Here is a 144179-nt window from a genome sequence, read left to right on the forward strand (position 1 = left end):
CCCAGCACAATGTCTGTGGCTCTCCCTTTTTATATGGGGTTTTATGCCATCGCAAGAGGTACAATATTGTTTGGGTCAAGGATGCAGGTTTCGGGACTTCACTGGCAGTCCAGTGGTTAGGACTCCGTGCTTCCGCTGCAGGGGGCCCTGGTTCAGTCCCTGGTGGAGGAACTAAGATCCCGAAAGCTGTGTGGGGCAGCCAAGGAAAAAAAAAAGAAGATGCAGGTTTTGAGTCTAACAGACCTAGGTTCAAATGCCAGTTCCCCAGAGTGTTATAATCTTGGGCAAGTGACTTAATGGTGCTGAATTTTACTTTCCTCGCAAGTAAAATAGTAATAACACAGCATCTCCCTCAGAGGGTCATGGTGAGGGTTAAATAAAATGATGCACGTAAGAGCTCAATAAATAGCTGGTATTACTATTGTCTTGTCTTTCTCTTGATGCAAGCTCCTTGAGGGCAGGCATAGCATCTTTCGCATCTCCTTAGAGCTCAGCACAGGGTCCTTCCTGAACGTGGTTAAACATTTTTAGAATAAGTGAAACAATCAGAAGTAGTTTCGGGCTGTACACCTACATTCATAGTAGCATTTTTCACAACAGCCAAAAGGTGGAAGCAGCCCAAGCGTCCATCAATAGATAAACGGATAAACAAAATGTGGTATTTGCCTAAAATAGAATATTATGCAGCCTTAAAATGGTAGGAAATTCTGACATATGGATGGATGAACCTTGAGGCCATCATGCTAAGTGAAATAAGACAGTCACACAAAAAAATAACTATATGATTCCACTTATACAAGGTACCTAGAGTAGTCAGATTCATAAAAATGAAAGCTGGAATGGTGGTATCCAAGGAGGAGGGGAGGGAGGAATGGGAAGTTGTTGTTTAATGGATACAGAGTTTCCATTTTGCAAGACAGAGAGCATTCCAGAAATTGGTGGCAAAACACTGTGAATGTACTTAACGTTATTGAACTGTACACTTAAAAATGGTTAAGATGCTAAATTTTATGTTATCACAATTAAAACTAAATAAGATAAAATAAAATCAATAACTTGTTCAGACCTTTAAAAAATAGTAGGGGCTTCCCTGGTGGCGCAGTGGTTGAGAGTCCGCCTGCCGATGCAGGGGACACGGGTTCGTGCTCTGGTCCGGGAAGATCCCACATGCCACGGATCAGCTGGGCCCGTGAGCCATGGCCGCTGAGCCTGCATGTCCAGAGCCTGTGCTCCGCAACGGGAGAGGCCACAACAGTGAGAGGCCCGCGTACCGCAAAAAAAAAAAAAAAAAAAAAACCGTAGATTTAGGCTGAATCCCTCAAGAGTCTCAGTAGGAACAGAGCAGCTGAAAAGATGCGCTTAAAGTTTAAAATGTTTGGGTATAAAATCTGTTTTAATGTCTGTGAGCCACTCATATATACATATGCTCCAAACGAGCTCATTTTTCTTCTCCTTTCTGCTCTGAAGGGTGACATAGAGATCATCAGCACAGGAAGGCTCTGAACGGCCTGCTGATTACAGGATAATATTCATACAATGGGGTTAAAAGCACTGGCTGAAAAGTTCTTTCATAAAACCTGCTACATGAGAAGAGAAAATAATTTATGAGAACATGAACAATTAGCACTTTGTAAAAAAGAAATAATGCACTTAACTTGATCCCTATATTTAACATCTATTAAAGATTATCCTCATGAATGAAACTCGACCTGGAAATTAACAAGGGATTTAAATTGCATTATGCAAGAGAAAGATAGAAACCAAGAAGCCAGTGCACCAGCTCAGGACTTCCAGTACGCGGCTAGGACGGCATCTGTACAATGAAGCCTGACCATTTCTTCACATTTCTCTGAGCTGCAAGATGTCGCTGCAATATATAAGAGCATTTGTTTCAGCCCCAAAATCCCATGATAAAAATCCCTAGGTAGCTGCAAACACAAGGTTGGCACCCTTCATTTTGAAAAATAACTTCTAGGTCATTTTTTTACTGATAAAACTAACCAAGAGATTCCCTTTAAAAGGATGTCTGCACTGCTTCTAGATCTGACTCTGGATCATTTCCATAGAACCATTCAAGTGAATCTATAGGGCAAGGCTAGATCAGAAATTGTATTCTGGGTCACCTAGTTTCCTCCAAGTTACAGAGCGTTTTATTCCCCAAAATGAGCAGCTCAAAAGGTGTGCAATGGGTCTTAGAAAACAAGTGTGGACTGTAGATATTCATGTGCGCTTTTTAAAAAATAGTTACCATGTACTGAGCCATACTCTGTGGTAAGCAACCCACAACCCACCAGGTCAGTTTTATTATCCCCATTTTACAAATGAGAAGACTGAGGCTCAGAGAGTTCACTTACATTCACATGGGAATATCTGGGGTTGGGACCCAGGTTCCTCTGTTTCCAGAGCTCACTGGCAGTCACTACCCTTTACCGTGGGGGGCAGAGATGATGGCAGAAGCATAGAAACCCCCAAAGAAGACAAGCACAAGTCCCCCACCCCCACCGTCAACCCCTGGAATGCCCGCAGAGCCTGTATCTAGAACCAGAGGCTGAGCTCTCTGTCCCCTGATACAAAGCATCCTGCTGCTTCCCAGGGGACATGTCAGGACCATGGGCTCTGACGCTGATTGCTAAGAATTGCCCCACTGGGAGGAAGCAGAGAGCTTCTTGCCATCGTTCAAACCCCCTGCAAGATAGGGTCTTGTTCACAGCCTCATGGGAGATTTGGCTTTGTTTTTTGTTGTTGTTGTTGTTTTCTATCACTGTCACTCTTGCTACATCCAAGTTTTCTGGTTACTGTTCCTAGTGCTGGATCTGGGCACAATTTACCTCTTTGCTGAGAGAAAAAGACTCGGCTCTCACAGTCCTGGCTTGGTGTGTGTGCATGCAGGGCCCAGCCTTCCCCATTGTTATCTTGGGAAAGAAAAAGCAGATGTTAACCGTTACCCCTTGAGAATTCACCTTGCTGTGCTGTATAAGTCTGCATTATTAACATTCCAAAATCCTTCCACTCTTGTACGCATCTTAGATGGGAGTGAATTTTTGAGAATTCAAAAATGTGGAGAGGATGGAGGTGGCAGAATTTTATTAAATTGGCCCAGGGCAGTTTTGAAATTTGTAAGTTTCTCACTCTCCCAGGCTCTGGCCAACTCACAGCCAACTCAGTTGAGCAGCTTGTACAAAGGTTTCTCATTGGGTGGCCCTCTCCATCCTCACAGAGGGTGAAGGGCAAGTACAGTGGGTACCCCGGGAGGACAGATTTGTCCAGCTCCATTTGGGCACACTGGAAAGAGGGCACAGTGGCAAAAGGAAGACACTCCGTAAGACTTCACAGTAAGTGCATTAAATATGAGTTAAATTAATGGATCCTTTTTTAAGACAAATAATTCTAAGGCAACTTCTCTTTTATATAAGCCAGCAATGAAACTCAGTGGTTTCTTCCTCCTCTGATCTGGCTGACCCATTGGAAAGTAGGAGATGGGGTTTTTTTGTTTTTGTTTTTCACTCTATTTTGAAAAAAAGAGAAACAGCAAAACCAAACAGCCACTCATTGCAAAACTGTAAAATAATTTCAAAGGGTATTTCCCAACATACAAATGTGCTTTGCAGCAAAATAACTGCAAGTTTCTGTAACAGTAGAGCAGAGTGATTAAGTCCAGGGCTTTAAAATCGGGAGGACCTAGGCTGAGTTCTGTCTCTGTTCCTCTCCAGCTGTGTCACCATAAGCAAGTTAATTAACCTCTCTGAGCCTCAGTTTCCTCCCCTGCCAAGTGGGGGATGACAATAGCACCTACTTTATAGGTCTGCTCTGAGGATTAAATAAGATAAGGGAGATAGAGTACACAGCACCTGGCACATATTAGGTGCCCAAGAAATGTTAGCTGCCTCATATTATTATTTTCACCATCATTATTGTTGGTGAGGTCGGTTTTGAAGTACATTGGCCCCCAGATGCAGTAGCATCCATACATCCTGCCCTGAAGCCAACAGCTGGGATTTGGTTTTGCATCATGAACTAGACCCAAGCAACTGCAAAATAAAGACCCCTTCCAACAGGAAGAGTTTCTCCTCCTCAGCCCTCACCCCCACCCCCCTGGTTTTGATCTCAGAATTCCCAGCTACTGAAGATTTACTAAGGACATTTGGGGGTAGGGAGCAAAGAAAGACAAAACAGAATCTATTCCTGTAATTAACTGCATAACTAGAGCTTTCAACAATTAATGGAATATTTTAAAGAAGAGAGGAATGGATACCCACCATCTCTGATCTGTCTTCCCAGAGGTAAGTTGTTCCCTAGCCCAAGCGCAAAGTGCCACATCAAGGAAACTCAGGTGAGTCCTGGAAGGAAGACCCACGTGGGTTAGTTGTAAATGGCAGGGTTGGGGGGTGTCAGCAGAGCCCAGAGGGGGAGATGGAAGTTTGCGCAAGGCTGCCACAGATCGGGACGAAACCGAAAAGGATGGTCTCATTAACGCGAAGTAATCGGCCAAATTAACTGACCCAGAGTCCATATTCCCCGAGCATTTGGGGAAAGAGAGTTTGCCAAAAGCCGCAGCGCCCGGTGTGGGAGGCTGAGCGCAGCTCCCTGCAGAGGGAGCTGTGCTGGCGCTCCCCCGCCCGAGTAGACAGCCATCCATCACTCCGGGAGAGGCAGCGTTGGGGACGTGAACTCGGTCACCTCCTCCCCCTCTCTCCTCCCCAGCAGCCTCCGAGGAGCCGAGGCGGTGGCGGCAGCGCGAGGAACAGAACGCGCTGCAAACTGCTTGGCTACCCCTTTGCAAGACTGACGCCGCCGACACAAGTTTTTCCATTTCCTCAAACAGCCTCTCCGGCTGCCAGTAAAGACGGCGGCTCTAAACCCAGGCACGCGGTCAAAGGGGGTCTTATCCAGCGGGTTCGGAGAGGCCCTCTCCGCCCTGGGCGTGCGCTGGGGCCTCCGGGGATACTCACCTTCCCCCTCTGTCTGCTGGCGGCCACGCCGGGGACCCGGGCCGATTGGGCGGCTGTGCGGAATAATTACCGAGTAATTCGATGGCGGGTCTGATAGGTGCCAGGTCCAAGTCCCCTTCGAAATCGAATTCCGCCGCCTTCTGCGTCCGGCGTGGGCAAGGCACGGTTAACGCCCAGGATCCCACTTTCGCAAGGCTTCTGGGGCAGGTGTGCTCTGAGCCATTGTGGCCTAAGCCGAGTTGACAGGCTCCATTAGAGAGCGGCTCTGTCATGGAAATTGTGGTCTTAACAGAGGGGTGTGTGGTGGATACCAATTATTCGCACCAATCTACACTGCCTGGCAGGCCCCTTTCCCTGCCTGACTGATGCGATCAGGGGATGTTCTCATCACCATTCTTTAACTCCACATCAGACCTGACCTGCAGGGGCTGGATTGGGGAAGGCATGGCCTGGAGACCCACAGCAAGGAAAAACAATGCCCCTTCAATGCCTGACCCAACTCCTAGGACCTAATGACCCATGCATTCTACCCAGAAGCCTCAGATGCCTCTCAAAATCAATGCAAACTGCAGAACTTTGCAAGGACTGTCAGATCTAAAGTAGAAAAACATTTGAACAGGTCTTACGGCAGCAAGAGTCCTGGTGTGGGACACCTGGATGCCTGGGAGTGACCTTGACAAAGACTTTCCCCCTGGATCCTCAGTGTCCCCACCTCAAGTGCCATGATAAGGCCCAATTTCCCGGAACCTGAAGCAGATCGCGTCCCTGACCAGGGTGTAAAGATGGCCGCTAAGCCAAGGCAAATTCAGGTGGAGCCCCCTTCCTCCTAGAAAGCAGAGAAGCCACCTGGAGAGAAGGAACTTGACTGCAGAAGGGAGGGGAGAGGGTGTTTGTAAACCTCACCTGCCCAGGAGGCAGCTCCCAAAAGAGTAACACAGGACCCTGAGAGCAGAGCCCCTAGGACTAGGACTTGGATCCCCAAAGAAAGAGGCCAATGAAACAAATCCATGAATTCGTACCATACACTCCAGAGACATCAGGACTGACCCCAGCCCCCTGGGTCCCACCTCCCCCCTACTCGGGGAAGGACAGTGTTTGCCCCATCACCATCACCACGGCCACCTCCTCTACACAAACAAACCTCTCTATCCAGTGGCTGGGCCCAGGTCCCGAGGTGTGCCAGCCAATCGCTTCTTCCCAGAGGTGCGGCCGTGGGGATGGGGAAAGGAGGGGTGACTCAGCCAGCCACTGTGCGTCTTGGGTGGGGGGAGCGTCGCCGTGGCTAAGAGGCCGTGAGTGACTGACCCAGGGTCACTAGTGCGAGGCTCAGAACGCCCGTCTGGGGCCCAGAGAAGGGAGAAGGCTTAACCGTGGGCAACTTCTTAAGAGACCGGATCGGGATAGGTCCGGTGGCCCCCGCTGCGGGCCCTGCACGCGCATCCCCGGCTGCCAGAGCTGAAAGCGCCGCCACCCCGCGGAGGTCCTGGAGCCCGGGCCGCCGCGCCCTCGGACCCCGCGCCGGGAGAGCCCGGAACAAGCCCCCGCTCATTCCAGGCAGGGGAGCCTGGACTGCTTCCAGCAACCCTCTTCCTCTGGTCACTTGGACTCCGTCACCCCGGGCTTGCGTGCCCACAGCAGCGCCTCCCACGGAGCAGCCCGCGGGGCCTCCGGCCGGACCCTCCTGAGCTTGGCGGCAGCCTCCGCTGAGCCCCCGCCGGCCGCGGGGCGCGGCGGAGACCAAGGCTGCCATCTAGCGGGCGCGGCGGGTAGGCGCCGTGAGGGACACGAGCCGGGCCGGGGCGCGGAGGGCTCCCAGGGTCCACTGCAGCCCGGACGGGTTTGGAAGCCAAGCATTCGGAGCAAACTTCAGCACGAGTTGTGTGACCTTGGACAAGTCCCCGACCCTTCCTGAATCAAACCTGCGTTCCTGGTAAAACGGAGAGGGTACGACTTCTCCGCTCAGGGTCGTCGGGAAACACGGGACGGGGAGAGAGGCGCATCCCCCTTCCTCCAGGCCAGTCCTCCGCGCGTCCGCTTCACACCCCACTCCTGCCCAAATGAGTCTTGAGCAAACCCAGTCCCCCAAGACGGTAGAAGAAGGCGGCGCCACGGAAAGCCAGCAAAGCAGGAATCCACACTGAACAGCAGGATCCTTTTCTAGGAATTGTAAACCCAGAATTGTAAATAAAATGCTAATGATTTATTCGTGCTCAAACTCCGGGGGCTGCGTCGCAGCTTTTGAAGACAATTCCAAGGGAAACTTTCCAGGAAGGCGGGCCTCCCCGCTGCGCCTTCCAGGGCTCTCCGGGGGCTTAACAGGCAGTAGTTCTCTGCGGAAAGCTCTGAACTGCCCTTGACTGAGAACTGGATGGGGTTAGAGGAGGACTGGTCTTTTTCCTTCAGTCTACAACTGAGTCAGTCCCCGTCAGCACACGCTCATCATTCATTCATCAAATATTCGCCCATCACCAAGTCCCTACCAAGCCCTTAGCTGAATCCTGGTGGTCCAAACAGACGTAGAATTCACATCTGGTTGGGGAAGGTTGACTTAATAAATGATCCCAGAAATAACTCCATGCAAATTACAGTAAGTGCCTCAAAAAAAAGAAGAAGAAGAAGAAGAAGAAAGGAAAGAAAGAAAGAAAAGTATAGATTTTTAACTTCCAGGATGGATTCCATAAAAGTTCTGGAAGCTTCCAGGGGCTCTGGGGGGTGGGGCTGGGGGGTGGGGCTGGGGGTTGATCCTGTAATGCGCCTTGAGGGTCCTAAATATTTTAAGGTATTTCTTCAACGGATGGGCTTTAAAACAAATGAACAAACAAACAAAAATAATTCAGCAAGATGCGTATACATCTGCTGCTGCCATGGTAGCCGTCGTGATGCCTGACCTGGCTGGGTAAGGTTGGGGTCACTGAGCCCATCAGACCGCTGTCCAGCCAGCCCAACCCACGAAGCAGCGCAGACAGCCTCACTTTCAGCTGCTTCTCCCACCAAAGCAGGAGGCTCAGAGCCAGCCGGAGAAGCTTCGGTGGCTACAAACCCTACAACTCAGAGCAGGAGACCTGGAGCAGCCCCACTCAGCTCTCCAGAGCTCTCTGCCAAAGCACATCGTAGGCTGTGTTTATTTTTAAGAAGACCTCTCTTCCCCACGTTCCCTTTTATGTAATTTCTTGAGAAATGGTGAGTTTCTGGTTAACACTGACCTTTCTAAGGTCTTTTTGAATATAAGACACAAACGTTACTAAGGATGATCAAAATTCCTGCCTCCGTCACTAAGCTGGTTTTTGCACTTGGGAGACCTCCATCAGCCCACCAAGGAAACAGTTCCTTCATGACTGGTCACTGGAGACCCTTTTGTAGAGGAGATTCAGGCATCCTGCAGAGGGCTGCTCTGAAGAACCTTTATTCTTCCCTTCAGTGGACAAATGTTCTTGATATCCTGCTGTGGACTGACTCTATACTGGATCCTGGAAATGTAAGACAGATAAAACAGCTCCTGCCCCTAGGGGGCTCGCAGTCTGTGTCAGGCTCTTCCTTTGCAAAGCAAGGAATTCTGGGATTCCCTTCCCTGGCCTGGCCGTGTGGAGATCGGACCCCAGCACAAACCTGTGTCCTTTAAATTAGTGTATGTTCACTACCAAACCTAAGGTAGATAGCTAGTGGGAAGCAGCCGCATAGCACAGGGAGATCAGCTAGGTGCTTTGTGACCGCCTGGAGGGGTGGGATAGAGAGGGTGGGAGGGAGGGAGACGCAAGAGGGAAGAGATATGGGAACATATGTATATGTATAACTGATTCACTTTGTTATGAAGCAGAAACTAACACACCATTGTAAAGCAATTATACTCCAATAAAGATGTAAAAAAATAAATAAATAAAAATAAAACAATCAGGTCCCTAATGCTCTAAAAAAAAAAAAAAAAAAAAGTATGGCATATAATCAGGAGAGCCAGAACCAAAGCCCAAAAGACAACCTCTCTGAGGCACCCTTGTTCCAACTCCCACCCTCTAGGCTGAGCTATATCACGCTTATTTCACAGGGCTGGGTTCTAATAGGTTTCTTTAAGACAATTTCCGTGTAAAAAAAAAAGTACAAGCAACGAAAATGAACAAAATTCAAGTACAGGAAACAACATGGATGAATCTCATAATGTTGGAGCCAAGAAACAAGACACAAAAGAACACATACATACAAGATGATTCCATCTATCCAACGTTTAAAAGCAAACAGCAATAAGCTATTTGGGTGGGAACGTTATGCAAAAAGGCAAGGAAATGGTCAAGGTAGGATTACTTCTAGGAGGGAGGGGGTTGGGATAAGGAAGGGACATACAGTGGGCTTCGAGGGAGTAGGTAAAACTCTAGTTCTTAACCTGGATTGTGGCTGCAGTAGTATTTGCTTTATAACTTATTTGTCAAATCGTGTCTGTGTTTTATTCACTTTTCTATATATGTGTGATAGCTCACAATGAAAAACACATTCAAGAAAAAGGAAGAAAAGGAATGTCCAGCCTCTTTTTTAAATGTGTTAAAATTTTTTCAAACTGAATTCTTCAGTTTGGGTGTCTCTACCCTGCCTGAATTCTCTATAACTGCTGTATCAACCTTCTGTTTGATTCCCTCATGTGACTGCAACAAGGTCTAATCCTGACTCAGCTTTATAGATACAGAGATGGGGAAGAGCTCAGCCCAGGAGACTTGACTTCTAGTTCTGACGTGTTACTAATTCACCGTGTGACCCTGGGCAAGTCCCTTTCCTCTCTGGGCCTCAGTTTCCTCAAGTGCACAATGAGGGAGTTAGAGGAGATGATTTCCCCAGGCCTGTAGTTATGTGAGAGGTACCTAGTATGTTGGATGAGATTTTCTCTGTTCTAGAAACCCCTTTCCATCTCCCATGGGACCCGTACCCTGGAGCCAAGCAAATCCCACAGTGATGTCACATTGCAGAGGAAGTGAGTGGTGAGTGTACATCCTAAAAGCAAGGCCATTAAACACCCAAAGTGGCTGTCTGAAACTGCCACAAAGGCTGTTCCTGCAGGGTGGGCACCCCATCTCTCACCACTTCCCTGAGTCCACACCTAGAGAATCACGGCACCGTCAGTTCTCAGATGCCGCCCCTTGGCGGAGGCAAGAGCTGCCTTTGGGCATGATGGACCCTGGGGACACGAACACCGCTAAAATCCCATTGATTAATCATGTCCCACCCTTGGATCAATGGCTGGCATTAGGCGAGCTTAGCACAGTTTTATTACTCTGACTGGCCTCTTGCAGATGTTATAGATGAAGAAACAAAACGAGGAGGAGAGGGAAAAAGGACAAAATCATTAGTCTGAAAGGAGCAAAAGAGCATCCTCTCTATTTTGTATTCAGATTTAGAGCGGCACTGGGAGCACACACAACAATCCATTTTTATGCTGTTTCCAGAAGTTCAGTTCAGCCTCCTGACTTCCCGCTTTACCTGATAGCTAAAATCCCAGGAGCATCTGGGCCATAGCAATGGCTAGCCTGGCCTCTGAAGCCATTCCAGGACCCCGCCAAACACTAAGGTCCCATTCATTCATTTGTTCCTTCATTTCTCAAAAGGGCAGAAGGCTTTTGCCTGATGTAGGGAAACAGGCCTAACCCTCCACCAGATAATCCATCTTGAAAGGGTCCTATTTGCTCTGAAGGTACTGGTCCTTCCACAGGACTTGTAGAGAAACCTGCTACACACCCAGTCTCCACCTTGCCAAAGCTTTGGTTCCAGCGGAGGAAACCCTTGGCCTCTGCTCACTGAAGCTCTACCGAGAGACGCTTTGAACTAAGACCAGAAATGCTTTTAAAAGACTTGGGTCCCTGGCTTCTAATGATGACCTCTTCCTTAATTTTGTGATGGCTTCATCTGCCTCCTTCCATCATCTAGGTAGCTATAAAAAGCTAAACACCTCCTACTAACCCCATTAGGATGAAAGCGGAGGATTTTATTATTCATTTTTAATAGGAAGAGGCTCAAACTCCCTCAGGAAGTGTAAAAGGTAGGGTTTTGATGTATCTGATGTGGAGAGGTTGCAACAAAGCAGAACCCCTGAGAATGGGAAAGCCTTGTTGGAGGACGAACAGGAAAGACTGGGGTGACCGGCTCTGCACGGAAGGCAAGGATCTCAGGCAGCCCCGACCGACTCCTCCAAGGTGCAGACTGATCTCAGAACCTGCCTGGGAATCCAGGAATAACCCGAATCCCCTAGAACACTGTCTCCTGATAATTGTCTGTTAAGCATTTGCAACTCACACACAAAGGTAACTAATCGGAATGGTTCCCTCCAGGACCACGCTGTTCATAACAGTAATAAAGCCCCTGCCACAGACAGCATCATTATCCAAACGCCATTAATGTCAATATTCATATCAAATGCCATCTGGCAAAGGAGCCTGCAGGCCTAAACCCCTCCTACTCTAGGACTCTGCAGCCTGGTGGGGTGAGGGCGACCCACAGCCCTCCTCCTCTGCAGCCTGATGCTCAGGACGGGCCTGCCTGGGAAGCCAGGGCCCGGCCAACAAGCTGATCCCAGGAGGGGACTGAGGTATATACAAGGAAGAGCAGGACAGGAAGGGTAAAAACATCTAATTTATTCACTGCCATTGACTTTTCTTCAAGTCTTCATTATGAAGATGCCACCAATTTCTCCTTCACATTGTCATAATAGGAAGCTGACTATTTATACAAACCTTGAAGGGATCATTGTTTGGAAGACAAACAGAACTTAACCGCCCGCCCGTCCTCGGGGTGGCCTTGCAAGAGCGTCACATCCAGAACCCCACACTGAAGTTGAAAGAGCTTTCTGCAGGGAGTAATTAGGTGACCCCAGAACACAAGTTCTTCCTGGAGAGGGAGGCTGGGTGCTTCGGGCACAGCTCAGCTCCTCCTCTGGGCTGGATCCTGTTTCCCCAGCCCCTGCATCCGTGTCACTGGGTGGCCTTCTGAGAACCAGGGGCCAGCGGGCCATGAGGCCATCATCCTTGAGCGTGGGCATGTGAGGGCAAGGGAGAAGTAGGGAGGCTTGTAGGTGTGGGCTTGTCAAAGTGGTGCTGAGCACAGGCAGAAAGAAATATAGGAGCAGGCTTCAAGGAGATCCTCACAAACCATGCTGAACCTCATTTTTCCCACTGTCAACTGTATCTATTATGATTATAAATACCTATAAATGAATCAATGCATACCCGCTGCACAGGGCTATGGTGAGATTTTGAGTGAAGCAGTAGTAGAAGCTGATGATTGATGATAGTGATGGTGTTGATGGCTACCATTTATTGAGTTTAATATGTGCCAGGTACAAGGCTGAGTGCTTCATGTTTTACGTCATTTAATCCTCACCACAATCATGTGAGGCTAAAAAGAACTGATCTCCATTTTATACAAGATGAAACAGAGGTTCAGAGAAGTTAGGTAAGCTACCTAAGCTTACCCTAGCTAAATAACCTAGTAAGTAAGAGAGCTGGAGTTTGACCAAATCTACCCAGCTCTAGTGTCCAAGCACTTGACCACTATTCTGCCCCCCTCCCAAAAGCATTTTGTAAGCTCTGATATACTGAGCACAGGATCTTGAGTGAGAAGGCCAGGGTTCCAGTCCTGGCTCCACCGATTCCTAGCCGTGTGACCTTGGGTTTGTCACTTTGCCTCTCTAGGTCACAGTTTATCTGCCTGCCTCACTGAGTGGCTGTGATGCTCTTAGAAGATGAGGTCTGAGACTTTACCCTAACGGGTAAAGCACTGTACAGATGAAAAGAGCAGCCACGATAAGCCTTGCTCCTAGGAAAGCAGCGTGGACCAGCAGGAAACAGCTGGGGAGCAGTGGAGCAACTGCAAAGAGGAGTGCAAAAGGGAAGCACCAGGGAAGGAGGCTCTGTTTGAGCCCAGTGTCTGAGGCAGCCAGAAAGCAGAATGACCGTTTCCAGCCACTTTGGGCTCTCTAGAGAGCAGACAAGGCCCAGGGAGATGTGAATTGGGCCACAGGCGAAGGACAGGCCTTTGGCCCCACAAAAGCCTATCTGGGGACAATGCACTCCCAGAACCAGGGGCCTGGACAGTGGGAACGGGAACATAATTGCCCTTAGCAGCAGCCGTAGCACCTTTCATACTGAGTCATGACTGGCTGGCAGCACCATTTAGAACTGCTCTGACATGTACTGTCTCAGGGAAAGTGAAAAATGTATCACAAGACAGGAAGCTCTTCTCTAACCCCACTTGTAAATCCCTTTGCAAGAGATACAGGACTCAATAAAATCAAAAGACAAAACAAAAAGAAGTGAGCTTCCCAACATTGGAAGCATCCATGCACAGCCCACCAGGGCTGTCCCAGGGAGGAATTCCTTCATTGAGAGGGAGGTCTTCAGTCCCAGAAATGTAGTTCTATAGCCACCCTTTGTAATCACCCAGCACAAAGTCTTCATATGGGAGACAGGGACAGACTTGGAGAGGAGACACAGCTATTTTCTGGAAGAATCGAAGTCTTTGACACCAACACAGTACTGTTCCCACTCTATGTAGCTCCTGTGATAAAGTCGAATCACCCCATATCCCCTCTCATTCCCTGCATGCCTCTTGGGGCCAGCATGGTGGACTCGTGTCAAGGATGGGGTAAGTTTGGAGGTCAGGACAGGGCTGGGGTTCCCTGGCATGGGAGAGCAGAAGACACCACTGCCAGAGGAGAGCAAAGTCAGAATGCAACTCAGACTCCGGAGCAAAGAGACACATCCAGCGCGGCAGGTCAGGATCTAATGGGAAATCTGTGTAATTGCACCAAATGCCAGCCAGCATTTAGAGCTCACCTTTACAGCCAATGAGGATGTGACTCGTGGCTTGGTCAGCCCTGTTCAAAAGAGACCTGGGTAGGATGGGTGCTTGGAGTGAATAGGAGCAGTTCCTGCCACCAAGTACCCAGGTGCTAACACCCTGACCTTGACCACCCACTGGACCTCTGAAAGCCTTGGGCACATCTTCTTTGACTCCAACCTAATACTGCAACCCTGGCAGAGGGAACTTTTTCCTTTTCCACTTTCCCCTAATGCATTCAGGCAGAAAAGTCATTAATACTTCACAAAGAATGAAAAATCAAAGGAGGAAGACAATTTTTTACTGTATTTTTTAAACATTTGGGTAAGAAAAATCAGATGTCAAAAAAAAAATCCCCATTTACATCTTTTAAAATACGAGCAATTAATATTTTCCACGGAAGTTCACGCTCCCTCTCTCCATTCTGTTTGCAGGGTATTGTTAAGCCATGCTTGGTAATTTGTGGCATGTTTAAATATTCAGTCTGTATTTCATTTGGGCTCCACATTTAATTCAGCCAACATGTTCATTTTAAGATCAATACTGTCATAACTATGTTGAAAAATTAAATTATTGTAACTTTATTTACATTTCTTAAAAGTACTGCGAAAATTCTTAACCAGGACCTAATCAATGTTAGAGTCTAAAAATATGCCACTCTGCATGAAGCTATGAAAAGATTAATGTACATTTTTTTACAAGAAATTAGTAGCTTAATGAAGTGGATAAAAACGCTGTCACGGTTTTTATTGGATCTAAATTGCATGTAGTGGAGGTACAGTAAGTGCCTTCTACATAATGACATAATGAGTCATGACTGGTGCTGGAAGGCTAATTTGCCCTTAACTGACACAAAACCAGGGAATTAACATCCCAGTCGCTCTACGCCAATAGCAGATGCATTATTTCATTGCAGAGCAGGGTTTTTAACTAAACTCTTAACTGTAGAAATATTGATCTATTCTTCTGTGAAATGATGAAATTGGAATTTTTTAAAAGGACATCTTAAATTATGGCTGTTGCGGTGACATTTGTTTTCACCGTACCACGTCTGCCGACAGAGCAGATGCAACAAGAGAAGTTTGATGAGGCTCCTACCTGTGTTACAGAGTGTTTAGTCAGACGAGAGAGGAAGGGGAAATTTTGTATGAGAGCAAATGCTGGAGTTTGAGAAAATGACAGGCCGTCTACAGGAGCCCCAGTTCTGGAGAAAATGTTCTTGGGCATTGTCCCAGCCCATGAACTGGTTTACTTTGAAGAGTGTTTAGTGCTTGAAAGTTGCTTGGGGTAAAACATCACCAAAACAATGATATTCAACTTAAGTCTGAAATAATGGTTTAGTGGTTCAAGGTAGTCTGGGGGGAGTTGAAGGAGCTAGAGACCCTTGTAAGAGACAAGTATAAACTTAGAGACACTGTACTACCATGGTTTCAATTTTGTCGTACATTCATTCATTCTGCCTCTATTTATTGGGCACCTACCAAGTGCTAGAGATGGATAAATACAGTCACTTCCCTATGGGGGCTAATGATTGCTTCTGTCAAACAGTGCAATGCAACATATTTCTTTGTTTAACCAAGTGAATTAAAATTCTTCTTACTTTGAAAGTTTTGCAATAAACCTGGTAATAACGGCAGATACTTTGAGCTATCGCAACCCAGGAATTTAAAAGAAAAAAGAACAGTATACCGACTAGCAGATATACATCTGACACCTCTCATGTGTCTCTCTTGACACTTTCGGTTAGCATCAAAAAATAATAATAAAGATCGGCAAAATCAGATTCTTTGTGACGGAGGAGCTGGGAGACCAAACCTATTTAACTCGATTCAACAAGCTTATATTATGGTCATGACGTAAGCCTGGGCACCCAAAGTAACTACATGTGGTTGGATCCAGTGGGTCTCAACAACACTAACGGACAGTGAGTCACAAGGGGACAGCCTTATTTAATTGGTGTGGGATGGTCCTGGTATCGCTATGTTTTTAAATCAGCCTCAAGTGATTCTAGCGTGCAGCTGGGGTTCAGAACCACTGCTTAAAAGGCATACGATATAACAACAGAGACTGCTCAGACCACACTAAGTTGGAGGACTTGATGATCAGGCTCTGACTAGGAGGGAAAAGGAAGAGAGCCACACGTGGGCCAGGTGAGGAAGCACAAAAGAGGTGCAATTTGATGCACTGGAAACCGCAATCAATTTAGTCCCCCTACTCTGAGTCTAGGACCATGCTTGCTCTACTGCGTGTTAAAAACCACTAAACCTCTCTTCCTCATCTTCCCTTCAATAATTATAGGATATTTTTAAATGCGTATATAAATATATATGCTTAATTATAAAAAGGATACATATTCATTGTAGAAAAATTGGAAAACACTGTTTAAAAGGTAAAAAAAAGAAGAGACTTTAAATCTGTTATTTTAAAGATGTATACGGATCAATCAATTTTAAACCATCCTAAAATTGACTGCTAAAGCAGGTATGGAAGATTCTGTCCTTACACTCTCATCCAGCATCATCCCTTGAAAAAAATGTCCATTTGATAAAGAGAAAGGGAAGCCCATTGTTTTTTTTAATTTGCATTTCTTCTATTACTTGTGAGGTTTTATGGTTTGTCATGTTTTGGGCCTCTTCTACTTTGTGCGTGCATGCCACACACTAATATTTTTTCCTTGTTTTATTTTGGAATGTGTTTCTTACTGATTTGTAAAATTATATGAAGAATATTAACTTTGTTGAGAGCTCCCTGGTGGCCTAGTGGTTAGGATTTGGTGCTTTCACTGAACCCGTGGCCTGGGTTCAATCCCTGGTCATGGAACTGAGATTCCACAAGTTGCTCAGCGAGGCCAAAATCTATATCTATATCTATATCTATATTATATCTATATATAGATAGATAGATAGATATAAAGTTTGTCTATTACACATTGGCAAACATTTTTTCTGGTTTAATCCTGTTTTGTTTATAGTACATTTTGACATAAAGAATCTTTCCATTCTTACGGGGGGGAAAAATAACAGAACTCCTTGTTAATGGAGTTCTCTAATATCTTTCTTTTATTTATTTATTTATTTTTACATCTTTATTGGAGTGTAATTGCTTTACAATGGTGTGTTAGTTTCTGTCTAATATCTTTGTTTCTCCTCCATACCCTCTTTGAGTGTTGACAAGCCCCTGGGACTTGGAATTAGAAGATCAACATTCCCTTACCAGCTGTGTAATTTAGGGCACCTGACTTCACTTCTCTCTGAAGCTCTGTTTTCCTTCACCTGCATCTCAACTTTTGTCAGGATGAAATTCAGCCACCACTCTAATGGCAAAAACTCTGCTATCCCGTTCACTGATACATCCTCAGGACCTAGAACAGAGCCTTATACTCAGTAGGCACTCACTAAATATTTGTTAAATTAGTGGAAAGCATCTGGCCTGGACCCTGACCCAGGGCAGGCAATCGGTACATAGTGGTCACCCACAGCAAGCCCAGACATCACTGTCTTGAACGGGTCAGAATTTGTATCTCCTAGTCCTGCCGTTTACACTTTTTCCATTATTCCCCAGCCCAGTAATGTATGTATTGAGTACATAGTCTAAGGACGGGCCTGTTTTGAGCACCCCTGGTGGATACGAAAGAGGGCTACTGCACAGACTCTGCCCTTAACTTAGTGATGGCTCTTGTAGGATTTCATTACACATATAGAATAATTAAAAGAGGAGATGAGATGGGCCAGAATGTGGGCCAGGAGTCTTACTGAGAAGTGAGATCAAGAAGGGAAAAGCAGGGCTTCCCTGGTGGCGCAGTGGTTGCGAGTCCACCTGCCGATGCAGGGGACACGAGTTCATGCCCCGGTCCGGGAGGATCCCACATGCCGCAGAGCGGCTGGCCCAGTGAGCCATGGCCGCTGAGCCTGCGCGTCCGGAGCCTGTGCTCCGCGGCGGGAGAGGCCACAACAGTAAGAGGCCCGCGTACCGCAAAAAAAAAAAAAAAAAAAAGGAAAAAGCAGGACCAGGGAAATCTTGTTAAAGGAGGAGGTCCCCAGCAAGGGATTTGAAGGATGAAGACATTTCTGACATACAGAGATGAGAAGGCTGGTAAGGCCAGGTGGTAAACCATGATTCAGGCTTGCTTTTTTTCCTAAGACTATTGGCCTAATGTGCTACTTGACCACAAGACAATTACATTTTATATTCATGATTTCACTCACCGGGACTATTTTACTCGCTCATTGGCACTCACACCATCTGCTCACGTACTGGTTTCAAGAAAAGCTCTCCTTTTCCACTTAGAATCGGAAACCCAGGGAAAAAATGTGAAATCCAGAACATTCAGCCTAGTCAGGTTTTCATTTCTGTTCTAAATCAGCCTCCTAAGTGGTTTGTGTTCAGACTCACAACTGTTCTTCACCTTTCTGAGTGCAGACCCATTGAAGAATGAGAAGAAAAACCAGGTTCCTTCTGTCCAGTTGGTACATGTAATTTTGCACACAAATGCAGGAGCCCTCGAACCCCTGGTAGCCCGTCCAATGACTCCTAGAGTCATACAGTGAACTCCTTGCATCAGAAGTTGGCCCTGAAAAGTATCCAGCAAACCCCAGGCTTCAAATTCTGTAATTATTATAATCTCCTGGGCCTGAAGAACATTATTTTTGGCATATTGCAACTGGCCACAAAATCTGAATCTTTCTGGTTCACTCCTTTCCAGAGATGATTTCCTTTCTCACTCACTACCTGCCTGAGTTCCTAGCTAAGAATCACAACCCACATAGTGTGTAGGTGTATAAGTTAGGATAATATCAACTGCTACAACAAATCAAGTCCATAATCTCAAAGACTTCACATCAGAGACATTTATTTACAGTTTATGTAACATTCCAATGCAACTGTTTCTTGTTAGCAGATAAGCCTTGCACAATGTGTCCGGGGGATCCAGGCTCCTTCCACATCAGGGCTCTGCATTTTCAGCAGTGTTGCTGTGCTCATTGGCAGCCATCTGGTGGAAAGAAAGGATCTTGCATGGAGGATCGTGCATGAGAGGATTTTATGGGCTAGGCTTGGAGTGCTGTACACCACTTGACTCACATTCTTACGGCCAGAATTCAATCATAACAGCCCATAATTGCAAGGGAAGCTGGAAATGTTATTCCTGTGCCCAAGAAGAGAAAGCTTGTTTGGTGAACAGGTATCCTGCCTCTGCCAAAATGGATGACTACATCTACTCTCAAATTGCTCTTGGGCAAGCTGTTCAGAGTCCCCATTAGCCATTTTCCTTCCTCCTTTTGTAGACTCAGCCTCTAAGGAGCTCTGTTACTACCAAGAAGGCAGGCCTTTGCTCAGGCATCAGATAGATGGGACTTCAAGTTCACGTTCTGCCAGTAACTAGCAATAGGTTCTTGGAAGTTCCTCTCTGGGCCTCAGTTTTCTTACCTGTAAAATGGACCACAACAACAGCTCCAACCTCACGACATTGGCGGATTGCATGAGAAGGCACAAGTAAAGCTCTCAGCACGATAGCTGGCAAGTTGTAAGCAGTCAAATAGTCTAATACCAATGCTACTGCTAATAATAATTATAACAAAAATAATGCTATTATTATCATTGGCTAGTCCAGATTTTGAAAAGGAAGAATCTAAGAGACAAGCCGAGGCTCCTGTAAGAATTGAGATAAAATGTGATACAGGTCTGGCCTGGGGTAAGATAAAAAAAAGAATACCAGTGTTCAACAAGTACTTTTATAACCATTATCTTGAATCTGAAAGAAATCAAGAATAAATAATTTCAGGATTTAATAATACATTGGGAGAAGAGAGTAAAGGACCTATAGAGTTGAAAATGGTCCTGCTGTCCAGTTCAGAGGTTTTTCCCAAGTCTCCAATACTCCTAGGCAAAATTAAGGTCTATTTGTTCTCACCCATCAGGTCTCTCACTGCATTTCACATTTCAGTCCACCTGGTTTTCCTCTCACTGCAAGGATCATTCTGACTTCTTTCCCAGCGATCCTCCTTCCACTGATCTACCGTGGCCTTTGCTTAGTCCTGCCCCCACCAGCTCAGTGTCCTCTCTCAACCCTCAGCTCAGCCCCCTTCCCCTCCTTCCAGCCTCATCACTTGAGTTGTCCAGAGAACATTTCCACTAAGATCCTATGACCCCTGACACTTAAATGAGTTCCTTTTTGCCAAATAGCCTGCCTTTCTCAATGATCCCATTTCCATCAATACCCTGCCACAGGGGTCATGTAGTGAGGAAACAGAGCCCAAGGAACCTTCAGTCCTAGAATCTTCTCTTCTAACCAGGAGGAACTACAATGCAGCAATAAAGCGTCCTCCAAGCACAGAAATGGCAGGCAGCTCCAATTTCCAAACACAGCTATTGGGAAATGGTTAGGGCTCTAGGTTTACTTCTTAGCTCATCTTGAAAAACTGTAAAGCCAATGCCTTGCTGGGACAAGGCCCCAGTACAAAGAGTTCCACCATTGCTTTTCGGAATAAGATAGGCTCAAATAAATTAACATTCCCTTCTCAGCTGACTCATTACCTGGAACGGGAAGTTTGCATGCCTATTTGAATAGAGACAGGAGAGAGAACAAAGGAAAGAGCATATACAACTTATCAAAATGAGTGTACCAGCACCTCTCTTAAAAAACAAAAACAAGGGACTTCCCTGGTGGTCCAGTGGTTAATACTTGTGCTCCCACTGCAGGGGGCACAGGTTTGATCCCTGGTTGGGGAACTCAGATCCTGCACGCCATGCAGGCAAAAAAAAAGAAAAACAGCAAAAAGAACATTGCAGAAGATTAATATTCCATTTTTACAGACCAAGCTTCTGTCTGTTCTGCAGGCTATGTTGTATTAAACCAAATTAAGTGTCACATGTCTCCTGCTATTTCATCACTTTAGCTCAAAAGATGCTTTTCTTAATTGAAGTATAGTAGATTTACAATGTTGTATTTGTTTAAGGTACACGGTAAAGTGATTCAGTTATATATATATAACTATATATAACTATATATATATGTGTATATATATACACATACATGTATGTTTTTCAGATTCTTTTCCATTATAGGTTATTACAAGATATTGAATATAGTTCCCTGTGCTATACAGTACATCCTTGTTGTTTATTATATATATAGTAGTGTGTATCTGTTAATCCCAAACTCCTAATTTATCCCTCTCCCGCCTTCCCCTTTGTTAACCATAAGATTGTTTTCTATGCCTGTGAGTCTGTTTCTGTTTTGTAAATAAGTTCATTTGTATCATTTTTTCGATTCTACATATAAGTGGCATCACGTGATATTTGTCTTTCTCTGACTTACTTCACTTAGTATGATAATATTTAGGTCCATTCATGTTTGCTGCAAATGGCATTATTTCATTCCATTTTTATGGCTGAGTAATATTCCATTGTATATATGTACCATATCTTTATCCATTCCTCTGTCGATGGACATTAGGTTGCTTCCATGTCTTGGCTACTGTAAGTAGTGCTGCTATGAACATTGGGGTGCATGCATCTTTTTGAATTAGAGTTTTCATCTTTTCTGAATATATGCCCTGGAGAGGGATTGCTGGATCATATGGTAGCTCTACTTTTAGGTTTTTTTTGTTTTTTTTTTTTTGTGGTATGCGGGCCTCTCACTGTTGTGGCCTCTCCCGTTGCGGAGCACAGGCTCCGGGCGCGCAAGCTCAGCAGCCATGGCTCACGGGCCCAGCCACTCCGCGGCATGTGGGATCTTCCCGGACTGGGGCATGAACCCGTGTCCCCTCCATCGGCAGGCGGACTCCCAACCACTGCGCCACCAGAGAAGCCCTGCTTTTAGTTTTTTAAGGAACCTCCTTAAAAAGGTTTTCCACAGTGGCTGTTTCCACAGTGGCTGCAACAGTGTAAGAGGATTGCCTTTTCTCCACACCCTCTCCACCATTTAGTATTTGTACACATTTATTATTTGTAGACCATTCTAACCAGCATGAGATGATACCTCATTGTAGTTTTGATTTGCATTTCTCTAATAATTAGCAATGTTGAACAAAAAATTGCTTTTTAAAGTATAAGGATCTTACAGTGGAAGTTGCAGCACTTTTCCAGAGACACGTTGGTAGTAACGGGTACTTGGAGGGGCCAGGGGGTAACTAGTTTCCTTCCACTAAGTTCCTCATTATAACTGTCCTTTTGCAATTTTCTCAATTACATTTTAAACAGTTCTGAAGATGCATTGATGTATCTAGCTCTTTTTACATTAAAATTTGTCTTTGTAGAACAAAGTCACAGCTGGGGCTTGTGGAGAGATGATATGCCCGTGGAAGGATAACGTGCTAAAGCCTTTCCTTTGCAGTGTTTTAGCTCTCAAGTGTGAAATAATTACAACAAACCTCATCTGAGGCAAAAGAAAGTGATGAAAGCAGATATTATCATTCAAATATGTGGCATTTCCTTCCATGGGAGTCTTTAAGAGCATACACATCTACAGCAGATGGCTTAGGGAACAAGTCGTTCTGCCTGCTATAGGCATGAGGATGGTGTGGTCTTCTTAAAGCCCCTTTGTAACCCGTAATCCATGAAACAAAGAATGTTATGACCTTCATCCTCTCCAACCCCTTGTTAAAAAGCTGATAATGAATAGAAAAAGTGAAAATCACAAACTGCTTCACTGCCAATACAGTGTCTCAAGTCATCACTGAATATGATTTCAGGAGAAATAACTTAAGCAATCCTTTGGATCTCTAAATTAAGTGTACACTTGGGTGATACAGGTAATTTAAACTTTCAGAACAGAACCAACGGGCAGGAGCCGGAAAGCTTGAGTTTAAATAATACAACACCGCCACCTACAGGTCAAGCACTAAGGAAATGGACACTGCAGCCAGACCGGGTAAAAAGCTAGACAAGCTACTGCCCACGCCAGAAAAGCATCACTGCCTTCACATGAAAGCTGCAATTAAGGGAGGCTTCCCTGGTGGCGCAGTGGTTGAGAGTTCGCCTGCCGATGCAGGGGACACGAGGTCGTGCCCGGGTCCGGGTCCGGGAAGATCCCACATGCCGTGGCGCGGCTGGGCCCGTGAGCCATGGCTGCTGAGCCTGGGCAGCCGGAGCCTGTGCTCTGCAACAGGAGAGGCCACAACAGTGAAAGGCCTGCGTACCGCAAAAAAAAGAAAAAAAAAAAGCTGCAATGAGGGACATTTAAGTGAGCACGGGTTTTCTTTAACATACGGGATAGTGGAGAAACTACAGAGTAGAAAATACGCTTTCCCCATCACTACCTATAAAGACAGGTGATGAGCAAGTCACCAAGGAAGCAGAGAACAGACCCACCCATGTCAAGGTGCTGGGGAGGGCGAGTGGTTAGACGGCTTTTGTAGAAGATATGGCATTTAAGCTGACCTTGGTAGGATGAACAGAATTTCTATAAGCCAAGGGAAACAGATTCCAGGCTGAAGGAACAGCTTGAGCTACTAATCTCAATTGTGAAAATGCACAAAATTTCCTCTTATTTTACCACCAGTTCACTAAAGGTTGTATTAAGACACTTGGGAAATGGCATAAAAATCCTATTTCCAATCCCACTGAAAATATTCCAGTAAAGTGTCCTTTGGTATATTTATTATATGCTGCTTGAATAGGCATTTCTTAAAACAGTCAAACTTAGGAACGTGGGATACAAACCAAGGTAAACAGATTTCGCTATTGCAGGTCTTTTCAGAGAATATTTGACTGTACATAGTAAATCTCCAAGAGACTACAGAAGGCTGTTTCCAAAGTTTAACTATAGAATTCACGTTCTGCAAAACACCCCATGAGTAAATCCTCCCTCCCTTCTAGGGAAGCAAGGATGCAGGCTCTAGAATCAAACTGCATGGATTCCAATTCTAGCTCCACCACTATTAGGCCTCTCCAGGCCTGCTTCCCCATCTGCAAACAGAATAGAGGACCTACCTCACCAGGTACTGTGAAGATTACATGAGGTAATACACATAGAAACCACCTGAAATAATCTGTAGTAGGTGCTGTCCCTTCATGTCCCTCCTGTGTGCTCTTTACACGTCCAGTCTCCCAAATCTGTAGGAGCAGTTCGAGGAAGATGCTATTAACAGAAATACACTCCAGCTATGCCCAGCTGCCACCTATAGTCCCTTGGAAGACTGTGCTCCTTCAGGGTTTCTGGCGGAAAGAAGGGGAGTGTTTTACTTTGCTAGCTTAGGTGAAAAACAATAATGATATACGCTAATTAACCTCTTCTGGATATAACTGGAAGAGCTTTCAGCATTTGCAAAACAAAACAGGACAGATAGAGGATCTTAACAAAGCCCACGAATCACACACATTAAACTTGTGACAATCTTAATTTTATCTTTAAAATTGCTTGTTTCTCTGTGTACACACAGAATTCTAAATGTAGGAGGTAAATTAATACAATTCCAAATACCTTGAGCATTCTGTATTGGGATATCATTACATACGTGTCTGTGTGTGTACATACATGCATGTGTGAATGTATATATGAATGCGTGTGAACAGGAGAGGCAGTGGTATGTAGAACAGCTCAAACACCCTGCTGCAAAAGATTTAAAAGGTGTTATTTCACCATCTCTCCCAGCTCTCTGAGGTAGCCAGCTGAAGATAAACACCCATTGAGATGCAAAACATTTCAGGCAAACCCTCCTTGATTTCTGATTTTTCCATTTCCTTTTCCTGAGTTGTCCCCTTTCTTCATTCACTTTATTTCTATTCCACCACTTTTCACCTGTTCTCCTTAATCACTCCCTGAATTTATAATTTTCCACAGTAGTAGGAAAAAATATTTCTTGGGCACCTATATGCCATGGTACACTCATCTTGAGGCATCGTCTCCATTGAGCCAACGGGAGCCTGAGGCTGGAGATGAAGGCAGGCAGCACTGGGCTGCAGCACAGGCCCCCCACTTCACTACTGACTAGATCTATGACTGGGTTGCCCCCTGGTTTACCCAGAACAGCGTAGTTTACACCCATTGCTCTGGCAACAGTACCCTGATTTGGAGTTTAACATGTTCATCCCGTCTATTACCCTAGACAATGTTCTTTACTCCTCTGGACCTCAGTTCCCATAATTTGAAAAAGGATACAGGATTAGATAGTATTTTAAGCTTTTTTTTAATCTATTTTTGTGATTTCCAATTGTTTTAAAATTAAAGTAATCCAGTCATGAAATTAAAGATCTTTCAACCTCTACTTCCCTCCTTTCTATAAACTGATGTATACTTTACTCCAACCAGTTGAGACCCAACCTAACTATGTAAGCAGAACTTAACATTGAAGGATCAATAATGAGTATCTCAGAAACTGAAGAAATGAAAAATGAGCTGGAATCAGTGCAAATTTTGTATAGTGTATTCTATTCATCTCATCCCCTGAACCACTTCCTGGTTTGGATATCATACATCAATTATGCCAGGCCCTGGATACTCCCCACCATGAGTGAGATCTGTTGGTATGAAATACCATTTTTACCTAGACCTCCTACCCTAAACAGAAACGGGCCAGGAGATGGTGTCTGGACACAAGGCATGAAATTCCTGCAACAGGACAGAACTTGAAGTCTTGAAACATAAGGCATTTTAACCATATGAGGCAGCAAAAGAAGAAATGGATGACAGAGCGGGACAAGCCAATGTTCCATCACCCCAACCTTCTATTACCTTAGGCAAATAAAAAACTTATTCTGGAGTAAATACATTTATTGATACCCATTTTATATAGTTCAATGAAATAATCTATAAATATAAAAGCATTTTTTTTTTGGATATCACCATGGTCCATGTAAATACTCAACAGTCAGAATCGTCTGCAGGAAGCACTCCAAGTCACACGGTTAGGTTTACAGACCTGAATATACATATTTCATTAAACAGTGGCACTTATGTACTCAAGTGGTCCAGTGGCTTTGGAATACATGACTACTGGGCATGTGGAGTAAAAATAACGTGTAAGTTTAAGTCAATGGAAAAGGGTATCAACCTTTAACAAAAAGAAACAATTATGAATTAATATCCTAGGTGAAGAAAGTACCACAGTTGACACTTGGCGGCAGAATACTGAAGACGAAGTATGTTTAACGACACGTCGTGGTGCCATGTGCTCTCTTCAAGTCCCAGTGGGCAGTCCACCAGCGCCTTAGGGCCATTCAGGATCAACAAAACAGCAATTCTTAAAGGATCTCGATAGCTTAGAATAAAAGGAATGTGGGGGCTGGTATCAAGTTTAAAGAAAAGTGAGCTACGTAATTCAGTGACATAATGCATTTCCCTCCTAAGAGGAGGAGATTGCGGGGAAAACAAAATTTTTTTTAATTCCCTTTGTTACAGTGATCAGAATCATTTATCTAACGTGGGAGCAAGAACCCAGATATCTGGTACTCAAAACACAGGTGCAAAAATTTTCTTCTGTTTTAAAGTTTGTTCTTCAACACTTCCGAGGGAACTAATGCAGCGGCCACTGTTGAGCCTTGCTCTTGACTTGATGCAGCATAAAATTTTCTCATTTCCTCAGAAACAAATACAGGAATGTCCTTTGCTGCAGTCAGACCATGTGTCTTCTGAGTTAGCAAGCAAATGCATTTAGAAGGTCTGAGGTGTGCAAGGTCCAAAACTGAAATCTGAGAGGCAGTGTTAGAACTTAAGCAAGGCAGGATTTTCAGAGACTACTCAAATGAAAATCTAAGCGAAGCATATAAAAACTCAGTTCTTTCTATTATTTTCAACTGGTAATTGACAGCAACATTCTCTGGTAAGGATGGGTAAGTGATGTTATCTCCAGGTCCAAAATATCCCAACTACTTAAAGTAGGACCCCCAAGAGGAGAAAGACACTTGAGGTCTGTGGTCTATAGAATTCTTTTTTGCCATTTTTATAAAAAAAGAAATAGTAGCTTCGGTTGCACACCACTGGTTGAAGGGGTTTTCATCCAAATGAGAAACTCTACCCCTTGTCTCTAGTGCAACAGGCACCAGACTCCCACAAGCGGCAACTTCCATGTCCTGTAGCACATGGCATCTGACCCTGGAGTGAGGAATAAGCTGGCACAGACCCCGACCACCGGCATTCAGGCTAGATGGCATTTCGCGGCGTGCCGTTGTGTGTCAACGCTTTCAGGCTGGGGGCACTGGTCTGGTGACCACAGCTCCTGTGAGAAGTCACACCCACCTCAAAAACCTCATGAATAGCTTTTCGGAAACAATGGAAGTTGTAGTCTATTAAACCTGCAGGAGAGAAAAAGGAGATTAGGCCTCCTGAATGTCAACTGTGAGACTATCTACTAGGAAACATTTGGTGACGGAAAAAAATAATTGATATGTATTTAAAAACATATATCCAATTGAGGAATTCTTCACACTGGAAACATGATGAAGCGTATGCCCAAGTGTTAACACTGGTCACCTCTGGGGCCTGGAAGTGAACAGGGTAAATAAAAAAGCAATCAGGAAGACAAATTTGCTAAGAAAATTTACAATGAAATCTAAAGTCAAAGTAAAATACTTTTTGATTTATCAAGCTTTTCCTTTTACAAGTCTCTGAGGCAGCCAAAGAAAAGCTGAAGTGAACAGTTGGAACAGTTTTGCAAACTGCTTAGTAGAGCCATGGGGTTGGGAGGTGTCAGAGGGGCCCATCAGGCAGAGTCTCAGGAAGCCTGCTTCCCCTATATGGGAGGTAAGGCAGCTCCGTCCTCATCTGCTCTATGAACTGGCTTCCAAATAAGATTTCGGTCAAACAAAGGGCTCCCTACAGGTACGTATGGACATATGACCAATTCTGGCCACTGAGATAAATGCAAGTGTGTGAGACTTCTGTGAAGTCTCCTTAAAAGAAAGACTTCCCTATTCCTCCCCATTCCTCCTTAATGTCCAGAATATGGATAAGATTGCTGGAGCTCCAGGAGCCATTCCAGATCACGAGGAGAACTTGAGAATAGAAGCCAGTGCTGAGAAGGGCAGAGCAGAAAGAGAGGACTTACGTCCTCGAGGATACTGGGACGTAAAGACAGCACACGAGAAAGAAATCACAACAATCTGATGTTAAAATGACTACTGTGAAAGAAGTCCAAAGGTGGGAGAGCCAAGTGCAGGGCAAAAGCAGCAATGAAAGCTTCAGGTGTGAGGCAGAGCTCTGAGGATACGGGCAGGATTTAATCAGGCAGGAAGGGAGAGCAGAATCACAAGGCAACAGCAGGGAGCTGGCAATGAGGAAACACAGCACACAGGTGGAAAACAGGAAACAAACTGGTCTGGCTGGAGATAGAGGCAGAGAATTTTGGGGAAAAGTACTGAGAATGGAGTCTGAATAAGCAGGTTAGAGTCAAATTACGGAGGTCCTTCAGATTCAGGAAAAAAATAAAAGTTTCAATAAGCTCAACTACATTAAAACTGACTTCTATGCAAATGGTAAAATTAAACTGACAATCAAGGAAATGTGAACACTGGCTGGATATTTGATGATATTATGAAATCACTGTTTTTTTGGTTTTTTTTACACAACTACTGATGGTAATACTGCTATGTTTTAAAAAGCACACTACCTCTTACAGACACCTGCTGAAATCTGTATAGACAAAATGATTTGATGTTAGAGATTTGCTTCAAAATAACCCAGTAGGGGGCTTCCCTGGTGGCGCAGTGGTTGGGAGTCCGCCTACCGATGCAGGGGACACGGGTTCGTGCCCCGGTCTGGGAGGATCCCACAAGCCGCGGAGCGGCTGGGCCCGTGAGCCATGGCCGCTGAGCCTGCACGTCTGGAGCCTGTGCTCCGCAACGGGAGAGGCCACAACAGTGAGAGGCCCGCGTACCGCAAAAGAAAAAAAACAAAAAAACCCAGTAGGGAAAAAGGTATAGCAAGCAAATAAGAATGGCTATGATTTTGATAACTGTTGAATCTGGGTGATAGATAAAAAGGGGTTCCTCACATTATTTTATCTACTTTTTTATATTTGATAGTTTCCACAACAAAAGAGCAAAATATAATAATTTAGTTGTGAGGAGGATATACAGCAAATAAGACTGACCATGTCTTGATGACTGTGAAAGCAGGGAGATGGGTATATGGAATCGCTGTGCTAGTCTACTTTTGTGTATATTTGAAAATTGCCATAGCCAAAAGTTTTTTAAATTTCTAAAGATTAGAATGGAGAGGGCTTCCCTGGTGGCGCAGTGGTTGAGAGTCCACCTGCCGATGCAGGGGACACTGGTTTGTGCCCTGGTCCGGGAAGATCCCACATGCCGCAGAGCGGCTGGGCCCGTGAGCCTGTGCTCTGCAACGGGAGAGGCCACAACAGTGAGAGGCCCACGTACCGCAAAAAAAAAAAGATTAGAATGGAGAAAAATAAAGAACTCCTAAGTACAAAAAAGACACAGTACAAAAAAGATAAAAGTATATGAACAGATAAATTACCAGAGAAGACACCTGAACAGACATAAAAGGGTACCTGCAGTGAAAAAGATGCTTGCTCTAACCCGTAATTAAAGAAATAAAAACCAGGTCCAAATGAGATACCATTTCACACCTACCAGACTGACAATAACTAAACAGTCTAACAATATCAAACATTATCAAGGACATGAAGTGACAAGAACTCCCACAAAGCACTGTCTGGGGTGAAAATAAAGCCACTTTGGAGAGCAATTCAATAATGCCTAATAAAGCTGAAGACATATGTCCTCTATAAATTCCACTCCTAAATACTTATTACTCTTGAGAAATTCTCCATATGTGCAAAGGCAAACTTGTTCATGAGCATTTCTTGCAAAACTATTTGTAATCTTAAAAATCATCTACATGTCCAGCAAGAAGAATATAAATTGTGGTATATGCAATCCATAGACTACTGTGCGGCAGTGACAACTGAATGAACGAACTGGAGCTACATCTATCGATATGGATAAATCTCAAAAACAATCTTGAATGAAGAGAAACAAGCAACTTGCAGAAGACAACTTACATTTGGACATCATTTACACAAAGATACACAATACCCTATATTGTTTAAGGATAGATATGAAGTGAAAGACTAAATCATGCACAGGAAAAAGAAAACACTACATTCAACAGAGCGCAAGAGGGGGTTTCAACTGAGAAACACACAGAAGACAAATATGTATTTGTCATGTTTCAGTTCTTAAGCTCAAAGGTGAATACTCACATTTTTGTTGTACCCAGAACACTTTGTACATCTAAAATATTTCATTAATATCAACATCAGTGAAATAATATTAATTCACTCAATATTAATTAATATCACAAAACCCAAGCAGAAAAGCAGGGACTTGTTGCAGTGAATAACAGAGAGTTACTATAGATCCTTGAATAGTTAAATAACATAATAAAAGGAATTTTCTGAAACCTAGTCTGCCTTTAGAATAAAAGATGATACATGCTGAGCCATTAATATATATGTTGAATGCAGCACCACAGGCTGGAGGAATGAGGACCTGGATTGGAGTCACCAACAGTGTAAACGGAAAGGACACCCGAGAAACAGTTCCGAGAAAGTTCCAAGAAACATGGTAAGATTTGGTGAAAACTGAATGTAAACACAGGAAAAGAATGGAAAAAGGAAAACACAGAATGCTCTCTGTGAGATAATCTGCAAGAGCCTCATGGGCAATTACACCATACGATTACCTGACGGCACATAGCTAAGCTTGGACACCAGAAAAATGGCGTAATGAGTAACAGAAGTAGAGTAGCCGGGATGGTCGTGAAACAAAGGGGAAAATATTCATCAGTTTTTGACACCATGGACAAGTTAAAATATTTAAGTGAAGATGTCTTACTAATAGCTCCAAACACAGGCCCAAGCCAGAGTTGGAGAGGTGAATTTTTCAATCACCTACACAGAGAAGATTGACTGAAGGCATGGATGAGATGTGCTGACCAGGAGAATTAAGTGAAGAAGTGAGCAGGAGACCGGGCTCTGAAGAACACTCAGAAAAAGAAAAAGAGAAGAAACAGGACAGGTGGTCAGAGAAACAAACACGTAGAAGAACCCGGAGAGTTCTGCTTTAGGGAAGCAGAGAGAAGAAAGTTTGAGGGAGGAGGGATTGACAGCACATGCTTCAGAAGCCTGAAGAGGCCACAGAATGAGAAAAGGCCACTGAATGCAGCAAGAAGAAGACCTAGTAACCTCTCAAACAGCTTCAGCAGACTGGTTCAGGTGGAAGCCAAACCGTAGGCAGTTATACAGGTAATAGAAGGATGTAAAATGAGAGAGGCTGGAATAAAAAGCTTGATTTAAAATAAAAGACCAAAAAAAGGCAGGAGAAAGTCTGCACTGTACGTGGACGGGAAGGCACAAAAGTAGTCTGAGCTGGTAAATCCTCTAACACTGCAATATTGTTTTTTCTTGCTTTCAAGAACCTAAGAAATTATGACAAAGAACTTAAAGAAATCTTTTTAAAATGCATTACCTTTTCGTTCAAAACTTTCTTCCCTAAGGATGCAGACCAGTGCCAAAAATTTAGTCACCTCCTTTAAATACAGGACCGTTGTGTTATTCAGCTTGATGATGGCCATAGATTCTTTGTCGTAAGCACTTCCACTTCCATCTTCCTTTAACCTGTTTTAAAACAAAGTATCATCCATTAGAGGTTTCCCAACTCAGCATTTTGTCACATTTGCACAACAATAAGGGTTTCCACCCAGTTTCCTGAACGTCTTTTGAGAAAGGAGAATGCCCGCTCTCCCTTATTGGAACAGAAGCTGTGTTTAGCTATGGGTGCCCAGCCCATGCTGCAGTATTCATTCCATGCGCTCACATCACCTTCTTCACCTAGGATGCATGGAACACAGCAGGTTTCCAATATTCCCTCACACTAATTGGCGCTGACACCCTCTACAAATAAAGAAGGACCTGAAATATGAAAACTGCCATCAGTGAAAAAGGAGTAAATACAAAAACTAAAATCAATAAATACGGTCCCATTCAAAAAACACAAATCAAGAGTCAAGTAAGCAGGACTTCCTGGTGGCACAGTGGTTAAGAATCTGCCTGCCAATGCAGGGGACACGGGTTCGATTCCTGGTCCAGAAAGATCCCACATGCCACAGAGCAACTAAGCCAGTGCGTCACAACTACTGAGCCTGCACTCTAGAGCCCGCAAGCCACAACTACTGAGCCTGCGTGCCACAACTACTGAAGCCCGTGTACCTAGAGCCCGTGCTCCGCAACAAGAGAAGCCACTGCAATGAGAAGCCCGCGCACTGCAACAAACAGTAGCCCTGCTCGCCGCAACTAGAGAAAGCCCGCGCGCGATGAAAACCCAATGCAGCCAAAAAAAAAAAAAATCAAATAAGCAGCAAACTGAACTTCAATAAAGCATACCGAATTGCACACATGTTTTGTGTTAAGAATACAAAGTAATGGCTATTTCTCTTCTTTTTTATAATGTACTTTATCACATATAATGTAGTTTACAGTGTACCTTATACTGAAAATAAATTTTATAACTAAATTTGATTATTTTAATTATAAAAATTGGTTTATGAAAATTTGATTTGTTTTAAAGAAAAAGCGAATGTTCTATTCATCCATTTTTAAAATTAGGAATAGGAACATGAAACTCTTCTGCATAACCTACGGACAAAATCTCATTTTCACTGTGGAAAGAATAAAAACAAAGGAGAGCATATAATCACAAAACTGAAAAAGAGACAGGAATGCAAGACAAGAATAGACAGGTAAAGAAGAGGTAACACAAATGCATTCTCCTACCCAGAGGCAGCTGGACAAAGACACTGACAAGTTAGGCAGAGAGAGCAAGGTAAAGGGTAGGGACAGAGAGATGAAAGAGGAATTTAGACTAGGTGGAGCAGAGAGGAACAACAGATAAAGGACACAGGTATCAGAAAGCAAAGGTAATGTCAGAGCATCGAGAAAGTGCATTGTGAGGACTGACATTAATACATGAGATGAATCAGGGCTATTAGAGGCTGCAGAGGTTACTGGCTTTTGAAACACCAGTAAGTTCACCAAAGTTTTCACTTGTCCTCTGGGTTATTCTACAAAATCACTTCTTTGCCAACTTTTACAAATTTCTGTATAGAGTGTGGTAAATATGCATAAAACAAGAGTTTATATTTTAGAGACTTATTTTGGAAACTTATATGTATAGGCCAAATGTTTATAAGTTCTTCTGACATCCAGAATTCTGATTTCCTTGTTTCTGAGCTCTCTGAAAGATTAAGGATCCCTCAGTTACACAAAACCTGAGATTAAATCAGGAACCAGTACATACTTTGTTATTCAGAGTGTTTTAAATAAATTAATCTTATTTATTGATCTAGCTAAGTTGCAGTAGTGAGAAGACACAGTACAAACCCCCCAAATAATAGCGGGTGAAACTTTCAGTGATAGTAAGTCTGGCACTAGTCACACCGCTCTTATCCACCTATGCTGAAGGAGTAAGACCCAGCAGCCCACCCACACAGAAATCATGCTCCAAGTTGAAGCACTATGGTCAGAACAATCCTACTTCATACACTACTTGCTAGACGCCTCAGAAATTAATCCCCCTGACAAATCAAGCTGGTAGTCTTCCCCGTGTCTGAGATCTTGCAGAAATATATATGTACGACTTACCCATATATACAAGACACATCAATTACAACATCAATCATGTCACAGCAAAGTTCATACGACTGCATATCCACAGGAGAACTGTCTGTTGCAATGTAGATTTTGCTGACAACATCGAAGAGAAAAGCTTTTTCAATACCTGAATTCTTGAAAAAACAAAATTGAGTGTTCATTTTTTTTTTAAGAATCACAATTTGTGAACTTATCAAAGATCTTGAATCACTGATTAACATCCAAGAGCATTTTTAATTATACAACCTAAAACCAAAAGAGCAAATAGTACTTGCTTAGGAGACACGTCTCTTATCCAAAGAATAAAAGTGGAATTATTTCTCTACTCTGATTTACTGACATAATCGCACCAGTCAAATTTGTTTTTTCTTCATCCTCTTTACTTAAATGAATTATTTCCTAAGACGCCACACACACACCCAAAAAAATCTCCAAAAATCAAGCCACGCTACATTTTCAATAATCCTTTTTGTGGCAATAATCAATCTCTGATTCAAATGACCTTGCTACCAGAAAGGCTTGATGTGGCAAAGAATGTTTCACGTCAACATCTAGCATAACTCAAAAAGCCCAAAGAATTGGGATCACTACACATTGAGTCCTTCAAAGAAATGTTTGGGAAATATAGTGGCTGAATGCTAAATTTATTGGAAGAATATCCTTTTTTATTAAGCTGAATCCTCAAAATAAGTAATGTGAACTATGACACAGATTATAGTTAGCAAGGAAAGGATCAATTTTTCAATGTGACCTCCAATAAGGCAGAGATTAAGTCCAATTCCCAAAACCCAGTCTACCCTACTTTCTACTCTTCCTTCAGGAAACAGATACCATGAAGATATTAATTCAGAAAGCATGAAAAAATTTCTCATCAGGGCATTTTAAAACAAGAAAAAGTGAGTATTAAGGAAAAAAATTCAGAAAATAAAAATAACTCAAGCCTTTTTTTTTTTTTTTTTTTTTTTGCGCGGTACGCAGGCCTCTCACTGTTGTGGCCTCCCCTGCTGCGGAGCACAGGCTTAGCAGCCATGGCTCACGGGCCCAGCCGCTCCGCGGCATGTGGGATCTTCCGGGACCGGGGCACGAACCCGTGTCCCCTGCGTCGGCAGGCAGACTCTTAACCACTGCGCCACCAGGGAAGCCCTCAAGCCATTTTTTAAATGTTTTTATTACTTACTTTACACTTAATTGTATTATTAGTCCTTAAGCTTGATTCAGACTAATTCCAGCCATTTTTTGGAGAACTTGATAACACAAATATATTCAACAAAAACGGAACCAGAAACTACAGTGAATTAAATAGCTCACTTACTGATATAAAGATATTTAATAGATTTTCCAAGGTCGGTAGTTGTGGGATAAGTTTCTGCACCACCTTACTAAAGGCTTCAAATATTGAATGGTCATAGATACTAGTCAAATAAAAGCTGAAAAACACAACATAGTTTGATTAATTTGAAAAATCTTAAGTCCAGTGACAATTATCATGATACACAGAATTTTAAGTTTCTTAACATTTGATTTCCGTAAGTTCAAATAAAGCCTCTTTATCTTGTGTACCATACCCATCGTGAAAGATGACAAATGCAGTTTCCCCACCTGGCTTGTAGCTCTCCATCCCTTTATTGCATTTACACAGAGGGCAATTGAGGCAGTACACAGGAAAGCATTTTCAGATGCAGAAACCTGAATATTCACCTAAGTCTTTGCAATCTGATCCAAAAACCTTGGTTTCTTAAGCCCATAACTGACAAAAACCAAGATAAAAACCAAGAGAAAGCTCATAGGAGATAGGTGACATTCATTAAATAAGAATACAATACAGGTCTCTACTAAAATGTTACCGCTTCAGAAAGTTCCCTCCTGACCCCCCTACCTAAAATAGTACCCCTGTACCCATTACTTTCAACGCCTTTCCCCTAATTTGTTTTTCTTCACAGCACTGATAAGCACTTAAAGTTATACTATACAAAAAAAAAAATTATACTATACATTTATTTATAAATGCTTCTGAGCTGTCTCATTCATCAGAATATAAGCTCCATGAGGACAGAGACTCTGTCAGCCTTGCTCACAGCTGCAGGCCCACTACCCTGAAGAGTGCTCATAAACATTTGGTGAATAAATGAACGAATAAAACTGGAGCTTAGAATTTATGTAAATAACATATTATGGAGAATGAGAGCAGGGGCTCTAGAGAGAATGGAAAAGCTATCTGGAGGCCTAAGAGGATGCACAGTGAAGTAAATTTGTAGATTTAACAAAACACGTATTTGAGAGAGAGAGACCTTTAACAATAACAGTGTGGTCAATTGTACCTACTTTTTCACTCAGGAAATATACTCTTCGTTATAAAGTTGTATCCATTATATAAACACAAATTACAAAGTCAGAGACACATAACTGTTTATATCACACTTTGTACCTAATTTAAAGATACTTTCAAAGAGTTCACCTAAGAAGCTAACCTAGATGGGGCTCTAATCTAGATGTCAGAACAATGGCACAGGTGAGACCAAGATGATTCCCCCCCACAGGCACTAGGGTCAAAGGAATATTTTGGCAACGTGATAAGGTCCTGCAGGAACTATGAGGCTTGGAGGTGGATGGGGGCAGGGAAGAACCTCCAAGCCACAGGGCATTTTATAGTAAGCTAAGTTTCTGGAAATTGGAAATCAAATACAGCCTCATCCATAGGCCTGCTAGTTATTAATAAAGCTTAATGCTGTTAACAAGGCCTAGGGTCCCATAGAGAACTGGAAAAAGGGATGGTGCGTACCAATGAGGTGGGATGCCCTGGAAAGGGACACAGACATGGTGTTAAGAGGATCAGAAGGGTTCCCATGGGCACTGGAGAACACAGGACAATCATGGCTTAAAATCCATCATTCATGGTGGAAGAATAAGATTGAAGAATTTTATGGGAAGATACTTTCACTTTCTCCTACAAATACTGCTGAATTTTTTTAAAGCCTGAATTACTTGCACATATTTTAATCCAGGCTAGAGGTCAATGAGACTTTTCTATATGGTTTCCTAGGAGAATAACAGAAAGATCTTGGAGCCAGCGGCCCTAGAGAATATTAGGGGTTGAAAAATGGGGGTTGGCTTGAGCCTATAGAGAAGTCATTATAACAGACCAAGGATAAGGAAATAGCTATGGTTTGTCTCTCGCCTGCTTCCCCTTTAAGCTGTTTATATCATCAAAAGAACATTTTCTTGGGTACTTTTTATTAGTCATTTCTACCTAAACCATAAAAAAATAAATAAATAAGATGTAGGAAATATTTCTTATACATTTTCAGAACACAAGTACACAAGTCATCAATCCTATCTAATAGGTGTTCTTTAATAATTTCTTAATATTTAATTATGAATCGGCAGTTCTTTAAACTTAAGAGTTCTTTAAACTTGATAAGATACACTCACTTAACCCAATTTTTAGAGATTCATAAAAGCATAAGTGTTTTAAAAAGCATAAACAAGATACATTACAGTCCAGACATTAAAGTGTACCCTCTTTAAAAAGCTCTTCCTACTGAAACAGACACTGTGAAAGCTCAAGCTACAGACTTTTACAACAAATGCGACAGAGATTCCCTGAACTGAGGCAAGAAGGAAAAAAAAATAATAATAATGAAACCAAGAGAGGGGAGCCCCAAAGCAGATTTATGCCATGAGGAAACAGCCTGACTCCAGTCTCTTGAGATGAATTTGTAAACACACCTACAGAAACACACTTCATATGACTTCCACCTCTGGGAAAATGCAAAAAAGGGGGAAAGTAACGTCTCAGTAACATTAGGCTCCCAAACCTGCTTGAATTCAACAACAAAGAGATCAAAAACATTACAGATTTGGGAAGGGTATACCAGTAACAGAGAGCTACGTGTCTGTAATGACAGAGATGGGAATACATTTACACACTTTTCAGGGCTCTCATATCAAACACACAGGTTGTTACCTAAGGTGGAGTTTTTCTAGCCCAGCATCTGCAAGGTCATCATTGGCCCTTTGATGAATGTCCCTCTGTGTTTCTATTTTGTGATCATCAGACAGACCATCAACTTTGTGAATAAAAACCTCAAAATTCATGTCTGGGTTAACTTTGTAGGCTTTAGAAACAGTAATGTGAAGTCTTGTTAAAGCCTCCATGTAGTCATCCTGTAAGTCAGAACAAAATATTTTTTAAAAAGAAATCTTAAGTTAAGAAAGCCTCAAACTACCTCTTTCCCCAACCACAGAAAATATATTATCCTAATTATTCATAAATATTCAAACATCCAAATACATTAACTTATACCACTAAACAGACCTTCAATCGCTCAAGATAAAGAATTCAGCTACCAAGTTAATGCTTGTAATTTTTAATACTGATAATATAAGGAAAGGAAATGGGAAATGGACACTTCTTCCCAATAGAATTTTTAAAGTAATCCCAGCTCTGCCATTTATTAGATGTGTGACTTTAAGCAGGTTGCTTAAACTCTGTGATCTCAGTTTACTTATCCATAAAATCGGAATTACAGTACCTACCTCCCAGTTTTGTGAAGACATTAATTAGGTCATGTATATGAAAGCAGCCATTACAGAGCCTGTCACTCAGAAAGCATTCCTAACTAATGCTTAAGCTTAGAAGAAGTAAGATTCTTAAGGATGGAGACACATCCCATCAGTCTGAGTGCCCGCCACATGCTAGGCCCTCAATAAGTGCTCCTTGGGCTAAACCCTACTTGGTCAACTAAAGAAACTATTCACTTTAATATTTACTGACTCAGTTCTCACATTCCTTCTTATATTATGGGCACTGATGAGACCTTTTCAGTGAGTGACATCACTACTGTAATAGCTAATAGAGTACAGCAATATCTACTATTAACAAAAACGGAATGCTGCTCACTAACTAGAACTCAGGGATATAAACCATATCTCCTAGTCATCTGATATTCTGTACTTGTACAATGGCATGCCTGTTCCCAAAGCACCTCTGCAGGTACATCTCTCGCACTGTTAGGGAATCTACTGGCAAAGAAATAAGCTGCAAGAAGCACATGACAAATAAACAACTTTCCTTTGTTCCTACATCTTCCATCACCAAAGAAGAAAAGTAAACATTATCATTTCTAACTACCTGTGCGTCAATGACATATATCAAAGCTCCTGTTCCCCTGAAGATCATCTCATAGTCAAAAGTAGGGTCGAAAAAGTCCATTTGCCCAGGAAAATCCCATATTTGGAAATTCACAAAGGAGCTATTTGAAATGTCATCTTTGTAAATCTTGTTGGTACTTTCCAAAAAGAGGGTCTCGTTGGGTGACATTTTATGAAACACCACCTGTCAAAAGAAAGAAAACAATTTAATGACTATTCCACTTTTTATTTAAAATACAGAACTCCACCCTGAATTAACACAATTTAAAGAACTTGATCCTATAGCAAAAATTTTAAAAGAGGTAAAAAGTGAATGGTGTATCCACTGGTATCCACTATCCTTTAACTTCTAACAGAAGACACCAAATTATTGAAACCAAATCACCAGAAAAGCTGAAACTTTTCTGCTATTTTCTGTCTGTATTCAATACTAGCAGTAGCAATGTCTCTCATTTCAGTTTGATTTTTTTTTCTGTAAAACTATCAATTCTGCCAAAATCTGCTTTAAGATTATGAAAACTTATAAAGTTTAAGCAGTTTTGTTCACTGAAAATTTATCAGGCTCTGAGAAATAATCAGAAATGAAACTGACTGGACCCTGCCCTCAATGGGTTTGCAGTCTTGTGGAAGAAATGAAACAAAGGCAAATTATACCAAGCAGAAAGTGACATATTGAGGAAGAAGGAATATATGTGGGGAGGGGAAAGAATGGGAGTTGACAGGGAAAAGCCCGCTCCCAAAGAAATGGTAAAGGCAATTGTTAAGAATCAAAATTATCACAATCTACACAATTCTAACACAAAACTAATTTGCCTCTCTGTTACTTTCTAGATGAGGAAAATGGATAGTTACTCCCAAGGCTTAGATAGTGAGTAACACGTGAAAAGAATTAAAATCAGTTTGCTAAAAACCTACCATAAATGTACTCAGATTTTGCTGTAAAGGTAAAAGATAAATAAAACATAGTAATCCATTACATGTGGAAGAAGGCTACTTCTTAAAAACATCATGTCTACAGAATATCATGCAGAGATTTATTTTGGAGAGACCTCTGCAACAGAGTGGAAAGGACAAAAGGCCAGGTATCTAGCATTTTATCGCCAGCTCACTTTGTGTGTAAGAGCCATGGCTGATGAAGGAGGTCAACCCTGCCTCTATTTCCCCCTTATTAAAAAGTGAGGAACCCTCCATCCGTTCCCGACATTCCCCAAGTGAAAGCACATGGACTGACAAAGGTCTGCAAATATTCTCCAGGTCTCAAAATTTTTGTAGCCACACACAAACGGGGGAAAATCACTAGTAATTATACTCACCGGGCCACAAGTACTAAAATAGGTGGAAGAACAGCCCCCAAATCCCACAAATGTCACAGTGAAGTCTCCTTCGTACTAGTAACGAGAGGAGGCATTACAAAGGCCAAAGAGTTAGTCACTACTCTTTCTGACGCTGCTCCCTGGGGCTCACCTGGGAAGCCCTGAAAACTCAGATCACCTGAAGTGAGAGGCACAAACACAACCGGGTCCGGGGAGGGAGTGTGGGAAGTTCTCCAAGTTAGAACCGGGGAACAAGTCTCAGTTTCGTGAATGGCACAGGGGCTGGGTCCCAGGAGGCGAGGTCCCAGGCGGTGCCACGGACACCTGCCTCGCTCCGGCCACTCGGGGAGCGCGGGGACCCAGTCGGCCTCGGCTGACCTGGGCGTGGACTCCAAGATCGGGGTCCCGGCGAGGGCCGCGCCCGGGCTCTGCTCCCCGGAGGAGAAGAGAAAGTGCGCTGGGACAGCCCGGCCGCCGCCCTCCTCGGGGCCTCCCCCCCGACGGCCACCCGCGCCCCCGGGTAGAGGAGGGAGGGGGAGGGGCGGAGGGGCCGGCGAGGCCCCACTCACCTTCTGGATGGAGGACTTGCCGCTGCGCCTGAGCCCCATGAGCAGAATCCTAGGCTTGGAGCTGTCAGCGCCCCCCGGGCCACAGCCTCCGCCGGCCCCCGCCCCAACCCCGCCGCCCGCCGCTGCCGCCTCCTCTTCTTCCTCCTCCACGCCGTAGCCGAAGTCCTTTGGGAACGAGTCCGCCGGGCCGTAACTGCCGGCGAGGGGCGTCTCCTCCGCCCCGTACTGCAGGGACATGGTGCTGGAGCCGCCGCCGCCCGCGCCCTGACAGGCCACGCCAGGCCGAGCCAGGCCGCCGCCTCCCCAGGCCGCCGCCGCCACCGCCCCCGGCAGCCGCCACCGCCATGCGGCCCGCCCCCCGGAGCCCGGCTCTCATAGGCTCGGCGCCCGGGCCCGGCCCCTCATTGGCCGCCCGAGCTGCCACTCGGGAGCAGCAAGGTAGGTGGTGCCCGTCACGTGCTCGGAATCACCTGACTCGGAGCCGTGGAGGGGGGAGGAGGAGTCACGAGGAGGGTGGCCCGGCCCGACTGAGCCCTGAGCCCTCTGCCCTCCGCCCCAGCCCGCACTTCGGCCCTGCCCAGCCACGTACCTTGTTCCTCACCGCTCTCCTACTTTCTTCCGGGCTCCGGAGGCCATCGCAATAGGAGATGCTCTCTGGGCACTTGGGAGAATTGACTGTCCTCCTACTACTATTGTGCTCGCCCAACCAGTATTTATTGATGCCCGCGAAGTCCTGGGGCACAAGGGGCACAGAACTGGAACCGCCTTGGACCGTGCCTGCGCTCAAGTTGCTCCAAGATTAATGGGGATCGGACCTCTGCGTAAGTAGCTTCCGTACGAGATATCAAATCGTAAGGTCAAAGGTACAGATAAAAATGCTCGGGAGTTGGGTGGACGCATCTCTAAGGAGCTGGCGTCTGAATAGTTCTAGAAGGATGGATATGGTTGGGATGTGCAAAGGTATGGAGGAAGAGCCAGCTAGAGTGAGGGCAAAGCCTCAACCAAGGCAGAGTCATGGGTGAGATAGTTCGTTCTAGCAGGTAACTGGACCCTGATAGGAAAGCAAGTGCAAGCAGGGGAGAATGTCTTATCCTTTTTCTTCAGCAAATCACTGACAGTGAATACTCCTGCCACTTCACACTCATCAGGACCAGATTCCCCCTCCTCCCCTCCCAAAGTCTACTTCTTCAGTAATCCTGTCCACCCATAGAACATTTCATCTTCTATGACCTCCTTCAGATCAGAAACCAAAGGAATGAATAAAGAAAGCAAACCAAAGCAAATGCTTATCACCAATATGTTTGGGGAAGCTAAAGGAATTTTTACTCTTCGGTCAGGCTTTAGAATTGGAAATTTGACAAAAGAGGATCCTCTTCCTGAAGGGGGCATGGGTGGTGGTACTGATCTTCCAAGGAAACTTCTTGATTGTGAACGGAAAGCATGTATGCAAATCTGGGACTTGGCTCTGTCTGAACGTCGAAGTTAAAGGTAGGACACATACTTAGAGGTCATCTAATCCAACCTCTCACCTAAAGAGAATCCACTCTACAGTGTCTCTGACTGATAGACATGCAGCATACACTTCAATAGATGCCAGGGAAGAGAGCTCACTATCTCAATAGGCATCCAGTTCCACTGTGGTAAAACTTTGTTTAACAAGTCTCTTATTCAGGCCAAAAATCACACTCCCTGGAGCTTACATACCAGAGTCTATAAGCAGTGGTCATCATCTTTTTCATGACAGCACCTCACATATTAGATTACAGTCTTCATTACCCACTGTCTTCTCTGTTCCACATTAAACATACTAAGTTCCTTCAGCCATTCCTTCTACAGTAATGTCCAATAGCACTTCCTGTGATGACAGAAATGTTCTACATCTACACTGCTCAATTGTTGCTAGTGTGACTGAGGAACTGAATTTTTAATTTTGTTTAATTTTAATTGCCAGATGTGGCTAGTGGCTACTGTATTGGACAACACAGCCTTATAGTTTCAAATGCACTCTCCTTTATATGCAACTGAGCTTGTCAACATCCATCAAATGTCTGACACCTACAATGCAATACTGACCAATACAGCCTTCAGGGTGACTGTTTAGCACCTGGACAATATTTCTATTAATGCTTTCCAGAATGGATTTCTTTTTTAATATACATGGAGTGTAAGTGGTTCACATTGATAGTCACTGGAACTAGTACTTTGTCAGCAATCCTAGTGACTAAACTTGTATAGCTACATTTTTTAACCTAAATGTAACACTTGATATTTGAACTTTTTGGCTTAGGCTGTGAAGTTTAGGTACTTCAAGTTGTTGATCATTTTCAAGCTCATTTCAATATAGTCTACCAACCAGCCCTTCCAACTTTGTGGCACTTAAGAGAATTAGCATTACTACCATCTGACCCATATGTAGTCCTTTACAATTTGCAAGGTACTTTTACATCCATTATGTTTAATTTGATCCTTACCATACCTTGTGAGGTAGGCAAGATAACGAAATCTACATTTTATAGATAAGGCAGCTGAAACAAACAGGAACTAAATAGATTGGATCCTTTTTTGCTCCATTGAGCATCTTCTTGTATACTGTCTTCATTCAGATCCTTGCTAGAAATGTTGAAGAGGACCTCCAGAGGCCAGGCTGACCCTGAATTCATAGCACTGACTGATACAGCAGTTTAAGCAGGTCAGTTCCCCCAAAAGGTCTGATTATCCAACCCACAGGTTGCCATTCTGTTCAAAAGGATGGTACAAGAGACGGTCATTTGACTTACATAAATATTAATACCAGTCCCATTGGGAAAAAAGCAAATGAGGGTTGGCTGCCAGAAAAAATTTCTACTTGCCTGTCCACAAAGGGACTGTCATACCAATTGCTTAAGGAAGCCAAGCTTCCCTCTCTTCCAAAACTCCCATGGGGCCATGTTTTACTATTATTTATGGTTCTTAGCACATCCTGTCCCACATTGTAGTTGGTTATATACGTGGCTTAAAGCTAACTTCAAGTCATTCACCTTTATAACACCTAGCACTCAGCCCACTGCTGTCCATGTAAGAGGCACTCAAACCGGTAAAACATAAACCAATTCAAGTAAATGTTCTTCCAACTGTATCTGACTCCCCTCCAAAAACAAACTTGTGACTAGAAGAGGCACAGACAATTGCCACATTCCTGCCAACATGACTGATTAAAATGCCCTTATGATTGGCTTGGTCACAGTTTCCAGAAGGTGCTGAGGCTTTTGCTAGTTAAACCAGCTTTCATTGGATTTTGTTTTCTATGTGTGTTTTCACCAAAAAATAAAGACATTTCTCTAACAATAGGGACAGAATACATGAAATAGGACTACTTCTTTTTTTTTTTTTTTTTTGCGGTACGCGGGCCTCTCACTGTTGTGGCCTCTCTCCCATTGTGGAGCACAGGCTCCGGACGCGCAGGCTCAGCGGCCATGGCTCACGGGCCCAGCCACTCCGCGGCATGTGGGATCCTCCCAGACCGGGGCACGAACCCCTGTCCCCTGCATCGGCAGGCGGACTCTCAACCACTGCACCACCAGGGAAGCCCAGGACTACTTCTTAATAATGCTAGTCAGTCAATAAGGAAAATAAGTGATCAGTAACACAAAACATCTGACTGTAGGTGTTCCAAGAAAGGAAAAAGGACTAACAAACAAGAATATAGTGCTTTACCATTTACAAATCTTTCACATACATTCCATTTGACCCTCACAACAACCCTGTGAGGTAGGCAGCACAGATATTACTCCCATTTAACAGATGAGGAAAGTGAATCTCAGAGCAATTAACTGATGTGCCCAAGGTTCTACAATTAGTAAATAATTTGTATTTATATCAGTCTTTGGCCTAAAAATTCAGCACCCCACCTCCCCTCATACTTGCCTACCTACTTCACAGGGATAATGAAGATAAAATGAATTCAAGGCTAGAAAAATACTTTGAGGGAAAAAAGCACTATATAATTATACCCGCAAACTATAATTTTCCACGATATATGGCTCATTCCCCTTCTTGTCCCAGCTTGTGCGTGAACCCAGAATTTTATATTGCCTCTGTTCTGTGTTCAGCTAAGCAACAAGTAAGGCAGGGGAACAGTGTGATTCTCTTTAAAACTATATAAATTACAATCAGGATAACTGCTATTATAGCAAGTTGAAAAACAACACAGAAAGGCCAATGTGCAACTGGGACCCACGGAAGCACACAGTAAAGCAAGGCAACATTATCAGATAGGGCATGATTGCATAGAAGGAAATGTGGTGTCAGAGTTCACACTGGCACACACACAGTTATCTAAGGCAAAGTGGTGGCAAAGAAGAGTCATTTGTTCCACATTATATAAACAAGAGCAGAAGATTCATGAGACCCCATGCAACAGTATCTTATGTCACACAGATCTCTCCAGCTGCCTACAGAGACTATAAACAACAGTGTCATCTTCATTTTAAAGAATGACTGTACCTGTGTTCATGTCCTGAACTAAACCAAGGAATAGCTCCATGCTAAACTTCCTTGGCTAAAATACAACCAGTACCATCATTCCTAGTCAGACTAATAAACAGAATGTCTTTTAAGGTAATGAATTAGATGGCTGTGTTTAGATGTTTTTTCAGGATTCCCTTTTGATTCTCCTGCTTTTAAGACCCAAAGAAAGTTATATTGAGTTTTTATTGGTGATTCTAAGTATATGTGTTTATAACAGTTAAAGTGTGGTAGGTGAATTTAACATATTAAAAGAGTACTATAGCATCTGTTCAGAAAAGATTATATACTATACAAACTATTCAAGTCATACAAAACCATTTTTCAGTGTCTTTTCAACTGAGAAGAATCCTATTCAGCACGCTTCTCCTCCTGAGGTGGTTCATACTGAGCAAGCTATGGGGCAAAGACAGAGGAGTTTAGGTGAATTTGATTCTAAATTGGGTAAAAAACTCAGTAGTAACAAAACGAGTTAACTATTCAATTTAATTACTGAATCAGTAAGTTTATATTAAAATCCTATCCTTTTTAAACCACTCAGTGATCTTAATATTTAATATAATCAAACCTAGTGAAAGTTCTTTTTAAATAAACCTTTACAATTACTGGGAAACTAAAACTTAATTCCCATTCATGACTGCACTACACAAATACTTGATATGCAATAATATATATCTTCCCAAAGATGTTGTGGCTTCTAGTAAGGTATAAGCCACCATATTCTTTCTCTCCACCGTAAGTTTACTGAACTTTCTCCTAAAAAGCAGAAAAAAAGAATTATGTGACATACATTAATCTAGCCAGTCAATGAGGAGCAGCTAATGCTTTTGACTTAAAAGGTGCCAAAAAGTTGTGTGGCATCTACACACTGTGGGATCTTGGATAATTTCAGACACGGAATTTTCTGTTATGCCGAGCGGGGGTCTGCTGCAACACTGTGCTAAGATTTGAGTTGTTCCAGTTAGCTGTCAGATTGGAGAAGCTAATTAGACTTCACTGTGCTTTAGTTTCCTCACCTACAAAATGGTCTGTGCACCTGTGTGACTTATCTCACAAGGCTGAGAAGATAAAACACATCATGAGAAATGCCTAGAGTCACGTGAAATGCATTATGTGATTCAGATGTGGTAAAACCTCAAAGACTTAAGAGTTGACTAGTTTGAGCTTTATGAAAATTCTCACGGAAGCTTAAACAAAGAAAAAACTTCAGCAACAGACAAAATTAAGGGCAAGCAAATGTACCGAGGTTAAGTGCAAACAAGTTTACAGAGTTAACACATTACAGGGCCACCACGTGACTGCGCAGACTGTGCGCTGCCCAGTCTAAGGGGTTCCATTAGCAAAGCAGTGGCCCTGTATCGACCTATTAAGTCAACTGCCTAAGACTCTAAGAAATCTCCATTTACTTATAAACCACTAATCATTAACCAATATTTTCATCTTTTTGTCGATGCAGGTTCCCAAGAACCTCTTCTTGACCACACTTTGCTCATCCTATTTACAGTTTGCTTGTGGTTTTCTAGACAGGGCATCAGCTTGGCCTTGCAGTTAACTGAGATTGATATTCACCTGCCTCCCTCCCCTACTGTCCATTTTAGTGAGGTTTTGGTCATATAATCATTAAAGGTGACATTATTTTTAATATGAATTCTTTCAAAAATTTTACCTTTGTTTTCAGTTTTTTATTTTCTTCTACAATAGCTTCATATTTCTCTTTCATTTCTGCCAATTCTAGGCGAAGCAGCTCTATTTCTGGATTTTCTGGGGTAGCAGCTCCTAAGTGATGCTTTAAAAAACTAATATAAAAGTTAAGAATTTACTTGAGCTCAATGAAACTAATGAAATAGCCTTTTGAAATAATTCTCTGATGAGAGTTACCCCACCCTACCACAAATATTTACCCAGAGATCAAAATCCAAATAACTCAAAGAAAGTAATTTTTTCAGTAATCAAAAGTATTTTAAAGGTTATTATCTATGTGAAAATATAGGAGTTCAAAAAAATAAAGGCCTTTTTCTGACTTGAAAAATGAAAAGGATACTCCAAAGCACTATTAGGTTTCTCTGGTTCTTCATATAAGGCTACCAAAACTGCAAATCAAAAAGCAGAAAAAACAACAATTAAAGTCTTAAATTAAAATGGCTGAAATCATATTCCATACCCCAGTAAATACTGAGTGTCTATTATACACCACGCACATTGCTAGGACTGTCCATACCATGGTGAACAAGACAGACAAGGTCGCTGCTCTCAATGAATTTACAGTCTAGTGCAAAAGATAAACAAGGAACTAGACAAAGAAAGACTATCTAGCAGCAATATAGGGTAATGGGTTATAGGAGCACATTGGAAGAACACCTGACTCAGCCCAGGGCACCAGGGAAGGCGTCCCCAAGAAAGAGAAATAAGACCTGAGACCTAGGCAGTGGTTTCAGATAAAAAGGGAAGGCCAAGGGCAAAAGAACAACATATTGAGGAACTGAAAATTCAAGTGTGTCTAGATGGAGTTGTGAAAAGGGGGGCAGGAAAGGTGGTTAGGGAGGAGACTAGAGGATCCTGCAAGTTCAGTCAGGCCTTGGTCCTAAGAACAAAATGGCATGTAATTAAACAGTTATAAGCAGGGGAGTGACAGGATCACTCTTGACTCCTGTGTGGAAGACAGACAAGTGGGACAAGGATTTAAAGGCAGGAAGAGCAATTAAGAGGCTGATATGGTCATCCAGTTTAAAGAAAGTGACCTGGGAATTCCCTGGTAGTCCAGTGCTTAGGACTCTGGGCTTCCACTGCAGGGGGCACGGGTTCAATCCCTGGTCGGGGAACTAAGATCCCGCGTGCCTCGTGGCGCAGCCAAAAAAAAAAAAAGGGAGAGAGTGACCTGCACTAGAGTGATAGAGGGATGAAAACAAGGTAGATATGTTTGAGAAAAACTGTAGAGAATCAACAGTGCTATGGTTAACTGTTGGAAGGAAGAAGCTCTGAATTCAAAATGTTCTTCAAGAATGAAGTTTCACACACAACATGCTAAACAACTACCAACCAAAAACTCTACCAGTAATCAACATGCTCAAATCAGTATTAAAATATATACTTTAGTGGTTTCATATACAATAGTTCACGTCAGCACTACCTTTTCCATCTTATTATTGAACACATTCCTTCTAGGATATACTACTCAAGTAAAAATCTCTCTAAACCAGTGATTAATTTTTTTGTGCACGGAACTCTTTGAAAAATCTGATCAAAGACAAAAAACTCTATCTACACACAAAAAAATGTGCATATCTAGACCCCAGTTTAAGAACACCTCATAAACCAACTTACATGCTCCCCTTTTATTTTTTTAGAGTCGTAATAACCCTTCAAATATAGACTGTATTAAAAAAATCAAATGGGCAACTAATACTAACAACTTACGTTAAGTTCTGATACTCTTCTAAATGTACTTACAGCGCTGTTTTTTGAGAAATTGGCATATTTACATCATCACTACCCTCTCCTCTCCTTCCCTCTTCTTTCAGTGTTACAGTACACTTTAATTCCTCTACTTATTACCTTTTTCTTGAAACTATGTACTCAAGCCTCTGTTTCTTCTTCCATTAATTTCCACTGATCTCTACCAAATTCTAACTTTATAAGACATGAATCCTCTTACCCTTTCTTCCCCTACCCTTTCTTTTAGCTTCTAAGTTTCTGTCAGTGGTAGTTACAAGGTTGATAATTACAGAACATCATGTAAGTGTCAAGTTTCCTGTGCTTTTCTATAGATGAAATATACCTCCTTTTAAACAGACAAGAACTCTATACCCAGTGTTTCCCTTTTTGCCTTAGCAGCCAGGATTTTCAGAGGTTGATACAGTGCTCAAAATAACTAAAATGCCTCTTCTTCCAAATGACTTATCTTTATTTTCAGCCATTCCTATAGTGTTTGTTTTTTTGTTTTGTTTTGTTTTTTTGCTGTACGTGGGCCTCTCACTGTTGTGGCTTCTCCCGTTGTGGAGCACAGGCTCCGGATGCGCAGGCTCAGCAGCCATGGTTCACGGGCCCAGCCGCTCCGCGGCACGTGGGATCCTCCCGGACCAGGGCACGAGCCCGTGTCCCCTGCATATGCAGGCGGACTCTCAACCACCGTGCCACCAGGGAAGCCCCCTATCGCGTTTTAATGTTAGCGTTTTAACGTGGAAATAAGCTGGATAAAAATTATAAGTTAAATCTGTGTAAAGTACACAAAATCAAACTTTAAATAGATCATATCAGTAGATACTCTGTTGTCTGATGTTACTTAGGAGACTGGAAATCTAGGAAAGTTGAGAGGGAATACCAGTAGATGTCAGTAAGGGAAAAGAAGCCTCTCGTGGTTTCCAGTCTCTCATGAAGGAAAATCCATGTATGGCCACAAGGCTGAATATCTTCATTTACCTCCCACTATCATCACTTCTCTGTCCTTACCAGTGTATGTTTCATTCACTCCATCCAGCCACTCTGGCCTCCTTACACTTCCTGAAACTCAACATCACACTTCACTCATGTCTCTGCTCAAATGTTCTTAAGAGAGGCCTTGCCCCACCACCCTATATAAAATGGCACACCCATCCTCCTTATGCCCTTACTTTGCTATGTTTTTTTCATAACACTTACCGCTGGTTGACACTATGGTTTATCTGTCTCCCCCAACTAGGATATAAGTTCATTTAGAGCAGGGACTTTTTTTTTCCCCCAGTGTTTTATCCCCGGTGCCTAGAACAGACGCCTGAATAAAACGGTTAAATAAATGAAAGAAGTGCGCTTGTGGAGTTTTTTGAGGGGTGGGGGAGGTCGATGAAATTCCAAGAGTCTGTGATACCTCCCCAGGTGACAGCACAAGTGCTTTCATGTAGTCCCTTAAATGTTTACTGAAACTTATTTGCAAAGAGATAGGAAACTGGTACCTGAACCTAAGGTAGCAACTCAAAATTACCACCCCATGCTTGGGAATTAAAAGCCTTGCATTCTGCTAAGACCCAGAGTTGTTATTCTCCCAGAATTTTCTCCTAACTTTTGCTTCTGGCCAAAAAGCAGTTACCAAATTATTTCCCAGATATTTACTGTACTTCTCGTAGGGACCCAGATCATCATCCCTGCCAACTCCTCTGTTCTGCACCCTTGAAAGTTCCAGCCAGTGAGTTGAATGATACATAACAGGAATTCGCCTTATGGCTTAGCTCATGAAATAAGCAGTACCCACACTACCTCTTGGAACCCTCCAGTTTCAAGCACCTTATTCATCTACTTAGATCTTGAACCCCAGAGTAAGAGATACAGTGTAACAGCTTCCATTTTTTAAAGTGAAAACAATATAACCGTTTTGATGTGCCCTCAAGCTCTTTAAACTGTGATTCTACTTTAATTGTGAAATCTGCACAAAGTAGGAACTGATATAGACTACGAAACTGGGTTCCGTTGAAAAGCCACAGCCAAACCGCTACTTCGGGGATTAAGTTCACTTAGCTACTTTATAGCCCGCTTTCAAACCTGGTCATCGCCCTACTTGCCCTTTGTTCAAAGGAAAGTGTTTCTGTACAGGATTTTGAGGGCTCCGAAAAAAGTGTCAGGAGGGAGGAGTTGGGCTCTCAAGGTCTTTAGCAAACATGCTCACTGCGGCTGCTCAAGGCAAAGCAACGGAAGTTGGAGGGACTTCACAACAGCTGCAAGAGTTTGACTCCCTGCGGCGAGAGCGGTAGCGAGTGCGAGGCTACCCAACCCCGGCGGCGGCCGGCAGCCAGGCGTGAGCCGGTCCCCGCTGAACCCCGAGGCCCACCTCGCTGAACCCGGGACGAGTTCCACCTGTTCCCCTCCTGCCCCACGCCACGGCCCGTCTGGGGCGCTGCGCCGAGGAGCACGACGAGGTCACGAGAAACCCTCTCCTGGCCCATGCTCACCCTTGGTCAGCGTGTCCAGCACCCCCGACTTCTCCAAGTACCTCCGGAACTGCTCGCGCTTCGAGTCGGCGGCCTGAGGAGACACGGCGGGTCAGTGGCCGAAGCCCGGGGGCCGGAGCAGGAAGAAGGCGCTGGGAGTCCGGCAACGCCGCCTCCGCCTCGCCACCTCAAGCCCCCCAGACCTGCGCGCGCGCCCCCACTCCCACCCAAGCCGACCAGCGGCTGGCTACCGCCCGCACGCCCCCAGCCACGCCGCGCCCCCCTCACTTTGTAATGGGCCATAGTGACAGCGGCAGCGGCGTAGCTGGCGCCGGAGACCGTGGCGGGAGGGCTCGGAGCAGCACTGCTCATGCGCGGAAGGGCGCGCGCGCCTGCGCACTTGCGAACCACGGTTCGGGACCGCCGGGGTGTGGCCCGTTTTCATGGTGACCAGGACGCTCTGAATGCCCCATAGCGAGCTGAGCCCAAGGAGGCTGCGTACGCCCGCCCCTCTGTCTAGCAAAGCAGCACTCCTCCTTCCTCTTCCGGTTCTCGCAGAGATTCGGTTACTTAGTAGGAGGCTGGGTTTTGGTAACTCCGGACAAGTGTCCAGGTGGGGCCAAAGGTGGGCGGGGCGCCAGGGGGCGGGGCCTACTGAGCCTGGAGCATTAGAACTCATTCTAGAGACTGGGGTCTCCTGACACCGGGAGTGGGCGGACCTGTCTCAAGTAGGACCTCCGGAGCTCTGGCAGCGTGTGTGTGCTGGCTTGTCGACCCCCATCTTGAAAAAGGGCGCACTAACGAGGGCAACTCTTGGATTTCCAATGGCTAGAGGACTGCTTAGAATCGTCTGTTTGGGCTCCAGCTCTTATTTTTTTTTGGGGGGGGGCTCCAGCTCTTATATTTGGAGTCTCCTTGTTTTGTGGCCAACTTGATGTGGGCCTCCGGAGGGTGAGCAGTAATGTGCTAATAATAGCACTTTTGAGCGCTTACTGTGTGCCTGGCAGTGCATTAAACACATATGTTTCTTATTTTAATTCTCACACCGTCCCTGTAAGGTAGGTACTGTTAGTAAACTGTCAAGTATAGATAACCAGTGAGTAGTAGAGCCAAGACTCCGATCCTGGCACTGAATCACGATGCTATCTATAAACTGGTGAAAGAAAGCGACCAGTCTTTTTAGGATTTTATTTACCTAGATAGCAACATTATGATTATATTCAAGACAGATCAGGTTGCAGTCTATAAAGAAACTACGTTAAGTCCCAGGGGCAAACAAAGTATAATCAGTGTCCAGAAGTAAAAGATGAATAACCAAAAGAGGGAATTACATAGATTAAGAACAATCTCTGAAGGCTGTGCTCCCTTCAAGGAAAAACCTGGTTCCATTTAGCTTTGATTCTGACATGTGATTTTCCCAAAATTAGTGTTATTCTGAAGGGAGCCTGTAGAAAAGTAGTCCTGATTTGGTAACTCTATGTCTTTGAAGTTGAAACTAGTCCTTCCCAATTCAGAATTAGCGCCATTTTCCCTTTTTTAAATGGGTTTGCAGTTGTCTGTCTAAACAGCTGGTCTGTAGAGCTGCCCTGTTTTTTCTGTGCTCAGCCATCATTAAGCTACTTCTTTGATAACGTAATACACAGAATGTCTAAAAGCCAACAGCTGTTCAGATCTGAAGGTCTGTGGGAGCCCGCCTACCAATGAGGTTGTTTGTCAGCGACACTAAATGATTTGGAGGACAAGCAGTAGGGTTACTGCAGGTTTTGACCAACTCGGATTCAAAGGACAACCCTCCCAAAGAATCAGGAGTGTCTGGAATGACAAGTGGATGGAAGTCTCCCTGTGAAGGAGGAAGCGTTCTGATTGTGCTCTCTCTGAGCTGGCCCTTGACGTTACCTTTAGGAGGTGATGCATGCTTTTCATTTTCTGCAGAGGGACCCCAAGTAGCACGAAGCCATTTCGGTTTCCAGGTGTAGTTAGCTGGCAGAGAGAAAGCTGTTTGGGGTGACTGCCCCGTGTGGTTGTTCAGATCTATAGCACCACCTGGAAGAGAACAGTGACCTTTAGAGTAGTGGTTCCTTTTGCTGTCTTTGCCATCAATTTCTCTTTTTCTCCTCAACTGGTTACCATTAACTTCTTTTCCAGATATTTTATGAGTGTCTCCTTTATTACTTGAGTTGATGTTTTGAAGATGACCACAGGTAGTACTAAGCATACACATCTCAGAAAGTAGCGTTTCCTGTTCATCCAAAATGCCTTTGTCATCATTTCCACTGTGATTATCTGGATCTGTCTGAAATGCAGGTGGATTTAAACCAGGGTACGCTGCTGTGTGTGTTTGCTTTTCCACTAACAGACTGTAATCAGGTGCAGAAGAGAATCGTTTCAGTGAATTTGCAGATGTGTTTTGATATTTGGCAAGGTTTTGTTTTGACTTGTTAGTACAAAATTCATTATGTTCATCCTTCAATTTATATTGTCCCCAAAGCCCTCTTTTAATCTTTTTAAAACCTAGATGGAATATTTCTAGAACATTTAAGAAAAGTGAAACAGTAGCTATGGATTGCATAAATAATAGGAATATCGTCTTTTCTGTGGGTCTTGAGACAAAACAATCAATTATATTTGGACACGGGTGGCCGTGGCATTTAAATAGAGGCTCTAAGTGAAATCCATATAAAAGATACTGTCCAATCATGAACCCAACTTCAACCACAGAGCGAGTGAGAATGTGTATCACATAAGTGCAAAGCAAGGTTCCTCTGAGTGGAGCTTTATTTAGTTTCCTTTGCTCAAGCTGACGCAGTTCTTGCTCCAATCTCTTCCGATCCCCAGGCATTTCAAGCTCTACCTCCTCCAGTTCACCCCTCAGTTGAGCTTTCTTCATCTGCCTCTCCTTCTCCAGAACTCTCAGTTGGTACAAAGCATGGCCCATGTAGACCAGGGATGGTGAAGACACAAATATCACCTGCAAAACCCAGAATCTAATGAGGGAGATAGGAAAGGCCTGATCATAGCATACATTTCTGCAGCCGGGTTGTTCTGTATTACAGATGAAGCCAGACTGCTCATCATTCCAGACATCTTCAGCAGCTACACCCAGAACAAGCATTCGAAATATGAACAGGACGGTGAGCCACATCTTTCCAATCATGGTGGAGTGGATGTGAACTTCCTCCAGAATGCCTCCAAGGAAACTCCAGTCCCCCATGTTTATTTAGTCAGCCATCTTGGCTCTGAACCCCATCAAATAGGAGGCAGGTAAGTTCTTCCAGTCTGAGGGGTGTGCTATTTCTTAAGGCAAACCTACGGCCAAAATATGAACAAAGCATCACTCTTTCAGCATGCTGGTTGCTCTACTTTTTTCCCTAGAAAGTTGTAATAATCTGTTACGAAGAATATGTTTAAGATGTCAGGAATATAAAATAATTTATGTTTAGACCTTACAATGCAATGGGAAAAAAAAAGATACCTGGAGGAGGGGTGTATATATTCCCTCCTATGAAGAATAGAATTATAGGAATTCCTATAAGAAAAGAGTCTTCTTACTCAGCTGAAGTTTGTTGTTTTATTTTTTTTAACTGAGAACTTTTGGAGAGGTTCCTAAAACTACTGACTTGATCTTACAAACCTATTAAGATTATTTTATATAAAAACTATAACCAAAGTCAATGATTTTAAAATCTCATTTATGCACAAAGGAAAAGGCACGTTTCAGTTCATAATCCAGTAAGATACAGCATTTAAAGAAACCAAAAGAAACAAATCTGGCTCTCACTATAAGAATGTAGAATAGTTTTTTAATCCACATTTAAATGTCTAAATTCTAGTTTCTTTCTGGCAGTTTTTGAGCATTTTCAGAAATCATTTCAGTAATATATTTATGAATATTTATGAAATTATTACTAACTTTGCTGTGAAAATTTTCCAAAAATTCTCAACTAGTTTGTACTACCAGGATGTTATTAGATATTGCTTGAAATAAATGGATCATTGGTACGGTGGTAGTATTATAGAAATTTTCATTATAACAGTATTTGACCTTTTTAAGACATGTAGCTTGCTTTGTGGAGGGAGCAGTGGGGCGAGTTATAATATAGATGCTTGGATTATGAGCCAGTAGGTTCCATATTAGAGTTGATACCCTAGGATATCTAAGAGAAAGTATATCCCAAAGGAAAGAAAAAAAGAGTGAATGTTTTCATTCACTTTCATTTAACATAAATGTATGTCCTATATCCCTTATAGAAAGGGAAATGATACACAATCAAACAACATACTGGGATATTATAGCTACAAGATATGTGCATCACAAAAATCCTATGAGGTAGGTATGTTGTTCCCCCATTTTACAGATCAGGAAACTGAGGCACACCTTAAATTACCCAAGATTACACAGCTACAACTGGTATTCAAACTCAATCACTGTGGCTCTAAAGTCAGCTCTTAACTGTTTTACTAAACTGTTATTTTTCCTCTCTAAGCACACTTGAAATTTTCATGAAAGAGTTATTAAGAAATCATCTGTTTTCTCTTACAAGTTTAATTATTTACATTAGGTATGTCAAATAGTGAAAGTTTTGACTTTTTAAATAACAGGTTCTAGAGTCTTTAGTTCCTCTTTGAAAGCTTTATATAGTTCAGAAGACTTGCAGAAGCATCAAACTTCTAAAATTGAGTTGTATTCCTGAGATAGAGAAAATTTCTATTTGACTTTATTATGTTAATAGTACTATACTCTTTGACCCAACAATCCAAATCATTTTAAAGTGTAAGCAAAGATATTATTCTTGTTGTTTATAATAATCATAACTTGAAAATATCCAAAATAATTATCAATACAAGAAAGACTGTATTGTTCATATAAATAATAGTACATCCACAGTGTGGTACTATGCAACCAATAGAAGTAATAAATATATACTAACATAAAAAGACATTGATATATCGTTTCAGTAACATTCACATTATAAAATATAGAATAATATGGCCCCATTATTGTACATTTATTTATATGTAGAGATGCGTCCAATAAAGCCTAGGATATTCTTCAAAATATTAACTATGATTATCTCTGGGTAGTGTGATTACAACTGACTTAATTTTTTATAATTATATATATTTTAATTTTTTCTTTTACCATGAGCACTTTACTGTTAAAATCACCAAAGGAAATTAAAGTTTTTTTTTTTTCCTTAAAGGACAAGTGCATGGTATTTCCTGAAAGAAGAAGTACTATTATTTAGCTTCAAATCTTAGGTCCTAAAGCTTTCATAGCAAATGACACAAATACTAATATACACAGATACAGTACTATAGAGTTCAAAAGAAAACAAAAAAATTTCAAATGACTCTTAATTAGCTAAGACAGAGAGATTAACACAGACCTTTCTCAGTTTAGGTAAATCTGAAGCAGATCATGCTTAAAAGTTATACCACAGCCATCTTCAGCTTAATCTCTGAATGTGTCCCTTTGCAGATGTAGAGCAGATTCAGTTTGGTTCAGTGCAGTGAGTGAGTCAGGCATCAGCTAAAATCCATCTCCCTGTCTTCATTCCTGCTTCTAAAATAGCGCTACCCAATGGAACTTTTTTTTTTTAATCCGGTGGAACTTTTTGCAGCAATGTTGGAATAGACTCCATCTGCACTGTCCAATAAGATGGCCACTAGAAACACATAGCTACTGAGCACTTGCAACGTGGCTTGTGTAACAGAGGCACTGAGTTTTAAATTTTATTTAATTTTAATTAAATGTAAATAGCTACATGTGCTTAGTGGCTACCTTATTGGGCAGCACACATAAAGAATATTTCCAACATTTCTAATACTACAGCACAGTTTAGGAGACTAAAATTATGAGCCCCAAATTAAGCTGAATAAATGGCTCCTCTATAATTCAGAGATGTCACATTTAAAACACCAGATGTTTGTGTGCTTTTTTAATGGTAACTTTGCCCCCCCGGGAACCCAGAAAGACATCACAGTTTTTGGTAATGTGAGCGATGTTTCTAGTACCAGAATAATCTAACTAGATAATAACTTCTTAGCCATCAGTCTTAATAATCAATGGGTCATGTCCGATTTCATAGTTAGATGAATCCTGTTTCTCTGTCTAGTTTTCTATTATTAACAATTACATTGCACTTTAGGTCATTAAAGATCTCTCTTCAGAGCTAGTGACCTAGTGGGTTGGCAATGGCAGATAAATATTTCTTCCCTGGGCTTCTTTGCCAACTATAGCTAATTTTCAAATTAAATGCAACCCTTTCATCAGGAAAATATATATATATTCATATTTGTATAGTATGTATTATATAAATTATATATTATGTGTAATATATAAATTGTTAGTAAACTTAAAAAACACTAAGCTTCATTAGTAGTCAGAGAAATACAAATTAAAATAAAGTATTATTTTTAACTATCAAAATGTAAATTTTTTCAAGTTTTATAATACCTGCTTTTGGCAAAAGTATGAGGAAGCTGTTACTCTCATATGCTATCAGTGAGAATATAAATGTATACAGCTGTTTAAAAGGTAATTCAGGGGCTTCCCTGGTGGCGCAGTGGTTAAGAATCCACCTACCAATGCAGAGGACACGGTTCGAGCCCTAGTCTGGGAAGATCCCACATGCCGCAGAGCAGCTAAGCTCGTGTACCACAACTACTGAGCCTGCGCTCTAGAGCCCGTGAGCCACAACTACTGAGCCCACGTGCCACAACTACTGAAGCCTGCATGCCTAGAGCCTGTGCTCCACAACAGGAGACGCTACCGCAATGAGAAGCCCGCATACCGCAATGAAGAGTAGCCCCCGCTCGCCACAACTAGAGAAAGCCCCAGCAACAAAGACTCAACTGAGCCAAAAATTAATTAATTAATTTTTAAAAAGGTAATTTAGAGGGCTTCCCTGGTGGCGCAGTGGTTGAGAGTCCACCTGCCGATGCAGGGGACGCGGGTTCGTGCCCCGGTCTGGGAGGATCCCACATGTCGTGGAGCGGCTGGGCCTGTGAGCCATGGCCGTTGGGCCTGCGCGTCTGGAGCCTGTGCTCCGCGATGGGAGAGGCCACAACAGGGAGAGGCCCACATACCGCAAAAAAAAAAAGGTAATTTAGGGAATTCCCTGGTGGTCCAGTGGTTAGGACTTGGAGCTTTCACTGCCATGGCCCGCGTTCAATCCTTGGTCAGGGAACTAAGATCCCACAAGCCACGTGGCACGGCCAAAAAAAAAAAAAAGTTAGTTTAAATCTATCAGAATTAACATAGCATTTCTGCTTCTGGATGCTTGAAATAACCATTCATTCATTCATTCATTCTCAAAGACACACTGCACGTACTAGGATGTTCACATAGCACTGTTGGTAATAGTACAAAATCAGCAACAACTTAAGTGTTCAATAGAGGAATGGTTAAATAAACTATTACATCTTTATCATTAGCAATTCAGAGAATAAAGATCTCTAGAACTAACAGAAAGATCCCTAAGTCATATTATAAAACAAGTTACAGAACAATACATGTAGTGTGATCTCATTTATCTTGTTAAAAACCTTCATTCCAGGGCTTCCCTGGTGGCGCAGTGGTTGAGAGTCCGCCTGCCAATGCAGGGGATACCGGTTCGTGCCCCGGTCCGGGAGGATCCCACATGCCGTGGAGCGGCGAGGCCCGTGAGCCATGGCTGCTGAGCCTGCGCGTCCGGAGCCTGTGCTCCGCAACGGGAGAGGCCACAGCAGTGAAAGGCCCGTGTACCGCAAAAAAAAAAAAAAAAAAAAAAAAAAAAAAACCACTTCATTTCATATTTACATTTCAATAGCTAAAACAGCGAGATCAACCCAAAACTTTCTTAGTGTAGGTAAATCTGAGAAACAAATCATTCTTTGAGAAGTTACACCAAAGTCATCTTCAACTTGTTCTCTGAATTTATCCCTTGGGGGGCATAGAGCAGATTCAGTGCAGTTCAGTGCAATGAGTGAGTCAGCCATCAACTGAAAGGCATTTCCCTTTCTGCTCATCCTGAGTTGAAAAAGGTCTAGGAGAATATACACCCAACTGTTGACAATGGTCATCACAAGGGAAAAGAGCAGGTTTGGGGTGGAAAGGTAAAAGAGTTTCTAAGTTCTTTGTTTAACCAAGAACATAACTGTATTCTCATACTCAAATTTTAAAGAATTCTGAAACAAATCCCAGATCAGCTTTCCTCAAAATGCTAAAATACTACTTTTCTCACTATAATTAAGCATGTATCCTCCTTTCAGAATACAGCAACATGTTTAGGGGGGTTTTAAATAAAACATGCTTATGATAGAAGAAGAAAAAATTGTCTTTCCTGCGTTCAGGTGACCTAAAACTACTATTTTGGAAAAAGAATGGCCAGCAATCTGGGTTCCATACAAGAAAAGGACACAGGCATCCCAGCTTTCAGATATGACATTTTACCTTTTGTAGATACCCACTCATAGAAGAACCACTAGCCATGTAAAGGATGAGAATCTTATCATAGATGAGACTCCAAAAAAAGTCCAGGTACATAGTGTGCACGAGAAAGGTAGTTCCAGGTTCCTTGGGATCCTAGACACACTATTCAAATCTTTTTGTTTTGTTTTGTTTGGCTGCGTTGGGTCTTTGTTGCTGCACATGGGCTTTCTCTAGTTGCAGCGAGTGGGACTACTCATCGCAGTGGCTTCTTGTTGTGGAGCACGGGCTCTACGCAAGCGGGCTTCAGTAGTTGCAGCACGCGGGCTCAGTAGTTGTGGCACACGGGCTTAGTTGCCCACACTATTTGAATCTTAAACTAGCAATCCAGAGAATTCTTCTATAAGGTATTTCTACCATTCTTGGTACACCCTCAGAAAGGTTTCTTCCCATACTCCCATGATACTATTTTTTTTAAATAAATTTATTTATTTATTTATTTGGCTGTGTTGGGTCTTTGTTGCTGTGCGCGGGCTTTCTCTAGTTGCGGCGAGCACGGGCTACTCTTCATTGCGGTGCGCGGGCTTCTCATTGCGGTGGCTTCTTTTGTTGCGGAGCACGGGCTCTAGGCGTGCAGGCTTCAGTAGTTGTGGCGCGTGGACTCAGTAGCTGTGGCTCGCAGGCTCTAGAGAGCAGGCTCAGTAGTTGTGGCGCACAGGCTTAGTTGCTCTGCAGCATGTGGGATCTTCCTGGACCAGGACTCGAACCCATGTCCCCTGCATTGGCAGGCAGATTCTTAACCACTGCGCCACCAGGGAAACCCCACCATGATACAATAAACTTTTGGTATTTGGGGAACACAGCAGTGATAGACCAGGAGGGCAGGAGAATATGGGCTGTCAAGTCATTACCAACCTTTAAATCCTGCCCCCTCTTAGACAAGTTACTTGATTTTTTGTAAGAGTTCCCATATCCTCCTCTCTAAGACACAGAGTAATAGCTGCCTTTCTGGGTTGTTAAAAAGATGAGCAATAATGCATGCAAAGCACCCCAAACAGTGACTTATCTACTCGAACAGTGATGGAAAGTGATAATCAATAGTCTGACAGATGTGAAAAGTTTTTATTTTCAGCATAGAACATTATTTGTGGATTCTATAAAGCAATCTCTATAGTATACCCTCCTAGGAGAGTAAGTCTCTTTTAGAGGATACATACCCTCATGCAGCATGCCTGGGAAAGAGCCAATCTTTGGTTCTCACTTCCCTTCCCTTTTCTTTCTTCCTCTTCCCCCTCATGCACAGACGAGCCCCTTCCTTAAACCCTAACTCCTTTTGTAAGCAGTCTTTGAAACTGGCGACTTCAAGGGTGTTTTGTCCTCTTTATAAAATTGTTAGCATTTGCTGGGACTTCTCTGTTTCTTCATAGAGAGTTCTCCAGTTTTTTCCCAGATGGCTCTTTTTATTAATTGGTTTGTGTTAGGGGCAAGTCAGTTCGCTGGGGATAGGAAAATGTTGAAAAACACGGCAAATAAGACGCAAGCTAAATAAGCTGCAATTGCTATCCAAAACCTTGGATCTTTCAGCAGTGCCTTATCAAAGCAGCTGAACACGGTATAACCAATGGACATCCCAGCAAATCCACCTGCAATGTGAGCTGCAAAAGACACCTTGAGAAAAAAGGGGAAAAAATGGGAATAAGTGAAGAAAATGTTAATTGCATATTTCAGCTGTTTAAGAAACAAATACCATCCCAGTCAAAGAGTCTTAAAAGTCTGAACAGCAAGGTGGTGAGACAAAAGAGACAAAAAAACTCCATGTGCACAGAGAGGAGATATTCCAAATCATGCAAAGCTAAAAAAAATATCAGTTCACTGACTCTGAGTACACAAGACAGAGCCATCATTTTTCTTTATTCTTGGTCATCATTGCGTTTAGGATGGTTCTATATAAGGCCAACCAAGAGAGTAAGAGTTGAGGTGCCATGAGGGATCTCTATAGGAGCATAATCTGATCCCACATAAATGGCATGTCTAAATTAAAAAGTACACACAGATAGTCAAACAGAAACTACCAAATTCAAAGACCAGTTTCAATAAAACTGGAAATCTTTGTCAGTTTTCTTTTTATTGTAAATTCATCTGGACCCAAATTATTGCTGCTTTCCAGTCCGCATTTTATTCTCTGTGAAGTCCCTTCACTCCTGTTTTTTGGAATAGTTACCAGTATAGCAGGTGCAGAGAACTAGAGCCAGTTGTCAGGGCTATGAGAGAGAGAAGTGAAAAGGACAATCTAAAAGGCTGATTTCCTCAGGAATTTTCTTAACTTCCAAGTGTAAAACTGACTGTCCTAAATCTCAGAATTGTTGCCCCTATTTGGTGACCCTTTTTAGCTATTGATATGATAGGTAATTTAAAAAATAATAAACTGAACTCACCGGGGACCCATTTGCAGGGACAAAGAACCTTCTGTAGAGAGCAAATCCCATGTCCGACACAACTAGAAGGGAAAACAGCCCAGTGAAGCCCCACGATCTCCAAAATAGTGCGCCAGTTATTTTTGGCGCACTAAATAACAACGTTTATTGAGACTCTGTGCTAGGTACTGTTCTAAGAGTTTTACATGTACTAACCTGCATCATTAATCCTCACAACAGCCCCATGAAATAGGTACTATCATTATCCCATTTTATAGATGTATTGATCCAACAAGTATTTATTGATTATCTCCCATGTGCAGGCACTACTCTAGATGGTGGAGATACTGCCGTGAACAGATCAGACTGCCTCATGGAACTGAAAGTCTAGTTGGGGAAAGCAAATGAATAAGTAAAACATACAGTATTGTCAAATGGTGCTTAGTGCTATGGAGAACACACAAAGAGAAGAAGGAGAATTGGGAATGCTGGGAGTAGGGTGTGATTTTTTTTTTTTTTTTTTGGTACGCGGGCCTCTCACTGTTGTGACCTCTCCCGTTGCGGAGCACAGGCTCCAGACGCGCAGGCTCAGCGGCCATGGCTCATGGGCCTAGCCGCTCCATGGCATGTGGGATCTTCCCGGTCCGGGGCACGAACCCGCGTCCCCTGCATCGGCAGGCAGATTCTCAACCACTGTGCCACCAGGGAAGCCCTAGGGTGTGATTTTTAACTGGAGAGTCAGGGGGGATCTCAAGGAGAATATGGCATTTGATAGAGATAAGGGAGCAAGCCATGCTGACCTTTGAAGTAAGAGTCCTCTAGGCAGAGGGAAGTGCAAAGTCCCTAAGGCAGGACCATCCACCTGGTGTGTTTGAGGAATACCAAAGCAGTTGATCTGGTCCCATAGGTGGTTTTCAAAGGATGGTTCCCTGCCCCACTGGGATCCCAGCATCACTGGGAACTTACTAGAAATGAAAATTCTCAGGCCCACCCCAGACTTACTGAACCAGAAACTCTAAAGGTAGGGCTCGGCAGTCTGTGTTTTAACAAGACCTTCGGGTGATTCTGGACTAAAGTTAGGGATAAAGTAGTAGGTGATGAGATCAAACAGAAGCAGATGCAGATCATGTAGGGCCCTTATGGACCACTGTAAGGACTTTGACTTTTATGCTTTGAAACTTTTGAGCACAGGAGTGACATGTCTGACTTACGTTTTTAAAAGATGATTCTGGCTGCTGTATAGGAAACATACTCTAAGGAAGCAAAGACAGGAGCAAGCAGACAAGCTACTTACTACTACTGTAGGAACCCAAGTGAGGAATGACGGTGGCGTTTTATACATAAAGAAACCAAAACACAGAGGTTAAGTACTTGCCCAAGGCCGCCCATCTCAGAGGGAGTAGTGGGATTTGGGAGGCTTCACTCTCACCCACCACACTAATCACCTCTGATTGCCATCAGGAGAACAGAAGATGGGCCCAAAAAGGAAATGAGTCCACATTTTCTAATGGAACACTGAGAGCCAGAGCTTAGACATTCCTCAAGTAAGTCAGATCTCTGATGCTAAAAGAGCTTCCAGGTTTCTTGGCTTAGAAGAACTCTGCCCTACGTGTGCACTTGGAAACATCTCCTGCAGCTGTCACATTCCACATCCATCCCCCAATTCCCTGTGCTCTACTTAGCGAATGTCCTAGGAGACAGAAAGACCTAGTCCTTGCCTTTGGGAAAACAGCATCAGGACCATGTGTTCTGGCTAGTTTCCCTTTCAATATAGTATTGACACTGAAGTCACTGGATAGAAATTGAGGTCGAGGAGAAGTACTCAATGTTAATTTAATTGTAAATGACTATCACACAAAATGCTGGATAAATGTGGCTATATTGTTTTTTTGATCATTTGCAATTCCTGATCCAGGGTAAATAACAGAGATAGGGCTAGGAAAGTATAAGAAAACCACTGCTGGAAAACAGGGTTGACTTACTGGAAACAGTTACTTTGGTCTAGTCTTCCACAGTAGGAGACCTCCTTTCAAAAACTCTCTGTAACCCTTAGCATGTCAATTTCTCCATTCAATTTCTCTCTTGTTTTGGCCACTTCTGACTTACACCTGCCTGGCCCTTTCTGCTTCCCAGGGGAGTTTACTTCTAAGCTGCTGCAGTCTCTAAACTGAGACCTGTCTTCCCATCTGAAAAGAAGCCCTCATTCCAATAAACCAAATCACTGTCTTCAATAAAATTTGACACTCATTTTAAGGGAGCTGCCTTTATACGGATTTTTTTGAAGGATGAAAATGTGAGATTTCCTGAACTTTTTCCGGGGAAGGTCAGTTGCTTTGTTAAAAAACAGATCCAACAAATAATGCTTAATGAAGGAAGGTCCTAGGGCCAATTGTGCTTCACAATTAGGAATAATATTTACCATTAAAAAAAACCCAAAAAACTATACATTTTCCCAAGGAAACATGTTTAAAATTAAAATGTACTTGTATTTCATTAATCCGGAGTTTGTTCTAACTTCTCTCATTTACAATAATAGGTAAACCAAGCCAAAGAACTTTTAGAAATGGCCTGTGGGGAAGGTTGATGTTAGTGTGTCCTACCTATGTTTGTAGGATATAATAAAAGCACATCATTCAGTGATTGTATTACTTACCTCAAGAGTGACAAAATGTTTAAAGCAACTATACCCCAATTAAAAAAAGAAAAGAAAGAATGACAGAATGTTACATAAACTATATTTGGAGATAACCCTGTGCACGAGGAAAGAGCTTTTACTCCAACATTAAAGGGTATTAGAGTATGAAAACCTTTTCCTCACTGAGGGTTTGAGGCTTATTTTACAAAAGTCATTCATAATTACCTGAAAGAAACAGATTGACTGATGACCCAGATAACTTGTGTAAGAATATTTTTCTGTCTAAGGACTTGTCCCTTGGTTCTGGTTGTGACTCAGACGGCTCTGCCTGCACAGCAACTCTCCTAACTAACTCCCAGACATCCGTCCTCCTTTCTGCGCTGACTAGTTTCCCTCACTTTTTGGATTTCTTATGGAGAAAAACAGTATATATGGTATGGTATAGACTAGAAACAAGTCACTTCTTTTCTCTCGGGATGAAATATTGTTTTTACAGTTAAAGCGTTCATAAACTTAATTTAGTCTCTTTTTTGAACTCTTGATACCAATTTGCAGAATCATTTTTTCCTACTCTGTGGACAGCCAAAAGCTTAGCCTGTATCAAGTGTCACTTCTGTCTTGGCCTTCAAGTCTGAGCCAACAGTCTGGCCCCAGGGTCAGCCTTCTCCCCGCATTCTCCCCGCACCCTCCATGCAGATACAGCTTCAGCAGGAGCAGATCCAGAAATACAAGTTACCAGCTCTGCCTTCACTCTTGTTTGCTTCTACTCTGTATGGCCTGCCACGCGTCCAAAATGCTGACTTTCAGACACGCCTAAAATTCCACCTCTTCTCCAGACTGAACACACTTCCTAAGTTCTTTCGGCATGTAATTCTAGACTGTCATTCCTGGAGATTTCCAAAGCCACACCAGTCATGCTCCTACTTCCCTGACCCCTCTCTTCCTTCACCTCTGCTCTCATTTTCAGTCCTCAGCCACCGCTCCATGCTTATATCCTAGATCAGTTTTTTTTTTTTTAAACTGAAATTGAGGAAGAAAATGGATTATATGAATGGTTTTCAAGCTCTGCCTTTCTGACAAAATCATACACAGAATCTAATGTATGAACAAGAAAAATCCAGTATATAAAACATAAATGACAGCAGAAAGTAACACAACATTTTAAATCAACTACACTCCAATAAAAAATTTTTTTAAATAAAAAATTTTAAACATCCAGGGGCTTCCCTGGAGCCGCAGTGGTTAAGAATCTGCCTGCCAATGCAGGGAACAGGGGTTCAAGCCCTGGTCCGGGAAGATCCCACACGCCGCAGAGCAACTAAGCCTATGCGCCACAACTACTGAAGCCCGCGTGCCTAGAGCCCGTGCTCCACAACAAGAGAAGCCACCGCAATGAGAAGCCCGCGCACTGCAACGAAGAGTAGCCCTTGCCGCAACTAGAGAAAAGCCTGCATGCAGCAACGAAGACCCAACGCAGCTAAAGATAAATAAATATTTTTAAATATATATATATTTTTAAATCCATAAACGATGGTATTGTGGTTGAAGTGGACGAAGTGCCTCGAGCCCTACTCTCTTGACTCCCCACAGTCCAGAAAGAAACAGAGGCACCTCTAAGAACCACCCACCAGGGTCTGTGAAAACTCCATTCACACCTGTCTGCTTAGGGCTCTGAAGCCGAACCATTCTTTCTGACTCTAGGCTGATGGTCATCCTACTTGTTAGTGTTTGGGAAATGTGAGAAGGTCTTCTGACGGTTGAACCCATAAAATTGAAGGTGTGAAGTGTTCACAAGACACACTTACTTATAAGGACGATGATGAGTAGTCTGATAATTCCAAAGGCAGGAATCATTTCTCGAAAATTCTTGCAAAGAGATAAATAATAATATAAGCTATCTATTGGCAAATGAAACTTCAACTGTCCTCCCCCTTCATCTGCTTTATCATTTAAAATAAAGTGTGAGTGTCAAATATTTGCAAAACAAAGCATCCGTGTAACAGCCCAGTTTTCAAATGTAATTTGGGAAGCACAATGCTGGTGCACTTTGGAGTGAAAATGAAACATGATATTAAATTCCTTGATATAAAGTAGACACAATTTTATTAGCAGGAAATAATCTAAATATAAGTAACAAAAAATCAACACTTAATAAGTCATAGATAGTTAATGCATGTTGTCAAACTAAATCTGATGGAATATTTCCAAGTTTTTTGGTTAATATTCATTTGATACATCTTTACCCTCTTTCTAAGTAGGAGTTAGCAAAAACAACTAAAATTTGAGTATTACCTTTATTTTTTTAGATAATTTCAAAAAATGTTAAATGTCGGTCGGTCCAAAAACAACCCAGTTGGATTTTAGCTTTGAAAAATCTCACACCAGCTTGCAGTACCCTCGTGTGTTACTAGAGGACAGAGCAGACTCAGAAAGATACTCCCACTTCAGCCCGCGTTACCTCTCCCTTCCCTTTCAAGTTAACTCTCTTCCCAGAGAGTAGAGATGCTGAAATAGCTGTGTTTATTCTAAATCAATTATTTTCAAATTGTTGTGACCATGACCTACAGTAACAAATAATTTACATAACACACATAAATCAAATAGTACTTATCCTTATTACACGTGATGTGTACTGAAATTTTTGTTTGTAAAGGGATTTTCACAATCCCTTCAGCTGCGTTCACAACCACTGATGGGTTGCAATCCAAAGTTTGAAAAACATTTTTCTAAATGACTTCTATTTTTTGAATAGTTTTTTAATTGATTCATATTTCTTCCTCCTAGAGTATCTTTAAAGCACACCTATGTGGTTAAAGGGTTAACTTAGTCGGGATTTTAGCCTGTTTTAAAAAGTGGTTGGCATCTCACATACTATATCATGGGCGTGTAAAATGGTATGCAACTTTGGAGGCATTTATCAATGAAAATGTAAAGCCTTCACCCAGTAAATCCACTTCTAGGAATTTACCTGCAAAAAGAATCACACAAATGCAAAAAGATAGGTGTGAAAGAACATGCCTTACAGCATTATTTTGAAATGTGAAAAGCTGTAATCACCCGAGATTTCTTTTCAATTAAGGATTAAATGTCGGGATACAGCTATATAGAGTGTGATGTGGAGCGCCTGAAAAGGCTGAGCTGGATTTCTGTGTACTGCCATGAGTAGATAGGATACTTTATGTTAAGATGCAGAACAATATAAGGGTAGTTCCATTTTTGTAGCATTACTATTGGTAGAATTTTGAATACACATAGAAAATGTCTGAAGGGATGTATATCAAACTGTTAACAGATACTAAACTGGGAACTTTGACTTCCTATTTTTCAATTTTGAATTTTATTTAATATTCATTATTTTTGAGATCGGGAGAAAAAAATAAAGATAAAATATGAAAGGAAAACTCTTGTGGCCAAATGGAAGATGTGTTCTTAGTAAATATTGATAAATGAAGATGCCCTGAACCAAATACCAGTAATTGTTTAAAAAAAAAAAAAATTTAAGGTCCATAGATTCCACTCCCAAAGTTCTTACCACTAGAACATTCATGAAATAGCCTCCCATCAGAGCATAGACTCCTCCTGAAGCACCCACAAGAGATTTGAGTGGGTCAAAGATGGAGCTGGCTAGAGATCCTAAAGAAATAAAACACAAAGAATCAGGTATGACTATAAAAATCATGAAGGATAAATCTTTCTAATGTAAAAGTTGGGGAAGCTTGGACAATTATATTAACAAACAACAAATTCACTTTGTCCCTTCCATACTAGAAAAGTATAGCTATGTGGGCTAACTCCCTCAATTTTTATGAAACATTAAATGTTCAATATGAAGACAGTATAACGGTGATGAAAACACAGGCTCTGGAGCCAGAATAACCAACTGTGACTGGAACAAGTTTCTTAACGTCTCTGTGCCTTAGTTTCCCTGTTTACAAAATGGGGATATTAATAGAACTTACCTCAATGGGTTGTCAGGAGAAGTAAATGAGTTTATATGTGCATCATGCTTAGAACACTCTGTGACATGTATTTTATACTTGTTAGCCATTGTTTCAAAATATCCTACATGTTCAGCCAAAACTATCAAAATACCTGAGACATTCCAACATTTTATTATCTAAAGGCTAGCTTTCTCATGGAGTCAAGTTGTGGTCTCAGAATCCTTCTTAACATACTATTCAGTCACATTCACCAGGCAAGATGAAACCTATTGCTAACCCAATCTTATATTGCCTGAACCAAAACAAGACTTTAGAACCACCTTATGAAACTCTGAGGTGTTCTCTCTGTACTGCTTAGTTCTATTCCTCATTCTCTTGCCTTCAAGGCCCTCCTTCATTCCTTAGGATACAACACAATACAATACCTATTTTATGCAAAAAAAGACAAAGTGTCTGACCTTAGGAATCTTACAAATGGATGAGCAAACGGTTATCATAAAATGCAGAATATATCAACTACTATGATTTTTTTAATGTAATAAATTTGCTATGGAAGCATTTAGGGAAGAACGACTTTCTCAGCAGAGAGATGGAAGCCCTGCTACTCTGAGAGGAGGGAGACAGCATTTTGTTTAAACTCTGAAGACCCTTTAAGATTGGACAGGGAAAACAAGGGGGAAGAAGGTCAGGACTTGGGAATCTGGAATAGCAAAGACATAGAAACAAAGTTATATGGATGACTGAAGATCAGTGAGAAGTCGTCCATTAGGATTAAAGCAGTGGTTTTCAAATGTTAACCTACAAACTAGGGCTGGGGTGGTTGTGTCTTAATCATGAGAAATTTATTTTTAAAATACAGATGTCCACTTCTGGCCACAGTGAAGTGCCAAGGATAAAATTTTTCCTCCTGCTTGAAACAGCTGAAAGTAGTGGACAAAATACATGAAACAATGGTCTTCAAGATACTGGACATCAGATAACAAAGGACAGTGAATCCTGAGAAACAAGAAATAAATAAGATGAGTTGACTAATTGCCCAGCTTACTGCCTTGAGAGAGACTGTAGGCTGCAGTACATGAAGGGGGAACCTAGGCAGATCACAGTAAACTTTAAGTTGATGAGATAGAGTCTAGAGTCTTAGGTCCATATAGATCCAGGCAGCTAGAGTTCAGACAGCTTCCAAGTAACTTAACTGAGTTACAGAACAAATCTAAGGAATGTTTATAGGAATATAATAATATCCACCATCCAAAGATAAAATGTCTAGCATCCAGAAAAAAATTGTCAGACATGCAAAGAAGCAGGAAAGTATGACCCATAATGAAGAGAAAAAAATCAATTAAAACCTAACAAAACTGGGAATTCCCTAGCAGTCCAGTGGTTAGAACTCCAAGCTCTCACTGCTGAGGGCCTGGGTTCAATCCCTGGTTGGGGAACTAAGACCCCACAAGCCATGTGGCACAGCCAGAAAACAAAAAACAAAAACAACAGACAAAAAAACCTACCAAAACTAAAAAAAGAGTTACCATAGATGATCCAGCAATCCCATTCCTGGGCAAATATCCGGAGAAAACTATAACTTGAAAACATATATGCACTGCAATGTTCACTGCAGCACTAGTTACAATAGCCAAGACATGGAAGCAACCTAAATGTTCATCAACAGATGAACGGATAAAGAAGATGAGGTTAAAAAAAGAAGTGGTATACACACACAGTGGAATAGCACTCAGCCATAAAAAAAGAATGAAAACAATGCCATTTGCAGCAACATGGATGGACATAGAGATTATCATACTACGTGAAGTAAGCTAGACAGAAATACAAATATAATATGATATCACCTATATGTGGAATCTTTTTTTTTAACATCTTTATTGGAGTATAATTGCTTTACAATGGTGTGTTAGTTTCTCCTTTATATGGAATCTTTAAAAAATGATACAAATGAACTTATTTTCAATAGAGAAATAGACGCACAGGCATAGAAAACAAATTTATGGTTATTAAAAGGGAGGGGGGAGGGATAAATTAGGAGTTTGAGATTAACATACACACACTATTATATATAAAATAGATAACCAACAGGACCTACTGTATAGCACAGGGAAATATACTCAATATCTAGTAGTAACCTATAAGGGAAAAGAATCTGGAAAAAAAAAATATATATATATATATATGTATATATCTGAATCACTTTGCTGTAAACCTGAAACTAACACAATATTGTAAATCAACTATACTTCAATTAAAAAAAAAAACCTACCAAAACTGACACAGGTGTAAGATTTAGCAAGTAAGGGCAATAAATAATTATTACAACTATATTCTCTATGTTCAAAAGTTAAATAGCACTATATAAGAAATGAAACAGGCTCAAATCAAACTTCTAAAGATGAAAACTACAATGTCTAAAATGAAAACATAAACTTGTTCAGTTGATTGGCTGATTAGACATTGCAGAAGAATAGATTAGTGAACATGAAGACATGGCAATAAAACTATCCAAAATAAAACACACAGAGAAGGATATTTTTTTAAATGCATACAGCATTAATGAGCTATAGGTCAATTTCAAGCAGTCTTCTGATATGTATAATAATAAATACATAATTGGAGTCCCCAGAAAAGAGGAATGAAAGCAGATACAGAAAAAAATACTTGAAGAAATTACGGCCAAAGTTTTTCCAAAGTTTTATGAAAACTATAAACCCACAGATCCACGAACCTCAACAAATCCCAAACACAAGAGACGTGAAGAAAAGCACACCAAGGCATAACAAAATCACATTCTCAAAACAGTTAAAATGCTTAAAAGCATCCAGAACAAAAAGACACGCTTCATACTGAGAAACAAAGGTAAGGATGACAACAGATTTCTCACTGGAAACAATGCAAATGAGAAAACAACATTTTAAAGTACTGAGAGAAAAATACTGTCAAGCTATAATTCCAAACCTAATAAAATATATTACAACAACGAAGGCAAAATAAAGATTTTTTTTTTCAGACATACAGAGGCTGAAAGTATTAATGACTAACAGACCCATGCTAAAAGAAATGTTAAAGGAAATCCTCAGGAAGACAAAAAAAGATATCAGATGGAAATATGGAGCTACACAAAGGAATGAAGAGCATTAGAAATGGTAAGGATGTGGGCAAATATACAAGATTTTGTTATTATTTAAATCTCTTTAGAAGTTCATTGTTTAACAGTTAAACTATTAGACTAACTACTAGGAATAATAAGGGAACTTATCAAGGTTGGAGGATACAAGATCAATATACAAAAAATGAACTGCATTTCTATGTAATAGCAATGAAAAATCAGAAGTAGAAATTTTAAAAATAGTACCCTTTACAGTACATCAAAAATATGAAATATAGAAATAAATCTGACCCCAAAAATGTGTAAGACCTAAACACTGAAAACAAAAAAGATGTTGAAAGGAATTTTGAAAGACCTAAATAAATAGAAATCTATACCTTGTTCATGGGTTGGAAGACTCCAATATTGTTAAAATATCAATTCTCCCCAAGTTGATCTAAAGATTCATTGCAATCCAAATCAAAATCCCAGTAGACTTTTTTGTAGAAATTGACAAACTGATTCTAAAGTTCACATGGAAATGCAAAGGACCTAGAATAACCAAACCAACTTTGAAAAAGAGCAGAGTTGGAGCACTGACACATCCCAATTTCAAGACTTAATAGAAAACTACAGTAATCAAGACAGTATGGTATTGGTGTAAAGATATACAAATATATGAGGGAAACACAACAGAAAGTCCAGAAATAAACCCACATATATATGGACAATTGATTCTGACAAGATGCAAAGGCAATTCAGTAAAGAAAGGATTGTCTTCTCAACCAATGATGCTGGAACAGTTAGACATTTACATTCAAAAAAGTGACACTTCAATCCATACCTTGCACCATGTATAAAAATGGATCGTATACCTAGATGTAAAGCCTAAGATTATAAAACTTCTAGAACAAAACACAGAGAAAATCTTTGTGACCTTGGGCTAGGCAAAATTTCTTAAATATGACACTAAAAACATAATTCCTAAAACTTAAAAACTGATAAATTATACTTAATCAAAATTCAAAAATTTGACTCTTCAGAAGATACTGTTAAGAGAATGAAAAGACAAGCAGCAAACTAGAAGGCAATATTTGTAAGTCACATGTGTGATAAAGAACTTTTAATAGGGACTTCCCTGGTGGCACAGTGGCTAAGAATCCACCTGACAATGCAGGGGACAAGGGTTCAATCCCTGGTCCGGGAAGATCCCACATGCTGCAAAGCAACTAAGCCCGTGTGCCACAACTACTGAGCCTGTGCTCTAGAGCCCATGAGCCCACGTGCCACAACTACTGAAGCCCACGTACTCTAGGGCCTGCATGACACAACTACTGAGCCTGCATGCTGCAACTACTGAAGACCAAGTGCCTAGAGCCCATGCTCTGCAAGAAGAGAAGCTACCACAATGAGAAGCCCGTGTACTGCAATGAAGAGTATCCCCCTGCTCACCGCAACTAGAGAAAGCCCACATGCAGCAATGAAGACCCAACGCAGCCAAAAATAAAAAAGAAATTGTAATAATAATATATAATAAGGAATGTAAAGGAATGCAATTCAATTTTTTTTATTTGGTTGCGCTGGGTCTTAGTTGCGGCAGGCGGGCTCCTTAGTTGCAGCATGTGGGCTTCCTTAGCTGTGGCATGCATGTGGGACCTAATTCTCTGACCAGGGATCGAACCCAGGCCCCCTGCATTGGGAGTGCAGAGTCTTAACCACTGCACCACCAGGAAGTCCCTGTAATTCAATTTTTAAATGGGCAAAAGATTTAAACAGATACTTTACTGAAGAAGATATATGGATAGCAACTGAGCACATTAAAAGATGTTCACCATCATTCTCATTAGGAAATGCAAATTTAAACCCAATGAGATACCTTTATATACCCAACAGATTGGCTAAAATTAAAAGACTGACCATACCAAGTGTTGATGAGTATATGGAGGAACTGGAACTTATGGTGGGGATGTAAAATGGTACCACTTTGTTACCATGCGACCTAGTAATTCCACTCATAGGTATATACACAAGAGATCCACACAAAAACTTGTACATGAATGTTTATAGCAGTATTATTCATAATAGCCAAAAAGTGAAAACAACCCAAATGTCCACCAAATGGTGAATGGATAAAGAAAATGTTGTATATCCATATAATGGAAAGTATCCAGCAGTAAAAAGGAATGAAGTACTTATACATGTTCCAACATGGATGAAGGATGAAAACATTATGCTAAGTGGAAAAAAGAGTCAAAAAAGATCACACTTTATGATTCCATTTATATGAAATATGCAGAATGGGTAAACCTAAAGAGACAGAAAGTAGATCAGTGGTTGTCTAAGGCTGGGGAAGGGATTTGGGGTGAGGAGTGGGGAGTGACTGCTGATGGGCACAGGGTTTCTTTGGGGCACAAAAATATTCTACATTTAGATTGTGATAAAGGGCGCCTAACCCTGTAAATTAATTTAAAAACATTGAATTATACAGTTTGAATGGGTGAACTGTATGGTATATGAATTATATCACAGTAAAGCTATTTTAAAAGTTTGGTAGTTTCTTAAAAGTTAAATGTAACCCCATGATAGAATCCAGCCATTCTATTCCTAGGTATTTACCCAAGAGAACTGAAAACATTTGTCCACATGAAGACTGTACACCAGTGTTCATAGTAGCTTCATCTGTAATAGCCCCAAACTGGAAACAACCCAAATGTCCATCAACAGGAGAACGGATAAACAAATTGCTGTATATTCCCACCATGAATACTACTCAGCAACAAAAAGGAATCAACTATTCGTACACACAACAACATAGACAAACCTCAGAACAATTATGCTGAATAAAAGAAGTGACAAAAAAAAAAGAATACTCCATGATTCCATTTATATAAAATTCTAGAAAATACAGCTGAACCTATGATAATCAGTGGTTGCCAGGGGAAGGTGAGGGAAGGACAGGGAGAGGCAGGAAGGTGAGATTCCAACAGGTTACCGGAAAATGTGGCGGGGAGTAGCAATCACTACCTTGACTGTGGTGATAGTTTCATGGTTATATATACATATCAAAACATCAGCAGTTATTATATGTCAATTATACCACACTAAACAGAAAAACAAAAGAACACAGATCCTAGGGCCATGTTCTCAGAGATTCTGATTCAGTAGATCTGGGTGGGATCTGAATAACTTCAGTTGTAACAAGCTCTCCAGGTGCTTCTGACCGTCAGTCAGGTTGGGGGACCCTGAGCGGAGTGCAGGCCGGCGCTCCTGAATCTTTACTAATCACGTGTGGATTTGTTCAAATGCAAGTTAGTAGGTCTGGTGTGGGGCTCAAAATTCTGCATTTCAACAAGGTCCCAGTTGATACCAATACTGCTAATTCAAGACCACACTTTGCCAGGAGCAAGGGCAGGGAAACTAAAATGATGTTACATATGAAGGAATCTGGGAAAAAAGCAAAGCAATGGGAGAAATGGATGAAAGGGGTCAAAAGGTAAAAATAAAGTATTACTGCTTCCCTCACTTAAAAAAAAAAAAAAGCAAAGAAAGACACTGAGCAGGAAGAAACTTCCAGAGGTGATAGATATGCTTGCAGCATAGAATGTGGTGATGAGTTCACGGGTGTATACTTAAGTCCAAATGCATCAGGTTGTATACATTAAATATGTACAAAATTTTGTATGTCAATCACACCTCAAAAGTGATTTTAAAAAAGTTTTACCTTGTCTCCCTCTAACCTCTTCATATATAATTTCTTTTTTAAAAACATAATAAAGAAGCTTATTCTTCCTTAAAAAAGAAGAAGGAGAAGGAGGAGAAGAAGAAAAGAATGAAAGGCAGTGGGGCCAGACAGTGGAGGGTAACACAGAGCAATCTTGGACATTTCAGCTTTCTATCGGCCACTGTAAATGTTTTAGCAAGGGTGTAATATGATCTAATCTGTGTTTGAGGAAGGTGACAAGCAGCAGCGTGAAGGAGAGACTCGCACGGCAAAGAGATGGCCTGCCAAAAGTTATTGCAAACATGGGCAGAGGAGGTGAACAGGTTATTCACGTTCTCTCTTCTCTCTCCACTCTGAAACTGGGGCAGAGCTGATTCCACAGGCTGAAATCAAGCTGTGGGAGAAGCAGGTATAGGAGCTGGAGCCAGGAAATACGGGTGTGTGCAGGGACAGAAGGAGGAGGTGGGAGAACAGGATCCACAGAGATAGGAGGGAGGTAGAATGGGGAGCTGCATCGCTAAGCCTGGCCAAGCCCATCTCCTTACCGTGTCTCATGATGGTTTCCTGCTCTCTGTCCCCCCTGCTCTGGGAAGCAGACACAGTTGTGATGGGTAAAATTTTGAGCACCACCATGGGTCAGATGGTGTGTCCCACCCCCCGCCCAAATATGTTGAACTCCTAACCCCCCAGCACCTCGGAACGTGACCTTATGTAGAAATAGGATTGTTGCAGATGTGACTGATTAAGACAAGGTCAGATTGGAGTATGGTGGGCCCCTAAACCAACATGACTGTGTCCTTATAAGAGGAGGAGACAGGGACACATGAAGGGAGAACGCCATATGACAATGGAAGCAGAGGTTGAAATGCTGCAGCTGCAAGGCAAGGAGCCCCAAAGACTGATGGCCACCACCAGAAGCTGGGCAGAGGCAAGGACAGGTTCTCCCACATAGGTTCCGGAGGGAGCATGGCCCTTGACACCTGGATTCAGACTTCTAGCCTCCAGAACTGTGTGACAATGCAGTTCTACTGTTTTAAGCCATCCAGTCTGTGGCAGCCCTAGGAAAGTGATACAACTACCCACTGCAGTATAGGTAAATTCACTTACAAATGACATGTATATGTACCACTGCAGTATAGGTATATTCACTTATAAATTACATGTATATGTACCACTACATGTATATGTGTTTAAAAACACAAAAACAGAATTTTAAAGGATGGGCTATATTGGTTACACAACATTTTTAAATTATTTTTACTTCATTAATGATATAAAAAATTCTTATCAAGCAATAAGAAGACATGGAGGAAGCTTAAATGCATATTAGTAAGTGAAACCAATCTGAAAAGGCTACATACTGTATGATTCCAATTATATGACATTCCAATTATATGACATTCTGGAAAAGGAAAACGATGGAGACAGTAAAAAGATCAGTGGTTGCCAGGGGTTGGGGGATGGGGAAGGATGAATGGGTGGATCATAGAGGATTTTTAGGACAGTGAAGTTACTCTGTATGATACTGTGATGATGGATACATGTCAGTATACATTTGTCCAAAACCATAGACTGTACAATACCAAGGGTGAACCCTAGTTTTCATGGACTTTGGTTGATTGTGATACATCAATGCAGGTTAATCAATTGTAACGAGTGTACCATTCTGTCGATAATGGAGGAGGCTGTGCCTGTGTGGGGGCAGGGGATGAATGGGAAATCTCGGTAGCATCCTCTCAGTTTTCCTGTGAACCCCAAACTGCTCTAAAAAATAGTCTTTAAAAAAAAAATCTTTCAATGAGCAGTGTTATTAAATAAGCATTATTTTTAAAAATCCTGGTTAAATATCATGACACAGAAATGCAAAGATATACTTCTAAGTTCAATTATTTTCCATGGAAGTTTTCTCTTAATCACTGTCATTACCAAAATATAAAATTTAAAAACAATGTCCAGTTTCAAATGGAAGAACTGCATCATTACCTATACTTATTCCAATTATGCAAAAATTTTGTTGTCATGTGGCTATTAATTCCCACCTTTCCTAACATCAGTCATGTGTTCTTGCAAACTAATCAGAAAGTGTTACAGTCAGTAAGTTTAAAACCTGCTAAAACTCTTCACTGAGAAATTTTAAATCAGTTGAGAAAATTGTTTCCTGGCTTTTTAAGTGTGAACTTGTGAGAGTTATTGCATCTTCTTCAGGAGCAAAATCACATAATTATGGAATGATTTCCATTGACCAGTTTTCAAAATGCCCCTTTCATAGCATGAGTATCTTTGGAAAAGTAGTTACATTATCACTCCTTAAGAGAAATATACTATTATGTCTTTGAAGAGACATATTTTGTGTTTGTCTTTTCAGCAACATCTGTTAAGTAGCTTACTACTGAAAGCTTTTTGTTATCACAGAAAAAAAGAAAATTAGACACCCATCTTTATGTAAAAGAAAAATGCATAATCTTTAAAATGAGCAAAAAATCAGAGGAATCCCTCTCACTGATTTCAGGACTTATTACATAGCTACAGTGGTACTGACTATGTGGTATTGGTGGAGGGGTAGACACATTGATCAATGAAACAAAAAGGAGAACCCAGAAATTGTTCCACAAAACTACAGCCAGGGCTTCCCTGGTGGCACAGTGGTTAAGAATCCACCTGCCAATGCAGGGGACACAGGTTCGAGCCCTGGTCCGGGAAGATCCCACGTGCCACGGAGCACCTAAGCCCGTGCGCCACAACTACTGAGGCTGCATTCTAGAGCCCATGAGCCACAACTACTGAAGCCCGTGCACCTAGAGCCCGTACTCCGCAACAAGAGAAGCCACCACAATGAGAAGCCCATGCACCACAACGAAGAGTAGCCCCCCGCTCGCCACAACTAAAGAAAGCCTGCGCACAGCAATGAGGACCTAATGCAGCCAAAAATAAATAAATACGTTTATTAAAAAAAAAAAAAACTACAGCCAACTGATTTTTGACAAAGGCATAAAAGCAACTCGGTGAAGGAAGAATAGTCTTTTCAACAGATTATTCCAGAGTATTTGGATATCCATAGGCAAATAAACAAACAAAAAGAAAATCTAAACATCACACTTTATACAAAAACTAACCAACTCAAACGGATCATATACTTAAATGTAAAGTGCAAAACATAACTTTAGAAGATAACATAGGAGAAAATATTCAAAACAGGGTTCGGTGAAGGGTTCTTAAACATGACACCAAAAGCTTGATTCATAAAAGGAAAAATTGATAAACTGGAATTCATCAAAATTAAAAACATTTGCTCTGTGAAAAGACCCTGTTAAGACAATGAAAACACAAGCTACAGACTAAAAGAGAATATCTGAAAACTACATATTTGATAAAGGACTGGGATCTGGAATATATGAAGAATTCTCAAAATTCAACAGTTAAAAAAAATCTAATTATTTAGAAAGTGGGCAAAAGACATGAACAGACATTTCACTGAAGAGGATACACAGATGGCAAATAAGCCCATGAAGAGATGTTCAACATCATTAGCCATTAGAGAAATGCAGATTAAGACCATGATGAGATCACACATGTGTGAGCACAGCTAAAATTAAAAATAGTGACAGGGACTTCCCTGGTGGTGCAGTGGTTAAGAATCTGCCTGCCAATGCAGGGGACATGGGTTCGAGCTATGGTCTGGGAAGATCCCACATGCCGCGGAACAACTAAGCCCATGCACCACAACTACTGAGTCTGTGTGCCACAACTACTGAAGCACACGTGCCTAGAGCCCGTGCTCCGCAACAAGAGAAGCCACCGCAATGAGAAGCCTGCACATCACAACAAAGAGCAGCCCCCGCTCGCGGCAACTAGAGAAAGCCCACGAGCAGCAACGAAGACCCAACACAGCCAAAAATATTAATTAATTAATTAATTTAAAATAGTGACAAATGCTGGTGAGGATGCAGAAAACTGAGTCACTTATACAATCCTGGGAGGAAAGTAAAATGAAACAGCCATTCTGAAAAACATTTTGGCTGGTTCTTAAAAAACTGAATATACAACTACCATACAACCCAACCAACTTGCTCTTGGACATTTATCCTAGAGAGATGAAAACTCATGTTCACAAAACTGTACTTATGTTTGCAAAAACCTGTACACAAATGTTTATAGCAACTTCATTTGTAACAGCCAAAAACTGGAATGTCCTCCAATGAGTGAAGGATTAAACTTGTGGTGCTTTTCCATCCACACCATGGAATACTACTCAGCAACAAAAATGAACTATTGAAACGTGCAACAACCTACATGAATTTCCAGAGACTTATGCTGAGTGAAGAACGCTAATCCTGAATGGCTATATACTGTATTATTCTATTTATATAACATTCTTGAAGTGAGAAAATGATAGACACAACAGATTAGTGGTTGCTAGGGGTAAAGGAACATGTAAGGGGTGGGCGAGAAGAGGGTATGGCTGTAAAAATGCAACTGTGAGGAATCTTTGTGGTGTTGGAAATATTTTGTACTTTGTATCAGTGTAGATGTCCTGATTAGGATACTGTACTACAGTTTTGCAAGCTGTCACCATTGTGGGTAACTGGTTAAAGGGTACATGGGACCTCCAGGTACTTAACTTCTTACAGTGTAAATCTATAATTATCTCAAAATAAAAAGTTTAATTTTTTAAAGTTTCTAAGAAATAAATGGATAGATAGGAGTTCTAATATTTTCTGCCCACACCCTAATGAATCATCTTTGGCACACCCAGTATGAGAGATCATTGGCATTTGCCGCTAGTCCCAGGGTGATAGTCCCTACCCAGTCTTTGGGTCCCTTTAGCTATTCTCAACATTCTCTTGAAGTTATCTTCCTTAAATGCAATCTTGATCACCTTATTTCCCCAAATCATTAGTCTTGACAAATAAGGACCTTCTGGCTTTAGTCCTTTATCCAATATATACACCTGAACACCAAACTACTCAGTTTCCAATGGCACAAAACCCTGTCTGACTGTGAGGTACCTGAGAATGGGCACAAAGACCTCTCTATACTCTTATCTTATCTCTAATTAACGTATTTCTAAACTCATCAGGTACCCTAGCACGTATGAGGAATGCAATAAATCTTGATTTAAAGGTCTATTACCGGGCTTCCCTAGTGGCGCAGTGGTTAAGAATCCGCCTGCCAATGCAGGGGACCTGGGTTCAAGCTCTGATCTGGGAAGATCCCACATACCGCGGAGCAACTAAGCCCGTGAGCCACAACTACTGAGCCGGCGTGCCTAGAGCCCGTGCTCCACAACAAGAGAAGCCACCGCAGTGAGAAGCCCCTGCTCCCGCAACTATAGAAAGCCTGTGGGCAGCAGTGAAGATCCAACGCAGCCAAAATAAATAAATAAAATTTATTTTTAAAAAAATGTTTATTACCTTTGTTTATTACCTCCTAAGAGTCCAGAGGTGTTGATTCTGTGTTGCATTCAGAACACTAACCTGCAATCACTCCTGCCAGGTACACCAGCCCCACGCGGAGGCCTTTGTGGACCATTTCCAGGGGGATACCCAAAACGAGTTGCATAACAAGATTCCCCAGGACGTGCTGAACTCTGCAGAGACAAACACAGTTGTCAAATACTATGACTAGCCCAGGCAGTTATTTCCTTGGGAGATTAACAGGCATTGATGTATTGTTTCTAGTTAAGAACTTGCTTAACTTGAATTCCACTTTCCAATTTTTTTAGGTGACTTTTTAAAAAAATAAAATCTTACATGAAGCCTCGATATGTAAAGCAGATAAAAGGACATTTTAGAAGTACACTTTTTTTTTTTTTGTTGTTATGGCCGCACTGTGAGGCATGTGGGATCTTAGTTCTCGGATTAGGGATCAAACCCGTGCCCCCTGCAGTGGAAGTGTAGAGTCTCAACCACTGCACCGCCAGGAAGTCCCAGAAGTATACATTTATTTTATAAGCTCTGTTTTACAACAATTACTGATAATGTCAAACAAAGAGCAATGAGGCTTCTTTAAGGAAAATAAGCTTGCAGTTACGGGGTTTAGATGACAACTGCCATCATATGTCAGCTTCGGCATATGCTTTTGTTTTTGGTTACATAGTAGTACTGAGAAAATACTAATTCACTCATGTTGAGTCTAAATTTTAATAGATTTTTTTTTTTTTTTTGGCTGCATTGGGTCTTTGTTGCTGAGTGCGGGCTTTCTCTAGTTGCGGAGAGCGGGGGCTACTCTTCCTTGCGGTGCGTGAACTTCTCATTGCAGTGGCTCCTCTTGTTGCGGAGCACGGGCTCTAGGTGTGCGGGCTTCAGTAGTTGTGGCACGCGGGCTCTAGAGCGCAGGCTCAGTAGCTGTGGTGCATGGCCTTAGTTGCTGCGCGGCATGTGGGATCTTCCTGGACCAGGGCTCGAACCCGTGTCCCCTGCGTTTGCAAGCGGATTCTTAACCACTGCGCCACCGGGGAAGCCCCGAAATTTCAATAGATTTTTAAACAACCTGTCTTGCAAGTTCAGGATAGTCTTTAATGAAACAAGAGATGGGAAGAGAAACTTCATTCCCATTTCTACATTAAAAAGGTTTTTTCTTTTTAAGTTTACCAGAATGAAAAAAAAAAGAAGTTACCTAGTAACAATAGCTAAAGTTGGTATCTCCCATGTACCATAATTTGGCATATAACATTTTTGAGTACAGATGCTTTTTTTTTTTTTTTTTTTTTTTTTTCGCGGTACGCGGGCCTCTCACTGTTGCGGAGCACAGGCTCCGGACGCGCAGGCTCAGCCGCTCCGCGGTATGTGGGATCCTCCCAGACCGGGGCACGAACCCGTGTCCCCAGCATCGGCAGGCAGACTCTCAACCACTGTGCCACCAGGGAAGCCCTACAGATGCTTTTTATTATACTTTTTAAATAGGGAAAAATATTTTTAAGTGAAATTCACATTATTTTACTTGTCAAACCCCACAAGCATCTCTGGAGAATCTCTGAATGTAATTTAGCAAATTACCACATTACAGTAATCCTTAATTTACTTGCCATGTAGCACAATGCTTTATTTTTTTTTAAGAGATTTTGGGTTAAACCAAAAAGTTAAAAAATAACACAGGTGTTGAATCTTCCACAAAGTGCAGCCGCTTTCATATTAGTTTTAGGGATTGTGTTTTTGAATTCTAATTTACTTAAAAGATATCCAGCAGACCATTGAAGAGGTTCTCTGGGCAAACCCTACAGAACAGATTACTTACATTTAGGCCACATGTGCATCTAGCCACAACTATCACTGTACAAGCCATCTTCAAAGACGTGAGACGTAAAACATAATTCAGCACAGAACAGCCTAGCCAGGACAGTTACACCAATCTTATGGAGACCTCAGACATAAACAGGTTTTTGAAATATGTGCACCTTGTGAATTGGAACAAGAAGTTCAAAGAAAGCTATCCCATCCTGTCCTCTGGGAACAGTGTGAGGACAAAGTGACTAATAGCACAAAACCCCAAAGAATCACCCCAAGTACTCTTTCTGCTGCTCAACAGCTAGAGTAGAAGTTGCATAATGCTGAGATCCTGTCATATACCCAGAAGAGAAATACTAATTTTTTTCATCCAAATTCTATGCACCCTTCAAGGTCCAGCTTGAATCCATGTCATCTGTGAAGCCATCCCCATCCTGATCATCCCCTTTTTCTGTTTATATTTATGTAGTTAATCCAACATCCATTTCTTTATCCCTTGTCTACCTCCTCCAGTGAGGGTAGAAGAGCTGGTATTGATTTTCCCAATCTCTCTTAGCTAGGGGTAACCAGGTCACGTAGTCCTGGCCAATGAGACGCAGGTAAGAACACTGCTAGGAGACTTTTAAGAGAGTCTCTATCTAAACAAAAGGGATGGATGTCACCAGTACCTGGTACTACCTCTTCCCCCTTCCTGCTTTGAATGCAGAGCTACAGCAGCCAACTTGCAACCATGACAGAAAGGCGAAGGGAAAAGCAGAGATGTCAGCACAGGATCAAGAGTCCTGGCTTCATTAAACAGATGAACCAACCAGCTACCGATGGGCTTCTTATATGGGCAAAAGATTTACCTACATTTGTTTAGGCCCCTGTTACATTTTCTTGTCACTTGCATCCAAAAGCATCCCTAATTTATACAACCCCATATGTGACATGTCCTACACAGCCTTGCGAATTCTTTTTGAGCACCTTACTATATGTGTCAGATGCTGTAAAAATTGTTAAAACCATTGTCTCATTTAATCACAGCAACCTTATGAGGTAGGTACTATTACCCCATTTTAGAGATGTGGAAACTGAGGCACAAAGAGGTTAAATAACTACAGTATACTGTAATACTATACGGCCTTGCATTACTATTTAACTGACTGCTCCCCCTTATAATCTTAAAGTCTTTGAGTGCAGAAGCCACATTTGCTTCGAACATACTTGTTAAATGGAAAACTAAAGTGTGGAAGTATCCACAGAAATGGGGCAATTGGTGATTTTGTCCCTAACTTGTCAAGCCTCTGAGCCCTGTGTCCTGCCATGGATCCCTATTTAGCCACTGGCCAGAGTTATCTTTCAAGGTCCAGGGCTGGGTAGGTTGCATACATGAAGTTGGCCTCATCTGAAACCCCAGGAGTCCACCAGAGAGGAGGGGCCAGCAGCGAGCTGCTCACTGTCTGCAGTGCGCATGGTGAATCACGGATTCTGAGCAAGGTCAGAAGGCTATTAGCATTTAAGAAACTGTAAGCAGGGACTCCTCTGGTGGTGCAGTGGTTAAGAATCCGTCTGCCAATGCAGGGGATACGGGTTCGAGCCCTGGTTCGGGAAGATCCCACATGCCATGGAGCAACTAAGCCCATGCACCACAACTACTGAGCCTGCGCTCTAGAGCCCGCGAGCCACAACTACTGAGCCTGTGAGCCACAACTACTGAAGCCCGCGCACCTAGAGCCCATGCTCCTCAACAAGAGAAGCCACAGCAATGAGAAGCCCGCGCACCACAACGAAAAGTAGCCCCTGCTCACCGTGACTAGAGAAAGCCTGCATGCAGCAACAAAGACCCAACGCAGCCAAAAATAAATAAATAATTATTAAAAAAAAAACTGTACCTACCAAAACTGGCAGGCTCCACATCACCTATTGCTTGTATTATTCTAAATGAACATTATTATACACTCATCGAAAGGCTCAGGAATTAATTTTTTAAGTGTTTGGCAGAGGTGGGGAGGATGGCACTGATGATTCACATTTTCAAAGGAACATTTAACAACATCACACAGCTTGAGGAACACACTTTTGGTTTGTTAACGATTTCTCTTCTCATTTATGTTCCTACATACATACCAATATTAGGCAGTTACAATGCAATACAAAGTACACTGGACCTAGAGTTAGCACTAATGGGTTGAGATCCTCACTCTACAACTTAGCTGTGGGACACGGAGCAAGAGTCTACATCCCGTAAGCCTCAGACACGAAACAGCAGGAGTAATACATGACTCCTAGGGTTGCAATGAAGATCAAACAAGATTATGGATGTGAAAGTGCCTGATCAATAATAAAGCACCGGGCTTCCCTGGTGGCGCAGTGGTTGAGAGTCCGCCTGACGATGCAGGGGACACGGGTTCGTGCCCCGGTCTGGAAAGATCCCACATGCCGCGGAGCGGCTGGGCCTGTGAGCCATGGCCGCTGAGCCTGTGCGTCCGGAGCCTGTGCTCCGCGGCGGGAGAGGCCACAACAGTGAGAGGCCCGCGTACCGCAAAAGAAAAAAAATAATAATAAATAAAAAATTAAAAAATAATAATAATAAAGCACCGAACAAATGCTCGGGGTTACGACTTATAGTCACCTCTGATATCAGTGACTTAACTGTCAGTCCTTACCCAGCATGCACCAGCATGTATGAGATAAACCTCCAGGCTTCCTCCCTCTTCTCAGGCCTGTAGATAAAGGGACTCTCCAAGATGCCGGAGTCCAAGGTGATCCACTGTTTCTGCGGCTTCCACACAGCATAGTAAATAAACACTGCCAGCTGGCAGGGAGGGGCAGACACAGATGTTAACCACAGCTTCTGCAGAGAGAGGCCCCATTAAAGCGCACGGGCACTACCTCTGTTTCAAACAATTAGCTCTCAAGAGGGCCACTCTCTAGCATGTGCTCAGAAGATGACAGGAATTCAATTCCCTGCCATATATCTGACCATAAAACTGTGGGCACTTCCTCCAGCGATCAGGAGCAGCTGTAGACCAAACTGCAAAGAAGAATCTTTCGAACCCACTTTCCCGTCTTAAATACCCACTGCCCTCATCTTCCCACACTCACTATTTGGTCGTTCATTTACAACTTAATGTGAAATTAAGTCACTGCTGGCTTCTGAAGAATAGAGGAGGGAAAGGGAAAAATAGTAACTTTGCAGTGGAGAAGCCTGGCAAATATGACCTTAGCCAAGTGATGAAGGTGAACGTCACAGGGATGTCGTGTGGATGTCCCCTGTCCTCTGCTACCTGACGTGATCTGATGAGAAGGGTACTTCACTTCTGTGGTCTTCCTTCCTCAAACCCATAACTTCAGTCTAATCACGAGAAAAACATCAGACATCCCAGACTGGGTGACATTCTACAGGATACCCGGCCAGTACTCCTCAAGACTATCAAAGCCATGGAAAGCAAAGACTGAAACCGGGAAGTGGACTTCGCCTCCCCAGGAGTGGTGCGTCCGTGCACGAGCCTCGCGGGTCTGCGGCGGCAGACCTCGTAAGGTCTGCCCTTACGAGGGGTGAGGGGTAAGGGCAGGGGCAGGGGCGGGACGGCTGCCGCCACAGCCGGGAGTCAGAACGCATTCGACGCCATCGTGATGGCGGATGAGAGGTTTCACGGGGAAGGGTATCAGGAAGGCTATGAAGAAGGAAGTAGTTTGGGTATGATTGAAGGAAGGCAGCATGGCACATTTCATGGAGCTAAAATCGGATCTGAAATCAGGTGCTACCAAGGTTTCGCTTTTGCTTGGAGATGTCTCCTGCACGGTTGCTCCACTGAGAAAGACAGCAAATAGATGAAGGTCTTAGAATCGTTGATTGCAATGATTCAGAAATTCCCTTATGATGACCCTACTTATGATAAACTTCACGAAGACTTAGACAAAATTAGAGGGAAATTTAAGCAGCTTTGTTCATTATTAAACGTTCAGCCGAACTTTAAAATTAGCACAGAAGGTTCTGGACTTTCATTTTGATAACAGACGAACAGACAAAGCATCGAGGAACAGATGTTCGTATGTTAAGTGTTTAAAATATGATTAAAGGCAAAACAATGATGGGGGATTCATTGTTTTGCAGGGAGGGTTCCAGCTTGGCCAGTGAAAGGGCTTCCTTCCCCTGAGGTCTGCCTGCATCACCTCGGTGCCCCCCACAGGGCCCCTCCGCACAAGCCCATCCTTTGTTGGGTCCTGTCTGCTCTCCAGTCTGAACGCAGCCCTGGCAGAGCCCTCGCCGGGCTGCTGTCTCTGATCCAGGATCCAGGCCGTTGGCTCATGGGTTCTCACCACCTGGCAGGCCTGGCTGGATATAGACTCAGGTTGGCTCTGGATAGGATAAACCTCCCATTTAACCCCCCCGGGCTTTGGTCAGTGCTCAGAGGGACAGTTTTTTTAAAAAATGAGAGCCACAGGGTTGACACGAAGCAGGTTAATGGGAAAGAGTGATGGGTACTGTGACATTTATTGACCCTTGAGATGGGCCAGTGCTGTGACCTGCTTCTCATGTTTTATTTAGTCCCTTCAGTAGCCCATGAGGTAGGCATTATTCCTGTTTTATAGTCGAGGAAACGGAGGCCCAATGGACTGCCTGGTCCAAGGGCAGTGGGCGGCAGAGTTGGGAATCCAACCCCCATCTCCTAGTGCCCGCTCTGGAACCCGCGGTCGCACCCACAGGCTCGGGGTCCCTGCCCGCAGATCCCCGCTGTGCCCCGTGGAGCCCTGGGGCGTCGCCTGTGGCCATGGACGTGGGAGTCTGGCTGAGAGGAGGAAAGGCCAGCCCTGTCCCCAGGGAGCCCAGACATGCTCTTCCTGTGTCCCCGGGTGGATGGGGCTCTGCAGCATCAAAAATGGTCAAGGGGAGGGGATTTTAAGGCCACCGCCCTATGTGCAGAAACTTTGGAGCCTTACTGCAGCCTTCCTTTTAGTGTGAGTTCTCTGTCTTCTGCCCGGACTTAAAGGCATCGTCTATACGTGGTGAGGTCCTGGCAGGCCAGTCCCCCGTGAGATGCGTGGCTCCCGGGCATTTCTCTGCAAGTGATGGCCCGTGTCCAGGCCCCTCGGGCATCCCGGCCAGAGCCCTCTTCCCACCCGCTACTGGCCCAGGGAGCAGATTTGGAAGCCATGAGTGAAATTAGCACACGGGTAGCCGTGAATCTGCTCCAGATTTCAAAATCATTCCAGAGCGTCTGGGTAGACTGTGCTCCCCTGGCAGCTGCTGGGGGAACTCTGCGGGGCCTTGGACGCTGGCCCTCACCATGTGCTGAGGAGGAAGAAACGGCTTCTAGTTGTTGGAGGACAAGACTCCGCCTTTATCGTGCTTGGCTTTCTTATGTGTGTCTCACTGTAAGTTCATGGCCTGCAGTCCCAACCTCAGTTCTGCGGAGCCCAGGACCGGGCGCACGGCCTCAGATGTGCCTTTGTACAGACACCAGCAGCGCTCATCTCTGGCTGGTGGAATGAAAGGGCTTTTGTTGTCATTTTCCTGGGTGGATTTTTGTGTTTTCTAAACTATCTGTTTGGACAATGTATTATTTTTATAGTTGGAGAAAAAATAAACAGCATATTTTAAAGCAAAAAAAAACAAAAAAAGGACTGAGACACTGTCACAGATCAGAGTAAACTGGGGGGAATGTGAAAATTAAATGCAGCATGATACCCTGGGTTCGAGGGTACAAGAGGGACAGAAAGAGGACACTAATGGAAAAATTGGAAAAGGCCAAATTAAGCCTGTAGTTTAGTTAATACTAATATACTAATATGAGTTTCTTAGTTTTGACAAATGTACTATGGAAATATAAGATATTAGTAATGGGAGAAATTGTGTGAGGGGTATACAGGAACTCTCTGTACTATCTCTGCAAATTTTCTGTAAAGCTAAAATTATTCCAAAATAAAAAATTTGCTTTAAAAAAGATTTTTTTTTTTTTTTGGCCATGCCACATGGCTTGTCGGATCTTAGTTCCCCAACCAGGGATCAAACCCGGGGCCCTGGCAGTGAAAGCGTTGAGTCCTAACCACTGGACTGCGAGGGAATTCCCAAATTTGTTTAAAAATTTTTAATTAGGAAATTCTCTGGTGGTCCAGTGGTAAAGAATCCACCTTCCAATGCAGGGGACGCGGGTTTGATCCCTGGGTGGGGAACTAAGATCCCACATGCCGTGGGGCAACTAAGCCCGTGCGCCACAACTAGAGAGAAGCCCGCAAGGTGCAACAAAAAAAAAGACCTTGCATGCCACAACTAAGACCCAACGCAACCCAAAAAATTAATTAAATAAATAAAATAATTTTTTTTAAAAAATGGCCTTTGGCCTTCAACTATAAGTCTTACCCCCAGGTCTCCAGTCCTGGCCTACCCTGTAGATTTTAAACTTGCCAAGCCTCCACAATTACATGAGCCAATTCCTTAAAATAAATCAATCTCTCTCTCTCCATATACATGTGTATGTAGATAGATGATGGATACATAGATAGATAATGTGTGTGTGTGTGTGTAAGGGTGTATACATCCTATTGGTTCTGCTTCTTTAAAGAATCCTGACTAATACAGTCCCTGATAAGGAAGTTGAAACATCAGTGGGAATTAAGAGGAGGACTTCCTAATGGCCCTAAAGTCACACCCCACAGGCAGCCATCCTCTGTCAATTCCTTTATGAGGCATCATGGTGTGGGAGAAAAAGCTGGGTGAGATAAGGCTCAGGAGAAGCCCAGTCCTGGCCAAATAACTAAGTATGTGGCCTTGGGCAAATCGCCCCACGTCTCTAGGCCTTGCACTCTTTTCTGGAAAACAAAAGGGCTGACTAGACCAGAGTCTGAAGCCCACTACATGCTGCCCATAGTAGACATCATTACAGGATCCCATTTTTTTCCTACTGAAATCTGGAGGCAACTTATAATTCTTCTAAATATATGGCTCCTGATAGACCTTACCAATCAATCAAAGTTGGTTCATGAGATCAAACCAATTTGCAACCCCAAAATTATTTGATTTCTAAAGTCCCCACAAACTAAAATGAAACGAAACCACTAAAACTGTGGTCACTGCTGGGCAGGGGAGTTGTTTGAAAAATAAAACTCAATCCTTCACTAAAAGTGACTGGGAACATAAGAAAAACCTGGGAAGGGAACTCTGGAGAGGGTGAGGTCGAGTTCTGTGTGTGCTGTACTTGCCATCGCCAAGCTCTCCTCTTACGTTTTCCAGTCTCTTATCTAGACGTGATCTAAAGCCGCAGTGTGTGTGCAACCCCCCAGAGGTCCTTGCACCAGTGCCCACCACCCCGAATGCTTACCTCAGCAATGCTGATGGAGATGATGAACACAGGGGGTGGGATGCAGTTAGCTCTTTCCAGATATGTTCTTCGCACTGGTTCAGGAAGCATCCATTTTGAGACAATCCTGTGGACCTTTTTAAGCCTGAAGGGATCTTTACCTGCCCTGTCCTCTCTCATTTTCTCCTCTTCCAGCATTTCTTTCATCTCTCTATCCCTATTCAGATTCACATCCTCTTCCATTTCCAAATTATGAGCAGCAGCCATTATCCTGGGTCCACCCTCCACCTGAAAGGGACATGAATATCAGGGAAAAACAGATGACCCTATAGTGTTTGGGCCATGGCTCTTTCCTGGGCTCTCTGGCACAACCATTGGTTTCCAATGTCTTTCCTGTGTGTTAATAGAAGGCAGCTGAAGATCTGGTGCCCAAATATACATAATATCCATACCCTCGTCACCAGTGTGTAATGGTGAAAAAGTACCAGAGTCTCCCCAGTTGAGGGAGAGGACTCCCCAGAAGTCATTTATGGATTCACCTATTGACACCATCCAAAGGATGGACTGGAAATTTGGGATGGCAACTCTACTTCATATACCAATTCCTTCCCCTCTGCCACTGACTCTCAAAGCAACCACTACTGTAAGAAGTAGCTTTGCCACGAGGTGAAGTATCTCAGAGCCCAAACCACACTCACTGCATAACTGAACTCAGTTTTGTCCAGCTTAAATAAATAATCTCCTTTCCCTTCTTAGTTTCATCTTGCTTCTGCTCCCAGGCCAAACACAGATCTCTAGTTTCTGATTCAGAATCAAAAATGATTTACTGAGCATTGACTATATATCAGGTACTATGCTAGGGGCCCCATTATAGGTTAAAAACTTCGCTTCCCATTCCCCCCTCAAAAATGATTTAAACCCACATCTTCTCCTTTTAAATTATCAGTGTCCTTTCTAAAATGCCACCTTGCCCATTCTGTAGCACTTGGGAGTTAAGTAGACCCTTCCTTACTGGTTCTCCAGATACAACATTAACACCCTTGCTAAAACACATCTTCCCAACAATTCTCTGACATCTGACACTCTTGGCTGAGTTCCTACTAATTTCCACATCCAGTATTCCCTTGAACTCAATCCTCAATATCCAAACACTCAAGGATTTATTCAACAGATACCTGTTGAACACCTACTCTGTATCAGGCCACCATCCCTATCCCAAAGTGTATAAAATGTCATGCAGGAGGCTGAGGTCAATAAAAATTACACAAATAATTGTACAGTTACAGCTGTGCTAGGTGATACCAAGCAGATACATAGGTTACTGAGGCAGCATGTCTATAACAGTGAGGCCTGCTCTCCATACTCTTTCCTCTCCCTGTGTCATGGTGCTAGCTGTACTGTCCTTCTCCTTTTGGTTTAGTTCTGTTATATTTCACTTCTGGTTGAACTATTTAAATCTTTCAATCAAATGTTTTCAGGTCAAAAAAAGGGGTGGGGGAGGCTCAAATATATTAAGGGAAAAAAATAATGTTGCCAGATACTACATAGAGTACAATCCAATTTTTGTAAAAAGTAATATATTGTTACACAGGAAAACATCTGGAGAATTAACCATGATTATATCTGCATGATAGGATTTCTCTAGATTTTTGCCCTCTATGCAGGAGTAGGTACAGATTTTGTGTACCCTGAAGCTTAAACAATTAGGGAGGGGGGGTTCTTTGGAAAAAATAATATAAAATTAAAATTACAAAATAAAAAAATTATAAACATACATACACTGCTTTAGAAGGAGCCCATGCAAGTAGAAGTCTGAAGATTATGCTTTATTAGTTTCACAAGTAATCCAGCCAAAACAATCCTAAAAAAGAAAAACAAAACAGGAGGTATCACACTCTCTGATTTCAAACTATATAAAAAGCCACATTAATCAAAACAATATGGTACCGGCACAGAAACAGACACGTAGAGCAATGGAACTGAATAGAGAGCCCAGAAATGAACTCATACTTATACAGGCAATTAATCTACAACAAAGGAGGCAAGAATATACAATGGGGAAAAGATGTCCTCACACCACATACAAAAATAAACTCAAAATGGACTAAAGACTAAAATGTAAGACCTGAAACCATAAAACTTCTAGAAGAAAACGCAGGCAGTCTACTATTTAATATCAGTCTTCGCAATATTTTTTTGGATATGTCTCCCAGGCAAGGTAAACAAAAGCAAAAATAAACAAACGAGACTACATCTAACTAAAAAGCTTCTCCACAGCAAAGAAAACTATCAACAAAGGAAAAGGCCACCCACTGAATGCAAAAAGATGTTTTCAAATGATATATCCGACAAGGGGTTGATATCCAAAATATACGAAGAACTCATACAATTCAACATCAAGAAAACAAACAAGCCGATTGAAAAACGGCCATAGGGAGAGACTGGTTCAAGATGGCAGAGTAGAAGGACATGCTCTCACTCCCTCTTGCGAGAGCACGGGAATCAAAACTGACTGCTGAACAATCATTGACAGGAAGACACTGGAACTCACCAAAAAAGATACCCCACATCCAAAGACAAAGGAGAAGCCACAGTGAGATGGTAGGAGGGGCACAATCACAATAAAATCAAATCCCATAACTGCTGGGTGGGTGACTCACAAACTGGAGAACAATTATACCACAGAAGTCCACCCAATGGAGTGAAGGTTCTGAGCCCCACATCAGGCTTCCCAACCTGGGGATCTGGCAACAGGGGGGAGGAATTCCTGGAGCATCAGACCTTGACAGCTAGTGGGATTTGATTACAGGAATTAGACAGGACTGGGGGAAACAGAGACGCCACTCTTGGAGGGCACACACAAAGTAGGGTGCATATTAGGACCCAGGGGAAGGAGCAGTGACCCCATAGGAGACTGAACCAGACCTACCTGCTAGTGTTGGAGGGTCCCTGCAGAGGCACGGGTGGCTGTGTCTCACCATGAGGACAAGGACACTGGCAGCAGAAGTTCTGGGAAGTACTCCTTGGCGTGAGCCCTCCCAGAGTCCTCCATTAGCCCAACCAAAGAGCCTGGTACGTTCCAGTGCTGGGTTGCCTCAGGCCAAACAACCAACAGGGAGGGAACCCTGCCCCACCCATCAGCAGACAAGCAGATTAAAGTTTTACTGAGTTCGGCCCACCAGAGTAACACCCAGCTATACCCACCATCAGTCCCTCCCATCAGGAAGCTTTCACAAGCCTCTTAGATAGCCTCAACCACCAGAGAGCAGACAGCAGAAGCAAGAAGAAGGACAATCCTGCAGTCTGTGGAACAAAAACCACATTCACAGAAAGATAGACAAGATGAAAAGGCAGAGGACTATGTACCAGATGAAGGAACAAGATAAAACCCCAGAAAAACAACTAAATGAAGTGGAGATAGGCAACCTTCCAGAAAAAGAATTCAGAATAATGATAGTGAAGATGATCCAGGACCTCAGAAAAAGAATGGAGGCAAAGATTGAGAAGATGCAAGAAATGTTTAACAAAGACCTAGAAGAATTACAGAACAAACACCTAGAAGAATTAAAAATCAAACAAACAGAGATGAACAATACAATAACTGAAATGAAAAATACACTAGAAGGAATCAATAGCAGAATAACTGAGGCAGAAGAATGGATAAGTGACCTAGAAGACAGAATGGTGGAATTCACTGCTGTGGAACAGAATAAAGAAAAAAGAATGAAAAGAAATGAAGACAGCCTAAGAGACCTCTGGGACAACATTAAACTAAACAACATTTGCATTATAGGGGTCCAGAAGGAGAAGAGAGAGAGAAAGGACCAGAGAAAATATTTGAAGAGATTATAGTCAAAAACTTCCCTAACATGGGAAAGGAAATAGCCACCCAAGTCCAGGAAGTGCAGAGAGTCCCACACAGGATAAACCTAAGGAGAAACATGCCGAGACACATAGTAATCAAACTGGCAAAAATTAAAGACAAAGAAAACTTATTGAAAGCAGCAAGGGAAAAATGACAAATAACATACAAAGGAACTCCCATAAGGTTAACAGCTGATTTCTCAGCAGAAACTCTACAAGCCTGAAGGGAGTGGCATGATATACTTAAAGTGATGAAAGGGAAGAATCTACAACCAAGATTACTCTACCCAGCAAGGATCTCATTCAGATTTGACGGAGAAATCAAAAGCTTTACAGACAAGCAAAAGCTAAGAGAATTCAACACCACCAAACCAGCTCTACAACAAATGCTAAAGGAACTTCTCTAAGTGGGAAACACAAGAGAAGATAAGGACCTACAAAAACAAACCCAAAACAATTAAGAAAATGGTAATAGGAACATACATATCGACAATTACCTTAAACGTGAATGGATTAAATGCACCAACCAAAAGACACAGGCTCACTAAATGGATACAAAAAAAAGACCCATATATATGCTGCCTACAAGAGACCCACTTCAGACCTAGGGACACATACAAACTGAAAATGAGGGGATGGAAAAAGATATTCCATGCAAATGGAATTCAAAAGAAAGCTGGAGTAGCCGTATTCATGTCAGATAAAATGGACTTTAAAATAAAGAATGTTACAAGAGACAAGGAAGGACACTACATAATGATCAAGGGACCAATCCAAGAAGAAGATATAACAATTATAAATATATATGCACCCAACATAGGAGCACCTCAATACATAAGGCAACTACTAACAGCTATAAAAGAGGAAATTGACAGTAACAAAATAATAGTGGGGGACTTTAACACCTCACTTACACCAGTGAACAGATCATCCAAACAGAAAATTAATAAGGAAACACAAGCTTTAAATGACACAGTAGACCAGATAGATTTAATTGATATTTATAGGACATTCCATCCAAAAACAGCAGATTACACTTTCTTCTCAAGTGCACATGGAACATTCTCCAGGATAGATCACATCCTGGGTCAAAAATCGAGCCTCAGTAAATTTAGGAAAATTGAAATCATATCAAGCATCTTTTCTGACCACAACACTATGAGATTAGAAATCAATTACAGGGAAAAAAACGTAAAAAACACAAACATGTGGAGGCTAAACAATATGTTACTAAATAACCAAGAGATCGCTGAAGAAATCAAAGAGGAAATCAAAAATACCTAGAGACAAATGACAATGAAAACACGATGATCCAAAACCTATGGGATGCAGCAAAAGCAGTTCTAAGAGGGAAGTTTACAGCAATACAAGCCTACCTCAAGAAACAAGAAAAATCTCAAATAAACAATGTAACCTTACACCTAAAGGAACTAGAGAAAGAAGAACAAACAAAACCCAAAGTTAGCAGAAGGAAAGAAATCATAAAGATCAGAGCAGAAAGAAATGAAATAAAAACAAAGAAAACAATAACAAAGATCAATAAAACTAAAAGCTGTTTCTTTGAGAAGATAAACAAAATTCATAAACCATTAGCCAAACTCATCAAGAAAAGGAGGGAGCAGACTCAAATCAATAAAATTAGAAGGCTTCCCTGGTGGCGCGGTGGTTGGGAGTCTGCCTGCTGATGCGGGGGACGTGGATTCGTGCGCCGGTCCGGGAGGATCCCTCGTGCCGTGGAGCAGCTGGGCCCGTGAGCCACGGCCGCTGGGCCTGCACGTCCGGAGCCTGTGCTCCGCGGCGGGAGGGGCCACAGCGTTGAGAGGCCTGTGTACTGCAGATAAATAAATAAATAAAAATTAAAATAAAATAAAAATAAAATTAGAAATGAAAACGGAGAAGTTACAACAGACACCGCAGGAATACAAAGCATCCTAAGAGACTACTACAAACAACTCTATGCCACTAAACTGGACAACCTGGAAGAAATGGACAAATTCTTAGAAAGGTATAACCTTCCAAGACTGAACCAGGAAGCAACAGAAAATATAAACAGACCAATCACAAGTAATGAAATTGAAGCTGTGATGGAAAAAATCTTCCAACAAACAAAAGTCCAAGACAAGATGGCTTCACAGGCAAATTCTATCAAACATTTAGAGAAGAGCTAACACCATCCTTCTCAAACTCTTCCAAAAAGTTGCAGAGGAAGGAACACTCCCAAACTCATTCTATGAGGCCACCATCACCCTGATACCAAAAGCAGACAAAGACACTACAAAAAAAGAAAATTACAGACCAATATCACTCATGAATATAGATACAAAAATCCTCAACAAATACTAGCAAACAGAATCCAACAACACATTAAAAGGAGCATACACCATGATCAAGTGGGATTTATCCCAGGGATGCAAGGATTCATCAATATACACAAATCAAACAGTGTGATACACCATATTAACAAATTGAAGAAGAAAAACCATATGATCATCTCAATAGATGCAGAAAAACTTTTGACAAAAGTCAACATCCATTTATGATAAAAATTCTCCAGAAAGTAGAAATAGAGGGAACCTATCTCAACATAAGAAAGGCCATATATGACAAACCCACAGCAAACATCATTCTCAATGGTGAAAAATGGAAAGCATTTCCTCTAAGATCAGGAACAAGACAAGGATGTCCACTCTCACCACTATTATTCAACATAGTTTTGGAAGTCCTAGCCACGGAAATCAGAGAAGAAAAAGAAATAAAAGGAATCCAAATTGGAAAAGAAGAAGTAAAACTGTCACTGTTTGAAAATGACATGATACTATACACAGAGAATCCTAAAGATGTTACCAGAAGACTACTAGAGCTAATCAATGAATTTGGTAAAGTAGCAGGATACAAAATTAATGCAAAGAAATCTCTTGCATTCTGATACACTAATGATGAAAAATTTGAAAGAGAAATTAAGGAAACACTCCCATTTACCATTGCAACAAAAAGAATAAAATACCTAGGAATAAACGTACCTAGGGAGACAAAAGACCTGTATGCAGAAAACTATAAGACACTGATGAAAGAAATTAAAGATGATACAAACAGATGGAGAGATAAACCATGTTCTTGAATTAGAAGAATCAATATTTTGAAAATGACTATACTACCCAAAGAAATCTACAGATTCAATGCAATCTCTATCAAATTACCAATGGCATTTTTTACAAAACTAGAACAAAAAATCTTAAAATTTGTATGGAGACACAAAAGACCCCGAATAGCCAAAGCAATCTTGAGGGGAAAAAATGGAGCTGGAGGAATCAGACTCCCTGACTTCAGACTATACTACAAAGCTACAGTAGTCAAGATAATGTGGTACTGGCACAAAAACAGAAATATAGATCAATGGAAAAGGATAGAAAGCCCAGAGATAAACCCACGCACCTATGATCAACTAATCTGTGACAAAGGAGGCAAGGATATACAATGGAGAAAAGACAATCTCTTCAATAAGTGGTGCTGGGAAAACTGGACAGCTACATGTAAAAGAATGAAATTAGAACACTATCTAACACCATATACAAAAATAAACTCAAAATGGATTAGAGACCTAAATGTAAGACTGGACACTATAAAACTCTTAGAGGAAAACATAGGAAGAACACTCTATGACATAAATCACAGCAAGATCCTTTTTTATCCACCTCCTAGAGAAATGGAAATATAAACAAATGGGACCTAATAAAAATTAAAAGCTTTTGCACAGCAAAGGAAACCATAAAAAAGCTGAAAAGACAACCCTCAGAATGGGAGAAAATATTTGCAAACAAATCAACAGACAAAGGATTAATCTCCAAAATATATAAACAGCTCATGCAGCTCAATATTACAAAACAAAAACCCAATCTAAAAATGGGCAGAAGACCTAAATAGACATTTCTCCAAAGAAGACATACAGATGGCCAACAAACACATGAAAAGATGCTCAACATCACTAATCATTAGAGAAATACAAATCAAAACTATGATGAGGTATCCCCTCACACCAGTTAGAATGGGCATCATAAGAAAATCTACAAACAACAAATGATGGAGAGGGTGTGGAGAAAACGGAACCCTCTTGCACTGTTGGTGGGAATGTAAATTGATACAGCCACTATGGAGAACAGTATGGAGGTTCCTTAAAAAACTAAAAACAGAATTACCATATGACCCAGCAATCCCACTACTGGGCATATACCCAGATAAAACCGTAATTCAAAAAGACACATGCACCCCAATATTCATTTCAGCACTATTTACAATAGCCAGGTCATGGAAGCAACCTAAATGCCCATCAACAGATGAATGGATAAAGAAGATGTGGTACGTATATGCAATGGAATATTACTCAGCCATAAAAAGGAACGAAATTGGGTCATTTGTAGAGACGTGGATGGACCTAAAGACTGTCATACAGAGTGAAGTAAGTCAGAAAGAGAAAAACAAATATCGTATATTAACGCATATACATGGAACCTAGAAAAATGGTACAGATGAACCGCTTTGCAGGGCAGAAATAGAGACACAGATGTAGAGAACAAACGTATGGACACCAAGGGGGTGAAGCAGGGCTGGGGGTGGTGGTGGTGGTGGGATGAATTGGGAGACTGGGATTTACGTATATACACTAATATGTATAAAATGGATGACTAATAAGAACCTGCTGTATAAAAAAATCAATAAAATAAAATTCAAAAAAAAGAAAAGAAAAATGGCCAGAGGACCTGAATAGACATTTTTCCAAAGAAGACATACAGATGGTCAACAGGCACATGAAAAGATGCTCAACACCACTAACCATCAGGGAAAGGCAATCAAAACCACAATGAGGGACATTTCCTGGCAGTCCAGTGGTTAGGACTCCACACTTTCACTGACGTGGCTGAGGGTTCAAGCCCTGGTATGGGAACTAAGATCCCACAAGCAGTGAGGTGCGGGCCCACCCCCCCACCAAGAAAACTACAATTGCGAATCACTTCACACCTTTCAGAATGGCTGTTATCAAAAAGTCAACATAACAAGTGTTGGCCAGAATGTGGAGAAGAGAACCCTCATGCACTGTTGGTAGAAATGTAAATTGGTGCAGCCACTATGGAAAACAGTATGGAGGTTCCTCAAAAAATTAAAAATAGAACTACCATATGAACCAGCAATTCCACTTCTGGGCATTTATCCAAAGAGAACGAAAACACTAGAACATATGCCCCCCTATGTTCATTGCAGCATCATATACAACAGCCAAGATATGGAAGCAACCTAAGGGCCCATCAATAGATGAGCGGATAAAGAAGATATGGTGTGTGTGTGTGTGCATACACACACACACAGGAATATTTCTCAGCCGTGAAAAAGAATAAAATCTTGCCATTAAAAAAAAAAAAAAAAAATCTTGCCATTTGCAGCAACATGGATGGACCTAGAGGGTATTATGCTAAAAGAAAGGAATCAGACAGAGAAAGACAAATACTGTATGATTTCACTTATATGTGTAATCTAAAAATCAAAACAGGGACTTCCCTGGTGGTCCAGTGGGTAAGGCTCCAAGCTCCCAGTGCAGCAGACCCAGGTTCAGTCCCTGGTTGGGGAACTGGATCCCACATGCATGCCACAGCTAAGAGTCCACATGCCGCAACTAAAGATCCCTCATGCCGCAACTAAGACCCAGCACAAGCTAAATAAATAAATAAATAAATAAAAAGTAAAAAGTAAAGTAAAAAACAAAACAAATGAACAAACACAACCAAACAGAAACAGAGTCATAGATACAGAGAACAAACAGGTGGTTGCCAGAGGGATGGTGGTGGGAGGAGGTGAGAAAAAGGTGGGAGAGTAAGAGGTACAAACTTTCAGTTTCAAAATAAATGTCACAGATATGAAATGTACAGTGTGGGGAATACAGTCAATAATTATGTAATAGCTTTGTATGGTGACAGATGACAACTAGACTTTTCATGGTGATCATTTTGAAATGTACAGAAATAACGAATCCCTGTGTTGTACCCCAGGAACTAACAGTGTTGTAGGTCAATTATGCTTTGAAAACAAACTCATACAAAAAGAGATCAGATTTGTGGCTACCAAAGGGGTGGGTGGGAGGGGGAATTAGATGAAGGTAGTCAAAGGGTACAAACTCCTAGTTATAAGATAACAGTACTAGGGATGTAATGTACAACATGATAAAGATAATGAACACTGCTGTACATTACAAATGAAAGTTGTTAAGATGGTAAATCCCAAGAGTTCTCATCACAAGGAAAAATAATTGTTTCTATTTCTTTAATGTTGTGTCTATATGAGATGACAGATGTTCACTAAACCTACTGTGGTAATAATCATTTCGTGATGTATGTAAGTCAAATCATTATGCTGTACACCTTAAACTTAAAAAAAATAAGATATAATAAAAACAAAGTCATATCTATGAGACCTTTGCTGGACCCTGAAGTCTCAACCACTGTACTATTTCTTCCCTCCCCTTGTGGCCTAGTGTCTTGAAGGAGGAGTTTGTATCCACTAAACATCTTATCATCTGCATCCCCCACTGAAACTGCTCTGCTGAGTTATGCCCTTAAAAGTCCACTTCAGTCATGATGTGAGTCCTAAGGAAGCGTGCAGAGCACCCCAGTCTCTTCAAAGCACATCCTCATGCAAATTCTCACGTACTCCTCCGAACAATCCGGGAAGAAAGAAGACAAGCAGTATCTTCCCAATTCTCATCTTCACCCTTCCTAACAGAGCTTCCTGTTGCAATCCCTTCATCCCTGCCTTTCATCCCAACCATATTCCATCCCCTGGCTTCCTTCTCCCGCTCCCCAGCCACAGGTCACAGAGGATCCTCTGCACACTTCAACGACTCTGTCGTCCTGCAACTGGACTTCTCTAACGTGGTGGAGAAAGACAGTGTCAAGGTCACTAGAGGGCAGGTACACAGGCTAGACAGACCTGGAAAGTGGTCATGTCTTATTTTTATGTGCAACCCCAGACAATAGCCCTGGACCTGGGACTATGAGCCATAGAATGGGGGCGGAATGGGGATTTATATGTTTCATCGGTACTATACAGAGTTTCAGTTTGGGAAGACGAAAAAGTTCTGGAGATGGGTAACAGTGTAAATGCAGTGAATGCCATGAATTTTACACTTAAGAACGGTAAAAAAGGGTAAATTTTATGTCACGTATATTTTACCACACACACAAACACACACAAACTAAACGATAATATTAACTTTTCAAGGTCACTGTGAAGACTAGATAGAACATACTGTTTGTCACCAGCATGGGCTTAATCAACGGTATCCAATGCTACTGATATTTTCAGCTCAGTCCAGTGTATCTGAACTTCCTAAATGGCCCAAAATAAAGTTTTTCACTGGAATTTTTTTTTAAAGTCATGAGCCATAGAGCCGGATGACTGGGATTAAACCACAGCTCTACAACCTATCCGCTGTAAAGTAACCTTAAGTAAGTCACTTAAATTCTCTGAGCCTCAAATTACATTTTTTAAGAATTGTGATAAAATAAACATAAAATTAACCATTTAAAAGTGTACAATCCGGTAACGTTAAATACATTTGCAGTGTTGTGCAACCATCACGACTATGTAGTTCCAGAACTTTTTCATCGCCCCAGACAAAACCCCCATACCCATTAAGCAGTCACTCCCCATTGCCCCCTCCCTCCCGCCGCTGGCACCCACTAATTTACTTTCTGTCTCTATGGATTTACCTATTTTAGATATTTCATATAAATGGAATCATAAAATATGTGGCCTTTTGAGTCTGGCTTCTTTTACTTAGAAAAGTCTTCAAGGTTCATCTGTGTTGTAGCATGTATCAGTACATCATTCCTTTTTATGGCTGAATAATATTGCATTGTATAGATAGATATACTAACAAAACCATATTGTTTATCCATTCATCTGTTGAAGGGCATTTGGATCGTTTCCACCTTTTGGCTACTGTGAATAGAGCTGCTATGAACATTCCCATACAAGGTTTTATTTGAATACCTGTTTTCAATTCTTTTGAATATATACCTAAGAGTGGAATCGCTGGGTCATATGGTAATTCTATGTTTAATTTATTGGAAAATCTTCAGATCCCATTTTAAAGTCGGGATCATGATAGCACTTACCTCATAGCATTATGGGGGAAATTATTTGAGACAATGCGTGTAGAGCACTTAGAACAGTTTCTGGCACATAGTAAACACTCCATAATTGTTAGTTATTACTGGCTATGGATGGATGGATGAGTGGGTGTGTGGATGGATGGACAGATGGAAGGGAAGGGGCTGAGTCTGGGGTCTATTTTCACACTGCAAGTTACTAGGAATCAGGTCACAATTCATTTTCAAATGTATTCCATTAGGCAAGGTCCCACATTACAATAGGTTATATCTAATAAATTTAGGGAAGAAGAGAATTTCCCTTTTATTTATTTTTCCCCAGTAACTTTGCTGAAAATAAAGGCTTCTTACCTCCCACTCACCCAGCTTCCCAGGGTCAGACATTAAGTCTGTAGAGATAACGATTTTATTAATTTTCTTTGCATATTGATGCTAATTTATAGTTTCTTTCATGTCTCATAAATGGCAAAACGAGTATGGATTTAAGATCAGCAGCTCTTAAACACAAATATTAAGGCACTTTAAAAAATAAGTTCAATTAGGAGTGATTAACATTGTGTTAATAAGCCCTATTGTAAATTTAAATATCATACATGATCATTTCATATCCACATTGTGAATAACACAGCTTTATATCTATAAAAGGAGCTAGAGAAACAAGGATTACATTTCCCCGCAATTTTTCTTTTTTCCAGATTTCAAAATTTCCAGAAATGTTACGACTTCAAGCCCATCATTTTAGATATTTTAGTGAAATATGTTTCCTGTGCTGCAAAGGTATCTGAGCCATTCAGTTTAGCTAAGACTCACTGTGTGTCTGCTTTCTTCCTTGGCACGTGTAGTAAAGGGATCTGACATCTAGACCTACCTATTGTAGATTCCAGAAACAGATGAACATGTTGGTAGTGATGGTGGCATTTTGTTTTGACCTCTCTTCTCGGTCAGACACTGTCACACTCTGACTTCTGTACCTGTCTGGGTGCCTGTTCCTTGAGGACAGAGGCCCCTCTCTGGTTCATCTCATCTCCAGCATCTTGTGCTTGATGCTCACAGGTGCTGCTTCTAGTCTGACATTCCCCGTCCCTGCCATTCCTGTCTGTCTTCTGCATCCACACCTGAGTTTCTGAGCACAATTCACCACATTGGAAACATTACTGACCAGATTGGCAACAATGAAAAAGACTGATTCATGCTTACAAGGCTGTGTGGAAATGGGTGCAGTTTATGAGGTATAAATTCACGCAGCCTTTTCACAAGGCAATTGGGCAGCATCTATAAAATATGAAGCGCATATACCTTTCAACAGAACCTGTCTACTCCTAGAAATCTATGCTACAAATGTACTTGAGCGAGGACTCAAGGCTATCTTTCAAAGATGTCCAGTGCAGAGCTATTCAGAGTAGTGAAAAATTACAAAGAACCTGAACGTACTTTAATTGGCTTGTTGTATTTTCTGATAGTTCTACTTCTGAGGTAGTTCATCCTTACACTGTGCTGAAATCTGCTCACCAGCCCTTCTGCTCCTGGGTCCAAGGTTTCCCTCCCTCGGGCCTCACACAGCAAGTCTAATCTAAGATCATGTCATTAATTGTGTAGGTGTGGCCTGTATACTCCATGGGTTCTATAGGTCATAGTTGGGATAGAATATCTGAATTTTCTAGATTACCAGAATTTTCAGAGGCTCAGTCTGACAGCACAAGAGCCTCAAAAACAAGCCAGCAATGATTACAACACATTACAGTCTCACAGAGATATAAAAACATCCACAGCTATCAAATTATTTCCTTGGTTACTCTCATCACAGTGTTACTCATTGAGTGAAATTGTTTCCTACACTGACTCTGCTTTCTTACTCATTAAGCAAAGATCATGCAGGTTTCTTGAGCTTTCTTTAATGTTGACTTGTTATTATGCCTCACCTCCTACCTCTTATCTGCAGGAAGTGGCTGCCAACTCTTTGTTGAAATACACACGTACACACACGTACACACACACACACACACACACACATTCAGATCAAAAGTGGGTGGCCCTGCTGTGAAATGTTCTCATCTTACCCTTAGGGAACAACTGGGGGTGGATTGTTAAAAAGAATGTTGGAAGAGTAGGAAAGACTCATAGCCTTCTGGTTAAAAATGGAGATGTTCAAGAACCAAAGACCTTCCCTTCAAGTTACCAATTATTCTTAAGAAGAGGAAAAGTGGAAAGAACTTTCCTACTTCCTGACCCTACCTGGTATAAGCATTGCTCGTGTTACGAGTCATGTAGCCAGTGTGTTGGCCAAGGATTGGAAAGAGCAGGCTGTGCTCATTTATCCAGAACAATCATCTGCCTTTTAAAAAAAAAAAATCTGTAGAAGAAGAGATTTCCATAAGAAGATTTAGGACTCTCCTGGCAGTCCAGTGGTTAAGACTCTGCTCTTCCACCGCAGGGGGCGTGGGTTCGGTCCCTGGTGGGGGAACTAAGATCCTGCATGCCACGTGGTGTGGCCAAAAAAAAAGATTTACCCAGGAGACTCGACATTGGCAAGGGATTTTTCCAAAGACCTTTTAGGTGCCCTCATTCACTATATACTGATATGGACAGAGTAAAGGGACAAAGTAGATAAATAGTTATTTCCACCAGAGGATTGTAAGTAAAGAAAAAATTATGGGAGACCCTTGTAAGTTAATGATCACTCAAGAAAGCAGGTTTGCTTAGCAGCGAAATCATGCTACAGAAGCATGAGACATGCCCCCAAACAATAACACAATGGTGGCATGAGACCCACATCCTGTCCAGTGAGCTCAGTAAGTTAACGACCCTTAGGACATGCTCTCTGCACACATAAAAAAACAATAATTTATGGAAAGGTGACATGTCAAAGTAAAAGACCCTCATTGTACTGAGACCTGAAATAATTTTTCCATAGTGCCATGACAGTCCTGGCTTGACCACATAGGGACAAGAAAACTCCCCGCCCCAACATAGAGGAGGAGCTGATGATGGAAGTGTGACGTCTACTCAAAAATGAGGAAGGTGGTCTTTTCCCCCTCCCCACTTTTCCTTTGATTATAAAACTGTAGCTCACTAAGTTCTTCTGGCACCTTCTCACCCGCCCGATTGTAAGCATCACAAGCGTCCTATTCTAATAAATCACTTCTTATCTATCACTTTGCCTCTCGCTGAATTCTTAATGCACTGACACATAAAGGATTAGAGGTCCTCAGAGCCCCCTGAAATGCCACCTAGCAGTTTCAATACCACATAGTGTCTCCCAAAATTGTTATAAATTATAGCCAGAAATTTTTAAGTCAATGACTTCCATAACCAAGCAGGACCCTATGGGGCCTTCCCGGGACAGACCTCTCCCTCATATCCTCTGCTTTAGCTCCTCTCTGAAGTACCTAGATAATAGTATCTGATGCACATTTCCTGAGTTGTTTTGCAGATGCTAAACCACCAACCAAATGGAAGACGTTAACTACCTGATGATCGTGACCACATAGTCCCCAGGCCTACTGGATCCTAAGGATTGATAATGTTAACTCCTGTGATACCACCCTGTTACCTCACCATCAGAGAATTGTATACCAGCTGATCACATACCTTGGGTCACGCCTCCCTCACCTTGCCTTTAAAAAATGCTTTGCTGGGCTTCCCTGGTGGCGCAGTGGTTGAGAGACCGCCTGCCGATGCAGGGGACACGGGTTCGTGCCCCGGTCCGGGAAGATCCCACATGCCGCAGAGCGGCTGGGCCCGTGAGCCATGGCCGCTGAGCCTGCGCATCCGGAGCCTGTGCTCCGCAATGGGAGAGGCCGCAACAGTGAGAGGCCCGCGTACTGCCAAAAAAAAAAAAAAAAAAAAAAAAAAATACTTTGCTGAAACTCATCGGGGAATTCAGGTGTTTTGAGCACTTGCTGCCCTGGACTCCTTGCTTGGTGCCCTGCAGTAAACACTGCACTTTCCTTCACCAAAACCTCGTATCAGTAGATTGACTTTAGCATGTAGGCGAGTCAACCCAGGTTTGGTTTTATAACACTTCCACTGTATTCTTTTGATAACACATGTAATGGTCATTTGTCAGTTTTCTCGGCGAATTCCTCATCTCCTGAATCTGGGTGGGCAGCAGGGACCACTTCCCAGTACAAAAGCTAAAAATGCTCAGTACTCACTTTTCCAGGTCCTTAGGCAGCTAGAGCTCAGGTATGTGACCTAGGCTTGAACAATCAGCTGCATTTGCTTAGAATTTGGGGGACTGGAGCTGGGGATGGGGAAGATTCTTACAGCAGTGTACTTTAAAGCGGTGGCCGCGGTCTCTGGTGTCCATCCAGCCTTGCCATTGGAGTCAGTGTGGCACCCAGAATCCAATGCCATCTGTGTCTGTGATGCAGGCTGAAGCGACGAGCATGCAGCAGCGACAAGGGGGCTGTCTGCCTACCTGGCTCTGTGATTTTGGTGTACTTGTAGGTGCCTGGTCTCCGTGTGTTTCTGCTTATTTCCCAAACTTTGCTTCCTTCCAGTGATTTTGTAGTCTACCATGATATTATGATATACTAAGAAATAAATATTCGGTCTTCATCCCCAGTTCCAGGCACTGATCTAAAACCCCTGGAATTTCCTGAGTGATAAGGGTGAGAGGAGCATCTTTTGTTATTCATAGTAAGTTTTTTTCAACTGTACCTGAGTTTATGCTAATCAAGTGATTCTTAGAGGGTGGGACCTAGTTACCAGAGGAAACAACCATGTGATTAGAGGGTTGGAACTTTCAGTCCCCACTTGTGGGATAGGGAAAAGGGCTCGAGATTGAGTTTAATGACCAGTGGTCAATAATTTAATCAATCATCCCTGTGTGATGGAACCTCCATAAAAATCCTAAACAAATGGGTTTGGAGAGCTTCCAGGTTGGAGAACAGATCAAGGTGCTGCACCCAGAGAGGGTGCGGAAGCTTTGCATCCCTTCCCCTTGCCCTATGCACCTCTTCCATTTGGCTGCTCCTGCGTTGTAATCTTTATACTAAACTGATAATAGTAGGTAATGCCCTCTCCTGAGTTCGGTGAGCTATTCTGGCAAATTATAGAACACAAGCGGGGGGCAGGTCACAGAAACCCCCAATTTATAGCCATATTTGGTCGGAAGCACCGGAAGCCCAGGCTTGCAGTTGGCATCTGAAGTAGGGAGCAGTCTTATGGGACTGAGCCCTTAATCTGTGGGGTAGCCAGTGTCAGAATTGCATGGTGTGAAAAACCCACACATTTGGTGCCAGAAGTGTGAGTACGATGAGCGAAATAGATTTTTTAAACTTTACTACCCAGTGGGCATTCAATAAAATTCATTTACTGGTGAATCAGCCAGAATCAGAATCAGAATCCCTTGCAACCAAGACCCTAACTACTACACCTGAATAGCCAAGGAACTCTTCTAAACTCTATCTGGGGTCTTCCTGTTGCAAGCTAAACTCACTTCTTGTTCTGTGTCTGGGAGACACAGTGTAAGGACAGCACAGAACTAGGGGATCTGTTTTTCAGTCTCACTCTGCCACTTCCTGGCTGTGTGACCTGGAGCAAGTCTCTTCCCAGCACTGAGCCACAGTCCTCTCACCTGCACAGGGAACACTCTGGACCAGACCAGCGGTTCCCCACACTGGCTATGCCTTAGAATCCCCTCAGGCATTTGTTTTTCAACATTTGTTTTTATACAGATTCCTGGGCCCCAGTCCTGAAGAAACTAATTTAATAGATTTAGTAAATTTCTGACACTTATACCAGTGAAGTGGAGGCCTCAGCACCTTTGAGAACCACAGACAAGGCTCTCCAAGTTCCACTCCATCTCACAATCTCTGTGATCTTCGGAAGGCAGACACAGTTTTATTGCTGTATTCCTCATGCCCAGAAAGTTCCTGGTGCACAGGTGTTCAGAAAAGTATCTGAGTAAAAGGTAAACAAACTCTCTGCAACTTTTATGTAAATCTAAAATTGTTACAAAATATGAAGTTTATCTAAAAGAATACTGGAAGGAAGAAGGGAAGGAGAGAGGAATTCCACATACACCACCTTAACTAAGAGTTTTGTGTTACTTTAAACTGAAAAGTACTTCCCCTCACACTTTTCCTCTGCACACGCCCTCCCCGCCCCCCCCTCAGGCTTCCAGAGTAACTTGCTCAAGGTCATACAGCTAGTGAGGAGAAGGCTAGGACAGGAGCCTTTGAGGGTGTCTGACTCCAAAGACCCTGTGTGTTGCTCTGCCCCGTGATCTCTAGGTAACAAGTGTTCAAGAAGTGTGCATATTTATTTTGATTATTTTCATCCCATCCTTCCCTCTTCCCTAACCTCCCTCTTCTTCTTCCAGCTCCCCAAACAGGCCCAGACTACACCCTAAGAATTCCCAGATGGGAGCTACAAAAGAACTGGCAGGCAGGGCTGGGAATCCCCACCACTCCCATTCCTGCCACAGGGAATCAAGATGGAGACAGGCGTCCAGGAAAGGAAAAGGATTTGATTCTCTGAGAACCCGAGGACTAAGTTAGGCTCACCTTCCCTTCTTCACCTCACCCAGGAGAGCACTGCCAAGGGCACCAATCTTAGGACAACTCCTCTTTGGCAGAAGAGGCTTTCGATCATTCACTTGTGCTGTTTCCCAGCTGCATTCAAACAAGTAGGTTTCAAACATCTGAATTGTGTTTTTTTTAAACAGCTGGCCACCCGCTCATCGGTACCAGGGAGGCCCTTGCAGAGGCCAAGTCCAGCCTTGATGTGGCCAGGGTGCCCAGGAGGCTGGGCGACAGACTGCGCTGGGTGTACCCAATTGCTGTCCAGCTGGGCCTAATGGGGAGACTTTTGGTGGTGTTGCTAGGCAACCTGGTAATTGGAGAGGCCACATTGGCCTAGGGGCCACAGAAACTAGCAGCCTCCTTCATCACACTGCAAACCATTATTATGCCCCATCCCAGAGGCCTGCAGCAATCGTTCTGTGGTTATAGCCTGAAAAAGTGCTTTTTTAGCTCCAGAAATTAAGAACCAGCTTTTCAAATTTATAGGTTTGTGGTTGTGGTTGTTTTCTTTTTGCTACATCTCTGAGGATACACTTGAAACAAATAGGCAAAGGGTTTTAAAACAAAAAAAAGAAAAAAAAAAACGAAAAAAAATGCCTTCACAAACCACCTTTTCCAAAAGTTTTCCTTCTTCCTGAAGCAAAGCACACTTGCCCTCAATTGTGAGGGCAGCTAAGGTAGGGAATCCCACAGCTGTGGCTGCGGTTGCATGGGGCTGGGCACCAGGACCTTGGTCATGTACAAGACCTCTCAGTGGAATAACTTCTTTGTGTCTCTCCCATTCAAAGACAATCACGATACCTCCCCTTCCCAACCCACAGAACCACTTTCACTTGTGGGGATTTGTTTGTTGGTTGGTTTGTTTTTTGTTTGTTTTTTAAATTTTCGGCCATGCCATGCAGCTTGCAGGACCTTAGTTCCCCCGACCAGGGATGGAACTTGGGCCTAAGGCAGTGAAAGTGCTGAGTCCTAACCACTGGACTGCCAGGGAATTCCCATCACTTGTTTGTTTGTTTGTTTTTTAAGATTTTTCTTTTTGATGTGGACCATTTTTAAAGTCTTTATCGAATTTGTTACAATATTGCTTCTGTTTTATGTTTTGGTTTTTTGGCCACGAGGCATGTGGGATCCTAGCTCTCTGACCAGGGATCGAACCCGTACCTCCTGCGTTGGAAAGTGAAGTCTTAACCACTGGACCTCCAGGGAAGTCCCACTCATGTGTTTTTGTTTGTTTGTTTTTGGTTTTTTTCTGTACGCGGGCCTCTCACTGTTGTGGCCTCTCCGTTGCGGAGCACAGGCTCCGGACGCACAGGCTCAGCGGCCATGGCTCACGGGCCTAGCCATTCCGCGGCATGTGGGATCCTCCCGGACCGGGGCACGAACCCGCGTCCCCTGCATGGGCAGGCGGACGCCCAACCACTGCGCCACCAGGGAAGCCCCCACTCATGTTATTTTGATGAAGCCTCCCAGCTGCCTTGTGAAGAAGACACCATTTTTATTCCCATTTTACAGATGAACGACTAAAGCAAAAAGAGGCACCCATGAGTGCACACCTAGTCATAGCAAAGCCAGAGCAAAATCCCATTCTTCTGAGGCTAGATCCTGATCTGCTCTACTATACCCCACTGCCACCCCACAGAGCTATTTAAGATATTACATATATTTGTGTACTCTATTATAATATGAATAATAGTAATAATAATACATACTGGTGTAGAGACAAAAACATCATCTTGTATCTCATACTATCCTCAACACATCATCCTTATTGACTGTGGTCAGGCTTTCAAAGCTGCCTAATGTACACTAAGGAATAGAGTCTGGAAGAATTCCCAAAGACAGACACGCTATGTAACTAGGTTAATGACCTAGCCCACCAGAGCGCAGTGCTCTGCAACAACCCTCCTTAATTCAAGGCATTCGCTCTGTTTGGTAACATTATGATACTGTGCCTTAAGTAAGGAGGCAGAATCATTGCTTTCGTTAGATATTTCCAGGTGTTTTTCAAAAAGGCTTTCACTGCCTCATCTACAACGGTCCACTGATATTGACCAACTGTGCTGATCTGCACAGGACTAGGGATTTCTTGGGATATGGGACTTAGGGTGCTAAAATCAGAATAGTCCTGGGCACACCAAGGACAGCTGGTCACCATCTACCTCAGAATCCTCTGGAGAAGTCAGGTGAAGATGGCTGGTTCTAATCCTAGGGCAGTAGTTCTTAACCCTGGATACACATCAGAATTGTCTGAGGAGACTGTAAAACAGTGTTGCTGTCAGAGCTCACCCCGATTAGTGGAATTAGGGCCTCTGGAGCTAGGGCCTGGGCACTGGGATTTTTTAATGTGTAGCCGAGCCTCAAACCCCCTGCCCTAGAGATTTGGATTCTGGGCTGGGGTCTTGCCCAGGAATCTGCCTGTCTCTTTAACAGCTTCCCAAGGGATTCTCATATACACTATGGTTTGATAACCAATGAACTCTTATGTGATGTGTGACTTCATTGGACAACATACCCTGAATGCCTTGTATATGTTAGGCTCTGGAAACACAAAGAAAAAAACAAAAACAAAACCACTTCCTGTTCCCCAGGCCCTCCCTATCCAGTGGGGAATAAAGACTGTAAATTGTTCCAATACAGTATACAGTAGTCCCCCCTTATCCACAGAGATACATTCCAAGACCCTCAGTGGATGCCTGAAACTGCGGATAGCACCAAATCCTAGACATACAATGTTTTTTTTCCTATAGGTACATACCTATGATAAAGTTTAATTTATAAATTAGACATTAAATATAATAACTAATAATAAAATAGAATAATAAAACAATATACTGTAATAAAAGTTATGTGAATGCAGTCTCTCTCCAAATACCTTATTGTACAAAGTTAATGCCTTTTCCATCTTAATTAAGCACTTATCATGCTCTGTGGCCATAACTTTTGCAGTTTGAGGTGAGACAGCAAAACTAGCACGAAGTTCTTTTTCCTTCTTCACAGTTTCACAGACAGAAGATTCATTTTTACCATAGATCTTAGCAACCTCAGCATACGATATTTTTTCTTTCCTTATTTACTTTTTTGGCCACTCCACGCAGCTTGTGGGACCTTAGCTCCCCTACCAGGGATCGAACTCGTGCCCCTGCAGTGGAAGCACAGAGTCCTAACCACTGGACTGCCAAGGAAGTCCCCATTTTTCTTTCCTTGTTAAGTCGAGAATTTTCACCTTTTCACTTAAGGGAAGCACTTTATGGCTTCCCTGTGGCATATCCAAATTGTCAGCATTACTACTCTTGCGCTTTGGGGCCATTATTAAGTAAATAAGGGTGACTTCAGCATAAGCGCTGCGATACCTCAACTGATAACCGAGACTGCTACTAGGTGAACAGGCAGGAGACACTGGACAAAGAGATGATTCACGTCCTGGGCCAGATGGAGCAGGACAGCTCGAGATTTCATCAAGCTATTCAGAACAATGCACAATTTAAAACTTTTGAATTGTTCATTTCTGGAATTTTCCATTTAATATTTTCAAACCAAGGTTACCTCAGGTAAGTGAAACCAGGGGAAAGCAAAACCGCAGGTAAGAGGGCGAGACTACGAAACTCTGGTTTAGGCTTAAAAGTGGGTCAACATCATCAGGGTAGTTGTGGTTATTCAGTTTCCAGAAGCCCAGTGTGGCAGATTAGAGATGGAGCATATTACTTGCCATTCCTCCACTAAAAGGTGGGTTTGTTTCCCCACTTTGAATCTGGGCCAGTCCTGTGACTGGTTTTGACTGGTAATGCACAGCAGAGGTAGTGCTGGGTACCTCCCAAGGCCAGGGCTGAAGAGATCTGCAGTCCCACTTTTGTTCGTCTTAGAATACTCCCTCTTTGAAGCCTGACACCATATAAGAAGGTCAACCTACACTGAGGCCACCGTGCCTTGAGGAAGCCCAAGCTACTCACATGGAGAGAGAGGCCACATAGAAGAGCACCAGGGTGCCAGGCCTATGAGTGAAGCCTTCTTGGACCTTCCAGCCCAGCTCAGCCGCCAAGGGAATGACCCCAGCTGACACCACATGCAGCAGAACTGCTCAGCTGAACTCAAATTCCAGACCCGCAGAATCATGACAAAATCAAATGGTTGTTGCTGGAAGCTACTACGTTTCATGGTGATTTGTTATACAGCAATAGCTACCAGCGCTCCTCAGGAGAACTAGAAGACGACCTGACATCCCAGACCATTCTGCCTTCCCGTTAGCACTGTTCATCTTCATACCCCTCAGCAGAGTAGACTGCAGGGGTCTCACCTGCAAGAGCCTCCCAGTTAGTCTCCATCTCTGCTCCTGCCCCCCTTCCAAAACAGAACCAAACCATAAATCAGAGTACATCAACTCTCTGCTTAAAAATCCTTCAGCGGGGGCTTCCCTGGTGGCGCAGTGGTTGAGAGTCCGCCTGCCGATGCAGGGGACACGGGTTCGTGCCCCGGTCCGGGAAGATCCCACGTGCCGCGGAGCGGCTGGGCCCGTGAGCCATGGCCGCTGAGCCTGCGCGTCCGGAGCCTGTGCTCCGCAACGGGAGAGGCCGCAACAGTGAGAGGCCCGCGTACCGAGAAAAAAAAAAAAATCCTTCAGCGGTTTCCCATTGTCTTCAAGATAAATACAGGATCCTTACTATGGCTGATAAACGCTGTGTGACCCAGCTCCTGTCTTTTTTGTAGCCTTCTACCACGCCCCCAACATCTCTGTGCTGCAGTCACGGGGCGTCTTCCTGTCTCAGGCACACACCAAGCTCTCTCCTGCCTCAAGACTAGCTCCTTTTCGGGCCTCTCTGAAGTGGCAGGCCTCCGCCCACCCCACATTCGCTATCATATACCCCTGCTAACTCACTTCTAGTACTTACCACTATCTAAAAATATCTGGTTTGTTTATCTGTTGTCTGTAAGCTCCAGGAAGGTAGGAAATGTTTCTTTTTTTTACTCCATCTAAAGGTGCTTACTAAGTGTTTGCTGAATAAACCATCAAGTAAGTGGAAGAAGGAAGGAAGGAGGAAGTTTGGGGTCATAGAAAGAGCACTACAATTACCGCACTCAGAAAACCCTGGTTCTTGCTCTGCTTCTGTCCCCCACCCCCACCCCCACCCCACCCCCCCCTTACCTCCAGGCAAGCCACTCACCTCACCTGATCAGGATCCCCACCATGATGTGCCTGGCCGGTGATGTTATTTATGCCATACACGTGTAGTCTTCATGTTTTTTGCTCATGAATCCCCATAAGAATTTTGGACAAGCTATGTTACTCTCATACATTTTTAAGTCAACAACTAAAATTATTTCTCACAAATTAAAATTGGTTCCAAGACAGAATTTTCTGGCATAGTCTTTATTAGAGACACGCTTTAGATATATCTTCATCCAAGCCTTGGAGCTACAGAATTAGCCTGTTCAGTTTATGGAAAATGTCTACCATACAATCCAATTGTCAAAACCAGTCCTCACTGTCAAGCCAGTGAGTCAAACCAGAATAATTTTCTGTCTATGAGAGAATCCACCTTCATTTTTTTTCTTGTTGCCTTTAATTAATTAATTTTTATTGAGGTATAGCTGACTTACAATATTATGTTAGTTTCAGGTGTACAACATAGTGATTCAAAATTTTTATAGATTATATCCATTTAAAGTTATTATAAAATATTGGCTATATTCCCTGTGCTATACAATATATCCTTGCAGCTTATTTTTCAGAGTAGCCTGAACCTCTCAATCTCCTACCCTTATTTTGCCCTTCCCCCTCCCCCTCCCCCTCCCCCTCCCCCTCCCCCTCCCCCTCCCCCTCCCCCTCCCCTCTCCCCACTGGTAACCACTAGTTTCAGCCTCACTAAGCCCCTTGCAATTCCAGCTCCCACCCTCCACTAGGCCTTTTCAGGAGCATCTCCCTCTGCTAGAATATCTTCTCTCTCTAATTTGTTCTGGCAAAGTCCTAACGTTCTCTTCAAGACTGTCCTAAACCTCCTTTGCAAAGCCTTATTAAGCATCTACCATGCGCATGCCATGGTGCTAGGCACTGGATGCAGTAGCGAACAAACCAGACATGGTAAAATTAAATGCCCCTCTTGGTCCCCTCAGCAACCTCTGCTCCTGTCTAAGGTATGGTTGTCTTCTTTGCATTATCACTGTCTCCTCCACAAGGCTGTGAAAGCCCTGAAGATAGATTCTTAATAGGGATTCTTCATCTTTGAATCCCTATTATGGAGCCCACAGAATGCATCAATTAACGTTTGTTGAATTCATTTACTCACAAAGGATTCATTGACCATTTCTCTATCAGGGACATATAGGGTGCTTGTTATAAACTGTGAACACAGACATGGCCCCTGCCCTCTTGGGACTAATAGAGCACTTGACTAAATGAATGAAATATGAATGAGTGAATTAATAAACGAATCAGGGAAGGAGTGTGCTCTTTCCCACTTGGATGAAGCAGCCCAGAGCAGGAGATTAGAGGAAGTGAGAAGCCCGTGTCTAGGAAGTTGGGGGAATGCTGATGCCCTTTTGTTCTTTCTGGTACACAGAAGCTTGAAGGACAGCAAGGAGTTAAACAAAGCCCATGGAGTCTAGAGTCTGAGCCAGATTTGAATTCTGGTTGCACTACTTATTAGCCATGTGACCTTAGGCAAATCCCTTTGTCTGTTTGTATCTTCATTTCCTCCTCTGTAAAATGGGGCTGTTAATAATGTAACAGGGTTATGATTAAATGAGATTATGCATTTAAAAGCCTGTCACTTGAGGCCAGGCAGAGGTGGTTTTAGGAACTGGTAGTTCCCATCTTTGGCTCGGTGTGAGTATGCAAATTCAGAAACACAGCAGGAGAGCCTTCCTTTCCTTCCAACTAGAGGTTCCAGCCCTGGTCGGTGTTCTTACCTCAAACCCGCAGGAGGTGCTTTCCCTATTCAGCCCCTCCCTTCACCACCTCCTTCACTCCCAGCTCAGTGTTTCCAGGTCTGCCCAAGTGCCTTCAAGGCCATGGGTGTCTGACACATCTTTACAAGATAGAGAAGGTGGCAGTTAGGGAGGGGCATGGCAGGCAGGGGGCCAAAGAAGAAGGAAAGAGTAGAGATGTTTCTTGAGGCCCCACTGTGTGCCTGGCACTCGGCTTGGTGCTTGACACGTATCGTCTCATGTCATCTTCATAACAATACTATTTAGAGATGCGGAAACTGAGGCTCAGGAAGAGGTGGGATATAAATCCAAGTGTGTCTATGACTCCAAAATGAGTTTTCACTCTGCCACGCTGGCCACCAGATTATAGATGATCACTACACATTTGTGAAATAAATTTCAGTTTTCTTATTCCCAGGAAGAGCGGAAATTGTGTGTCCCACCCCAAACTAACCCCAGCCCTACCCAACCCCAGCCCTACCCACCAGAGAGAATCCAGCCACTTGCTCAAAGACCGATGAATAAACAAATGAATAGTAACAGATGAAGGAGTGAACAGAATCGCTCAGACACCTGTACCAGAAAGGAGAAAACAAATAACCTTGGAGAATTGCTGTGCGGGAAGAAGCCAGAGATGTCTCCCCTGGCTGTGGTCTCTGGGGCAGAGGTCGGGCAGCACAGGGCTAGGATCTGGCTCAGCCGGAGGGAGGAAAAAACTGGGAGGCAAGTCACTGAGAATGGGATGAAGGGAGAGAAAGAAGGCCAGTGATTGACCAGCGCTGGGAGGGGCAATGGCATTACCTGGTCCTCCGGCCATGGGGGAGGGGGGTGAGTCAGAGCCAGCCCCCTGACTGCTGGCCCAACCTGCTGTCAACTTTTTTTTTTTTTTGCGGTACGCGGGCCTCTCACTGCTGTGGCCTCTCCCGTTGCGGAGCACAGGCTCCGGACGCGCAGGCTCAGCGGCCATGGCTCAAGGGCCCAGCCGCTCCGCGGCATGTGGGATCTTCCCAGACCGAGGTACGAACCCGTGTCCCCTGCATCGGCAGGCGGACTCTCAACCACTGCGCCACCAGGGAAGCCCCGTGCTGACAACTTTTAAAATGAAAGTAGCAGGATCCCAAGCGGCCACTCATGAAGGCTACTGCGGAAGGAGGCTGCCAAGGGAGCACCCTACGTTTGGCTCTGGGCCTCGGGCTCTCCCCCCACCCGCCAGACAGAGGGGCCCGGTCCACCAGCTACCAGCTCTCGCAGCTTACCTCGGGGAGGCCAAGGGCCGTTCCAGGCAGGACAGACTGCTCCCCCCGTGTTCCAGGACAAGGGACTGCCTCAGCTGCCCTGAAGTTCCCGCCCTGCCAGGCACTCCTAGGTCCCTCCCCAGATTAAAATCCTCTGCACAAGTTCCCTCCGGCCCAGCCCCCGGCGGAGGGAGCCCGAGGAAATCCCCTCCCAGCCCTGAGACGGCCTGGGCCGGTCCAGCCAGCTCGGCAGTCTCAGCCCTGGGCTGGCCCTGGATGAATGAGTCCTCTCGCTCCACCTGCCTGGGACTGAGCCAGAGAGCCTGTGACCGCCCCTTAGCTCTTTCTCGTTGGCCGAGGCCCTGAACTCCAATACTCTTCCAAGTCCTACCCTCCTGGGTCTCCTGCCCAGCGTTCTTAGCTCTCTGGGGAAAGAGCTCAGCAGGAGGGCTTCTTTCTTTTCCCCGCATTCCTATTTCCTAATTCTTCTCACTGGCTCAACTCGACGAGAAGCCGGAGGGCAAGAGAGCTTATTGATGCCATCCACAGGGGTCAGCGTCCCAAGACACAGAGCAAGGCAGAGCCGGGTAGAGAGAATGGATGGTGGAAGGGCAACTAAGGAGAAAAAAAACAGTCTTCCCTCCTGCGTTTGTCCGTTACTCACATACAACTACCACACAACACTTCTGACACCAGATGTGTGGGTTTTCCCCACACCAAACAATTCTGCGACAGCAGCTGAGTGTCCTACAATTTATCTCAGTTCTGACATGACCTACCTGAAGAGAGTGTCAGATCCCACAGATGAAGGGCTCAGACTGCCCTCCACTTCAGAAGCCAATTGCAAGAAGTAGGTCCCCGGCTCACCCACAACTTCTGTCCAATTTAGCTACAAATCAGAGGTTCTCGTGTTCCCTTCCTGAGATATACAGGGTGAGGTCTGGGAGGGTCCCAAGCACAGGAGTTTCTGTCCCCGTGGAGTTGGGATGTACCACCCTGCCGCTAGGGTGTACCAACCTGGAAGATCCCCACACCCCCTGATATTGGGATTTTATGGAGGCTTCCTCAGGTAGGCATGATCGATTATTAACTCCATTTCCAGCCCCTCTATCCTCTCTAAAGGAGTGGAGGGAGCCGGGTTGAAAATTCCAATGTTCTAATACTGGCTTGGTTTTCCTAGTGACCAGCCCCATGCAGGAGCCCACAGAGAGTGGCCTTGTTACAACAAAAGATGCTCCTTGTGCTCTTATCTGGACTTAGGAGTTTACAAGGGTTTTAAGAGCCCTGTGTCAGGGACAGAGTCAAAGACCAAATATTACAACAAAAAGATGCTTGCGGCGCTCTTATCACTTAGGAAATTACACAAGTTTTAGGAGTTCTGTGCCGAGAACCGGGGACAGAGACCAATATATGTATTTTCTAGTATCTCACAGAGGGGAAGCAAACAGCTAGAAAAAAGATATTTAGGAGTTGCACAGAAATAGCAACTGAAGCCCTGGGATTGGGTGAGATGACTCAGGGAGAGCAACCAGAGAAAGGAGAAAAGGAAATCTAGGACAGGACTCTGGGAAACACCAAGGGACATGCAGAGCATGGAGCAGGGGAAAGAAAGAGGAAAGGCCAGTAGTGAGAACCAAGAGTTTGAGTCAGTTCGAGCTGCTATAACAAAATACTATAGACTGGGTGGCTTAAACAACAAACATTTATTTTTCACAGTTCTGGATGCTGGGAAGACCAAGACCAAGGTGCTGGCAGATCAGTGTCTGGTGAGAGCCCTCTTCCTGGTTTGCAGATGGCCATCTTCTTGCCATATCCTCACATGGTGGAAAGCAGAGAGAGGAAGCAAGCTCTCTGTTGTCTCTTCCTAGAAGGGCTCTAATCCCATCATGAGGGCTCCACCCTCATAACCTAATTACCCCCCAGAGGCTCCATGTCCAACACCATCACACGGGGGGCTTAGGGCTTCAACACATGAAGTGGAGGGAGAGGGAACACAATTCAGTCTATAGCACCAGGCATCCTGTCCACTATAGGGATTGAGCAGGAAGGCCATAAAAGCAGATGAGAACTGGAAGGAACAGAGCAAGTAGGCTGAAACGGGGAGGGATGGCACTTGGAGATGCCGCAAAGCACTAGAGCCTTTTGTCAGGAGCTTAAGGGAGTTGCACCCCATCCCTATTTTCTAACTAAAGTAGGTGGCAAGGTCACCCGTTCGGAGTTAGAGGGAAAGAAGTTCAATCAAAGATTGAAGGAAATTGTCAAATGTTTGAAAAAACGGTTAGGACGAGGGAAACATGACCAAAGTAATGTAGAGGCTCACAGAGGGGGTGGTGAGAACCCAATCAGAATGACACAGATTAACAAAGAGGCAAGAGTGAGGGGCCCTCAGGGAGTGAGAAACCAGGGAAAGCAGATAGTGCCCTGAGTGATATGACATTAAGATCATTGCAAAATGGACAAGACTCATGGGGAATGCCACCAACACCATACGCTCCCAGGACTGGAGGGAGTTTTCCCATAAGATGGGAACTGTCTACAGAAAGAAGGTCCTGCTCAAAAGGACCGAGGGAAGCCATAAAAGTGCAAAGAGCATCTGAGGCCAACAGTGGCAGCGCTGGGTCACAGAACTGCACAGGGACAGTGGCTGTGCCTGGTCAACTCCAGTACCCAGTTCTCCCCACCAAGTAAAGCAGGACCCAGGCTGCCAAAGACACCACTCACTGAACAGTCCAACCCTCCAACCAACCCCCCTTGTTCTTCCTTCACCCTCAACAAGCTGCTTCCTGATTGTGATTTGGCTTCCCAACCTGTGTGATTTCAGAGAGCAAAGGTGTCTGCCCACACCCAACCCACACGTGAGTTAGGGAGCTCTCAGAGAGCAAAGCCTGTATCTAATGTATCTCTGTGTCCCCAGCACTCAGCACAGGGTTCGGCATTGAGTTGGGTTTCCAAAAGGTATTTGAAAAACAGATCTGGGGAGGGCTGATATACCCTTAAGTACATTTTGTAAATTAATAAATTCTCATTCAGGGTTTGTACACTGGTTGCTTACGATCTCATTCATGTGGATCAGTACCTACAAATCACTTCAGTTCTGAAATATTGACAAGCTCATGTATCCAAGCTTGAAAAATTCAGTCTGACCTTGGACTGTGGTGAACGCCAGGGTCCTACCCCCACTTTTAAAATTTTATTTTATTGAAGTATAGTTGACTTACAAGCTGTATTAATTTCTGTTGTACAGCAAACTGATTCGGTTATACATCTATACTTTTTCATATTCTTTTCCATTATGGTTTATCACAGGATATTGAATATAGTTCCCTGTGCTATACAGTAGGACCTTGTTGTTTATCTACCCTATATAAAATACTTTGCATCTGCTAATCCCAAACTCCCAATCCCATTCCTCCCCCACCACCCTCTCCCTTGACAACTGCAAGTCTGTTCTCTATGTCTGTGGGTCTGTTTCTGTTTTGTAAATAAGTTCATTTGTGTCATATTTTAGATTCCACATATAAGTGATATCATATGGTATTTGTCTTTTTCTTTCTTTTTTTTATAAATTTATTTTTATTTTTGGCTGCGTTGGGTCTTTGTTGCTGTGTGCAGGCTTTCTCTAGTTGCAGCGAGCGAGGGCTACTCTTTTTTTTTTTTTTTTTTTTTTTTTTTTACGGTACGCGGGCCTCTCACTGCTGTGGCCTCTCCCGTTGCGGAGCACAGGCTCCGGACGCGCAGGCTCAGCAGCCATGGCTCACGGGCCCAGCCGCTCTGTGGCATGTGGGACCTTCCCGGACTGGGGCACGAACCCGTGTCTCCTGCATTGGCAGGCGGACTCTCAACCACTGCGCCACCAGGGAAGCCCGCAAGGGCTACTCTTTGTTGAGGTGTGCGGGGTTCTCATTGCAATGGCTTCTCTTTTTGCAGAGCACGGGCTCTAGGCGCGCAGGCTTCAGTAGTTGTGGCACGTGGCCTCAGTAGTTGTGGCTCACGGGCTCTAGAGCACAGGCTCAGTAGTTGTGGTGCACGGGCTTAGTTGCTCCGCGGCATGTGGGATCTTCCCAGACCAGGGCTCGAACCCGTGTCCTCTGCATTGGCAGGTGGATTCTTAACCACTGTGCAACCAGGGAAGTCCTGTCTTTCTCTTTCTGACTTACTACACTTAGTATGATAATCTGTAGGTCATGTTGCTGCAAATGGCATCATTTCATTCTTTTTTATGGCTGAGTAGCATTCTATTGTATATAAAGATCATGGCCCTCTGGGGTCAATGAACCAGGCTTCTTTGTAAAGCACCACACTTAGCACCATCCCTCCTCACCCAACCAACATCATGAGACCCAGAATATCTTTTCCCTGGGAATTCCCTTGTGATACAATTGTTAGGACTCTGTGCTTCCTCTTCAGGGGCCTGGGTTCAATCCCTGAACAGGCAACTAAGATCCCACAAGCCTCACAGCCAAAAAAGAAAAAAAAGTATCTTTTCCCATTTAGATTTTGCATTTGAAATTTCTACAACTGTTTGTGTGGCTTTTTTCCCCCCTCCTACAGCTATTAGCTGCTCTGGCAAAGAACATAGTAGGGTGCTAGGACTGATTCGGGTTTGGGTGCTACAGAAGACAAGGGCCAAGTACCTTTCCAGCTCACCACACCCAGCTCCTTCCCACACCATCCCTCCAGACTTTGGCTGTCATATATGTAATCCATGCCCAGCATTGGTCTCAGTGACTGGACCACAGAAGAAGGACATTTGACTCAGGCTGGGCCAGTTTGTTTCCTTTTCCTAAAAATTGGCCACAGAGGAAGAGAGACTCTACTCTCTCTCTTCTTATAGCTGTAACTAAAAGAAGTTAACCTGGGAGCTGCAGAGAGCTCCTTGTGTGGAGAAATATTTTCTTGGAACTCTGAGCTTGCCACAGTGTATGGAGAAAATTCCAGTCTTTCCCCCGTGTGTCTCCTCTTCTACTCATACAGAACACTTCTCTCCTGACACTTCCGGTCATCAAATGTGTGACCACCAAGCAATTTTCTGTGACACCAGCTGGGTGCCCTACAATTTAACTCAGTTCTGACACTATCGCCCTGAACAGAGTGTCAGATCCCACAGGTGAAGGGCTCAGTCCCACGAGACTATCCCCACTTCAGATGTTAGCCAGTCCCAAGTAGTGGGTCCCCAGGTTACCCACAACTTCTTTTTTTTTTTAAATATATTTATTGGATAATTGCTTTACATTGTTGTGTTAGTTTCTGCTGTACAACAAAGTGAATCAGCTATATGTATACATATATCCCCGTATCTCCTCCCTCTTGCGTCTCCCTCCCACCCTCCCTATCCCACCCCTCTAGGTGGTCACAAAGCTTCGAGCTGATCTCCCTGTGCTATGCAGCAGCTCCCCACTAGCCAACCATTTTACATTTTTACCCACAACTTCTATCCACTTGGTTACAAATTGGAGGTTCCCACGTTCCCCTACTAGGGTTTGATTAATTGGCTAGAGTGGATCACAGAATTCAGGGAAACACTTATATTTACCAGTTTGTTAAAAAATATGATAAAGTTTACAGATGAACAGGCAGGTGAGGACATATAAGATGAGGTCTGGGAGGGTCCCAACAGCAGGAGCTTCTGCCTCCATGGAGTTAGGGTGCATACTCTCCCAGTACATGGATGTATTCACCAACCTGAAAGCTCTCAGAACACCGTGCTATTGGCATTTTAAAGAGGCTTACTTATGGAGGCATGATCAATTATTAACTCCATTTCCAATCCCTCTACCCTTACCAGAGAAGTGGGGGTGGGGAGGTAGGGCTGAAAATTCCCAGCTTCTAATCATGGCTTGGTCCTTCTGGTGACCAGCCCCCATCCAGGAGCCCACTCAGAGTCACCCCATTAGAAAGAAAGATGCTCTTACCACTTAGGAAATTACAAGAGTTTTAGCAGCTCTGTGCCAGGAACTGGGTGCAGAGACCAATACATATGTTCTATTATCTCACACATATCATAACACCTACCACAATGTATTTAAAGTACCTGAGTGTGTGTCTTTCTCTTTCCCTGCTAAAGGGCATGCCCTGAGATTATGAGTTCTTCAAGAACAGTAACCTTCACTGTTTCATCTTTGTATCCATGCAATTATGCCCCAAATCTGATGCAAAGTATGAAACGATGAATGTTTGCTGAACTTTCAAACTGGGCAACATAAATGAGGTTCCCACCTTTTCCAGGTGAAGGCTCCCTCAGCCACTAGCAGGTGTCAGGACATGTCTCTGTGGCTTCTGGCCACCAAGCTACTTGTCTGATCCATAGTGAGTGGTAAAAGTACAGGTGAGTCACTAGAGGTATGCAGAGTGACCACCTGGACAGCTCTGAGGCCCCAGTGTGTCAGGCTCTAACAGGAAGCAATTTAAAGTAGGCTGCAACACGGGCTTCCCTGGTGGTGCAGTGGTTGAGAGTCCGCCTGCCGATGCAGGGGACATGGGTTCGTGCCCCGGTCCGGGAAGATCCCACATGCCGCGGAGCGGCTGGGCCCGTGAGCCATGGCCTCTGAGCCTGCGCGTCCAGAGCCTGTGCTCCGCAATGGGAGAGGCCACAACAGTGAGAGGCCCGCGTACCGCAAAAAACAAAAAGAAAACAAAACAAACAAACAAACAAATAAACAAAAAAAATAAAGTAGGCTGCAACAAGTTACTCATTGTATTCTTCCAGATTGCGTGGAGCGTGTTCCCCAAATGCTGAGTTCTTTCCTCAATGTGTCAGATGAACTGCAAACATAAGCCTCCCAATAAATTAGCTTTCCTTATGGTTTTTTTTTGTTTTTTTTTTTTGTTTTTTTGTTTTGAGGTGGACCATTTTTAAAGTCTTTATTGAATTTGTTACAATATTGCTTCTGTTTTACATTTTGGGTTTTTGGCCACGAGTCATGTGGTGGGATCTTAGCTCCCCGACCAGGGATCAAACCCGCACCCTCTGCATTAGAAGGCCAAGTCTTAACCACTGAACGGCCAGGGAAGTCCCTTCCTTATGGTTTTTAGCGTTCTATGCCTAAAGGAAAAATAAGTTGTTAAAAAGATATTTGTTTATGAAAAAAGACATACCATTCACAGAAAACCCAATACAGCAGAACTTTGAAATAAAACAAAACAAAAATAAACAAACAAACAAAAACTAGATAAGATGTAAAGAAATCTTTTTTAATGCATGACTGACCTTGACTGGATGTGAGGAATCCCTAAGAGAAAATAGGAGTAAGCAATTGTGAGAATTGTATTTGCCCCAGTGGCGTATACAGATTCCTAGTGATCCAGCATCTGTGTTTTCATGGGTTATGGAGGTAAGGAAGCCTGAGTCTAAGGAGAGCAGAAGGTAAAATCAGAGGATAAGGCTGAGCCTCTCCAATCCCCTAACCACTAATATCCTCGTGGGCAGTGGGTAAACTAAAAACAAAAACCAAAAATGGGGGGTGGTGGGGATGCAGGTCTATCTTAACTTGGATCAGCGTAAAGTAAAAAATAAACAAACAAAAAACTCTCTCTACTGAGAATTCTCTATCCCAAGAATTCTCTATCCCATACCTCCACTCATATATATTTACCTAGGGATATACTCATTTTAGCTGTGTGACCCAAAACACTCCAAGATGAAATTTTAAAGTGTTTCTGGATTGGTAGGACAGACAGACATCTGGGAGAAGCAAACCCAAACTTCCTTTTGAAGAGTATCATTAAATCCAAGCCTCAAACATTTTCCCACAAAGTTTCAGCATGACTCACAATTTTTTTAAAAAGTCTCTAACTACACAAAGAAATAAATGCCTACAAGCAGAAGCAACAAACTAGAGAATTATACCCATAAAGATCACAGATATGGGCTTCCCTGGTGGCACAGTGGTTGAGAGTCCGCCTGCCGATGCAGGGGACACGGGTTCATGCCCCGGTCCAGGAAGATCCCACATGCCGCAGAGCGGCTGGGCCCGTGAGCCATGGCCACTGAGCCTGCGCGTCTGGAGCCTGTGATCCGCAACGGGAGAGGCCACAACAGTGAGAGGCCCGCGTACCGCAAAAAAAAAAAAAAAAAAAAAAAAAAAATAGAACACTGTACCTATCATTCCAGGACCACAAAAATATTTATAAAAATTGACTTATATTAAGTAATAAAGCAAGTCTCAAAACATTTCAGAGAAATCATATCATACAAATCACATTTTCTTATCACAATATAACTAAAGCTAGAGATTAATAACAAAAAATCGACTTAAATAAAATATCTAGAAAAGGAAAATTCATAGAGACAGAAAATAGAATAGAGGTTACCAGGGGTGGGGCTGAGGGGTGGGGAAGACATGGAGTTATTGCTTATTGGTTATAGAGCTTCTGTTTGGGGTGATGAAAAAGTTTTGGAAATAGATAGTGGTGATGGTTTTACAACATTGTGAATATAATTAATGCCACTGAATTGTACATTTAAAAATGCTTCAAATGGCAAATTTCATGGTATGTATATTTTACCAGAATAAAACATTTAAGAAAATTCCCCAAAAGATAAGCAAAACAAAAAATATATCTGGAAATTTAAAATACACATTTCCAAATGACCAATGGTCAAAAAGAAATCATCATGGAAATTAGAAAATACTTCACAATATTGTAAAGTGACTATACTTCAATAAAAAATAAATTAAAGAAAAAAGAATACACTTGAAACCAAACTATTACAGGCCAAAATTTTTGGCATGCAGCAAAATTAGTACTTATAGAGAAATAATATATTTAAATAGTGCATTAAAGATCTATTGCTATATAAATGATTACCCCAAAACTTAGTGATTTAGTTTTAGCAACAGACATTTATTATCTCATACTTTCTGTGGGATAGAAATTCAAGAGCATCTTGGTTGAATGGTCCTGGCCTAGAAACTCTAATGAGGTGGCAGTCATCCAAAGGCCTGACTGGGGCTAGAGGATGAACTTTAAGGTGTCTCACTCATACTGTCGGCAAGTTGGTGTAGGCTGTTAGCAGGAAGCCTTCATTCCTCTCCTTGTGGACACCTGCACAGGTCTGCTTGAGTTCATACAACATGATGGCTGACTTACCCCAAAGCAAACAACCCAATGTACTTAGGTGGAAGCCACAATGCCCTTCATCATCTAGCGTCAAAGTCACACATCATCACTTCTACCACCATAGAAACCAGCCCTGATTCACTGAGGGAGGAAACTACTCAAGGGTGTGAGTATTAAGTGGTAATGACCCTTGAGGGCCATCTTAGGGGCCCACTACTACAAATAGTGGAATATTAAAAGAATTTTTTCTTTAGAATCAGAAATAAGGCAAGAATGCCCATCATCACCATTTCTACTCAATATTATGCTGGAGGTGATAGACTGTACATTAAAAAAAGAAAAAGGGGAATTCCCTGGTGGTCCAGTGGTTAGGACCCAGTGCTTTCACTGCTGGTCCCAGGTTCAATCCCTGGTTGGGGAACTAAGATCCTGCAAGCTGCATGGCATGCATGGGCAAAGAAAAAGAAAAAGTAAAAAAAGAAAACTTTTTTTGTTTTGAAGAATTGGAAAGTAAAAAACAAAACAAATTACATGCAGGTAATATGCTTACTTATATAGAAACCCCCCCCAAAAAAAACCTACAAGCAATTTATTTGAATTAATAATTTAGGAAATTTATCAGCTTTATGATCAATATTCAAAAGCCAATTCAGTTGCTACATACCAGCAATTAACATAATATAAAGACCTTTAAATGATATCATTATAATATTTTAAGAATATATCATTAACTATATTTTTGAAAACTATAAAGTACCTAGGACAAATCTAATAATATTTTCCAAAATACTGTTTAGATTTTATATATACACACATATTTATACATACACAGATATCTATATCTATATCTACAGCTGACTCTTGAACAAGGAAGGGGTTAATCAGCATATAACTTCGTCAGCCTTCCTTATCTGTGTAAGTGGATCCTGGAAGTTCAAACCTGAGTTTTTCACGAGTCAACTGTACATTCATATACCTATATATTTCTTAGTTATTTTTATTTATAAAACAACTACATGACATGGATGGCCCTAGAGACTGTCATACTGAGCAAAGTAAGTCAGACAGAAAAGGACTAAAATCATATGCTATTGCTTATATGTGGAATCTAAAAAAAAAGATACAGGGACTTCCCTGGTGGTCCCGTGGTTAAGAATCCACCTTCCAATGCAGGGGATGCAGGTTTGATCCCTGGTCGGGGAACTAAGATCCCACATGCCACAGGAGAACTAAGCCTGCATGCTGCAGCTACTGAGCCCGTGCACTCTGGAGCCCGCACACCACAGCTAAAGAGAAGCCCATACACCGCAACTAGAGAAGCCCGTGCACTGCAAGGAAATATCCCACAGGCTGCAACAAAGATCCTGTGTGTCACAGCTAAGACCCGACACAGCCAAATAAATAAATAAAATTTAAAAATAGAAGTTAAAAAAAAGGTACAAATGAACCTATTTACAAAACAGAAATAGAGTCACAGATGTAGAAAACAAACTTATGGTTACCAAGTGGGAAGCGGGTGAGCAAGAGGGATAAATTGGGAGATTGGGATTGACATATACACACTATTATATATAAAATAGATAATAGGAACCTACTGTATAGCACAGGGAACTCTACTCAATACCTTGTAATGACCTGTATGGAAAAGAATCTAAAAAAGAGTTGATATATGTATATTTATAACTGATTCACATTGCTGTACAGCAGAAACTAGCACGACACCATAAATCAACTATACTCCAATAAAAATTAATTTTAAAAAATAACTATAAAGATAAGTAGGAAAAAATGAAAAAAATCAAGATACTGGCCATTCTGATGTAGAGGGAAGAGTTGGGATGGGGGGACAAAACACATTAGCAGCTACAAAAAGACTTTTAATATTACTTCTTATGCTTGATAAACATTCTTTTTATTTTTAGTATTTTATCACCTTGAACAATTTCATTGTAAACATCTTGTTATGGACTGAGTTGTGTCCCATCCCAAAACTCATATGTTGAAGTCCTAACCCCAATGTGACTTTATTTGTAGATGGGATCTTTAAAGAGGTAATTCAGGTTAAGCGAGGTCATAGGGGTGGGGCCCTAATCCAATGGACTGGTGTCCTTACAAGAAGAGGAAGTGACAGCAGGGATGCAGTGCACAAGAAAGGCCATGTGAGGACACAGCTAGAAGGTAGTCGAATACAAGCCAAACAAAGAGAGGCTTCAGGAGAAACCAAACCTGCCAGCACCTTGATCTTGGCACTTCCACCCTCCAGAACTGTGAGAAAATAAATTTCTGTTGTTTAAGTCACCCAGTCTGTGGTATTTCGTTATAGCAGTCCAAGCAAACGAACATACCCATTATTACACATTTGTCTTTATATATGAGTGCTTTTATTTGTATAGAATAGATTTTGCAGGAGTTGGATCGATGGTTGCATATTTTTAATTATAGAAGATGCTGCCAGGCAGCTTTCCAAAAAGAACTAAAAAAATTTACATTTACGACAGCAATATATGAGGGTTAATTTTTCCTCAAAACCCCTCCAGTAATAGGTACTATTGATCTTTTTACTATTTACTGGTCCAATGGGTCTAAAGTAGTATTTCATTGAACTTTAACTTACATTTCTCTAACATGTCAGTTTGAACATCTTTTCAAATGGCTGTAGGTCATTAAGATTTGCACCTCTGTGAATTATCTCTTCCTGTCTTTTGTTCATTTTAAGTGGATTATTCTTTTCTTTTCTTATCAGTTAGTGAGATATTTATATTATAAATATTAATTCCCTATGCATAAGCCCAAAATTGAAAATATGTATTTTTCTAACCTATTTCTCATCAATTAATCTGTTTACAATTTTTTAAGCATACAAAAGAACTTAAGGGCTTCCTTGGTATTGCAGTGGTTAAGAATCCACCTGCCAATGCAGGGGACACATGTTCGAGTCCTGGTCTGGGAAGATCCCATATGCCGCGGAGCAGCTAAGCCCTTGTGCCACTACTAATGAACCTGTGCTCTAGAGCCTGCGAGCCACAACTATTGAGCCCATTGCCGCCACTACTGAATCCCGCATGCCTATAGCCTGTGCTCCGCAACAAGAGAAGCCACCACATTGAGAAGCCCATGCACCACAACGAAGAGTGGCCCCTGCTCACCACAACTAGAGAAAAGCCCATGCACAGCAATGAAGACCCAATGCAGCCAAAAAACATAAATAAATACAATAAATAAATTTATTTTTTAGAAAAGTTTAATTTTTACATGATAAAATATGTCTGGGCTTCCCTGGTGGCACAATGGTTAAGAATCTGCCTGCCAATGCAGAGGACACGGGTTCAAGCCCTGGTCCAGGAAGATCCCACATGCCACGGAGCAACTAAGCCCGTGCACCACAACTACTGAGCCTGCGCTCTAGAGCCCATAAGCCACAACTACTGAGCCCATGTGCCACAACTACTGAGCCCTTGTGCCACACCTACTGAAGCCCGGGCACCTAGAGCCCATGCTCCACAACAAGAGAAGCCACTGCAATGAGAAGCCTGTGTACCACAATGAGAAGTATCCCCCGCTCTCCACAACTAGACAAAGCCCACACGCAGCAGCAAAGACCCAATGCGGCCAAAAATAAATAATAAAATAAAAAAATAAATTTCAAAAAATATATGTCTATCTTTTCCTTACAGCTTCTGCATTTCCAGTATTGGCTAGGAAGATCTCCGTCACTCCTAGATTGTTCATAATATCTCCTGTTTTCTTTGCAGGGTTTTATGATTTCATTTTTCTACTGCCATTTTTTTGCAGTTTGATAAAATTTTTAACTTTTTAAAAATTGAAGTATAGTTAATTTACAATGTTCTGTTAGTTTCACCTGTACAGCAAAGTGATTCCGTTTTATATATATTTTTTTCTTTTTCAGATTCTTTTCCATTATAGATTATTACAAGAAGAATTTTAAACTTCTATTTATTCTCTGTGCTTGAAGCAGACATAATTATCTCTGAAAGTTCTGAATGACAAAATTGACAATGGGGTGTTCAGCTTGGGAAGATCCCATAGGTCATTTCTCTTTGGCCAGTGTCCCAAGTATATTCCACAGATCCTAGTCTCATTACATGATCCCGAAAGAAGGGTTTCTTGCTTAATTAAGTGTAGAAAATGTTTCATATTATTAACTTTCCCTTGAAGAGTCACAGTGAATGTCAGCATCATGAGGCTCTAAGAAGTCCTGTAACAAACAGACACGTCTGTTCAACTTTGCTTCACCTAGCACTTCCCAAGCTTGTCAGACCTCTTTCCTGTAACATTTCCCATAATGCCTGCTAACATGTTCATCCCCCAAACTAGCAATGCCCTCTAGGAATAGCTTTGGGGACTAAATAGGATATTTCCTGCCAAATTTACTTATAAAATAAATATACTGTTGTTTAATACATCTTATGGGATAAAGCTGGAGAAGGAGATTTTGTTATATTGTTACAGGTCACAGTATGGCTAACTTTTCCCTGATTACCATTATTCTTTTTTTTTTTTTTAAACAACACAAATTTATTATCTCAGTTTCCATGTGTAAGGAGTCTGGGTACCGGTTAGCTGAGTCCTCTGCTCAGTACCTCACAGTGTCGAAGTAAGATACAATCAAGGTTTCAAAGGGGGATATTAACTTATCTGAAGCTCACTGAATGTTGGCAGAGTTCATTCAGTTCCTTATGGTTGTCAGACTGAGGTCGTTGTCTTGCTGTCTATCAACTGAGGGCCGTTGTCATTATTCTTGAAAATGGAGATTATATTAATTATCTATTGCTATATAACAAACTAACCCCCAAATTTAGTGGCTTACAACAACAATAAACTACTATATCTTGGAGTGTTTGTGAGTCAGAAATTCAGGAGCAACTTGGCTGGGATGTTCAGGATCTTTCATGAGTTTGCAATAAAGATGTCAACTAGGGACTTCCCTGGTGGCTCAGTGGGTAAGACTCCACACTCCCAATGCAGGGGGTCCGGGCCCAATCCCTGGTAGGGGAAGTAGATCCCGCACACATGCCGCAACTGAGAAGTCTTCATGCCGCAACTAAGACACAGTGCAGCCAAAATATAAATAAATAAATGATGTTAACTAGAGCAACAGTCATCTGGAAGCTTGACTGGGGTTATAGGATCTGCTTCCAAGTGGCAAGGTGGTGTCAGCTGTTGGTAGGAGGCCTCAGTTCCACTCCATGTGAGTATCTCTCAGGGCTACATATTGTCCTCATAAAATAGTGACTGACTTCCTCAAAAGCAAGTTACCAAAGGGACTGAAGCAGAAGAGGCAATGTCTTTTATGACCTATTCTCAGTAGGTTAATACTATCACTTTGATAGAATTATACTGATCTCACAAGTCAGTCTTTATCAAATGTGGGAGGGGACATACAAGGGCATGACTATCACAAGGCCAGGAACGTTGCTAAGAGAGTAAATCTGAAATGTTCTCACCACACACACACGCACATGCACACACACACAAAAGTAATTATGTTTTATATATTAGTGACATATATGTGTAATTATACATCACTAACATTGTGATAATCGTTTTGCAATATATAGGCATACCATATCATCAAGTTCTACCCCTTAAATTTATACAATGTTATACAATCAGATCTTAATAAAGCTGGGAAAAAATTTTAAATAATAAATAAATAAATATCACAAGGCGAGGATTATTGGGTGCCATCTTGGAGGCTGCTACCACAGAGATGCTGAACTATTTTGAAAATATTTCCCTCACACCTCAGTCTCTGACATAGTAAACTGGAAATTAATGTGTACATACAACTGAATGAGACTAAAGAATTAAAAAGAGGGATTTCTGTGGTGGCACAGTGGTTTAGAATCTACCTGCCAATGCAGGGGACACAGGTTTGATCCCTGGTCTGGGAAGATCCCACATGCCGCAGAGCAACTAAGCCTGTGTGCCACAACTACTGAGCCTGAGCTCTAGAGCCTGTGAGCCACAACTACTGAAACCCACACACCTAGAGCCTGTACTCCACAACAAGAGAAGCCACTGCAATGAGAAGCCTGCACACCGCAAAGAAGAGCAGCCCCCACTCACCACAGCTAGAGAAAGCCCACGCACAGCAACAAAGACCCAACACAGCCAAAAAAAAAAAAAAAGAATTAAAAATATTGAGAGCTAATGAAGGTCTGTTGAATTTTCTTGACAAATTACTATCATTCAAGCATTCCTTGAAACTCTGTCTTGATCATACCTTGAAGGGAGGTTCTGCTCCCATTTTCTATTAGCAGATTATTCATAAACAAAATGGGTTCTGTCTATTCTACCTTTGGGCAAATGTGCACCATGTCTTTCAAGTTTGTGGTTGAAGAAATAAAAGCCAAAACAGAGCAAAACAAAAATAATTTTACTAGACTTATGGTATGCAAGTTACATGCAAAACAAAGCATGGTAGAAGTATCTCAGGAAGCCAAAGCAACCTGGAGAAAGTAAAAAGGAGATGGAGGAATCAGGCTTCCTGACTTCAGACTATACTACAAAGCTACAGTAATCAAAACAGTATGGTACTGGCACAAAAACAGAAATATAGATCAATGGAACAGAATAGAAAGCCCAGAGATAAACCCACGCACCTATGGTCACCATCTTTGACAAAGGAGGCAAGAATATACAGTGGAGAAAAGACAGCCTCTTCAATAGGTGGAGCTGGGAAAACTGGAAAACTACATGTAAAAGAATTAAATTAGAACATTTCCTAAAACCATACAGAAAAATAAACTCTAAATGGATTAAAGACCTAAATGTAAGGCCAGACACTATCAAACTCTTAGAGGAAAACGTAGGCAGAACACTCTCTGGCATAAATCACAGCAAGATCCTTTTTGACCCACCTCCTAGAGAAATGGAAATAAAAACAAAAATAAACAAATGGGACCTAATGAAACTTCAAAGCTTTTGCACAGCAAAGGAAACCATAAACAAGACAAAAAGACAACCCTTAGAATGGGAGAAAATATTTGCAAACGAAGCAACTGACAAAGGATTAATCTCCAAAACACAAGCAACTCATGCAGCTCAATATCAAAAAAACAAACAACCCAATACAAAAATGGGTGGAAGACCTAAATAGACATTTCTCCAAAGAAGACATACAGATTGCCAACAAACAAATGAAAAGATGCTCAACATCACTAATCGTTAGAGAAATGCAAATCAAAACCACAATGAGATATCACCTCACACCAATCAGAATGGCCATCATCAAAAAATCTATAAACAATAAATGCTGGAGAAGGGGTGGAGAAAACGGAACCCGCTTGCACTGTTGGTGGGAATATAAATTGATACAGCCACTATGGAGAACAGTATGGAGGTTCCTTAAAAAACTAAAAAGAGAACTACCATATGACCCAGCAGTCCCACTACTGGGCATACCCTGAGAAAACCACAATTCAAAAAGATACATGTACCACAATATTCATCGCAGCACTGTTTACAATTGCCAGGACATGGAAGTAACCTAAATGTCCATCGACAGATGAATGGATAAAGAAGATGTGGCACATATATACAATGGAATATTACTAGGCCATAAAAAGGAAGGAAATTGAGCTATTTGTAATGAGGTAGATGGACCTAGAGTCTATCATACCAAGTGAAGAAACTCAGAAAGAGAAAAATAAATACCATATGCTAATGCACATATATGGAATCTAAAAAAAACGGTACTGATGAACCTAGTGGCAGGGTAGGAATAAAAACAGAGATATAGAGAACGGAATTGAGGACACAGTGGGTGGAAGGGGAAGCCTGGACGAAGTGAGAGAGTAGCACTGACATACATACACTACCAAATGTAAAATGGATGGCTAGTGAGAAGCAGCCGCATAGCACAGGGAGATCAGCTCGATGCTTTGTGAAGACCTAGGGGGGTCGGATAGGAAGGATGGGAGGGAGCCTCAAGAGGGAGGGGATATGGGGATATATGTATACTTATAGCTGATTCACTTTGTTGTACAACAGAAATTAACACAACATTGTAAAGCAATTATACTCCAATAAAGATACATTAAAAAAAAAAAGAAGCAGCTACCCAGGAATTTAAAGCTTATCAGCATCTCAGAGTCCTCAAGCAAATTAAGCCTAATAATCCTTCCTTGTAGGAGATTTTGTGCATGTGTTAAAAAAAAAAAAAAAACAACCAAGTGTAGATCAAGGTCAATTGCAATGATTACTATAAATTTTTTCTGGACGAGACCTGATAATATTTCCCCATTTAGATCATTTGCTTAACTATTAAAAGGTAAGTAAAGAACTAAGGACAATTTGGTTGCAGAACATTTAGATTATTCTGACTGATTTACTCTGATTCTCACCCACCTTATTACCTTAATTCCACAGATTTTATCTCAGACCTGATAATATTTCCCCATTTAGATCATTTGCTTAACTATTAAAAGGTAAGTAAAGAACTAAGGACAATTTGGTTGCAGAACATTTAGATTATTCTGACTGATTTACTCTGATTCTCACCCACCTTATTACCTTAATTCCACAGATTTTATCTCATCTGAATAAACTTGAAATTTAGTCTGAAAAAGAAGGTTTTCCAGGGCTTCCCTGGTGGCGCAGTGGTTGAGAGTCCGCCTGCCGATGCAGGGAACACGGGTTCGTGGCCGGTTCCGGGAAGATCCCACATGCCGCGGAGCAGCTGGGCCCATGAGCCATGGCCGCTGAGCCTGCGCATCCGGAGCCTGTGCTCCGCAACGGGAGAGGCCACAACAGTGAGAGGCCCGCGTACAGCAAAAAAAAAAAAAAAAAGAAGGTTTTCCAGACCATAAGCCTAATTATTTGATGTTTCTTTCATTTAAAGATCATTTAGGTTCCTCCTTAATAACAATCGCAAGCACTTACAGAGTACAGATTTTGTGCCAGACACTGTCCTAAGAGTTTTTACATATATGTTTATTCATAAATCCTAAAGCATAGAAGATTAAGTGATTCTAGCTGGTGGGTGTCAGAATCCAGATAATCTGGCACCAGATCCTGCTTCTCCTTAGCAAAGTATTGATCAAGGGTTTTCAGATCATGTTTTACGTAAGAAACATTGGTTGCTGTGGTAGATTAAAGACAGCTACAAATTCTTTGTCACTGTTTCCATTGAGAGGTAAATCTATTTCCTCTCTCCTTGAATTTGGGCTGGCCCTGTAATTTGCTTTGACTAAAATAATGTGGGGGGATTGATGCTGCTTAACTTTTGATGCAGGGGTTACGAGATCTCCAACATCTACTTCCGGTACTTGGAACACTTCTTGGAACCCAGCTGGCATGCTCTCAAGATTGTGGAGAGGCCATGTGAAGGATGACGGGGGAACTCTGGTCAACAGCTCCAATTGTTGAGCTCCCAGTCAACTGCCAGTGAGATGAGGGAGCCATCTTCCGATGTTCCAGCCCGTTTGAACCAGGCATTAATGAAGCCCCAGCTAATATCATAAAGGAGAGAAGAGCTGTCCAGCTGAGCTCAGTCAACTCACAGAATTGGGAGAAATAAATAGCTATGGTGGTTGTTTTAATTCACTAAATTTTAGGAACATTTGTTATGGAGCAATGGACAAACAAAATAGTTGATGATAATAGATTCCGCCCCCTCCATGAAGTTAAATGGCAACCAGCTAATTTAAGGCTTAAGGAAATTCAGACTTCCATGCTGTAGCAGTGGTTAAGAATCCGCCTGCCAATGCAGGCGATGCAGGTTCGAGCCCTGGCCCAGGGAGATCTCATGCGGCATAGTAACTAAGCCCGTGCGCCACAACTACTGAGCCTGCACTCTAGAGCCCACAAGCCACAACTACTGAGCTCACGAGCCACAACTACTGAAGCCCGCGCACCTAGAGCCTGTGCTCCGCAACAAGAGAAGCCACCGCAATGAGAAGCCCAAACACCACAAGGAAGAGTAGCCCCTGCTCACCTCAAGTAGAGAAAGCCCATGCACAGCAACGAAGACCCAAAGCAGCAAAAAAAAAAAAAAAAAAGTCTTAAGGAAATTATATTACCAGGAAATGAAAACAAAATAAAAACTGAGATCTATTGTGCAACCCCTAAGGCACTCTCCAGTCCCAAATATTTTCCTAGTACAAGGAGTGACACTGAATCAGAACAGCTCCCTGGAGAGGAGTCCTCTCTTATCCCCCTCTCAAGGAGTATTTCTGAAGGATCCTGGACAAGGAAAATCTCTTCATGGTCATAATCCAGGATGACCAGATTCTCTAACCAAGGAATTTACTTACTGGAAGGAAGTGACCTCTACATAGAGCTGCACAGGTTGTTCAGTGTACACCTGCTATCATGTGAATGGTACCCTCCAGAAATGTAAATGTGGTGACCTGGTCAGAAAAATGAGTTAACGAATGAACATCTATGAAATGTGTAGGCCTTACCATATTCTATCAGGGCTTGGAATAAATCTGTATGTTGTATCTTATCCCCCCGCCGACTTTTTCTTTTTTTTTTAAATTTTTGGCTGTGTTGGGTCTTCGTTGCTGTGCACAGGCTTTCTCTAGTTGCGGTGAGCGGGAGCTACTCTACGTTGCAGTGCGCAGGCTTCTCATTGTGGTGGCTTCTCTTGCTGCGGAGCACAGGCTATAGGCACATGGGCATCAGTAGTTGTGGCACGTGGGCTCAGTCGTTGTGGCTCACGGGCTCTAGAGTGCAGGCTCAGTAGTTGTGGTGCACGGGCTTAGTTGCCCCGTGGCATGTGGGATCTTCCCGGACCAGGGCTTGAACCCGTGTCCCCTGCATTGGCAGGCGGCTTCTTAACCACTGTGACACCCATTTTTCCCTTTTTAAATGAGAGTTTTAACTGATGACTGCGCTAATTTGCCAGGGCTGCCATAACAGAGTACTACTGACTGGATGGCTTGAATAGCAAAAGTTTATTTTCTCACAGTTGTGGAGGTTACAGTCCAAGATCAAGGTGTTGGCAGAGTTTTTTTTTTCTGAGGTTCTCTCCTTGGCTTATAGATGGCCATCTTCTCCCTGTATATTCCCTCTGTATATGTCTGTGTTCAAATTTCCTCTTTTGTAAGCCTACCAGTCTTACTGAATTAGGGCCCACCCCAATAACGTCTTTTAATTACCTCTTTAGACACTATCCAAATACAACCACATTCTGAAGTACAGAGGATTAGGTCTTCAACATATGAATTTTTGAAGACTATAATTCAGCCCACACAAGGTCATGCTGTTTTTCCTGTACTGTTTTATACATGGTGTATTGCTTATAGTTAAATGTATCATTTTGGCCATAAGTTGTAAGATATGAATCTGATTGAGATTAGACATCACCTAGAGATTCTGTGCTCAGAGATGGATTCAATAACTAGGTGTAATTTTGAATGTGAATGTGCTTGAAGTTGTATATGGTTTAATTGCATTGTATTACTTAGGGAATTTTTGGAAAAGTATGTGTGGGAAGAAAGATCACGTGTGTGTGCCTATACATATGTGTGTATGTGATCGTCAGGTGAACCATAATAAATACCTGTGGTATTAAACATCTAGCGCTCTTCCTTTGTTTTGGACACTAACTCCTCCCTTCTCACAATTCATGACTCCCATGGGAGATACCATATTTTTACATAATCACATCCCTCCTGGCCACAGTTGATTGGTCTTAGGAGGGCATTTCATTCTAGTCAGGCCAATTAAACTCCTTCTCCAGGATTTTTCAGGCTTGAATTGATAACGTTCATCCTTCTCCAGGGGTTGGAAGTTGTACATTGAAAAACTTAGGACCTGCTAGTCACATTCCTGCCATGTAGAGAAAGCCAGTTACCAATGAGAGGAAATGAAGCCAATGTGCTAAAAACAAAGCAAAACAAAACAAAAAGACAGAGACAAAATAGGGAGGGAGTCCTGCAGCCCACCTGTATTCCTAACTCTCCTCAATGCAACAGATTTGATGAGCCCAAAATATTTTTCCCATTTTGCCTAATATGGTTTGTATTGAGTTTTTCGGGGTTTTTTACAACCAAAAGAATCCTTATCAATACAGTATGTGATGGTCAATTTTATGTGTCAACTTGACTGGCTAAGGGGCGCCCAGATTAAACATTATTTCTGCATGTGTCTGTAAGAATGGATGGGATTTTCGGTATGAGATTAGCATTTGAATCCACGGACTCAGTAAGGTGGTTTGCCCTCCCAAATGTGAATGGGCATCATCCAATCCATTGAGGGCCTGAATAGAGCAACAAAAAGTAGAAGGAGGAATTCATCCTCTTTTGCTTCCTACTTGCTTGAGTTGGGACATCTCATCTTGTCTTCTCTGGCCCTCAGACTGAGATTTAAACAATCAGCTCCCCCGGTTCTCAGGCCTTTGGACTTCGACTGAATTACATCACCATCACCGGCTTTCCTGGGTCTCCAGCTTGTAGACAGCAGATTGTGGGACTTCTCAGCCTCCCTAACTGTGTGAGCCAATTTGATGTATCTATTCTTCTCCAAAGAAGCCTGACTAATATAAGCAAGATACATGACAGCACAGGTGAATACATACTACCACTTATTACCATACCTGTGTTAATGCAAAGTGTGTTCCTTAAACTGCAAATCTTGCTGGCAAAAGCCCTACCTAAGTGGGAGAATTTGTCTTCTTTATTTGTATCCATCTAGATTCTTAATTTCAAACAACAGAAACGAATTCTGGGTGTTTTAAGCAGAAAAGAAATTTATTAAAAGGATATTAAATAGCTCATAGAATCAGTGGGAGAGCTGAAGAGAAGACTCATATTCTAGGCCACACAATGAGAAACAGCTAATATCAAGGTGCAGAACTGGTCTGGTGATAAGGACACCACTGCCATGGCTGCAGAACTCTGGATATGACTGTGCCGATGATACAACCAGTGTTCAGTACTGGACTGACCACTACCTCTGCAGCCACTGCTTTTCCAGGAAGTGATCTTCCTGAAACAAATTTTTCTAGCCAGCTTTGAGGCAGGTGTGTTGGACTGGCAGAGCCTTGTCCACATGCTGATGCTCTAGCTGCAAGGGATGTGGAAAGGAAGTTCCTAGCACTTCAGCTTTTGTAGAGGATGACAGGCCCCATAGATTAGCTTCATAACCAAGAGGATTCCCCAAATGCAGGACAGGGGGTTCCAATGCTGAGGGCCCTAAAGAAATGTCAAGTGTCCACTACACCCTTAACCTTCAAGACCGCCCCTGTTAGGGACATCAACTTGAGACTGGCCCCATATACCTCACAGAGACTGCTACAAACAAGACTCACAAACTATAATGATCTATGCTCAGAGCTGGTTATTGAATGAGGGTTGATTTAAGTCAGGCACAGCTTTCACCAAGAAAACTGTTATCTCTGCCACATCAGAAAAGTGGGGAATTAGGAAGTTGTTTTCCCAACTATTGGTTCTGAGAACCCAACACCTTAGCCAAGATCTGAGGAAGAGGAAGCCACTGCCAGAGTGATGACACCTTAAATCCTCACATGCTGCCTCACTTCTCCCCCACTTAACTCAGTTCCAGATTCAACAAGCCCCTTAGGCACGCATCAGGGAATTTAAAACACATCCAGTGCTTCCCTGGTGGCGCAGTGGTTGAGAGTCCGCCTGCCGATGCAGGGGACGCGGGTTCATGCCCCGGTCTGGGAAGATCCCACATGCTCCGGAGCGGCTGGGCCCGTGAGCCATGGCCGCTGAGCCTGCGTGTCTGGAGCCTGTGCTCCGCAACGGGAGAGGCCACAACAGTGAGAGGCTCGCGTGCCGCAAAAAAAAAAAAAAAAAAAAAAAAAAATCCAGCTGCAAGGAGGTTTGGAAATGTAGTTTTAGCTTTCCAGCTTCTGCAGTATAGGGAGGCAGGGTAGGAGGGGACTGGCACATATGTAGAGATAGCTATCTACCCTCTCTGCCTCAGATAGTATCATTCCACCTTTATTCAATCTCTGAATGCTACTTTTTAAAAAAATTAATTTTATGAAAAGATGCTTAATATCACTAATTATTAGAGAAATGCAAATCAAAACTACAATGAGATATCACCTCACACCAGTTGGAATGGCCATTATTAAAAAGTCTACAAATAACAAATGCTGGAGGGGGTGTGGAGAAAAGAGAACCCTCCTACAATGTTGGTGGGAATGTAAATTGGTGCAGCCACTATGGAAAACAGTATGGAGAGTCCTTTAAAAAACTAAAAATAGAGTTACCATATGATCCAGCAATCCCACTCCTGGACATATACCCAGACAAAACTATGATTTGAAAAGATACATGCACCCCTATGTTCACAGAAGCACTATTTACAATAGCCAAGTCATGGAAGTAACCTAAATGTCCATCAAGAGATGAATGGATAAAGAAGATGTGGTATATATATACAATGGACTATTACTCAGCCATAAAAAAGAATGAAATAATCTCATTTGCAGCTATATAAATGGACCTAGATATTATCATACTAAGGGAAGTAAGTCAGACAGAGAAAGACAAATATCATCTGATATCCCTTATATGTGGAATCTAAAACAAATGATACAAATGAACTTATTACAACACAGAAACAGAATCACAGACAGGAAACAAACTTATGGTTAGTGGGGGTAGGGGAAGATAAATGAGGAGTTTGGGATTAACATATACACACTACTGTATATAAAATAGGTAAACAATAAGGGCCCACTGTATAGCATAGGGAACTCTACTCAGTATCTTGTAATAACATATAATGGAAAAGAATCTGAAAAAGAACACACACACACACACACACACACACACATATAATAGCTGAATTACTTTGCTGTACACCTGAAACTAACACAACATTGTAAATTAACTATACTTCAATTAAAAAATAAAAATTATTATTATTTTTAAAAATATTTATTTAGTTAGTTGCATCAGGTCTTTATTTGGTTGCAGGTGGGCTCCATAGTTGTGGCATGTGAACTCTTAGTTGCAGCATGCATGTGGGATCTAGTTCCTGGACCAGGGATCAAACCTGGGCCCCCTGCATTGGGAGTACGGAGTCTTAACCACTGCACCACCAGGGAAGTCCCTAAAAATTATTTTTAATAGGCAATACATTCACATAGTAAAACAATTCAAACATTGTCAACAGTACGCAATGAAAAGTACCCTCCACTATCCTCCAATCCTGAAGTTTTCCTCGCAAGAATCATTGACTTCTACCAGTTTCCTGTTTATCGTTCCAAAGATTATCTAAGGGTATGTGAATGTATAACTCTCCCTTTTTGTTTTATGTGTGTGGAGTATAAAATACACACTTTTTTTCTAATCTTTTTTTTTTTTAATTTTTAAATAAACTTATTTATTTATTTATGGCTGCGTTGGGTCTTCGTTGCTGTGCTCTCCCTTTTTGTTTTATGAGTGTGGAGTATGAAATACACACTTTTTTTCTAATCTATTTTTTTAAATTTTTTAAAATTTTAAATAAATTTATTTATTTATTTATGGCTGCGTTGGGTCTTCGTTGCTGTGCACGGGGTTTTCTCTGGTTGCGTCGAGCGGGGGCTACTCTTCGTTGCAGTGTGCGGGCTTCTCATTGCGGTGGCTTCTCTTGTTGCAGAGCACGGGCTCTAGGCGCGCGGCTTCAGTAGCTGTGGCACGTGGCTCAGTAGTTGTGGCTCACGGGCTCTAGAGCACAGGCTCAGCAGTTGTGGCACATGGGCTTAGTTGCTCTGTGGCATGTGGGATCTACCTGGACCAGGGCTCAAACCTGTATCCCCTGCACTGGCAGGCGGATTCTTAACCAGTGCGCCACCAGGGAAGTCCTAATCTACTTTTAATAGCCAGTGAGAGTGAAGAGTCCTGGAGAAGATAAGGACAGTCTGACAATAAAGAGAGCTCCATTTCTTTTTCGCACAGTTTTTGTTTTTTTTTAAAAAACTTTATTTCTTATAAAATATTGCAAAATATTTAAACAACACAAAAAATGAAAACAAAAAAATGAGTGTGTCCCTCAAGCACATTTCCGAAAAACAACTACTCTAATCAGTTTGTGTATCTATCTATCTATCCCTGCATGTGTATGGTTTTTATAGCTTCGAACTTCTTCCTCTACATTGTTCTAAGTTCTTTGCTGGCCAGACTGTTGGTTCTGCATTTACCTTACAGCCCTGTAAGCTATTAAGACAATGGCTACAGCTTTAATTAATTCCTTAAATCGTGCGTCTCTACTGAGACTCCTCAAAGCAAACAAACATGCCCGATCGAACTGTGCGCTTGCTGCTCCTTGGTGGCAGACTCTTGATATTCAAGCTCCAATATTCCCTCTCGGATTCTGCCAAACTTCTCTAGGCAATTTCTGCAACTAATTCTGCATGTATTCCTTAATGCAGTGGAATCCTGTATTTTGTCCTCCCAGACTCCTCCCTCACTTCTGATCACAGACCTGTGACTCCCTGGGACACAGGAATGTGAGCGTAACCCAAAACAGGTGAATCAACATTTTCCCTGAGATTTTTCAAAGCAGAGTCGGGAGAAAGATGCTCCTTTCCTTTCTGGTTAAAATACTGTGATTATGTGACTCTGGAACTGTTGGCAGCCACAGATCCACCTTCAAGGTGAAATCAGAGTTATCTTCCATAGCAATTCTACTACGTATTAATAAGTTGTTTGTTTGTTTGTTTTGCCCATGCCGTGTTGCCATGTGGGATCTTAGTTCCCTGGACCAGGAATCGAGTCCGTGATCCCTGCAGTGGAAGCAAGGAGTCTTAACCACTGGACAGCCAGGGAAATCCCATGTATTAATAAGTTTTTATTATAGCTTGTTTGAGATATAATTCACTTCACATGGATAAGACCGATAAATTCTTTAGTATATAACAGGTAATATTTACCCTTTGCCATATACACAGGTTTAGGGATTAGGGAGTGGATATCTTTGGGGGCCATGGTTTAGCCTACCACATAGCATAATAATGCAATGTACCTCATAGAGCTATTGTGAGCATTAACAGAGTAAACATACGTAAAACTTGCATGTAAATATCTCTCAATAAATATTGGCTACTGTTTTTATTATTCATTTCCGAAATGTACCTTCTTGTTTTTTGGCCTGAGCACCCTTCCTATTTTGAGGGAATGTCCCATTTATGATCTCAGTGGGAGGGAGAAGCCCAAACTATATGACAGAAGGTTGAAAGGAGACAGGTATTTTCCTTCCCTCTCCCCTATCAACTGGCCATGGGCCAATAACCAGTAAGATGCTCAAGGCTGGGACACTTGTAAAGATTCAACTTGTGATTCTGAAAGGCTGCAGCAATGATATCAAGATTCTGGCAGTAACAAATACCCAGTGGTGGTGTCATGGTCATGCTTTTCTTAGTTCGGTCAAGCACTGTCTGATATGGTGTGCTTATTGGTCAGAACTCTCGTTCTAGACCACTTGATAGTGTTCAGATTGTACTCAATATATTCAAAATAGTTACATAATGGTGTTTTTGAGTTCAAAATATTAATATCTGCAATATGCTGGAAATCCTATTCTTTACGATATTTCACCTGAGTGAAAAAATTTTAATGTCAGCTTAAATATCTGCATAGGAGTACACAATTTTTCAAAATTTTCTTAGAAGATATGAAAGCAAAACTGTTTGCTCACTGCCCAACTTCTTTCTTTGTTGGAGGCCCATTGCAAATGGGACTGAGGGAAACTTTCGAACTTTATTAATAAGAGCTGTGCTAAGCATTTGAGATACATTACTCAGTTACTTTTGACAATTGACCTGTAATGTAGGTTCATGTTACAGGTGGGCAAATTAATACTCAGAGAAGTTGTGACTGGCCTAGGCTAACACAAGTGGTCAATAACAGAGCTGGGATTTGAAAACACATCTACCAGGTGCCCAGGTCTGTGTTTTAACCACGTCACTCTGTTACATGGCAGAGAGAAGAGTCTTCCACTGTCTCCCATCTCTGGGAATGATAATAGCTGCACCAGCAGTGGCCAGCAGCAGGGGCAGTCAGAGCCACACCAACAGAGAGGAGACACAGGATCAGCTCAGGAAGGGATGGTAAGAAGCCCCAAAGCACTGTGGTACCTGTTGCCAAGTTTCTGTAACCCAAGAAAGGAAGCCGAAGGGACCTCTGGTAACCTAAGAAAAGTCACCATTCCTATACCACATTGAGAGCTAGGAAGGGGAGCCTCTCCTGTCCTGTCCTGTCTTGGGCGGGGAAGGAGTGGGGGGACAACACAGTTGCTACCAGATAATTATTCCGCCTTTGTTCCATGACCCTTTAAACGTTCATGGTATTTAGCGACCTCTCTCTTTTTCTCCCTTTTATTTGTCATCCTCTACCAACTTTCTAGTCACTCCCGCTCAGAAGGAACATAGTATAGTGGCTGATTCATGAACTCTGACCCAGACTTTTTGAATCCTGGCCCTAACTCCTTTTTAGGTGTGCCATCTTGGATGTCTTAGGTAATTTCTCCATACCTTAGTTTCCTTTTAAAAATCCTACCATGTAAATTTGCATACTTCTGATCCATGCTTTTTAATAGCTGCATTAAATGTACCATACTTTACTCAATCACTGCTTGAATGATGAATATTCTCTTTAATCTCAGTTTGGCCGTTGCGAACAATGTGGCAATAAACATCTAAGTAGATATATTCCAGTGCTTTTCTTTCTTAGGGTGTCTACCCAGAAGTGGGATTTGTAAAAGAAAGGGTATGTTTTTATTTTTAACAGATGTTGCTGAAATGCTTTCTGGAAAAGACTCTACCAGTTTACAGCAATATATAATAATTCCTCTTTTTCAGCAATCCCAGAAGCAATAAATATTATCTGAATTTTTTAACTTTCACAGTTTGATAAATATAAAGTGATATCTCATTGTTACTTTATTTTGCATTTCTCTGGCTATTAGTGAG

At 42.5% G+C, this 144179-nt stretch overlaps 4 protein-coding genes and 1 pseudogene across 6 annotated transcripts; 1 reads left to right on the top strand and 4 right to left on the bottom strand.

The window, feature by feature from the left end:
- Positions 1-26638: 26638 nt before the first annotated feature.
- On the bottom strand, positions 26639-40720 carry RRAGC (Ras related GTP binding C). 2 transcript variants are annotated; one of them, XM_065879244.1, is made up of 7 exons: positions 40398-40720; positions 38496-38699; positions 37329-37528; positions 34677-34791; positions 33356-33498; positions 31185-31333; positions 26639-26987 (listed from the first exon to the last, which is right to left on the bottom strand). In XM_065879244.1, exons 1-7 carry the CDS (start codon positions 40632-40634, stop codon positions 26836-26838), a joined length of 1200 nt encoding a protein of 399 aa, XP_065735316.1. In that variant the 5' UTR covers positions 40635-40720; the 3' UTR covers positions 26639-26835. The 2 variants fall into 2 exon arrangements, with proteins under 2 accessions (XP_065735316.1, XP_065735322.1); XM_065879250.1 differs by having other exon boundaries at positions 26836-26987; positions 38496-38599; positions 40400-40634.
- Positions 40721-42838: 2118 nt separating this feature from the next.
- Positions 42839-51163, bottom strand: MYCBP (MYC binding protein). Of its 2 annotated transcripts, XR_010656203.1 has the most exons (6): positions 51083-51163; positions 50816-50888; positions 46942-46990; positions 46567-46696; positions 43971-45656; positions 42839-43746 (listed from the first exon to the last, which is right to left on the bottom strand). XR_010656203.1 is itself a non-coding variant. In XM_065884161.1 (5 exons), exons 1-5 carry the CDS (start codon positions 51095-51097, stop codon positions 45252-45254), a joined length of 312 nt encoding a protein of 103 aa, XP_065740233.1. In that variant the 5' UTR covers positions 51098-51159; the 3' UTR covers positions 44073-45251. The 2 variants fall into 2 exon arrangements, 1 of the variants encoding a protein (XP_065740233.1); XM_065884161.1 differs by lacking the exon at positions 42839-43746 and having other exon boundaries at positions 44073-45296; positions 51083-51159.
- Positions 51164-52460: 1297 nt separating this feature from the next.
- GJA9 (gap junction protein alpha 9) lies at positions 52461-54005 on the bottom strand. The gene has a single exon (XM_065888068.1). It carries the CDS (start codon positions 54003-54005, stop codon positions 52461-52463), a length of 1545 nt encoding a protein of 514 aa, XP_065744140.1.
- Positions 54006-60305: 6300 nt separating this feature from the next.
- On the bottom strand, positions 60306-116349 carry RHBDL2 (rhomboid like 2). The gene is made up of 8 exons (XM_065884890.1): positions 116237-116349; positions 89534-89800; positions 84878-85026; positions 80481-80593; positions 67786-67886; positions 66059-66119; positions 61640-61701; positions 60306-60872 (listed from the first exon to the last, which is right to left on the bottom strand). The coding sequence occupies exons 2-8, from the start codon at positions 89777-89779 to the stop codon at positions 60693-60695; spliced, it is 912 nt and encodes a 303-aa protein (XP_065740962.1). The 5' UTR covers positions 89780-89800; positions 116237-116349; the 3' UTR covers positions 60306-60692.
- LOC136130038 (protein LTO1 homolog pseudogene) lies at positions 85147-86225 on the top strand (annotated as a pseudogene).
- Positions 116350-144179: the final 27830 nt, after the last annotated feature.

This window comes from Phocoena phocoena, chromosome 1 (assembly GCF_963924675.1).
Source record: "Phocoena phocoena chromosome 1, mPhoPho1.1, whole genome shotgun sequence".
NCBI classification, from domain to species: Eukaryota; Metazoa; Chordata; class Mammalia; order Artiodactyla; family Phocoenidae; genus Phocoena; species Phocoena phocoena.

Coding starts and splice junctions, on each gene's coding strand:
- RRAGC (XM_065879244.1), bottom strand. CDS start 40,634: ATGTCCCTGCAGTACGGGGCGGAGGAGACGCCCCTCGCCGGCAGTTAC. Junction 34,792..37,328: donor CTAGAAAAACTCCACCTTAG/GTAACAACCTGT, acceptor TGTGTTTTTCAG/CTTTTATTTGACTAGTATCT. Junction 26,988..31,184: donor AGAAAGTTTTGAACGAAAAG/GTAATGCATTTT, acceptor TCTCTCCTGCAG/GTTTAATAGACTACAACTTC.
- MYCBP (XM_065884161.1), bottom strand. Junction 46,697..46,941: donor AAACCTAATAGTGCTTTGGA/GTATCCTTTTCA, acceptor CTTTTATATTAG/TTTTTTAAAGCATCACTTAG. Junction 45,297..46,566: donor ATAAAAAACTGAAAACAAAG/GTAAAATTTTTG, acceptor TTTGCCCCATAG/CTTGCTCAGTATGAACCACC.
- GJA9 (XM_065888068.1), bottom strand. CDS start 54,005: ATGGGGGACTGGAGTTTCCTTGGAGGCATTCTGGAGGAAGTTCACATC.
- RHBDL2 (XM_065884890.1), bottom strand. CDS start 89,779: ATGGCTGCTGCTCATAATTTGGAAATGGAAGAGGATGTGAATCTGAAT. Junction 85,027..89,533: donor TCTCCATCAGCATTGCTGAG/GTAAGCATTCGG, acceptor CCTCCCTGCCAG/CTGGCAGTGTTTATTTACTA. Junction 60,873..61,639: donor TCCCTGCAAATGGGTCCCCG/GTGAGTTCAGTT, acceptor TTTTTTCTCAAG/GTGTCTTTTGCAGCTCACAT.